This window comes from Chanodichthys erythropterus, chromosome 15 (genome assembly GCF_024489055.1).
Source record: "Chanodichthys erythropterus isolate Z2021 chromosome 15, ASM2448905v1, whole genome shotgun sequence".
Taxonomy (NCBI): domain Eukaryota; kingdom Metazoa; phylum Chordata; class Actinopteri; order Cypriniformes; family Xenocyprididae; genus Chanodichthys; species Chanodichthys erythropterus.
Window position 1 is genome coordinate 11,150,020 of NC_090235.1, and position 137,078 is coordinate 11,287,097.

The following is a 137,078-nucleotide window of genomic DNA, read 5'->3' on the forward strand; positions in this document are numbered from 1 at the left end:
AGATCTGAAGAGGATGCAGCAGTATGAAGGTACAGTGTGTGTCTGAACTACACTAGATTACATTCATATACTCACAGCTTCATTACTGACCTACAGGATGATTAAACACTGATTAAATATTAAAATCATCATCACAGAATATCTGTATTAAGATGTGATTCATATTCTTTGTTTTCTCAGTGTATGTGACTCTGGATCCTGATACAGCTAATCCATATCTCATCCTGTCTGAAGATGGAAAACAAGTGAGACATGGAGACATTAGACAGAAACTTCCAGACAAACCAGAGAGATTTGATACTAGTGTATGTGTCCTGGGAAAGGAGGGATTCTCCTCAGGGAGATTTTATTTTGAGGCGCAGGTGAAGGGAAAGACTAAATGGGATTTAGGAGTGGCCAGAGAATCTATCGACAGGAAGGGAGAGATCACACTGAGACCCAGTAATGGATTCTGGACTGTTGGGCTGAGGAATGGGAATGAATATAAAGCCTGTGCTAGTCCTCCTGTCTCTCTGTATCTGAGAGTGAAGCCGCAGCAGGTCGGTGTGTTTGTGGATTATGAGGAGGGTCTGGTCTCCTTTTATGATGTGGAGTCCAGCTCTCATATCTACTCTTTCATTGGTCAGTCTTTCACTGGCAAACTCTATCCATATTTTTGCCCGTGCTCTAATGATGGAGGTAAAAACTCAACTCCACTGATCATCACACCTGTCAAATACAATAAATGAATATACACTCCTAATATGAAATACTTAATGAATATAATGCTTCATGTAATAATGCTTAAAAACATCAAATATGTGTTCTTACTCAAAGGATGAGAATCATTTGTTGTAGCTGTTTTACATCAAACTGATACAGCATCTGAATAAAGACATTATTTTATACTTTTAACTGATTGTTGTTTTCATTTTATTGTCTAATATTAACCTACATGATTACCTCAACAATTAATTGAGTTTAACTTAATATTCAGCAGTGTAATTGATTTGTCAGCACTGACACTATTCAAGGAGAACTGAACTGAGCTGGACGATGACAACACTGTTTTTCTGCAGAACTGTTTTTCTGATCCAAAATACAGCAAAAACAGTAATAGGCCTATTGTGAAATATTTTCAAAATTTTAAAATTACTCTAAAATGCAATTTATTCCTGTGATCAAATCTGAATTTTCAGCATCATTACTCCAGTCTCCAGCATCACAAGATCCTTCAGAAATCATTCTAATATGATGATTTGCTGCTCAGGAAACATTGATTATTATTATCAATGTTGAAAACAGTTGTGTACAGTTTTTTTATTTCCAGGATTATTTGATGAATAGAAAGTTCAAAAGAACGGCATTTATCTGAAATAGAAAGCTTTTTTAAGAATAATTAAAAGCCAAACATAGACTATTATTATTGTATAATAATATATAATTGTTATATAATAATATATTCTCATATATTATTGATGCAAGTATTGCATGATACCCATATTTAAAAATGATTTATAAAGAACAGAATAGCTAGTGAAGTGAGGTTCTACAGACAAATGTAGTTTATTTCATTATTTTTGCACGACAAAAAAGAGACTAGGGAATGTTGCGAGTGATGTCACTGCAATTACATGATAGGCTGAGAGGTGCTGCATGTGATTGAGTTTGCCGTTACGCTTTCTCCAATGGTAAGAGAGACAGACCCTCTTATCTCCCTATTATATATAATCTCTGGTATAACGTCGGCGTGGGACACAGAGGGACCCTTCTCGGCTCATGATGAAATACAGCTTATAATGCGCAAGTTCTTTTGTTAAGTTTTACAAAATCATACACGTGTATCATTATTGTGTGCGTTAGTTTGGAGCAGTGGTTCTCAAACTTCTTTGAGAAACATCTTAGAATATGGTGCTATCAGTTTCAACGAAACATTTCTATCTGTCAAAATAGTTTTATGACAATTTGCTCTATTGTATGAAATATAGGCATACTATTGTAAAGATGGAGTTTGAGGAAGAACCCTGCAGAATAAAAGATGAAGATACAGAGCAACAGATAGGTTGGTGTTTTCCTATAGGCCTAAATATACTTATAAAACTTAAACTAGTTCAACTATGCTTTTAGGTGTTTCACATTTGTCCATGTTGATTTTAAACGCCAAGGACGTGAATGAAAATGAAGAACCTCATGATTTCAAAAATGAAGATGGAAATGAGTTTTTGGACACAAAACTGGACACAAAGGACCTTTCATCTGCTTTGAGTGTGGAAAGAGTTACACAGAGAAAAAAAATTAACAGAACAGAATGAGAATTCACACTGGCGAAAATCTGACCACATACACTCAATGTGGAAAGTGTTTCGTTAACAAACCAAATTCAAAGGTTCACACTGACGAAAGAGTGTTTACATGCGATCAATGTGGAAAGAGTTACAAAAGGTTATCAAACCTTAGATGTCACAAGAAAATTCACACTAGAGAGAGAAGCCGTTTATATGCACTTATTGTGGAAAGAGTTTTCTTCAAAAAACAAACTTAAATTTGCACATGAAAATTCACACTTCAAGACCGTTTACATGCACTCAGTGACCTTCGATTACATCCGGTGAATTAAAAAGACATCAGACAGTTCATACTGGAGAGAAACCGTTTCAGTGCTCACACTGTGGAAAGAGTTTCATACAGTTACATGGTCATGAGAAGATTCACACTAGAGAGAAGCCGCACCAGTGCTCCTCATGTGAGGAGAGTTTCAGTCGGTTATCTAGTCTACGGATTCATAAAAAGCATTGCTTGAATTTTAAATGATGCACTGAGAAAAAAATGCATTTGCATTAAAATCAATAAATTCTCAAAATACTTTAAGACTGAGAAATAAGTTATGCAAGTTTAGTTCCTTTCTATTTTATGACCGCATTAACTGCATATGAAATCATGGTGTTCCATTAAAAAAAACAACAACTGAAAACTCCAATCAGATATTTTTTCCCCCTCAATTTATATATAAACAGGCATTTCAGATGTAATTTATGGGTAATATCAGTCTGTGTTCATGCTTACAGGTACATACAATATTGTAATGTTTTGGAATACAAATTACAAAATGTGTTAATAAAGTATTTACAATTAAATGTTGGTAAACTCATTTTTATCATGTCTAAGGGGATACCAAGGTGCTCAATGTAAGTATAGCACAATTCATATACAAATATGATTTGGAGTTCTGCATTAACATGGCTGCATACCATTTTTAATACTGATGCTATATGTGTATATTTGTACATAATTATTTGAGAAAAAAATAGCTTAGTCACCCCTGTGTATAATATCAAAAAAATGTAACAGATATATCTACTAATCTATGTAGGTTAGTTAATATAATATGGTGGTGACAAATCAAGTCCCCCGTAGAAATCCATAATCAGGACCCCAAGCGATCAAATTGGCTCAAATTACTTTTAATAGGTACTCTCTTCCTACAAAATCAAGCATTTTTAGCTACATTATAAAGACCATTAATGTCTGGATTTGTTAGTTTATGTACCAGCATAGCTTACAGATACCCAATTAGCCTGATAGCTTAGTTTATACATGCATTTTCACTTACCCTAAATGTATTCACAATTATCTTCAATGTAATTGCGTTAAATTAAGTGTTAAATGTCCAAATATTTTAGTTATGAATAAAACTAATTAATGTAACTTAATTAGGGTATTATTTATTAATTAACAGTTCTATTCTGCACTATATAGTAAGGTATTATAAATTAATATCGTTCGAATGCACTTAGAATAATCATTAACTGATAGTTTATTTAGACTCGATTTACAGGGAGAACCCGATTGGTAAAGATACTGCCAACAGAGGGCGTTCGTGCAACGTAAACAATGACGTACATCCGGTCCTAGGAGACGAAGAGAAGCGAGGGAGGGAAGAGAAAATAAACATGAGTGGCACACGGCCGTTCATTCTGCTCTAAATCCTGTTTTTTTTTCTTCAGAATGTGAGTGTAAATTTTATTATTTATTAGGAAAAATCGTAATCTAAACGACTAACGAGTCAATTCATTTAGTGAATCACTCAGAAATGAACAAAATTACGCTCGCCAAACAAGCTCGTTATTGACTGGGTTTGTGAATACAATGCTTTGTGTTTTCACAAGTTAGCTGTTGAAATTAGTCAAAACTCTGTTAAATTGTTTCTAAACGTCTATTTGAGCAAAATATTTGCAACTGGATAATTGAGAGTGATTGTAATTCTGGTGATCAAGATCAACTACTGACATACTATTGTAAGGATGGAGTTTGAGGAAGAAATCTGCAGAATTAAAGATGAAGAGACAGAGGAACAAACAGGTTGGTGTTTTCCTTCATTCTTTTAATGACTGCTGAGGAATTTTATGATGATAACTGACATCTAAAATACTTTTCACATTTGTGTATTTAAAATGTTGATTTCAGACTTGATGGAAGGGAATGGAAACAAACCTCCTTATTTCAAAAATGAAGATGGAAATGCAGTCGTTTTAAAGACTGAAGAGGATCAAGCTGCAAAATCTGTAATCCAAGAATCATTCACCTGCTCTGAGTGTGGAAAGAGTTACACATGTAAACCAGCCCTAAACAGACACCTGATAATTCACACTGGAGTAAAACCGTTTACATGCACTCAGTGTGGAAAGAGTTTCACTTACAAACCAGACCTTAAGAGACACGAGAGAATTCACACTGGCGAAACTCTGCTCACATGCACTCAGTGTGGAAAGACTTTCATTCGTAAAGAAAACCTAATTAAACACATGAGATTTCACACTGGAGAAAAGCTGTTCACCTGCACTGAGTGTGGAAACAGTTTCATATATAAAAATCAACTAAATGCACACATGAGAATTCACACGGGAGAAAAACCGTTCACATGCACTCAGTGCGGAAAGAGTTTTGGATTCAAAAGCACTCTCCAAAAACACCTGCACACTCACACTGGAGTGAGGTTGTTCAGCTGTAATCAGTGTGATAAAACATTTGTTTTGGCAGTGCATTTAAAAGCGCACCTTAAAGTTCATGCTGGTGTGAAACCGTACGCTTGTTTTTTTTGTGAAATGAGTTTTTTAGAACCACACTTATTAAAAAAGCACGAGCGTGTACATACTGGTGTGAGACCTTATGTATGCTCTTATTGTGGGAAGAGCTACACTTCATCCAGTGCCTTAAATTCACATCAGAAAGTTCATACCGGAGAGAGACCATACGAGTGTTCATACTGTGGAAAGCGTTTCTTTTACCCACAAATCTTGACAGAACATGAGAGAGTCCATACTGGCGAGAAACCGTACAAGTGCTCATACTGTAGAAAGTGTTTTGCTCAGTCTGGAAACCTGAAAAAACATGAGAGAGTTCATACTGGAAGTAAGCCGTATCAGTGCTCTTCATGTGGGAAAAATTTCAATCAAATATCTCATCTTAAGAACCATAAGCAAAAGTGTTGTCCAGAGCTGCCTGCATCACAAATAATACATTCACAAGACATTCAGATAAAACAAAAGCTGGAATTTGTTTCCATAGATTGATTTCATCTAAGAAGGAAAATTGCTAAAATTAGTATTAAGGTTTGATCATTTGACAAAGCGTTTGACAGCATCATAATATACATGTACATTCCCTCAATATAACGAATTGTCCATTGTTTTCTCCAAACCATATCTATTGTGTTTACTATTATGAGAGCTGTAAAACACAGCCATTTATGCAGCTCGAAATCTGACTGAGTGATTTTTTTTTTTTTTTTTTTTTTAATTAATTAGGAAGAATTTAAATATAAAGGACTCTAAGGAGTTGGTTAATCATAATTCAAACAACTTATGCTATTCAGTCATGATGGATTTAGAAACTGAGGACTTTTGCATTTAAATCACTCTGAACAATGTGAAAATATAAAAATAAAAACAATGTGATTGTAATGAATATTACTGTAGTTTACTTTATTAAATCAGTGGTTTAATATTGTATTTAATGTTGCTAATCTATTTGTACAAGTAACAGCTCATTCTTTTTAAAATGACACCAGATGTTTTTTAAGTGTGATTAAAGAGGAGATTCCTCTCATAATTTAGACTCTGTTATTAATGTAGACTCTACATCACTGAGAGAAAATGAAATTGTTCAGGAAAAGTGAATGTGTTCTGTGTCTGACAATTCAGCAATGTGTACTTGTTTTACAGATGCTATCCAGTAGTTTTGAAATAAGGGTATGTAAGTTCTTATGTGGTTATATTTTGACAAACAATGTGGTCAAAATGTAATAAACTCAAACTCATGTTTTAAGCAGATTTTGTGTAATCTCAATCCTCTGCATAAATTGAATGAACTTTTCTGTAAAGATATGGCAATAGATGTTTAATTATCATTAAAGCCAGACAATTTCATCATTAAATATTTGTTTTTTACTATCTAGTGACCTTTAATTTGAGTAAAGAGAAACTGACTTTATTCCATTGGATGTGTCAGCAGGTTCTTGGTCCATTCTTGTTTAGTATAGAGTGCAACAATGCCCAGCGACGCTGTTTTTATTTTTTGCTTTGTTTTTTCAGTATTTTTTTTTTTTTTCAGTATTTTTTTTTTTTTTTTTTCATTTTTAAAATAGTCTTCTTTAAAGAAGACTGAACCAAGCCAATCAACCACAAGGTGAATCACAACACTGCAAACTTTGAAGTTTGTGAAAAGAGGACAAAAAGACAGGCACAAGACTGTAACAGTTTAAGTGAAGGAACTACAATCAAGCACTGTGAACAGCATAATCAAATTAAAAAACATGGAGAAATATAAAACTTATAAAACTACTCATTTACAAACGTATATACCAATATGTACATATCACTGCAGTTTCTAACAGAAATAACACGAGGCAGTTAAACAGCAAGCACTTTTAATTTTTAAACGGTAATATTGTGAAATATTATTACCATTTTAAAATATGAGTTGGTATTCTGATCTAGAACTTGGAAGCACTGCACCGTCTATACAACATAAACAGCATAGGAGACTGACGGGGAAGAGAAGAATTTTTTGAATAAAGACGTTATTTTTGTTTTGTTTTTGCGCACATGAAATATTCTTGTTGCTTTATAACATTATGGTTCAATCACTGTAGTCACGTTGACTATTTCAACAATGTCTTTACTACTTTTCTGGACCTTGAATGTGGTACTTGTGTTGCTTTCTCTTGGGGATCAGAAACCTCTTGGATTGTCAAAACTATCTTAATTTGTGTCCTGAAGATGAATGAAGGTCTTATGGGTGTGGGAAGACATGAGGGTGAGTAATTAATGACAGAAACTCCAAAGTGATCATTTTTCTAATGTGATGCATCGTAAGTGTAGAAATGGCAACAGATGTAATAAAGCATCAATAAAAGCATCGGCTACATCTAAATTTCTATTCTGGGACGTTCGATCACGTTTACACAGCAGTTCCCACTGAAGAAATTAGCACATCTCTGGCGTCTTCTGCTATGTCATTCAGAGCTCTTTTCAGCATTCTTGAGACCGTCATATATGACATTCCTCCTGCCACCACAGTGCCAAGAAGGGGTATGAGGCTAGCAACATACTCAACTGCATTTTCAGCCACAAACACGGATGCAGCACCCAGTAAAGAAAATATTGAAGCTTTGTCTATACCAAAACGCAGAGGTGACTTCATCCGACTCTTCATTTCCTCAATGGTCTTCCCTGATTTATCACAGAGCTTCTGTAAGGATGGATCATCCAGACCAAAAATATTGTAGTACGTTTCAATCTCTTTTTTGAGAATAACTAAATCCACAGCATATGAAAGACCGGGGAGAGGAACTGTAGCCACCAAAGCAGACAGCAAGGCTACTTTTCCAATATTTGCTTCTAGAGCTTTCTTCTTTTTCTCATTAATCTCCAGTGTAATGTTTGGCAAAGCCAATATCAACACATGTCTTTTATGCTGTGGAAGCTCTTTCTCCATCCTCTCCTGCAGCAGATTTAAATCATATTTTCCGAGCTCAAAGTTAGAGATCAGGAACACGACAGGATCCTCTATCCTGATCTTTTTCAGACCTAGACAGAAACAAGAAAGGGCATAAATAAGTTTATATATATATATATACATCTTTATCTTTTTTTTGTTCAAATCATTGTCATAAACTGAATAACTAACCATTTTCACAATCCTCTCGGATTATATCCAGTGTTTTTTCCTGGTCAAAGCTCTTCTTTCTCTTCTCAGCATCAATGCTTGTGTCAATCTTTGAGCGAACAAAATAAAACTTTTTTCCCATTCTCATGATCTCTTTGGCCAGCTGAGTGTGGCATTCTCTGAACCGATCCGAAGCAATGATGATGAAAAAATCATAGCGGTCAAACTCAACCAGATCAAGATACTCATCAGCTTTGAAGTTTGGTGTTCCAATGCCAGGAAGATCCCACACTTTTACATTTTTGTATTTAGGGTGAAGGTAATCTTGAGGCTCCATAGTGGTTTCTACTGGGCCGGTTTTAGCAGAGCCCTCTTCTTCATCCCCTAAACCCCTGAATGCATTGACAAACGTGGACTTTCCAGAACCTGACTCTCCTGTCACACCAATGTTAAGTTCTACAAGATCTTGCTTTTTGAGGTATTCTTTGATTGTGTGTATTGCTGATGGAAGATCCTGAGTAGATATGGATTCTTTAATATCCTCCAGCTCCTCCAGAGATATCACATCATATTCTTCAATAAAATCCATCTAGAAAAGAATAGTCAATTTCAATAGTGTTATAAAAAACTTGCTTAAAAAAAATATGTTCCTTAAAACAACTTTAAGAAGTCAGAAGTGCCTTTATGTGTGTTGGCCCCAGTGTTGCCAGACATACAATAATTATTGTATTTGTACGATAATGCTGACCTCTGTACGATCAATAATGAAAAAAATCCCATAATGTACCATAATTTCAGTATTTTGTGACACTTCAAATGATGGTCGTTATAATTGGCTCATTGATCTAGCTGTGTGGATCCTCTACGTCATGATTGTAAGGAGAATGTGAACTTTGTTAGGCACATCTCATGTTATGTCTTCTCGACCAATCATCGTGGAGAATGACTCTCTCTCACGAGCTCAAGTTAACGTTCCTGCCACGGCGCTTAGGTCAGTTATTTCCTACTAAGGTATGCCTAATTATTTATGTATTGTGGTAATTTGCAGTTCATGTACAAAAAGTTGTTGGTCTATAGATAAATAGCTGTATACTGTACGTTTGACTCATCATGTCACATTAGTTATTTATTTATTTCATTTACCTATACTAAAAAGTTGTGTATGATAATTTTCTTCCAAATACGATAATTGGACATTTCCAATCTGGCAACACTGGTTGGTCCATTTTAGATGAAACTTAAAGCCCATTTAATCTGTCGGAAGCTCAAATGGGCCATCAACTATAAAAAGTTTTAATTTGCTGCATAATTTCCCATGTATCTTAGCATTTCTCCATATACATCCTGTCAACATGATTCATTAAACCATACTTTTAGATGTTCAATATAGTTTTACACTTATTTTAAGTTTTGTAAAAATGACCTGCACATTTTCGGGGGAATTGTGCTTATGCAATGTAAACATAGAGATCACAAGACAGAGATCCTAAATGCAAAAAAATAGGTGTGGTTTGAAAACTAAACTGTAAAGTGTTATACAGGCCCTCTTACATTTTTTCAGCCTCACCTTTATGTTTCAGAGCACAAGATGAGCTGTTGTTTCCTTCACCAACTTGGAATTCACTGTTGTAAAAAAAAGCCTTAAGTTTGAGTTTAAGTTTATTAAAAATATAAAACATAACAAGGAAATTAACATTTATTAAAGACTAAGGAAAACAAATGAGTTATAAGAAGAGATTTAAAAACTGACAAAGAAAGACTTGCTCTAAGATGGACAGGCAAACTATTCCACAACCGAAAATGCTCTATCTCCTTTGTGTTTAAACCTTGATCAAGAGACTGTCAGTAAATTAAGATTACCAAATAAGAGGGGGGGAAATGGGTTAAGAATCAGATTATTAAATACTAGCACATTAAAATCAGAGTTAAAGTGGGATAAATAGTAGCGAGACCATGTTTGAGCTTCAGCAAATGAAAAGGTTAATTCAGGGAGAGACAAAGTAAAAACAATTGGCTTATGGTCCAATAACAACGAGTCATAGAAAGCTCAGAGACAAAAAACCCATGGGTAAGCACAAGGTCCAAAGTATGGCCATATATGTGAGTAGGATATTTCATCCACCATTTCCGGTTTAAAACTCCTTCGATAATCTGACAGGCAGCATACATGAAGATTAAACTCACCAACTAATAAAAATTCCATGAATTCAAGGACAATATCTTTAACAAGATGAGGAGGGCGATAGATCATTGCTATCAAGATGGGGACCTTCCACTCAAGTCTTAGTAACAGAACTTCAAAAGCAGAGAAAGTCTTTGTAGAAACCATTTGACAGCGAGAAAGGAAAGTCCATTTTAAAACAGTAACCCACTAACCCACCCCCTCGAGAACAGACCAAAGTTTGAAGTACAGTCAATAAGAACACAATAATTACTCATAAATGTAAAGCTGAATTAATTCATCAGGCACATTCAATGTTACATATGATTGCTTTAAAAAAAAAAAAAAAAACCTTCTAAAATGGATTTTACATTACAGCACTGAAGGAGACTTTACAGGATATAAATAAATGTATACTACTTTTTTATTTTGCTGCCTCACGCTAAATGTTGTATTAGGATAGCCCAAAACGTCCCAACCATTTCATTTTACAACAAGAAATATATTCCTGTAAAACGTTTTTAAAATTTCTATAAACATTTGAAAGATAAGTCTGTATAGAGTCAAATAGTCTGTATCTTTCTTACCAAATTCTTCAGAGCAATCCACACAGAAAGAAGACACTGACAAGATCTGAAACGAAGCCTGAAATTGTGCAGACCTATTAACTTTCCACTGGACAAAACAAAAGCAGAGCGAGATCCACCCAAAAAATAAATAAATAAAAAATACTTTCACTTTCACTGCCAAATCACCATAGTAACAAGAGTCAGAGGGACATAACAAAGAATAAACAAAGGAAACAAGGCAGGCAAAACAGGAACTGAATCACAATGAAAGTGAAAACCAAAACAGAGCATATGTAAATTGATGCAAATAATATTAAAGAAATCACATGGCATAAAAACATTCACCAAATCTCCTTAGCACTAAATAAATAATTAAAAATAAATAATCACTCAATTTAAGTCTGTAGTCCATTACTTTTTTTTGCTTAAAGTGCCCTAGATTCAAAAATTGAATTTATCTTGGCATAGTTAAATAACAAGAGTTCAGTACATGGAAATGACATACAGTGAGTCTCAAACTCCATTGTTTCCTCCTTCTTATATAAATCTCATTTGTTTAAAAGACCTCAGAAGATCAGGTGAAACTCAACATAACATCGACTGTTACGTAACAGTCAGGGTGTACGCCCCAATATTTGCATATGCCAGCCCATGATTGAGGGGCACACAAGGGCAGCCAGTATTAACGTCTGGATGAAATTAAGGCATTACACAAGGGCAGGACGTCTGGATCTGTGCACAGATGAATCAACAGACTAGGTAAGCAAGCAAGGACAATAGCAAAAAATGGCAGATGGAGCAATAATAACTGACATGATCCATGATAACATGATATTTTTAGTGATATTTGTAAATTGTCTTTCTAAATGTTTTGTTAGCATGTTGCTATTGTACTGTTAAATGTGGTTAAACTTACCATCGTTTCTTACTGTATTCACGGAGACAAGAGCCGTCGCTATTTTCATTTTTAAACACTTGCAGTCTGTATAATTCATAAACAATTCATTCTTTATAAATCTCTCCAACAGTGTAGCATTAGCCGTTAGCCACGGAGCACAGCCTCAAATTCATTCAGAATCAAATGTAAACATCAAAATAAACACTGTACTTACGTGATTAGACATGCTGCATGACGAACACTTTGTAAAGATCCATTTTGAGGGTTATATTTGCTGTGTGAACTTTTTATATGTTGTTTAAGGCAAGTGCAAGCTCTTGGGGCGTGGAGCACGGGATTTAAAGGGCCACACACCCTGAATCGGCTCATTTCTAATTATGCCCCAAAATAGGCAGTTAAAAAATGAATAAAAAAAAAATCTATGGGGTATTGAGCTGAAACTTCAGAGACACATTCAGTGGACACCTTAGACTTATATTACATCTTTAAAAAAAAAAAGTTCTAGGGCACCTTTAAAAATTACCTAAAATCAATTTAGTAATATTGAGCAAGAACAAGAACATAACCTAGCCAGTGTTCAAAACAATCTCCTTACCATAGCCTGATTAACAACGGTAAGCTTAATGTTTTAAAATCCGGGTGGTACTGGTGGGTTTCGGCGAGAAATTCGAGCATGTCTCCTTTTTTCACGTCTGTTTACATAAGGACAAGTCCCAGCTAGTAGGCTATATCGCATGTGAGGTGAATCATTTATAACCTTTTCTCACAGCAGCTGCAATAATTAAACGTATCATTTTGATGGTATTGTCAGAAAGGTCCAAATGAAAATCATCAGTGACAACTGGAGATTCAACTGTAGTCAAAAGCAAAAGACTTCGGACTACAGAAATTAAAATCTCCAAGTAACGCTAATACTTACTAAATACACACAGACACAGTCAGGCAATGCTGATGTTAACATTAACAACTTGAGGACAAAGTATAACAATAATAATAATTTGCACGGTTTGACGTGATCCGAGCTAAGTGATCGTTAGATTTAATTACCATTGGAAGCGCGATTTACAGTAATGCTTTTTTTCTTAGTTGGTTAGAACAAAAGTGGCAGATTTGTTACTTACTTTTTCACATGACATTTTCCAGGGGATGCAGGTTCCAAGATGCAGATGTGATTCCGAAGTACAGTATACACACAATGTAGTGATTGACAGCAAACATTAGATTCATCAGCGTTGAGGCACAACTAACGTAAAAATGATAATTCCACAAATAACTACACTTCCAGGTTTCAAACAGAGATGGCAACAAAGAGTCAAAACTTGCAGACCGCAGCTTTAAAATAAATTTACATAAAGTTCCTATTTGACTGATCTGAGTAACATTTTCTAAAATATTTTTAATCAGAATTAAAGCAACACTTCAAGGACAAGGAAAGGGAATAGGAAAGTAGATTAAATGCTAAAAGTTAAAACTAAGTAACTAATTACAAATAAACATTTCATTTAAAATAAAATAAATTTATACTATTTATAAACTTTATTTGAGTATTTTTGGCTGATTAGAGTTTGACAGAGTATTTAAACCTGTTCTACTTATTTATGAAAAGCAGTACAATGAGAATAAAGTGTGTCAGGGCTTTTGTCAAACACAGACACAGCCTCAAAGGACATGATAGCGATTGTAAACACCACAAATTAATCTCAAAAGGCAAAAAAGTCACCATAGTGAAGAGACTTCAAGAATGTTTGAACATTTGCATCGAAATGCACACATGAAAATCTTTATTTTAGACTCATCAGCAATAATTATAATAATAATAATAATAATAATAATATTAATGAAAAAGGCAAAATAAAATAATTTGATTGTAATGTAAGGGAAACCCAGACTCAAGGATAAAGTTTGAACCTAGATGCAGGTATTTATTCATTACCTTATATTCACAGGTGAGTAAGAACAATGACAGTAGTGCAGAGAAACCAGATGATGGAATAACTGATCTTTGTATCTTTCACCAGGTTTAGAGTACACAAGTGCTGGTTCACATTAAAAGAACACAACATCAAGCAGACTGATTTACTGTGTTCTCTCATTAATTTGGCTGTGAAAGAGCTCTGTGTGGTGGAGTGAGTAAAACACACTGATATCCACTACCAGCGTCAGTTCAGTCAGTGCTGGGAGCTGAAATCTATGTGTCTGCTGAAGCTGCCGTCATGTGAGAGAGTAACTCTGTACCTGTATGTGAGGAGTGCAGCTGCGTTTCCAGTAAACGTCCAGCAGGCGGCGCTCTTACTCTTAAACTCTGCACTGTAAAACTCAATAAGTTCAGAATACTCAAAACAGAACTTAATTTTTTTGTGACAAGTGGGGCGGGGCCGAGAGCCATGGAAGTGGAGCAATGCTAGTGTGGTGCACAGGTGTCTCTCATTAACAATCACATCACTGGCATTCCTTCGCTCCCACAGTTCTCAGCCTCACCCTACTCAAGTACATATAGTTAATTTACATAAACATCACATTCAAATCTTGGTTAAATGTTAGTTAGCAAAAAACACATGCTATTATAATTATCAAAGAGACTGTCAATATATACTTGCATGTATATAATCAAACAACATACAGTATATGTGGTCTTAAAAGTTTTGCAGCCCATCCTTAACCTAACCACACGGTCTACTCTTCACCAGAATGGTAACCCTACAAAACTAACATAACAGAACCCCCTGTCAATCCCAACATAACACAACATTAAACACTAACTTATGTCTCCCTATGTTAATCTTATGCAAAAACACACAAAATAACACTTTATTTCAACATTTAGACAGTCTGATGCAAAGCATGCTGGGAATTAGAAATCTGCTGCAACTAAAACAGTTTAGTTTACTTGAAATATGTCAGTGCTGTGAACTCAAAAGTAAAAGAAAGTTTTAAATACTCATAACTGTTAATTTAACTGAACTAATTTGTTTAATTTAAGTTTGTCCTACTCAACCGAATTAAGTATTTTGAGCATTAGGGTTTACAGTGTGGGCTTTAGTGTGTGAGACAGTTAAAACCAGTGTAACCAGGTAATGGACACTCAAAATCAATGGAGTTAAAATAAATAATAGAAAAAAAAAATTGCAAAACCAACCAGTAGGTGGCTGTATTCTATAAGAATGTAAACTTCCATTAAACAAAAGAAGAAAGTATGGTGCTTCTTAGCATCGGTTTGCATGGTGACTCCTGGAATCAGTGAAAATGTCTTGCGTGTTCACTGTGAAAGAAAAAAGAAGAAAGTGACTTGAAGGCCAAGTATAGTAACCCATACTCAGAATATGTCCTCTGCATTTAACCCATACAGTTAATGCACTCTCATTATGAGTAGTGAGTAGTGAACATATCGCCCAAGGGCACCTCAGTCATTTCACGCTGGTATTGAGACTCAATCCCGCAACCTTCCGGATGGACATCCCCGGCAGAGCCCACGGGACCAGTGACTATGGTGGAGCTGGGGAATCAGAAGACTGAGGCAGAGCTGGAGGAGACGGCGACTGAGACTGAGCCAAAGGAATGGAGGACCAGGGCAATGACACAGGCTTGAAGGACCAAGGTGGAACTGGGGGATTGGAAGGCGGACCCAGTGGGACTGAGGATGATGGTGGAGCCAGAGAAATGGAAGAGGTCCATGTTGGAGCTGGGTTATCCACAGACTGTAGTGGAGCCAGATGGACAAGGGACACCAGTGAAGCCGGAAGGCTGTCAGGCCAAAGTGGTTGCACAGGTGGAGCTGAAGGGCTGAGGACAGTCTGCAGAACAGGAGGATGAGGAGGTGTCAAGACCCTGGCAGAGGCAATGGAGGAGGTGGATGGATCCAGAGAAAAATCTATGAGTCACTTTCAGTGGTTTCGTGTGTATGCAGATATTTGAGACTAGGGAAAAAAAAAAAAGATTGGATAGGTGTGGATGCGGCCTGAGTCTTTCCTTTAACGTCATTCCAGATTCTATGGAAATGTTCATGGTGAGAGCCAGGTTTAGTTATTCGAAAATAAAACTAAAGATACTTAAGATTTTTTTTCCTAAAAACCTTAAGGCTAAAAAAGGAAAAATATCAATAGAATAAAACAATTTCTCAAAGAGGTAGAAGTATTACAGTCCAACAAAATATGTTTAACGGACAGTGGATTCTGACAAGATGAACACTGGTAAATTTTCAACTTTATTTTGTTTCTTTTGGTTTATATAGTTTTGTTTACAATAACAACTGTCTTGCACACTGTGCCTTTTTAAACAGTTTACCTTTGAAAAAGTCATTCAATACTGAGGACAGGCTTCTCTCCAGTGTGAGTGTTCATGTGACGTTCAAGGCTATTCTTCACTCTGAAACTCCTTCCACACTGAGAGCAGGTGAAAGGTTTCTCTCCAGTGTGAACTCCCATGTGAATTTTAAGTTGACCCTGTTGTATGAAACTCTTTCCACACTGAGAGCAGGCAAAAGGTTTCTCTCCGGTGTGAATTCTCATGTGATTATCAAAGTTTGGTCTGGTTCTGAAACCCTTTCCACACTGAGAGCAGGTGAAAGGCTTCTCTCCAGTGTGAACTGTCATGTGACTCTCAAAGCTTTGTTTGATTATGAAACTCTTTCCACACAGAGAGCAGACAAAAGGCTTCTCTCCGGTGTGAATTCTCATGTGATACTCAAGGCCTTGTTTCACTGTGAAACCCTTTCCACACTCAGAGCAGGTGAAAGGCTTCTCTCCGGTGTGATTTTTCATGTGAATCTCAAGGTTTTGTTTCGCTGTGAAACCCTTTCCACACTCAGAGCAGGTAAAAGGCTTCTCTCCAGTGTGAGTTCTCATGTGACTCACAAGGTTTTGTTTGATTATGAAACCCTTTCCACAATAAGAGCAGGTGAAAGGCTTCTCTCCAGTGTGAATTCTCATGTGAATCTCGAGGCCTTGTTTTGTTGTCAAACTCTTTCCACACTCAGAGCAGGTGAAAGGCTTTTGTCCAGCGTGAATTCTCATGTGAATCTCAAGATTTAGTTTCATTTTGAAACTCTTTCCACACTGAGAGCAGGTGAAAGGCTTCTCTCCAGCGTGAAGTTTCATGTGAATCTCAAGGTTGCATTTCATTGTGAAACACTTTCCACACTGAGAACAGGTGAAAGGCTTCTGTCCAGTGTGAAGTTTCATGTGAATCTCAAGGTTGCATTTCATTGTGAAACACTTTCCACACTGAGAACAGATGAACGGCTTCTGTTCAGTTTTAATGTGCTGCTTAAGGTTTGCTTGTTGATTTAACCACATCCCAACTTGATGGCAAGTGATGGCATCTTCTTTTAGTTCCTTCCAATCTAAAATGAATATTAAAATATAAATGTCAAAAATCAATTGAAGGACAATACAGGCGAGAGAGCTAAATTAATTTATGCACCCCAGTGACAGAATGCAACATGTCTTTTTTTATCTTTGACATTCTACAGATTATATCTGTCATTCTCAGGTTATTGGTAAGAGTTATACAAAGATATTTTTAGATGCAATTTGTTATATAATTTCCTCTATTAGACAGTTATATATGTTAAAGGAACAAATTAACATTTAAATATCAAAGTCCAAATTGCATAGGCAGTGATTTCCGAACTTTTTACCAAATCAGACTAAAAATAGGGATTGTCACAAGTACCCAAGTACCTATAAACTTACATGTGGTTTACATTTAATTATGGGGCCCTCTAAAATACTCAATTCTGATTGGTCAATTGCAGCATTGAATGGTCATATACTTTCTAATATTCATTGTCGTCTATGGCAATGCTTTGTATCAGTCCGCTCATCCAGGTAACTGAAACCAGTGCTACATTCACATCACTCGAACTGTATCACACCTCTGACTCGCGCTTTCATTTTATATGAATGCAATTGGTGCCATCCTGTGTCCCAGTTATTATTGCGGTGAAAATAGCCTCAGTGTACTTCAGTGTATTAATATTACTGTAGCATTGCTCTAGTGTTTGTCTTGTTTGTTAAGATAACATAGGTCTTCAGGTAAAATGATAAAATGATTTTATCTCAAATCAGTATTTCATGTTCATATATTTATTAATTTGGTTATAGCTGTGTAATGGGCCAGAAGTTTTACAGAGAAGCAATGAGAAATACTTTGAAATAATGAATGAGCTACTGGTCTGTAATAACTAAAACTGAGAAAGAATATTTAAAAGATCTAAAGCTTTTGAACTGTAAACATGGTATTGTGGCAGAAATGTGGGATATTCATATCGAATTTTATTATATTTTATTAAATATATTTTATTATGTTTTATTAAGTATTAAAAGAGTAGGTTAATGAAATATAGGGCAACAGAAGCTTTTTTCATAAGTTAGTTTTGTGCATTTATGCACAAAAACCATAAAACCGTTCTATATAGGCCTACCATATAAAAAAAACATTGTTAATTTTATAAGAGTAGAGTTCTAACTCGGTAAGAATATTTAAAATTTCACCATTTAAAAATGAGTTAACATTTTACAAATGTTATTGTTGTGTTTGGTTTACTCCCATTAGCCACTCGCCGTTGTAATCTTTCTTTCTAACATACACCCTGCCCTAATTTGTTTAATGGTGGCAGAAGTACGACTATTCTCCAATATTTTCTTTAAAAGAATAGTTAAGGGAAGGATTTTAAAGGATATGGAAGTTCTTATGATTATTAATTTTGCTTAATTCCTACACGAACATGCTCCGCCCGATTGCGCACTGAATTTGATTTGGACTAATCAATCGTTCCACAAGGTGCCAACACTGGCACGGGTCATTGTTTCACAGTAGAAAATTAACAAAACTAAAAGAGATGGAACAACATCAAAATACGGGACGGTGCAATCCAAACTTGATATATCACCCTCCAAAGGGCAATTCAGAGTGAAAACAATCATGGCTGCCATATTAGGTCGCTCAAAACTGGCCACTTCAAAGGGCCCTTCGGAATGAAGGATTTCGAAGGGTACAACTGATGGACACTTCGGGCCCCCATGATCCTGGGAAGTTGTTTGATGTCACAGAATGGGTGCAGGAGGCTCGGAGTTCGATTTTACCTATAAATGTATGTATAGTATTTTTCTATAAAACTGTAATATTTATACGAGTTACATTATTACTTCAACAAAAATAGTTTAAAGCTCCCTTTATCAGTCCATTCAAATGTTTCAAAAACATAGACACAATATACATTATATTTAATGTAATAGACCGGCAGTACTTTTAATGTTACTACAGTAAATTAATTTGTATTTATATACAAAGAGTACACCGGGGGAAAAAAAGTCAAAGGCGCCACCTTGATTGTCTCGTTAAGATGACGCAGAGGTGCATTCCAAAAAAAAAAGAGTTTTTTTGACCCCTACACCCTTCATCCCTTCAAAGTTCTCACTCCGGAGGATAAACCCTTTGAAAGGATTAGGGCATAGGGATGAACCCTTCCGAATGGAACGCAGGGGAGACACAAGCATTGGTAAGCACTTGTCTGAGGGGTTTTTGAGAGAGCCGCAACTTTAGTTTAAAACAATTCAAAGACATTTTTATCAGTCATAACTTCTGGAGAAAAATAGTGCAGACACTGGACAAAGATGAAACTTTCTAGGGAGCATGTGTCGACTGCCTGCTTTTGTGCACGCTATCAAATGGAGTATACTTTGAAAGGCTACACATTTAACTGTATGCATATACTTGGGCTTGAGAGAATCATACCAAAACTGTAAGAGGAAGAAAGACGGGAGAGTACATATCTGATTTTTTCAGGATTTTTTTGCTCTTCGTAAACAGTTTATTTTATACACATACAGATCAAACACGGTCAATCAATTTTGCAGTTTTTGACACTGTTGTTTTTGCCTGCAAATCACTGTTCACAAGATTGCAATGCTTTTGGTCATATTTCAGTGCCAAAAATGTAAGCGCTGAAAAATCTAAGTAAAAATGTAAGAAGAATACAGATTTGAGTTAGCATGAAACTATAGTTTCAAAACATGAATTGCATTTACGAAAAACAGTAAATAATGTTTTATTTCTTGTGCCTGAAACGCGATTTACAAAGCATCTCACATTTAATTTACGCTTCCAATCTTATGTACACTTTTACAGATCTTACCCTGCTCATGCAAATCTTTTTGGTATCATTTTATCTTCATTAACAACAATGAACAGATTGACTCTTTGTAAGTGTAGATAATCAACTCACCCTGTTTTATATTCGTCCGATCTTGCCCTGGTGACGACTGGCAGGTTTTCGTCTTCACATCTGGTGTTTGAGTCGTCTGGATGTTTTCATGCTGCTCCATCTTTATCATCACCAGGGAATGTTTGATGCAGCTTATGACAAAGATCACTCCATGCGTGCTTCTCAAACTCTAGCGAAGCAGATGTGTCCTTCCTAGTCCAGTCCAGCGGCTACAGGACTTGTAGGTTACAGTCCTCCTCATCGACATTAAACGTTAGGAGACGCTGTAGTAAAGCGTTTCTCAAAGGGGGCGTTTTCTACTTCTTCTATATGTTATGGCGGTTGGCAAACCAGCTTTCGTGCATTTCCGCCACCTACTGGGGTGGAGTGTGAAGCGTTGACGGAAGAGGTAAAGAAAAAGAGAGGGGAGGAAATAAATAAATAAAAATCGAATTCTTCTAATCAAACGTGTTTTCTTAAAATATTCTACTTTTTAATTATTGTTCAGCAAGTTCTTTAATGTTATCCTTTTTATTCCTGCAGGCTGCAGCCTTCTCTTCTATGAGCTGAGATCTTTCTTCATTAAAACCAGCACATTTTAAAAGAACGTGTTCGAATGTTTCTGGAATTCCACATTTTCCGCACAATCCTGACGTCACTTTCCCGCCGGAACGCGCTCCCTCAGCTGACTGAGTGGCAAAAGAACTTGCTGCATGACTGGATTTAATAGGGGAAACTGAGAAAACGCGAGTAAAACAAACGATTACACTAAAGGTTGGACTCAAAAGTGTTTCTTACAACTTCATGGATATTGACATGCTGCAAGGAATCGTGTTACTGACATTTATATGTGCCTGATTTCGACGCCGAGGAAATACATAAAGCAAATCGGCCTGTGAAGGCTTTATATAACTACAATATAGGTAGGTCTAAATCGGAGTGTTAACTTCATATCAATCAGTTATTTCGTCATATCGTCCAGCCCTAAAACTTGTAATATTTTTTTTGTCAGTGTTTATTTAAAAGCACCCAATTATGCAGAATATAAGATGGTAAATATTTAATTGATGAGTTGTCAACACAATATATAATACAATATAAATGGTATGATTTTACACCAAAATCCAACATTTTGACACAAAATGATAGCTGCAAAACATTTCTTTGCATGGAGTCCAGCTGTTTCTGTGAATTGCAGTGACCCATTTGTTTCTTTTTTTTCTGTAACTTTCAGCAGTCTGAAAAAAATATACCTCAGATTTTGTGTAAAAGCTATCTGTACAGTCAGTCGCAAAGCTCTTTCCAGTTTTGGGTGTGTTTTGTGTGTTTTTCGCGGCATTCGCGCTGAAAACCAATGATGCGCTCAGTCTTTTGCCACTCAGTGGGCGCAGTCATAACGGCGACAGCGACATCACGTGCATACCCTCTATTTTAAAAAGTGAGTTGTGTGTCCAATACAAAGTCGAGAAATTATCGCATCATGCCTTCTTTTGCCACAAACTTTTCTCACATTTCCTACTTCTTTTTTTATTTCAAATAAGTCTTCTTTCCTTCCTGTGTCCTTGCCATCTCTTCTTAATTATCTTTTTAATTCATATTCATTTCAGCTTTACCCAGAGGGACATAACATTTATTATTGTATACTTTAAAGGGGACATCGGATGCAAAATTCGCTTTTTCATGGTGTGTGTTGGCAGTGTGTCTACACAACCACCCTATAATGATAAAAATCCACCCAGTGTGTTTTTTTAATCCCCACAAATCATAAGCATTTTGTCAGATCAAGCCATTCTCAGATTCTTGGCAAAGTGATGTAATTTTGCACAGGCCCCGCCCACGACTGTTGCCCTGAGTGTGCTGTAAACAGACAGTCCGCCATTGTTTCCACGCTGGAGCAGGTGTAGACAAGAATGCCTCCTAAGCGACTGAGGTGTTTTGTTGTTGGCTGTAAGAATGAACATAGCAGCCATTATTTACTCCCGACATCTGAGCCGCTGAAGACGCAGTGGAGTAACTTTGTTTTTGAAGGGAATGCGCCCCCGGGTCTACCTAAATATGTTTATGTTTGCGCAAATCACTTTACACCAGACAGCTTTCTGAACAAGGGACAGTACAAGGCAGGTTTTGCTAAAAAGTTGTACCTGAAGAATGGATCGGTACCATCCATACGTGATGCAGCTTCAGCTCCAGAAGTGAGTATAATTTTCATTTATTTATTTTTAACTGCTCATGCTCATACGCGGCGAGTCAGAGCGAGTTGCTTCAGTCAGCAATTAAATCCCATGTCTTAAGTATTTAAAATTGGTCCAGTCGAAGGAACAGTCTTTGTGTCGAGTTCAGTCTTAGAGGGCCCTATAATACACCCGGCGCAATGCTACGCAAGGCGCAGCGCAAGTGTGTTTGTTAGTTTGCGTCTGGCGCCGTTCGCGTTTTCCCGTTCAGCGCCACGTCCTTAAATTAGTAAATGCATTTGCGCCAGTTAGTGCGCCCATGGGCGTGCTGGTCTAAAAAAGAGGTGTGTTCAGGCGCATTGCCGGTGTTACGAGATTTTTGGTTTGATATATTATCAGCGTCGCGGCTGACTTATGCCTAAACTACAGTTGTTTTCAACACGTAACAGTTTATAATGTGCTCATTAGTATGCACGATTTGTGCAGTCGTCTGTAACAATGACAGACCCTGCGTCTCAATCAGCTCCCTAGCTCGTGAATCAGTATATAATGAAAGTGAATGTGGCTGATACCCTGATCAGTGCCCTGACTACTGAACTAGGGAGCTGATTGAGACACACGGAGATACTTCGTGTAGCAGCAGAACACCTTCAGCTATCGTCTACAATGAGTTCTGCTCCTCGTGCTCTTCCTTTGCGATGTTTTAAACTCGGTATTTTATTGGTTGTTATTAAGTACATCACTGCCTGTAACAACTGAAATAAACCTGTAGCCTATAAATGTTTTTGAGGACTTAGCTATATCTATTCTGGTATTGTTCTTAAATTCTTGTTCATTTTGATATGATGTAGGCCTATTGCTCTTCAAAAGGATTAAAATTATTTATGTTTAGGCTCACCAAGGTTGCATTTATTTGATCAAAAATAGGCAAAACAGTAATATTCTATTTTAATATATTTTAAATGGCTGTTTATTCCTGTTCCTCCAGTCTTCAGTGTCACATGATCCTTCAGAAATCATTCTAATTTGCTGTTTTGCTGCTCAAGAAACATGCTAATATTATCAGTGCTGAAAACAAGGAAACCATGATACATTGCCTGTTGATTCACAGAACAGCAAGTTTGAAGAACAGTATTGAAATCTTTTGTAACATCAGAAATCTTTTTTCCCCTTTTAAAAAAAAAATCTATTTAATTAATCCTTGTTGAATAAACTTCATCTTTGTGAAATTAATTTTTTTTAAAAACAAAACAAACAAACAAACAAACAAACAAACAAAAAAACTACAGTGATTCCAGACATTCAAATAGTAATTTAATGCAAATGCATTTGTGTAAATTATTTGGGGGGCACTGTCTGTAAAAAGATAACGTTTTGTTGTTATAAAAATAGTTTTAAGTAAATAAAGTCATTAAAATTCTAAGAGAGGTAAAAATGTCAATCTTTGACTAAAAATGTAATTTTTTGATCTGAGAATAGCTTTCTTATGTGTCATATTTTCATATATTAAGGGACTGCTACAGGAGCTAAAGTTTGTTGTTGGCAAGTCCATGCCCATCTTTTTGTACAAAAACAAAATGTCATTAAATGTCTCACATAATATCATATGTTCACTCCATCGCACAGATACACTTACATGGGATCAGCAGTTACATCGCAAGGTAGCCTATGGAAGAGCACAACTAGCTGAACTTATAGACGATAGCTGAAGGTGTTCTGCTGTTACACGAAACGTCTGTCATTGTTACAGACGACTGCACAAATCGATACTAATGAGCACATTATAAACTGTTACGTGTTGAAAACAACTGTAGTTTCGGCATAAGTCAGCTGCGATGCTGAGAATATAATTACCTTTATGGAATAATCCACTAATGTCTTGAGATACAATGTGAACTAAAATTCTCAGTTGCACGTGCAATCACGCATGTCTGCGAAACTCATTAATATTCATGTAAGCTCCGCCTTCTGAAACGGAAAATCTCAGAAACCGAAAATCTCGTAACATTGCTATTTTAAGGAGCTGAAAATAGACTGCGCCATAGACCAACTCAAACCTGGTCTAAAGTCTAAAGTCAATGACACAATCATTTTTTGTTAGAGCGCGTTGGTAGAAACTGCGCCTCTGGGCTCTGGGCGCGTCCACAGTGCGCATTGACTTTGCTTATTACACACAGGGATGCGCATCACACAAACATGCCAAATATTTAAAACAAAAGGATTACAGTGTAAAAGAATATTATTGTGTAGGCTACATAACTATAAAAATGTAATGATGAATAGTCATTGCGTGTATTAGAATTAGGCTACCTATTTTCAATTCAGCCTATTACTACTTATAATGATGAACGAAATTGGCTTATTAATTGAACAATCGTGCCAATACACACACACATATATATTAACTTACTCATCGCCAACAAATTCCGCCATGTAAATAGCAATCCGCCATGGCGCGAGCGCATCTCGCTCTTAAAGGGAATGGGAGATGACACTCTGATTGGTTTATTGAACGTTACGCCCATTACTCATTAAGAGAATAGGGACAACCCATTTCAAAAATGCGCCCCGGCGCACGGACTGTTTTTCCGTCATTAAAATAGCAAAAGTGGATTTGGACACTCCCTGAGTGCACCTGCGCTGTGCGCTTTACACTTTGCGTTTAGATCGTTAAAATAAGGCCCAGAATGTTTCAGCGCTAGTCATTAAGTTAAGAGTTAAACTGAGTTAACAGTCTCAGAGAACATTGTTATGTTGTCGTTTCCATTTATAACTTTCTCATTGTAATTCATAACCGGTCGTTTATAATGAACAATGCATTTTTACAAACTGTGTATGTTTTATGTAGATAAGATAACATGATAACACTACATTTAGGTTACCTTTGTAGAGGGTTTATAAAGGTGTTGGTTAATAAGTAATTTACAAATGTATTTTAAATCGTTTTTGAAGAGTTATAATTTTATTAACATTTACACTCCCATTGATGTTTTTCAATATTAGAATGATGTAATGGTAAGTTATATTACCTGATCACTTACCTAATTGCTCTTGTTTAGACAAGCGCATCTGAAGAATTGACTAAGATGCATCATGTGGCCTGCCAGACGGACACACCACAACTGTGCACAGTTGGCACCCAGCTGTCAATAAAAACTCTACGTCCTCACTACAAAAGCACAGGTTTGATGATCTAGATCCTATATAGTGTGAAGTCATTTATACTGTTTCTGTGGTATTTCCATGTTGTAATTGCTAATTTCCACAATACCAAAATGTCTATTATTATGTTACATAGGCACACAGACAAATATGTCATGGACTGATATTGGTCTTGGCTCCTCACAAACACTGCTGTCATCAACACCAACAAAGAAGCCAATTAAGAGACCACGTTTGGAGCTGGAGGAGGAAGAGGAGGACCCTTTTGGAGGCAGCTCAAGAGCGAAAGTCGAACAGCCATCGGATTCTATATATGATCCTGCAGACTCTGTCACAACTTTGACTGAGCCAACAGATGTGACGTGAGTGACAAAACTATTATAAATATTTTTCATTAAATTGAATTGCTTTTCCTCAAAATATTTCAGAAGTTATGTGGACTTTTGTTATTTTTATATGAAATCTTTATTATTCTAACAGAATGGGATCTTCCAAGTCGGCTCATAAGACAGCAACATATATTGTTTATGAAAACTGCCTTCTGGAGCTCTTTGAGCAGTGCCCTGTGTGTCAGCGAGTTTCAGATGTGCGGACAAGACGGGTTGGCACATTCCTCTCTTTGGAACAACGGTGCCCACACTGTGAGTTCTTTAGAAAATGGAATAGTCAGCCAATTCTTGGAAGCACTCCTGCAGGGAACCTCCAGCTTTCGGTTGCAGTTTATGCCACTGGTGCATCTTTCTTCAAACTTGAAAAGGTAGGGGATAAGGATTTCACTGTTTAGATAATAATTAAGTATACCATTTAATATCACTAAGAACTACACTGCACATGGAGAAATGAACATAATGTCCCTGAACCCATACTGAAACAAAGAGTCCTCTTTTTCTGACCTAAGATCTTTCGGGCAATGCAACTAAAGATTATGCACTATGACACCTTTCGACAACATGCCCGGAGGTACATAGAACCGGCAATTGTACATAGCTGGAAGACGGCACAGGATGGCATGTTGCAGCAGCTCAGCCAACAACAGAACATTGTCCTAGTAGGTGACTTGAGGGCTGACTCACCAGGTACAGAATACTGACTGACTGTCTCAGTTTAGAGATTACTGTTAAAGCAAGACATCATAAAAGGACAAATAGACTGTAAGACAAATTAAACATTACACATTTATCTTTAAAGGTCATTCTGCCAAGTTTGGAAGTTACTCTGTGATGGACCTAGGGACCAGCAATATTATTGATCTGCAGCTAGTTCAAGTGAGTTTTAAAATGTAGATTGTTACACACTTTCACTTAATTTTCACTTAAAATATTGACATCCTGTTGTAACCCGGTTTAGAGCAACTGAATATACACACCTAAGCAATGAAAAAAAGATTATCCACATTATTCTTTCTGGAGGGTCAATAAGAGGGTTAACTAGAAAAATAATAAACATTTTTAGGGAAATGCAGAGATAAAAATATCTGCTGTACATGTGCAATTCAAACAATGTAAATGCAAAGAAACAAAACTCACTGTATACTCCTCAGCTAATAAAACAGGAATTGTCAACCATGCTCCTATCTGCCCTTTCTTTTATAATCAGAGTAATGAAGTCGGAGGGAGCAACTATATGGAGAAAGAGGGTCTAAAGAGGAGCCTTGATCTCTTGAGGGCACACGGTGTGACTTTCGATAGTATTGTCACAGACCGGCACCCTCAAGTACAGAAATTTCTGCAGGAGGCCAACATCACGCATTATTACGATGTATGGCACATCGAAAAAGGTATTAGCTCCTGTGTGTGGAGGTAGGGTTTATGTGCTGGTTCATGACTTAAATAGTATGACAGAGTGGTTGTTCTATAATAAAGGCATCAAAATTTAATAAATAAACATTATGAATTCATGCCTTTAGACAAGGAATGTCCTTTTTATATTATTTTGTATTCAACACATACTGTATTTCTGTGCATGTGTGTATTATTAGGACTGTCCAAGAAACTGCTGAAGATTTCTCAGAGCAAAGATTGTGAGAAACTGCAAAAGTGGCTTTGCAGTATCAAAAACCATATATATTGGACAGCAGCTTCTTCGTCGTCCGCGCAAGAGCGAGTGGCAAAGTGGACTTCAATTCTTAATCACGTACAAGACATTCACACACATGAAGATCCTGTTTTTCCACAGTGTTTACATCCACAACGCACTTCAAGGGATAAGAGCAAGTGGTTGAGAGCTGGTGCGTTCACCCTATTTGCACTGTCAATTTAAATCTGGTGTACATGTACATATGACAAATGTTTTCTTTTTTTTTGCTTGTTAAAAATATAAATACAAATTTTCACCTTTTCCCACCAGGAACACCTGCATTCTGTAGATTAGAGAAGGTGCTCACAAACAAGGGGATTCTGAAGGATGTTCAGAAGCTGAGCCCTCACCATCAGACCTCGTCAATGGAGGCATTCCATAGTGTAATTCTACGTTTTGTGCCCAAGAATGTTGTCTTTAGTTTTCTTGGAATGTTATGCAGGTAACTCTATAGTAATAATTTGGAAAGGAATGTGTAAATACTTCCAAACACACACAATGACACAAGTGTGACCTAACATATGTTTAACCATTATTTTCCCTCTAAAGACTCTACCTAGCAGCCCTTCATTTTAATGAAAATGCTGGCTGCCCCCAAGCAACAACAGCAGCTGGTGAACCACAATTTAAGGTCAACTTTCCAAAGTACAAGAAAGGACAATGCACTGCAAAGCCAGTGAAAGCAGATCCAACCTTCCGTGAGTTTAAGAAGCTTTTATTTAAAATTCTAAATAAACATTGTACATACAGACATTATACAACAAGCTGAAATAACATAAATAACTGTTATTTTAAATTACTTTTGTAAAAATTTTTTTTTTTTTTTTTCAGACTATGTGGAAAACCTGTTGAACCTTATCTTTGAGAAAGTTGTCATAGACCCAACACCATATGTGGATGAGGTGCTGCAGATCTGCATACCTGAGGATCTCACAGCCCAGTTTCAGAAACCAGACAAGCTGGATGTGATAGCCAGCTATGTTTAATCAAGGGCAGGTCTGAACCCCACATACCTTCCATGAACATCAGGGAACTCTGCTCTTATTCGTAGCACCACACAGGAGGGCAGCACCACCCTGATTCTCCGGCCCAGAAAGCCCCAACACCAGCTGACAAACATTCTGTTGGCCAAAAACCTGTAACAGCTGAGACAAAAAAAAAGATTACACTGTACAGTGACCCAAAAGGAATAGTATTTTTTGTTTTGCTCCTCAGTCATTTACATTGCAATAAATACTGAAATGCATGAAAAAACAACTTGCGTCTCTATTCTCTTTAGACCTAAAGGCCCATAGTCTGCGCTGTAGATGTTAAATGCATTCTGTAGGGAGAACAAACAGGTTCTAGGCCTGGATGCTCAACCATACATTGTGGTGGACTTTCCAGCTTTTGTATTCTTCTTAAAACTTTGAAAATGTGAAAAAGTAAATGACCTGACATATTGAAAAGATGACTGCATAACAGCAATTCAGTTCATGAAGAAACTGCTGTACCTGTGGTATCTCCTTACAGCATAAATTCTCGGGTTCTGTAGGCATTTAAGCACAATTTCCACAAAGACACCTGTAACATGAAGAATCTTTAGTGACAATGCAACTAGTCACATAATTGAAACTGTTATTTATTGTTTATTTATTAAATGGTTGCAAAAATACATTAAAGAAATTATGAGGTGTCCTTCTAGCCCTGCAAGACCCAATTTTATTTTCTGCTGTGACCTAACGTTTATATTACATCTAAAATCGTACCTAGCACTGCATAGGCACACATTACTTAGAAGTTTAAATTATTCGAAAAACATGTTTTTCATGACCATTAAATGTACATATCGTGTTCGTGTTGTGCGCAGTACGCTAACGTTACCCTGCCAGTACCTTAAAAGATAAAGTTACATAGTCAACCAACCATTCAGAAACATTCTATTCAAGCCTTAATTGCCAAAGTTCTTCTGGGACCTCCTCTTGTTCCGGGTCTGACTCCGACTCAAATTGATACAGTTGTACCAATGTGCCATCAGATCCTCCCACTGCAATACTTTCCCCAAGGGATATGCTCAACTGTTGTCAAGGCAGCACTCCACCCGTCTTGTGTCGACACTCCCCACGGAAAGAAGGGGTGGGGCGAAAAGTAGCCCATTATCATTTATATTGCCATGCACCGAAACACATCGCTGTTAACGGAGTTGTTTTTTACAAGGTAAAAATGGTGGGTTTTTTTTACACAACCATTGAAAATTTTTACCAAAGTAGGTTACAGACTTTTCAGGAATACCCTAAAGAATCATAATAACTTGTGGAAAATGGGCATCCAATGTCCCCTTTAAGATCCACAGGAACACTTGATAATTGCAGATGGGTGTGTTGGATCATAGTTAGATCTGAACTCTGCAGGTAGGTAGATCTCCAGGAACAGGATTGAGCACAAAAGGATTCCTGGTCTTAGGGTATGTTCAGAAGTTCTGTATGGGAATTCCCAAAGTCGGGTCACTTAGATAAGATATAGCAACCTGAGTCAGAACAGTTTGAATGTGTTTGGTGGTTGTAGCTTAAAAATGGTTTATCTGATTTGTGTGCTAAAACAGGTTGAAATCTCACACTTTAATACTAGAAACTAACTTAATAAAACAGGCTGTGTGACTATTAGGAATGATATTAGGACGATCAAAATGTAAAAGATGGTCTAGCTCACAGTGAGTCAGAGGAGCCAGAGACCACCAAGGCTGAGATGACATAGGAGAAGACCCCGGCAGAGCCGAAAGAGATAAAGACCACCATGGTGAAGCTGGTGGAAGAATAGACCACTGTGAAACTGGCAGAGTGGAAAAGCACGAAAGCAGATCCTGAGTGATAGACATCCACGGCAGAGCCAGAGGGGCCACTGACCACGATGGAGCAGGGGAATCGGAAGATTGAGGCAGACCTGGAGGTGGAGAACAAGATGGAGCTAAAGGAACAGAGGACCAGGCGATACCTCAGGTCAAGACCAATATGACATGCTGAAATAGCAGACATATAAACCTTCACTGTAGAAAAGGCTCTGCCATTGTCCAGAAGGTCCTGTAGGAAACATAATGCAACCGAAACCTGAAAGTACCTATCGGAGCACCATCCCTCAAACACCCTACATTTGTCAAGAGCCAGTTTCTGAGGGGAGGGGTGGAATATTTCCCCCTGTACTTGTGAGAGGAGATCCCTGCACACCGAAGACACATCTTGTGAGAGCCTGGTCTCCCTCAGTGAAAAAGTGAGAGACTGTTGTAAAATGTCTTGATGCGTTCCTATGATAGGAAAGTTCAAAACACAACTAAATTCAACCTGAGACCCAAGTAGACTATCTCCTGTAAATGAGTTAGACAACTCTTTGTCTGATATCTATTGAAACCTTATCTCTCCAGAGGCATCACTAGTGTGTTTGTGTCGCCCCCTGCTTGCTGCAGACACGGCGCACAAACAAGCAGATCGTCCAGATAAGATGTATCTCTGACCCCTGCATTCCTTAACTGCATCAGAGCCCCTTCCACACATTTACTGAATACCCACAGAGCGAGAAAAAGGCTGAAGAGAATTTTCACATACTCGTATGCTGTGCACTGATAAGCAAACCTCAGATATTTGCTGTCAAATTATGCATCCTGGAGATCTACCAAGGTGAACTAAAGTTTTGAGTGACAGCATTTTCAGTTTGTATTTTCTGAAGTGTTTGTTGAGGACCCGTAAATCCAAGATGGGGTGGAGACCTTCACCTCTTTTGGGAATCATAAAATAATGGGAGTAAAAACACTTGTGGATTCCTTCCATTGGAATCACTCTTATCACTCCTTTTCTCATTAAGGAGGATATTTCTTCCTCCAAAACCTGAGCCGATTCCCCCTGGGCCACTGAAATGACATTGAAAACAGGGGGCTTTAGAATTAATTGAAGTTAGTATCTCCTGTCTATAGTGATTAAAACCCAGGGATGACTGCGCATACATGCCAGTTCACTGCCTGAGCAGCGAGTGTTTTTTTCCACTTTTATCCCATTCTGCACCCTTGGCCCTTGGCCTGGATGCATCAGAGAAAATTATTTTTGATGGGGTGCTTGTGAACTTATGTCTTTCCTTCCTCAGAACAAACCTCATAGATGGAGGAGTAGACAACTATTTGGGGGTCACCTGAAGAACTTTGAACTGTCCACACAAACAAGTTTCACATTTAAATTCCTTCTCCTTTTCCAGCAGCAGGGAGAGACAATATCCAAAATAGCCGTCATGTGGACACCAGCTACAGTACAGAGCGTCTCATCCTCATTGACTGCTCAAGATTTGCCAGTTTTTGCTGTGAGACTTCACCGGTTCACTTATTCCAGCATAGTAAAGAGAAATCAAGGAACTGTCCAGGAAGTGCGTGTGGTAGATTTTTCCCTACGCACCTGACTTAGTTAAAACCCGGGTGTCCCAAACACCCATAAACCTATAAATTTATACTCTACTGAGCGTACTTTAATACCTGTTCGAGTCGGCCGACGTCTCGGCCTATTTTGGGGGCCTATCACCTGATAATAAGCTCTTTAGTGCTCCTCATCACTAAACACTATCACTATAGTATAGAAAAAGATCTCTAGTGCTTACACTGTAAAATGTAATTAGTTGAGTTTACTTAGAAAGCTTAATTGAACTGTGGGATTTACTTAAAAAACTTAAGGAAACCGATTGCCTTAAATTTAGCAAGTAAGTTAACTCATCATTTTGAATTGATAAAACTAGCTACCACACAGTACAGAGTACTTAGAAATCTTGAGTATTCACTGTAAAATGTAATTAGTTGAGTTTACTTAGAAAGCTTAATTAAACTGTTGGGTTTAGCTACCACACAGTACAGAGTACTTAGAAATCTTGAGGATTGGTAATTCAATTTTACAAACTGAGTACTTAGTTCAGTCATGTTAAAAATCTTGTTCACATTATGTAGAAACTGCCTTCAATTTCTCAAGCATTTTTTACTCAGTTGCAACAATGGACCATACATTTATTTGTATTTATTAAACTGGAGATACTGTTGAAAATAATAAAGTTTGATGTCACCATCATGGTGGAAAGTGTTTGCTTTAGTTGGGCTCTTGACCTTGACTTTTAACATTAGTGTTTCTCTGGCTGCAGTAACTCAGTGTTTGTAAGACACAGCTGTTATGGTGAAAAAAGCCAAGAGGAATGCTGGGATTGATCTGTTGCATCTTTCCTGATGATATTGTTGAATACCCACAGATTTAATCCTGAGGTTTATACTTGATCAAAAGTGTGGTTTGTCATTAAAAACAAATAAGTATTTTTTAATAATCAATGAAACTACAGCAAGAGACTGAGCACTGTTGAAATCTAAAAGTTTGTTTAGTCAAAAACATTTTAGACGATATAGACACACAGAGACATCAAGAATCAGCGTGTAAATCTCAACAACGGTGACATGCTTCATGCTGCAATGCATGCTGGGAGCCATGGATGAGTTTTATGATGGCTCCCAGCATGCATTGCATGTCACTTGAGATTTAAACGCTGATTCTTGATGTCTCTGTGTGTCTAAGAGTAGCCCAAAATGTTTTTTTTGCCAAATATAATATTAAAAATATATGATCTCATCCGTGCTCAGTCTCTTGATCTAGTTTCAGCAATAAAATATTTAATTGTTTATAGTAACAAACCACACTTTTGATCAAGTATAAACCTCAGAATTAAATTTGTGGGTATTCAATGATATCATCAGGAAAGATCCAACAGATCAATCCCAGTATTTCGCTTGGCTTTTTTCACCATAACAGCTGTGTCTTACAAACACTGAGTTACGACAGCCAGAGAAACACTAATGTTAAAAGTCAAGAGCCCAACTAAAGCAAACACTTTCCACCATGATGGTGACATCAAACTTTATTATTTTCAACAGTATCTCCAGTTTGATAAATACAAATAAATGTATGTTCCATTGTTGCAACAGAGTAAAAAATGCTTGAGAAATTTAAGGCAGTTTCTACATAATGTGAACAAGATTTTTAACATGACTGAACTAAGTACTCAATTTGTAAAATTGAATTACCAATCCTCAAGATTTCTAAGTACTCTGCACTGTGTGGTAGCTAGTTTTATCAATTCAAAATGATGAGTTAACTTACTTGCTAAATTTAAGGCAATCGGTTTCCTTAAGTTTTTTAAGTAAACCCCACAGTTTAATTAAGCTTTCTAAGTAAACTCAACTAATTACATTTTACAGTGTAGGTTTGCTGCAGCCTAATAACCAGACAGACTCCAGTCTATGCCTCAGAATATGCTTTAATCACGGCCGGGAAAGTTCTCATCATTCCAGAGAATCTCTTCCCGAACAAAGGAATACAACAGGTTTTATAGGATTTCAGGTACACCTTACAGTCAGTATGGCATGATCTATTACTCATTATCATCAGTCTCAATATGATTGGTTTAGATTTAAGGAAAACATCTCAGTTCCTCTGTCCCGCTTACTGCCGGAGTAAATTTAGATTAGAACAACTGAATCACAAGATCATCAAAAAATGTCTCAGGGTTAATAGTTCAGATTACTCAATAGGTCAAAACAACCTCTCAAAGACTATTTTTTATCTCCAGAAGGATGCTGTCTAGCCAGCACAGCAGAATGTTTCTGAATCAGAACACTCAGTCCTAGTGACTGTTTCTCTATTTCTAAGTTAGATTATTATTATTAGGCCTGTAGAAGAAAAGAAATGTTAGTTCATTATTAATTAGTTCAAAAATTCCATCACATGCGTTTGAAGAGCCAGTTGGATAAAGGTATAGTCCTCAAGGGATCAGTCACCCTGGGGGAGGAGGAGGAGAGAGATGGCTGCTAGATCCATCTTAGGTCAGTCATTCTGTAACGGATTGGTTGTGGAGTGGAAGGAGTAGAAGGCAAGGAGGTGAGGCAAGGATTTATGTACAGCTTTTAATACAAAACAAGAAGATAAACCAAAACAGGAGGGAAAACTCCAAAAATTAAACAATTTAACATAAAAACACAAGGTAAAAGAGCTAATACAATGATCTACAACAACAGACTGAAAAAGAGAAATGTAAATACACAGGATAATCAACTGAGCTAGAAACAGGAAAGGGAAATAATGAACCATGGAAGTGAACTCAAAAAAGAGGAAGTAAACTCAGGAGATGAAAACAGAAACAATTGAAAGAGTCCATTAAAACAAAAACACAGAGTAAACATGACATGTAGAGATTCTTTCCATCAGTTACAGTTCTGGCTTGGACAGATTAATGAAACTTATTTCAACATTTTTGTTAGGGCTGTACAATTTTTCATATTAATAATAAAGATTATGACTATGATTGCTGCAATTATCTCTTGCATGAACACTTGCTAAAGAGTAAGGCTGTAAACCTGGCATCCTGACCAAAATTTCCCATTGAGCCATTGACATAAAACATAGGTCTTCAACCCTGCTCCTGGGGACCCACGGTCAAGCAAAATTTATTTCCAACCTGCTTGAGCACACCTGCCTGTGATTTTCAAGCGATCCAGAAGAGCGTGATTAGCTTGTTCAGGTTTGTTTGAATAGAGTTGCTGCTAAACTTTTTGGTGCATTTTTAAACTCATCCGATACTGAGGACAGTCTTCTCTATGTGAATTCTCATGTGACGCTCAAGGCTTTTTTCCAATGTGAAACTCTTTCCACACTGAGGGCAGGTGAAAGGCTTCTCTCCAGTGTGAATTCTCATGTGACGCTCAAGGTGTAGTTTCGCTGTGAAATTCTTTCCACACTGAGGGCAGGTGAAAAGATTCTCTCCAGTGTGAAATCTCATGTGACTCATCAGGGATTTTTTCACTGTGAAACTCTTTCCACACTGAGAGCAGGTGAAAGGCTTCTCTCCAGTGTGAATTGTCATGTGACTCTCAAGGCTTTGTTTCACTGTGAAACTCTTACCACACTTAGAGCAGGTGAAAGGCTTCCCTTCAATGTGAATTCTCATGTGATACTCAAGACTTCTTTTAAATGTGAAACTCTTTATACAATAAACACAGAAGAAAGGTTTAGTTCCAGAGTGAATTCTCATGTGATTATTAAGACCATCTTGTTTGCTGAAACTCTTTCCACACTGAGAGCAGGTGAAAGGCTTCTCTCCAGTGTGAATTCTCATGTGATTTTTAAGGCAACTTTTCTCTATGAAACTCTTTCCACACTGAGGGCAGGTGAAAGGCTTCTCTCCAGTGTGAATTCTCATGTGATTCTCAAGGCATCTTTTCACTATGAAACTCTTTCCACACTGAGAGCAGGTGAAAGGCTTTTCTCCGGTGTGAATTCTCATGTGAACTTTAAGTCGACTTTGTTGTATAAAACTCTTTCCACACTGAGAGCAGGCAAATGGTTTCTCTCCAGTGTGAATACTCATGTGATTCTCAAGGCCTTTTTTCTTTACAAAACTCTTTCCACATTGAGGGCAGGTAAATGGCTTCCCTCCAGTGTGAATTCTCATGTGATTCTCAAGGTTTCGTTTGATTATGTAACCCTTTCCACACTGAGAGCAGGTGAAAGGCTTTTGTCCAGTGTGAATTCCCATGTGAATTTCAAGGTTTTGTTTCAATGTAAAACACTTTCCACACTGAGAACAGATGAAAGGCTTCTGTTCAGATTTAATGCGCTGCTTAAGGTTTGCTTGTTGATTGAACCACATCCCAACTTGATGGCAAAAAAAGGAATTTTCTTTCAGTTCCTTCTGATCTAAAATGAATATTAAAAAATCAATATCAAATATCAATTGAAGGACAATACAGGTTAGATAGCCAAATTAATTTATGCACCCCAATGACAGAATTCAACAGGTTTTTCTTTTTTATCTTTGACATACTACAGATTAAATCTGTCATTCTCATGTTATTGGTAACAGTAATACAAGGATATTTTTAAAATGCAATTTGCTATAGCATTTCCTCTATCACATGCGTTTTCCCTGATCAGATAGCTATCAGATTTATAAAGACGACTGCATTTACACTTGGCCACATAAATGTTTCTCCGCAAAACGGATATAGATCCAATCTTCAATTCCCACGCTATATGCAGATTTCATGGAGTTCACGTCACAAATAGCAACAAATATGAGTTGTATTTTATTGATCATCAGCTTATTTAAAAATCAAAGATGCAGCAGGAGCGCTGCAACAGCACTGTTAAGATCATTTACTCTCATTACTTTTAATGAAGATTATTGTGCTTTGAGTGCCTGAGACTTACTTTCAGTTTGATTTGCATCAATTTGCACGTTGTCTCGCTGAATAGATCAGCTGCTCATCTGTGGTGATGTGTGCTGCAGTAGCGCTGTCATATCTGCTATAACATGTTATTTGGCCCATAACACGCGCTCACACGTTTATTTTTTTAGTGTTTTTGTGTTGAGTTAAATTTACATATGTGGTTTCAACAACCAGTTGCATTTAGACGTGTTCAGTTTTGACTGGAATGCGTCCCAGACCACCTCCTGAAGTTTGAGTGATCGGATTTATATCCGTTTTGAATGTGTTTCGAATGGCATTTAGACCTGGTCTTTTCATGATCAGATAGCTATCCGATCAGAGAAAACACATGAAGTGACCATGTGTAAACAGGCCCTAAATTAGGTACTAAGATCCAGCTTTGGAGGTATAGATGCAGGTGGCCACATTGTTTTTGTTAGCATTAACACTACATGGACAACATGAAGGACCACCTACTCACATAACACAAACATTCAAAAAAGATTCAGTCAAAAATTATGTGCATATATGTTTTAGAAACAAATTGACATTTAAATATCAAGTTTTAGAAACAAATTAACATTTACAAACCCGATTCCAAAAAAGTTGGGACACTGTACAAATTATGAATAAAAAAGGAAAGCAATAATTTACAAATCTCATAAACTTATATTTTATTCACAGTAGAATATAGATAACATATCAAATGTTGAAAGTGAGACATTTTGAAATGTCATGCCAAATATTGGCACATTTTGGATTTCGTGAGAGCACATTCCAAAAAAGTTGAGACAGGTAGCAATAAGATGCCGGAAAAGCTAAATCTACATATAATGAACAGCTGGAGGAGAAATTTGCAACTTATTAGGTCAATTGGCAACATGATTGGGTATAAAAAGAGCCTCTCGGAGTGGCACTGTCTCTCAAAAGTCAAGATGGGCAGAGGATCACCAATTCTGTCACCAATTCCCCAATGCTGCGGTGAAAAATAGTGGAGCAATATCAGAAAGGAGTTTCTCAAAGAAAAATTGCAAAGAGTTTGGAGTTATCATCATCTACAGTGCATAATATCATCCAAAGATTCAGAGAATCTGGAACAATCTCTGTACATAAGGGTCAAGGCCAGAAAACCATACTGGATGCCCATGATCTTCGGGCCCTTAGACAGCACTGCATCACATACAGGAATGTTACTGTAATGGAAATCACAACATGGGCTCAGGGATACTTCCAGAATTGCAGGTGTTTTCTCTGGGCCAAGGCTCATTTAAAATGGACTGTGGCAAAGTGAAAAACTGTTCTGTGGTCAGACGAATCAAAATTTGAAGTTCTTTTTGGAAAACTGGGATGCCATGTCATCCAGACTAAAGAGGACAAGGACAACCCAAGTTGTTATCAGCGCTCAGTTCAGAAGCCTGCATCTCTGATGGTATGGGGTTGCATGAGTGCGTGTGGCATGGGCAGCTTAAACATCTGGAAAGGCACCATCAATGCTGAAAGGTATATCCAAGTTCTAGAACAATATATGCTCCCATCCAGACGTCGTTTCTTTCATGGAAGTCCTTGCATTTTCCAACATGACAATGCCAGACCACATACTGCATCAATTACAACATCATGGCTGCGTAGAAGGAGGATCCGGGCACTGAAATGGCCAGCCTGCAGTCCAGATCTTTCACCCATAGAAAACATTTGGCGCATCATAAAGAGGAAGATGCGACAAAGAAGACCTAAGACAGTTGAGCAACTAGAAGCCTGTATTAGACAAGAATGGGACAACATTCCTATTCCTAAACTTGAGCAACTTGTCTCCTCAGTCCCCAGACGTTTGCAGACTGTTATAAAAAGAAGAGGGGATGCCACACAGTGGTAAACTTTTTTGAGATGTGTTGATGCCATGAAATTTAAAATCAACTTATTTTTCCCCTTAAAATGATACATTTTCTCAGTTTAAACATTTGATATGTCATCTATGTTGTATTCTGAATAAAATATTTAAATTTGAAACTTCCACATCATTGCATTCTGTTTTTATTCACAATTTGTACAGTGTCCCAACTTTTTTGGAATCGGGTTTGTAAAGTCCAAGTTGCATAGGCAGTGACTTCTTTTCCTGCAAGTCTAAGCTGCATTTTAATAATAATAAAACAAATTAAAATGACCATAATAAAGAAATATAAATAAAAAGGTTCCCATGGTTTGTGAAGAAATCTTTCTTTTGAATAATTCAGGTAGTTTTACTAGGGCTGGGTAAAAAAATATTGATTTCGATTTTAATCAATTCTCATTTTTACGAACCAATATCGATTCTTAAATCCCAAGAATCAATTAGTCTAGTCTGTTTTCAGTTGATGACTGAACAGAACGTGAAGCACGCCTCACATCCAATAAATCGCAATAATCTTTGTGCTTTGTTAATTAATATATGAAGCAAAGTCTCAGATTTCAAATGACATCTATCTTATTATGAGATTCAAAAAATAAATACCATTTTGGTACAGTTTAATGTGTAGACAGATCACTGTAGCCTCAGTTCAAGAGAAGCGTCAGCCTGACGCTCATGTGAACTGATCCTTTAACATTCAATATTAATGTAGTACCAGCTGATTGCCATGTATTGTATTGTATGTAATGTAGTCCTATATTACAGCATTAGTTGAGAGACATTTTTTTATTGAGAAAATTTGCCATGTAGGCTACTGTACCTGATATACAGTATATCCAAAATAACTGATATCGAATCAAACTGCAAGTTAGTGAATTGAAATGCATAACTATGATGACAGACTGGCAGGTGAACATTTATTAATAAACAAGTTAATAAATGTTTATTGTTTAATTATTATATTTATTATTTAAAAAAATAATAATTTCCAACATATTTTGGGGTTTTGGGTTTTTTTTAAAAGCAATTTTGGGATCATTTTAAGCAAGCAATACAGCAGTTTTTACACAATAGTTGAGTTAAATAAAATTACCCAGCAGGTTCAGCAAGCATTTAACCCAGCTGCTGGGTTTGTCCATTTTCAACCCAACTTGGGTTGTTTTTTAACCAAACATATTTTAGAGAGTAATAATAATTGCAACTTGCACTCTTAAATGTGCATTGAAACTTGCCAACAGAAAAAAAAACTGTGCTCCAGGGGACCATATTCATATAACATCTAAGGCTAAATGTAGATCTTATCTGGCTGAGTTAGATGGTGATTGATACTAAAGAGTAGAAAACAGCTAGCCTGACGAGGTCATACTCAATTCTAGTTCGAATATGAGTCTGATACTGCTCCATTGGGCTTTGATTATGGGGGGGCGTATTTCAACCGATCCATGAAAGACCTCAATTGGATAGACCTACAACCAATCAGAGCTACAGAGTAAGTGATGTATGTTGAGCGACGCATAGTTGTCAACAGAACTCAACTGCACACATGCTGGAACTAGTAGAAGATGAGCGTAAACAATCTTTGCCAGTGTTGTAAAAAGAATAAGTATACACGGAGTACTTGCCAATTAATGCGCTGTTAATATCTTCTATAACGGACGCGATGGCGGAATCTACACATCTCAGTTCTTCAACAACAGCCATCATTGTTGTAAACTAATTCAACCCAAGCGCTCTTTGATGACGTGGCTGATTGCGTTTCTGGTGATAATCTGTCAATCATCGCCCTGAAAAAAGTGATTGGTCCGAACAGTTTCTGTTCGGGCATAATTACTCCTCTACGGATCGAGTCCAGGCCGAACTCCCCGACCTCAAAATGTTGTGGGCGGGGCTAAGTTCGGCTGGCATCCAGGCTAGAAAACAGTCTCTTCAGCTGTAAATGTCATTGGCTGTTAAAGTCTTTTGTTGATTATAATAAATCAACATTTTGATAAAACACACAAGCAGTCTTTCAGAATGCTCTCAATAACATGTAGCCTAGATCAGTTGCATATGCATTAGTGAGTTTGGCGGTGCTTATGGAGTGTCGCTCCGGGACAGGTGAGTATGAGGCTGGGAGGGAAAAAAAAATAACAGAATACTCACTACAAAAAAATAGACTACATAACTGGTTGTAAGGAATACTATATCGCGTACAACCTTCAGTTTAAACTAATAATAATAATTTGTTGTCGAAGTTTACCCTATTAAATTCAGTCATGCAGCAGGCTCTTCTGCCACTCAGTCCGGCTGAGGGCGCGTGTTCCGGCGGGAAAGTGACGTCAATGCATACCCTCTATACTTTGAAAATGACTACGCATACTTTGGGCTTGAGAGAATCTGATTCAATCATATCAAAACTAAGCGGAAGAAAGACGGACATATCTGATTATTTTGGGGTTTTGCTCTATACGTACACAAGTCACTTTTGCAAGTCATTCGCAACAGTTTATTTTATACACATAAGTTACGGATTTACGCTGCAATCTTATGTAGGCTTCACCTTTATCAATCTGTTCATGCAAAATCTTTTTGGTATAATTTCATCTTCATGAACAACAATAAACAGATACAGATTGACTCTTTGTAAGTGTAGATAATCAACTTGCCCTGTTTTATATTCGTCCGATCTTGCCCTGGTGAAGACTGGCAGGTTTTCGTTTGTGTCGTCTGGATGTTTTCATTCTGCTCCATCTTATCATCACACTATTTTGCTTCTCAAACTCGAGTGAGGCAGCTGTGTCCTTCCTAGTCCAATCCCGCGGAGACTTGTAGGTTACAGTCCTCCTCATCCGCAGAATGAGACGCTGTAGTAAAGCGTTTCTCGACAGGGGAGTTCAGAGAACATCGGGGGCGGCGCCACACCCCTCCCCCTACCCAAAGTTTTGTTTTCCAACATGTGATTAATTTCCCACCTTTATTCATAAAATTACCCTAAATATTATTTCGTTTGTCCTCACATTTTCTTTTATTTATCAAATGTAGATTTATGCCCATGTTACACTTAATTTTCCTGGTTAAGTATATTTTTAACATAATAACATTACATAAAAAAGAGAGACCAAATACAATTCCGTTGTCTATTTGTACACTATAATGTTCTATTTATTAAGTATTTTAATAATCAACTTATTTTCAGCAGTCGTCAAGCTTGTACACACTGCTCACAGACACGAAAATGTAGGCCTACCTTAAATTTCCCCAAGTATGGCAAGCCATTTTAACATTTAATCGTTAAAACGTACTAGTTTTCATGCTACTAGTGTTTATTCTTAGATACTAGTACATTTTTAAATAAACTAATTATTCATTAGATAAAAGTTCTTATTACAATAGTGGCTAGTATTTAATAAAACTTTACTTGTTAAGAACAATTAGAACTAATACTTGCTAACATGTTTATAAAAGATACTTCAATGTTATAATTTATGACGGATCAGACACAATTATTCCTTATTTTTAACAAATAGTTCAACAGACCCCTCACACAGCAATAAAACGAGGTGCCAAAGTGTCTGTGAACAACCCCCAATAGGTAGTAAAGGCCTCTGGTTACCATGGCAACAAAGACACATCAGCAAGGTAAGAAGGTTTTACGACCCAAAGGAATGTAGGGAGTCAATGGAAGGGATTGTCTTTTGTATTGTATACGGTGTTTGATGTACTCTGTGTGTGTGTGTGTGTGTGTGTGTGTGTGTGGATGGAGCTCTGAAGGTTGTGCTGTGATGAGGATTAAAATTTTGGCTCATACTTTTGAAATTATTACCAAAAATGATTACAATAATTAATTCATTTAAGACAGCATATAATGTTACATAAATCTTTTATTGACATTTGCCTTTGAACATTATTGTAAAAATGCAGGTTATAGAAAAGACGTGTGGTTTCTATAGCAACAGACTGTAAATATATTGCTTTGAATCTGTCTTTTTTAACATTAAGTCTTATATTCAGAGCATATCTATATTTACATTTGCAGATTACAACAACTCCCCATAATGTTCATCATCAGTGGCTTTCTGTACTGCTTTTGACAACGACAGGTCAGTCCTGTTTCCTCTCTACTGAAATTAATTTGTAGACTCTCATCATTACAGGATCAGAGACAATCCACAGGACCCGGAGCCTGAGGTTTCAGCTTTAGAACAGCAAACCTCAAAATAATCAATTTAACCAAGAGAATCTTACAAAAACTGTCAAAAACGATCCAAAGGCCAAGTTAAGACTGTATTAAGATCTAGTCTGATCAAACAGTAATTAGTTAGGGCTAATCAGTATTACTTGCTTTGCCAATTCAAATTAGTAAAATATACTTTTTTTATGTAACTGACAAAGTTATGTCTGCATGACAGTCTTGAGGAAATAATGAGATGACTAACTTAGACTAGTCTAAACAGTTTATGCAACCCAACACAGAGCCCCGCACATGAGCGAAATAGTAAATCGTGCGCACATTTTAGTGTATCGAGGGAATGAAACAGTATATTGTGCGTAAGATTTAATGAATCTAAGGATCGAAATAGTAAATCGTGCGCATGTTTTAGCTAATCGAACGAATGAAATAGTAAATCGTGCGCAACCTTTTAGCGAATCGAAGGAACGAAATAATAAATCGTGTGCACGTTTTAGCGAATCCAGGGAAGGAAATAGTAAATCGTGCGCACCTTTTAGCGAATCGAAGGGTCGAAATTGTAAATCGTGCGCACATTTTAGTGAATCGAGGGAACGAAACAGTATATTGTGCGTAAGATTTAATGAATCTAAGGATCGAAATAGTAAATCGTGCACATGTTTTAGTGAATCAAGGGAACGAAATAGCAAATCGTGCGCACCTTTTAGTGAATCGAACGAATTAAATAGTAAATCGTGTGCACGTTTTAGCAAATCGAGGGAACGAAATAGTAAGTGCGCACCTTTTAGCGTATCGAAGCATCGAAATAGTAAATCGTGCGCACATTTTAGTGAATCGAGGGAACGAAACAGTATATTGTGCGTAAGATTTAATGAATCTAAGGATCGAAATAGTAAATCGTGCGCAAGTTTTAGTGAATCAAAGGATCGAAATAGTAAATCGTGTGCACGTTTAGCGAATCGAGGGAACGAAATAGTAAGTGCGCACCTTTTAGCGAATCGAAGGATCGAAATAGTAAATCGTGCGCACATTTTAGTGAATCGAGGGAACGAAACAGTATATTGTGCGTAAGATTTAATGAATCTAAGGATCGAAATAGTAAATCGTGCGCAAGTTTTAGTGAATCAAAGGATCGAAATAGTAAATCGTGTGCACGTTTAGCGAATCGAGGGAACGAAATAGTAAGTGCGCACCTTTTAGCGAATCGAAGGATCGAAATAGTAAATCGTGCGCACATTTTAGTGAATCGAGGGAACGAAACAGTATATTGTGCGTAAGATTTAATGAATCTAAGGATCGAAATAGTAAATCGTGCGCAAGTTTTAGTGAATCAAAGGATCGAAATAATAAATCGTGTGCACGTTTTAGCGAATCAAGGGAAGGAAATAGTAAATCGTGCGCAAGTTTTAGTGAATCAAAGGATCGAAATAATAAATCGTGTGCACGTTTTAGCGAATCAAGGGAAGGAAATAGTAAATCTTGCGCACGTTTTAGCGAATCGAGGGAACGAAATAGCAAATCGTGCGCACGTTTTAGCTAATCGAATGAACAAAATAGTAAATCATGCGCACGTTTTAGCGAATCAAGGGAACGAAAAAGTAAATCGTGCGCACGTTTTAGCTAAACGAACGAACAAAATAGTAAATCGTGCACACGTTTTAGCTAATCGAATGAACGAAATAGTAAATTGTGCGCATGTTTTACTAATCAAGGGAACGAAATAGTAAATCATGCGCATGTTTTACTAATCAAGGGAACGAAATAGTAAATCGTGCGCACGTTTTAGCGAATCAGGGGAACAAATTAGTAAATCGCGCGCACCTTTTAGTGATTTACTTTTTTCTCTGCATGTCATGTGCGGGGCTCCGGATATTTCACCCCAAAATTGAACAAAAAAGAAAAAATACATGAAAATAGATTTTATATTCACATAAATATGATTCATACTATTTTGTAATCACATAAATAAAATTAAATAGATTTTAAGGACCTAATTTCACTTTTTTTTCTCACATTGTGACATTATTTTCATGACAATTAAGCACATTTAAACAAAAAATAAAAAATTAAAAAATTAAACCAACCCCTTGAAATTGTTTACTGCAAATAATAATAATAACAATTAAAATGTATTTAAATAGTGAAGCATACATCATGGTAGTATTTGTTGTGAAATAAAATAAAGGATGTTTTTCATTTTTTATTTATTACTCCTTGGGGTGAAATGTGTGACCCTGACATTTTTTGTAAGATTCACCAAACCATCAGACAGGCAATTATTTTGATCACCATCTCTATCTGTGAATGACACATAGTATGTTCTGTGCCTGGAAACAACCCTTCAAACACAAAATAACACAAGTGCTATAGATATAGATATACATACATTAAAAGCTCTGTGTTGTCAATCACAGGACATTCAGGTGAGATGTTTGCACTTCTGTGTCTGTGAACAAATGTGGCAGTGTGGAAACAGATGGAGTTCAGAGGGCACAGCGAGCCGAATTACACCGTACAAATACTGTAGAAAATCAGCCGTCTGTGGCCTAAAAACTCTGACTCTTTCCTGAGCTGTTCATTTAGAAATCTAGAATTCCCTTTAAAATTTGAACCAATTGTGGTAAAGAAAATGAAGTGATGTAATCAAACTCAGATTTTGACATCAAATCCCATTTAAGAAGTAGTTTTGATCTGTGCTGGATCACATCACATCAGAACAGAGCGGGGTTCATTGCTGCAGCTAAGGCTTTTAAAAAACATTTCACAATATTAAAATGTTCTCATATTGCATTGCTCTCCCGTAATAGTGCTTGGCACAGAAATGTGTGTTTGCAAATGACTCTCAACTTATTTCTTTACATTTATAAACGTATATACATTCTTACACGATAATGTACAAACAAAGATGTAAGTGCAAATACAATATGCATGCATGTCACTTTAAAATCTCTTTAAAACGGAAATGAGTTTCACACAAGAGCTTCAGAACTGCGAATATAAACAACTGTATCCAAATGCAATGGCAGAGAGAGCGAGTGAAGGGCAAAAACTCCACAAAACTAACATCTTCAAGAGCCTCGACCATCGAACGGTCGAAGAAATAATTACTATGAAATAATACTGTCAGGTCACTGTAACAATTACACTTAAGAAAAGCTTCAGTCACTGGCATGTCATGGGAAAGACTGGCTGCTGTCACATCTGGATTGAGATCAAACTGGAAACATTAAATAATAGGAAATAAAAACCCCTCAACATAACGAGATTCAGTATAAAGTGAGTACTTGGCTCTATAAGACATCATCATGACCTTTGACACCAGTTGTGTTTGTTCGTTCAGTCTGAGTTTATAATAGGGCCGGGCGATATTTTTTTTTGTGTGTGTGTGTGTGTGTGTGTTTATAAAATATCATATATTTATAAAATGAAGCAACATTGTGATGATTTTATTTGGCCACTGAGTCTCTGATTTTGACTTCAGTAGCAGTTAAAAGTTTGATTCTTTTCAAAATGTATTTTTTAAATGATCTGATTTAAATCTCTGATTCAATGATTTGTTTGCATCAAGTCTTTTATATGTTAATATTGCTATTTATGTACTGTTATATTTACTGTATTTTACTACTTGCATTAAACATTTTCAATCTAACTGGCAACAATTTCTATTTGGTTGAAATTACTAAAAGAAATCAGCCTTCAGAGCATATATATAAAAATTAATATATACCGAACACGTTCAAAAGGCTGAAAAAATTTAAATATATATTTTACATCTTTTTTTAAAATTAAAATATTAATTTCAATATACTATTATCACTATAATATCGCCCAGCCCTAACTGTCTAAGTAATAAATTCTTATATAAATATGGTCCAGAATGCTGGTAGCATTTCAACAAAACAATGCTTTAAAGTTTACACTTTTCCTGCGGACAGGTAAAAAGCTTTTATCGACTTATCTATTTTTGACATTACGAAATAAACACTTTATTCACATGAAGAGAACACAACCTGTGTGCTCAAGCAGACTGATTTACTGTGTACTCTCATCAATTTGGCTGTGAAAGAGCTCTGTGACGCCCCCTGGTGGAGTAAATCCCACTATTATCCACTAACAGTGTCCGTTCAGTCAGTGCTGGGAGCTGGAATCGGTCTGTGTGTCCGCTGAAGACGCCGTCATGTGTGAGAGCAACCCAACCTATCCGTGAGGAGCGCAGCTGCGTTTCCAGTGAACGTCCAGCAGGCGGCGCTCTCGCTCTCTCAGACTCTGGGCTCCAGTCTGTGAGACAGTTCAAACAGTGTCTGCTGATTGTCAATGATGTGAAGGTAATGGACACTCGATCGCACTTCAGCACTGTCACACGGGGAAAGCTCATTTCCTGGGAAGCGGAGAAATCAATGGAGTTAAAAGATTTATTCACCTCAGTTCTAATGAAGAGAGAGAGACGCTACACTGCTGCATTTCACACTAAGCTTGACCTGAAATTTTAGAACTTAATTCATATGGATGCATCAATATAGACAATTTGCCGGATAATTAGCAGTGTCTGTAAATACAAAAAATAAATAAATGCATATTTTTTTATAGCTGATCACTAATATGATAATCATAATAACAATGATATAAAACACTAAGATATATATATATACTTGATATTCTTGTTTGATAATTCTCAAGTCAGAAACAATTAGAAAACGCTTTAAAACAAAGCGTTTATTTTTGAAAATAAATTTGCAAACATTTAGATGAAAACATAGCAAACATCGCAAAAATTCTTAGAAATAATAATATACAATACTGTATTCTTGTAGTTAAATAACAGCATATAAACAAAAATATGCAAAAATATGATTAAATATATTTATAATATATTTAATATTACTTTATTAAACAAAAATAATCTGTCAAAAAAGTAGCATTATTATATTTTAATAATAAAATATAAACTAAAATAACTAAATTACAGATAGCTGATTTTATATATATATATATAGATAGATAGATAGATAGATAGATAGATAGATACATAGATAGATACATAGATAATAATTATTTTTATAACCTTTATTATTTGTTATTTAATTTAAAATGTAAATGCATATTATTATGGCTGATCACCAATATGATAGCTTATAAAATTGTAGCTTTAATATTTTATATCTTATAATAAGATAAGGCTGATACTATTACAATAACTCAAATATTGTATATATTTATTAATATACAGTATATAACCAAAATAATTCCTTTTAAATTGTTTTTAGAGTGAAAACATTAAAACTTTTCTTTTTAAATGCTGGTAACTGGTTAATAATGTTATTTTGTTCTAATAATTTTTTACTAAACCAAAGATCCACATTTTTTTCCACAATTACTCAGAATTACACCACTACCAGCATCTTTTTAAAAATACAGTTTTTGCTCAAATGCCAAATTTAAAAAATCACTTAAAATCCCTGATATTAAGGCATATTCTGTGTTTATATTAATTAAACCTTGTGGCAACCGTGTGATGCTTTCGTTTTGATTTGTAAAAATCATAAATTAGCTTTGTGATTGGACACTCAATAGGAGGAAAGACTGACCTGCTTGATCCGTCTGACAGTGGCGAATGAGGCGGACGGTGTCGGCGATCATGTGCTGAAAACACAGACAGACATCAATAACACATCTGAAGAGTGACCGGTGAAGACTCTCAATCACTGACACTCACCAGCTTCTCAAAATTCACCAGATTATCATGAAATGTTTTGTTCCCCTCATGGATGAAGGTGATATCTGAAAACCAACAGAGATCACAACATTACGAGACCCAGAAACAAATCACGGGCCATGCAAAAAGAGTACCTGTGTCATCATTTCCTTGACATCAGCGGGCGGCACGTTTACCTTTAAGCAGCAGAGGCATGAAGGGTATTTTAGGCGGCTTCATTTTCTTGAAAGCGTCTCTGTAGGCTTTGTGATTCATAGATGGATCCTGAGGAAGAAGTCAGATGAATCTCTTTATGTTACTCTTGAGGCACGACGACTGATGTACATTTCATAAAGTTGACATGAAATCAAAACCAACTATATTTATGTTTGTTTTATGTTTACGTAACTGAGTTTGACTTACCGTCAACAGCTCAAGTTCAGAGAAAAGCTTTTTGAATTTTCCAGGAACTTTCTGCAGGAAAGAGAGCCACAGAAACTGAGTATCTCCTCCTCGTTTAAAGTCACCATGAAATCAAAATTGACAATTCTTATTTTTTAATGGAGGATTGCAGTATTTATTATAAATCATTTATCCATGCACATCATATTTTTTTTAAAATTTGTGTGCCTTGAGATCTTTAATCAAAATATCTTTCCCTTCCTCTTACAGCATCTCTTCTCTTCTCTGATGATGTGTTTACTGATGTGAGGGCGGGGCAACCTGTCACTCACATGAGATCCACCAATAGCAAACCGCAACCATCCAATCAACTCCCCATGGACAAAATCAAGCCCTGTCCCACATTTTCTCTTGTTCAAGATGCCGTTTCACTTGGATATATGTCATAATAGGATAGAAAATACTATTGCAGGGTCTGTTTAATGCCGACTTTTGCATTGTTAGTCAAAAGTACCAGTACTTCGGTACCAATTCAGTACTGAAATTTTAAAAATGTGATACCAGCATTTCCCCCTAGCATTTTGAGCGCCGTTGAGCAGATTCTTAAAGGGGACCTATAGTATAATGCCACTTTCACAAGATGTAATATAAGTCTCTGGTGTCTCTGTGAAGTTTCAGCTCAAAATCCCCCACAGATCATTTATTATAGCTTGTCAAATTTGCCTCTATTTAGGTGTGAGCAAAAACATGCAGTTTTTGTGTGTGTCCCTTTAAATGCAAATGAGCTCCCAGCCCCCTTTCCAGAAGAGGGCGGAGCTTTAACAGCTCAACAACAACAAAGCTGGAGAATCTCACGCAGCCAAAATGAGGATTGTCAGTAACGGTGTTCAGTGGTATCAGTTTCCGGTTAGTTGGTTTCTGTTTTTCTCACATTGCGCTGGTTAGACCAGACTGTCTATTAAACATCATTTAACATTGTATGTTCTGTGGTTTTGCCTCTGTTTACTTTCAGTGTGGAGAGACAAATTATTTGGAAACTAAACTAGTGTCATCATGTGTAGAGTCAGTAAGTGTTTTTACCTCCCATGTCTGGTTGAGGCGGCTGACGGCTGCGGTGTTTAAGCCCATGATGATGGCAAACGAGGAGTTCAGGTTCCTCTGCGCTTTACAGCTGAAACACAAACACACACACACACACACACACACACACACACACACACACACACACACACACACACACACACACACACACACACACGAGTCAGTCTCTGCCTTCCAGCCACAGAGAGTTTAAACTCCCACACAGTGATTAACCTCATCATTACCAGAACCTCTCTGAGAGTAAAGATATTAACCACAGTCTGACCGGCTGATGCATGTGCCACACATGAAGGTAAACACTGAGTCTTTGAACGACAGCACGGAAAGTATTTTTGGTATTTTCGTCTGACAATTGCTCTTTATAACTTATAAATAACAGTAATTAATTCTCATGTCAGAAACAATTAGAAAATGATCTAAAACGAGGTTGAAAATAAATTTAGATTGCAAAACAAAATAGCAATTACAAAAAATATATATTGTAAATAATAATAATATATAATATTGTATTCTTAAAAACAGCATATAAACTAAAATATGCAAACATATGATATTTATTTATTTAATGTAACTTTTAAAAAAAATCCATATAAAAATGTGTTCATCATAAAACAGCAGCATTATTATATGTTAAAAATAAAATATAAACTAAGATAACTAAATAAAAAATTTATATTCATAATAGATCAATATCATTTTCTAATACACAAGAATAACCCATATATGCCACAAAAGCAGTATTATTATATTTTAAACTACAATATTAAAATAAAATGTAAATATTTTAATATATAAATATTTTTATTAAACATATAAGTAATCATTATCTGTCATACATTTTTTAAATATATCGATATTGACAAACAAGATAAAATTCAATATTATGTTTATAATAAAATACAAACTAAAATAATACAATATTTTTATATATCAATAATTTTATAAATAAACATGAGTAATCAGTGTCATAAAATGTAAAAATTATTATATTGTGATGATAAAATAAAACATTTAATAATATAATATTATTTGATCAAACACAAACAACCAGTATTATATTTTAATAAAATATAAACTAACATATTTTTAAAATTTTAATATATTAATATAAATTTTATTAAATATATAAACAGACACTATATGTCATAAAACAGTATTATATTATTTTAATAAAATATAAACTAAAAGAATAAATTATGTTTTACATTTTTAATGTATTATTTTATTAAAGATAAAAAATAATGAGTATCAGTCAGCAGTATTGGTTGATCAGAGCAGAACGGCATTTGTTTTCTGATTTACATCTGTGAAATAATCTTCTGTACTACGTTTAGACAGATGAGAATCCTGAACAGAAAGTCTGAACACATTTCGACTTGTCTTCAGCTGTACACTGACTGAGACTCACTGAGCAGCGATCTTGATGAACTTCTTGAGCAGCTGGACTCGTTTCCCGAGCGACGGACACAGCAGCACCTCTGACATCACCCACTGCTGCACCTCATTGCAGCGCTGCAGCAGGAACTCCAGCGCCACCGTGTGTCCACTGCTGGCCTGACGGCTGAACGTGTAGAAGATCAGCTCTTGCTGTGAGGAAGAGAGAGAACGTCATCACTGAGGCTTTTCATATTCCACATCCACGTCTGTTCTGAGAACATCCAAATGTGTTTTAAAAGAGCAAATGTGTCATTCAAAAGTTGATTTCATGATGACAGCAGTGTCTTCACCTCATGGATGGAGTTGAAGAGATTCCAGTCGAAGTTGGTAAGAGCCACGGCCACGTCCCACGTGTTGATACCCAGCAGTCTGACAGGCTTCTGTCCCAACTCAGGACATTCAGTCAGGGGCGGCTGAGAGAGACACAAACGCCATTACAGAAGAGCATTCAGACTTTAAACCTCAAAATCGAACACAATTACAATGTAAAGAGTTGACATAGTCCTACCAGGATCTCGCTGAGGTCTCTTCGACAGGCGATCAGTCTGCCGGGCGCCACCAGAGACTCTGAATAAATACTGTCGTGCGGCTGAAGGACGCGCTTCTCTGTGACACAGAAGAGAGAGTGAGTGTGTTTGTCTGTAGAAACAACAGGGTTTGCGGTTATGTCTGAGTCATGTGCGTCTGAACCTCCGCTGTACGTCTGGACCACCAGCATCATGTCGTCTTCAGATCTGTCCATCCGCTGAGCCACGATGTGCAGCAGCTCCTGAGCCACGACCGCAGGCTTCACCCGCATACTGAGATACGAATCACAGCTCACGTACACGCGACACATGACTGAGAAACAAACCGAGAACCACAGACAGAGAGTGACTCATTGAACTTTCAGTCATTTTAATCAGTGAATCTCATGAAAACTGTCAAAAATATGTCTGGATTCATTTCATCCCAGTCAAAAGATTTGAATATTCATTGATTCCTATTATGTTATTATATTTATTATATATATTATATTTAAAAAAGATTCAGTTTTATTATTTAGATATTATTATTTATTTTAATGTATTTTTCCATAAAGAAAATTTTATAAATATATTTTATTTACATTTATATTTTAACAAGTTTATATCTGAATACTATTGCTGTTTTATAATGTTATTTACATTCACATTATATTGCATTAAAATGATTAAAATATTATATATAATAATTATATTTTTTCACAGACAGTTTTGTTATATGACATTTGTTTCATGACAGTTATCTATACTGCAATGCAAAAAAAATTTAATATACATAATTTGATATGCCAAATGATATAAAAAATATCAAAATAAATATTTATATAAATAAATTAAATATATATAGGTCAAGTTTACAATTAAAACACACACACACAGACACATATATTATTAATATTATAATACAATTAATTGTTAATATTTATTTTTATATTTTTTTATATAATTTTGCACACAGAATATCTTCAGATATAGTTATAGTATACTGTATACTGAAATGCAAAAAAATTGCAATATAGGTAATTTAATGAAAATAAATTTTTAGATAAATAAATTAAATATATAGGTCAAGTTTCACCCTAAAATCAAAACAAAACTTCATTTTTAATTGGTATATATATATATATATAATATATTAATATTTATTTTTATATTTTGTATATCATTTTGCTACAGAATGCAAAAAATTGTGATATACATAATTTGATATGCAAAATTATATATAAAAAAAATAAATAAATAAAAAAAAATATATATATATCGGTCAAATTTCACCCTAAAATCAAAAAAAATTCATTTTATATATATATATATAATATATATATATATATATATATATATATATATATATATATATATATATATATATATATATATATATATATATATATATATATATATATATATATATATATTTATTTATTTATTATATTTATTTTTAATATAATTTTGCAAAAAAAAAAAAAAAAAAAAAAAAAATATATATATATATATATATATATATATATATATATATATATATATATATATATATATATATATATATATATATATATATATATATATATATATATATATATATATATATATAATTTTTTTTTAATTACTTTCCTCATTACATTTATCCCAAAAACGTAGGTATTATAAATATTTTATTTATTTTTCAGTTTAGATATAGTCATTTAGCTTTGATATCTGTTTCATTTCTATTTATTTTGGGCATTTAAAAAAACACAGTCAGAGACTTTCACACCTTAAATATGTGGGTGTATGTACTATATGTCATATGTTTGCAGAAGAGCCCACAACATGAGAGGATTGAGGTATTACCGTCTTTAGTCTCGACTGGAGACCCTCGGAGAGGAACACAGTTCTCCTTCAGACTCAGCTGCTGGTAGAGCGCTTTATTCTGGAAGGACAAGGAACATTTGAGAATGGCCTCCTGTAACCAAGTACATAATTCTTATTTTTGGGTAAATTCTTCTTTCTTTTCACGATTTCCCTCACCTTTTGATGTGGAGAATAGTCGTCCACCGTACTGAGGGGAAAAAAGGGAGAAAGCAACTTAGAGACACATAATGAGACATTCATGGCTGCTGAAATGTGAGTCTGACAGATGCTGCGGTAGGAAGTGAACTGAGAGACGGGCTGATTTAACACCTCTGTCAGCCAGTCACGAGCGACACCGCGGCAGTCTGGGCAGACAGAGAGAGACGTGTGGGCCAGCTGTCTCTTGTGAGACTCCTCTCTCGCTCTACATTTGTCTCTGTCGCCAACTACTTCCATCTATCTGAAGAGTGATGCTCTAACAGGAAGTGAAAGACATTATTGTGTCTCTGTCTCGCTGCGCTGCTCACTGTGACAGGTTTTGTTTTAACAGGGAAACAGCAGGATAAATGATCATCTTGTCCCTTATTTTAACACAAAACATTTCTGTGGACAATAAGACGCTGACTTTCTTTTTTTTCTGTGACAAATGTGAGATGATTGGGCTCAGAAGCTGCTTTAGAGCTCAGGAGATTCAAATTTGTCTCAAATTTTTCTCCCAAAGTCCATTAGAAAAAATGAAAGCAGACACAAATGAGCCAGTAATTGTCATACAGAGCTATAAAATTAATGTACATAACAGCTCAGATTGGTTTTGGGAGAATTTAATGAGTTCATAAAGAGATCTCTGGATTTTGATTGCAGAATTTGCCTGTTTTGGCCAATTTGAGCACAATTTGAGACACTGTTGAGATCATTTCTGAAATTTTAAAAGAGATGTGAGATTACTGGTGTCTGAAAAGTAGGAGACTCAAGCTAAAGTCTCAATTTGACAAATAATTGAGAAATTAAAGATATTCAAATTAACTTGATGAGAAATGTTTGAGTTCATAATGAGATCTCAGACTTTTATATTCAAACCTGAGAAAAGCTTTAATTGCATTGCTGTCCAGGAGAAATAAAGGAGATTTTAAATAAATTCAAATTCTCTTGATGAGAAATGTCTATACTGAGATCTCTGAGCACAGTTTGAGACATTATTGAGATCTCTTATGAAGCTCTAGAGCAAAAAAGACTCAAACAAAAGTCTCAATTTAATTTCATTACTGTCCAGGAGACACAAACGAGATCTTAAACACATTCAAATGAACTTAATGAGAAATGGTTGAGATCATACTGAGATCTTTGACTTTTATTGGCAAATTTGAGCACAGTTTGAGACATTATTGAGATCTCTTATGAAACTCTAGAGTAAAAAAGACTCAAACAAAAGTCTCAATTTAATCTCATTACTGTCTAGGAGACACAAATGAGATCTTAAACACATTCAAATGAACTTAATGAGAACTTTTTGAGTCCATACCGAGATCTCTGTCTTTTATTTCCAAATATGAGCACAGTTTGAGGCATTATTGATCTCCTATGAAACTCTATAGAAAAAAAGGCTCAAGCAAAGGTTTCAATTCAATCTCATTGCTGTCCAGGAGAAACAATGAGATACTAAACACATTCAAATGAACATGATGAGAAATGGTTGAGATCATACTGATATCCAAATCTGAGCATAGTTTGAGACAATATTGAGATCTCTTATAAAACTCTAAAGCAAATACGTGAGATTATTAAAGAATCAATTCTCCATTTCATCTCAATGCTCAGTTACATCAATGACACAATTGTTCATTTCTCCCTTTTCCTCATCTCACATACGTTAAACCCAATTACCATCTGCCCTTCGGGGAGCCAATCAGATCAAATGGGCGTGAGCACAGTATATCTCCACCCCTCACAGCAGTCATAATCACACCTCCGAGTCGGTCCCCTCATTTAGTGGGATTACCAACATATGCCTGCCAAACCCTGAGGATGAGCACTGCTCCACCGGGAGGAACCTGCATGCGGGATCCGGGCAGAACAGGAATGTTTCCAGACTAAGCTCGATTCACTGAGGCTAAGCTGATGAAATGGCAAACGTAAGGAGCTCAAGAGGAACTCGCTTCCAGAGCCTCGCTGCTCCATCCTCAGGATGTGTATGTCATCTGCATTGGTTTTGCTTTACTTGTAAGGGCCACATCTGTCAAAACGCCCTTACAGATAACCTGCTAACACTGATTTATGAAGAAGTTCAAGTGATCCTCGCTACTTAAAATGGTTCAATTGAAATTAAAAATGCAAAAGTGTGTGTGAGACTCACTGTCTCCTCCGCAGAAGTTTCTGAAACTCCTTCAGGTCCTTCTCCAGCATGGGGAACTCATAAACGTCCTCCAGCACGTATCGATACAATGTCTGCCAAACAATATATTTATATTAGTGGTCTGATCGATCAGAAGATGTTTGGCATTTTTTAACATTAAAACAATAACATTTGCCATTTGGAAGATTATACTTTAACAGCAGAACTGCCTACTATGATCATATTCTATATAAAATAATATAATAATACAAAACGCAAAATAACAACATCATATATTCTTATTAAAACAAAATTTTAAAGATTTATATATATATATATATATATATATATATATATATATATATATATATATATATATATATATATATATATATATAAATTATTATTATTGATAGTTTTATAATATTTTAGTATTTTTAAATATTTGTTATTCAAAACTTTTAGTAGAATTTCTACCTGTATTTTACATATTTACTCAACAAAAAACATATTTCAAAATTAAAAAATTAAAATTAAAATTAAACCTAAAATTAAATTTATATAACATTTTAATATTTAAAATATTTTTATTCTATTAAGTCCATCTGCAAAATTTCTACAAGTTTTATACACAATATTTACTCAAATTTAAAAATATAATTGTATTTATATTTATGTAATATTTATTTTTTTAAAAATAGTATTATACATATTTACTTTTAAAATATTTCATAGTAAAATTCAGTAAAATTATATTTATATAATATTTTAATATTTCATAAAAATGTAAGGCTGTCAATAATATATATATATATATATATGCATGCTGGGCAGTAAAGGGAAGATTTGAGCTCCTAGATTTATTACCCAGCATGCACTGGGAATGTACGTTTTAATGGTGTACATTCCCTCAATGCACGCTGGATAATGTCAGTACACAAATACAGTGAAGAAACAATGTACTTTTACTGTTTCAGTGCAGTAAAACAACAGCACCTACATCCCTATTCCTGCAGAAAAACACACACAGAGTCTCAGCAGCATCATGTGCATCTGTTCTCAGCGGTGCTGTAGCGTTTGATGGAATCTGAATGTTTTTGTGCGTGTCGTGTGTAATTGAGCCGGTAACACGCGAGCGTCCGCTGTGAGCGTGTCTGACCCAACACCCCCCCCCCCCCCCCAATTCTGCCTGTTACCAGGCAACTATCACCTGGGAAACACTCCATGTAATGATTTATACGGCGACCGTGAAACAGCCTCGTCACTGCAATGACACTACGGTTGTCATGGAAACACTGCGTGAGTGTGTGCGTGTGTGTGAGTGGGTGGAGACAAAAGCAGGTAAGAACAAGATGTGCATTTGTGCTGTGTGTGTGTGTGTGTGTGTGTGTGTGTGTGTGTGTGTGTGTGTGTGTGTGTGTGTGTGTGTGTGTGTGTGTGTGTGTGTGATCTCCTGAAGATGACAGACTGAAATCTGTGAAACATCGACACACGCAAAACAATCTACATACACATAATAAATACCTAAACACAAAATGAACAACTACACAAACACACACTCAGTTTCAGTGAACACATGGTTAGTGCTTTTAATGACGCTTGAAAGTGTTTTCTGAAGTGTTTTCATCTGAGTGTGGCCTTCAGCAACGAGCAGAAGGGAGGAAAGATGTTTTCTGGAGCGAAAATGAGAAAAACCATTAAGCGAACTCAAGTCCTGACATGAGGCAGAGACGATCCCTGAGGAGAACCGCAAGTCTGTGAGTCACTAAACTAGAACTCGAACACTAAACCACCAAACACACAGAGTGAGAGTTTTTTACACAATCACAGATAATCACAACACATTAGATGGGGACCAATGAGATTTCACTGCAGGTCAACGCAACATAACGCTTATAGAACTGCATGACAAATAACTGTGGGAGCTTGTTATTGACAGCCTTGAATTTTTTTAAAATATTCAAATATTATATGAATACAAGTTACTGACAGTCTATTAAATATTTTTAGAGTTTGTGTAAATATGTAAAATATAGGTAGAAATTCTACTGAAAGTCTTGAATAAAAATATTTAAAAATAATAAATATTAAATAAATATAAAAATATATTAAAAATATAATTTTGAATTTTGAGTAAATATTGTGTAAAATTTGTAGAAATTTTGCAGATAGACTAAAAATTAAAATATAATTTTACTGACAATCTATGAAATATTTTAAATTTTTTAATAAATATGTAAAATACATAATGATTTTTTACTGACAGTCTTGAATAAAAAATATTTTAAATATTAAAATATTATATAAATATAAAAATAAAAATGATATAAAAATTATTTATATTGAAATTGTGCAGATAAACTTGAATAAAAAATATTTAAAATGTTAAAATATATAAATATAATTTTACTGACAGTCTATTAAATATTTTTAAATTCTGATTAAATATGTAAAATACATGTAGAAATTCTACTGACAGTCTTGAATAAAAATATTTAAAATTACTAAAATATTATATAAATATAAAAATATATAAAAAAATCTTTTTTAATTTTGAGTAAATATTGTGTATAAAACTTGTAGAAATTTTGCAGATAGATAAAATATTTTAAATATATAAATATAGTTTTACTGAAAATCTGAAATATTTTAAAATGTTTAATAAATATGTAAAATACATAATAATATAATCTAAATATAAAAATATTAATACAAAATTATTTTTATTTTTAGTAAATATTGTGTATAAAACTTGTAGAAATTTTGCAGATAAACTTGAATAAAAATATTTAAAATGTAAAAATATATAAATATGATTTCACTGACAGTCTATTAAATATTTTTAAATTCTGAGTAAATATGTAAAATACAGGTAGAAATTCTACTGACAGTCTTGAATAAAACATATTTAAAAATATAAATACATTTTTTTTAATTTTCAGTAAATATTGTGTAGAAAACTTAAATAAGAATATAAAAAATATTATATAAATGTGAAAATATTAAATGTGTTTTTTAGTAAATATTGTGTAAAATTTTACTGACAGTCTTGAACAAAAAAATATTTTAAAATATTAAAATAATTATAGAATATTAAATATATATTTTTTTACATTTGAGTAAATACTGTATAAATTACTTGTAGAAAGTTTACTGATAAACTTGAATAAAAATATTTAAAAATATATAAATGTAAAATTTTCTAATATAACAGTTCATTTTTCATCTCTTAGCTTTTGTTAAATAATCAGCATTACATTTATCATCGGACACGCTGCTTTCAAGACATAGTACCTGATGTCTTTTGAAAACACATTAAATAATGAAAACAACACCAACAGCAGCAGAAGACAGACGGTTAACACGGTTTTTAAATCACGTAATACTTCCACACAGATTCCTCTCATAAATTGTATACATTAAAAATATAAAATTTCCCAGAACGTTCGGCTAACGTTATCACCTTCATGAAGAGTTTGACGTTCTCCTCCTCCCGCAGGAAGTCCTTGTAGAGCGTGCTCCACTGGGAGACCAGGTGCAGGACCTTCCTCTTCCTGTAGAGGGCCTCCTTCCCTTCCTCCTTCCCTCGGCAGCGCTTCGTACAGTAGGTGAGATCAGGTTAAAGACAGATAACACACTCTGTATGCAAACGGCATCAACTGAATGTACACAGAAGCACTTTCAGCCTTTATGTGCAACTCTATTTACAACATAGCAAGGCATGCTGCAGTGATGGTGAAGGATATTGTCCCAGCAGGGCTTGGCAGAGCTCACTGGTGGACATGAAGACCAGATACGTCAACAGGAAGTCGTCCAGAAGCATTTCTGAAAGACAAACGCACAGTAAAACATAATGAACCACCACATCCAAATAGATTAATGATGTTCCCATCATCAGCAGATATTAGCGCACCGCATGCAAAGACAATTAATCAGACGTGCAGCTGATCTACATTTCCCTCTCCTGGAAGGCATGTTTAATGAGAACTTTAATGAGATTCATGAACGTGGGGCTAATTAGTGGTGTTTGATATGGCAAGCGTCACTATTACTAGTGCTCATATTTTGGGTTAGTGATTTGAACAAAAAAACCCTGTTGCTGAGAACTGAACTTTAGAGTTTCTTGTTGAGGAAATTACGTTTTTCGCCTGGTGGATGATAAAATGGGCATTTGAAGAATATGAACTTTTGATAATGCCTGAAATCATCTGCTCAGTCTACTAAGGACTACAAAAATGAGCTCCTAAATGTCATTATTAAAAATATTTCAAAAGGCACCTATAATGTCCCTTTTCACAAGATGTAATATAAGTCTCTGGTGTCTCCAGAATGTGTCTGTGAAGTTTCAGCTCAAAATCCCCCACAGATCATTTATTATAGCTTGTCAAATTTGCCCATATTTGGGTGTGAGCAAAAACACGCTGTTTTTGTGTGTGTCCCTTTAAAAGCAAATGAGCTGCTGCTCCCGCCCCCTTTCCAGAAGAGGGCGGAGCTTTAACAGCTCAACAACAACAAAGCTGGAGAATCTCACGCAGCCAAAATGAGGATTGTCAGTAACGGTGTTCAGCCTTACATTGTTCAAACCGCACTGTTAAAAATAAATGTAAATTTACAGGTATTGGTCTGTATTTTTTTACAGATTTTTTCTGTTTTCCCATTATACATTGAAATACCTGTTGTTTTACAGATATTTGCTGTAATTTAATTTTCAGCTATTAAATTTACAGGGAATTGAATGTATTTTAGCATTACATTAAATTTCTGTTTTTTAAAAGAAATGTTCTGTATTTTTTACAGAAAAATGTGTAATTTTACATAAAATGTTGATTAATATTTTACAGATTTTTTCTGTAAAAATAGAAAAAAGGGAATGAATGTATAACTACAGAAATATGCAGTCATTCAACATGTTTTTTTCTTCTTTCATTTAAGAGTAGCTAATGTGTTGGTTGAAGTTAGTTTTTTAAGGTTCATTTATAGTATTGGTACATACAGTAGGTGTGTAGGCCTTCTATATATTATGCATTGTATTTACTAAAATTTTAACCTCATCTTGCAAATATGCTTATTTTGAAACTTCTGATTGGCCTTGACTTATTCTCCCCTAAATTTTCTGAACACATCTATTATTGATATGTACATTTTATGTTTTTCCAAATCGAGTTGCAAATGCGCAGCTTTGTGTGTGTGTGTGTGTGTGTGTGTGTGCGTGTACGTGCGTGCGCGCGCGCGGGGGGGCGTCTGCGAGCACGCGCGACGCAGATTCAAATTTGCCGCCGATAACTTTTCCGTTAGTCCCGCCTACAACAGTTCCTGGAGTAGTGCAGTGATGCAGTGATGGAAGGGCGAGCGCGTTATTTGAATTTATTTCAGGCTACGCTTGTGTGTCGTGAGATTAAACAGTAGTGTAAAGCAATCCTAAAGAGCAGTCGTGAGCAGGAGTATTTATTTGAACTCATCCGTCAATCCATTCTTCGGGAACAGTGTGAGGAAAAACTATCACGTCCTTTCAGCAAGAAGACCACAGCGAACATCATACAAACCGATCACTGGCTGAGGTAAGAGTTTCATTCTAACGTTACATGTGTGTGATATTTTATGTAGTGTGGCTACACCTTTGTATTGTTTATAGTTTCGAAGCTAATATAAGTATTTCTAAACGGTGTTCACACAAATGACGTAAGGTAACTGCCGTTGAAAGCAAAACAACTGCAGCAGGTATCTGTCAATTTTCCATCTGTTTTAAACCAAGAAAGATTAACGTTAGTTATTAATAAAGTCCATTCAGTGTTTATGTCTTCGTTCAGATGTGGTAGTACCGCCATTATTTAAATCTCTTTTTATAAACTCTGCAGCCTGTATACTCATACTATAGGCCTATACAGGAAAGCAGATAAGAGTACAATATGAACAACATAATAAATATTATGAGTGCATCTGCTTGCAAACGCGAATAGTATGCATATATTAGTGTAATAATAAAGTATAATAATAAAAAAAATCTTACATGACCTGAGTAAATTGTCATTACTGAATCATAAGATACATTGGATAGTTGGATATAAAAATTTCAGATCAAAGAAGGTTGAGGTTTTGCATTGTCTCAGTAAAACATATGCTGGCATGTTTGAATGAATGTAATAGCCAACTAATTTTTATTTCTTTATGATTTCAGGTCATGTGGAAAGACTGGAGATCTACAGCAGCATTACAGTACAGATGTGGAAAGATTACTATTCTTATACAACAAATTCTTTGTTTACATCTTTTTATGCTGCTATTCTGAACAGTATTTTTTGTTGTAATTGTAACTAGAATCATTCAGAAACATGGCTTTTCCTATCACTGTTATCCTCACACACATCTCTACTTTTCATTCCAGCCAGATGATCAACCAGTAGCTGCTCCCATCTCAGCCTGCTTGATGGAAATGTCCGACTTTCACCTGGATGACCTTTACCTTCAACTCCACCTTGCCAAGACAGAAGTGCTCGTGGTTTCAGCCACCCATCCTTTGTGTTATAATTGATCAGTTAAACTTCACAGACTACAGTGCTGGAACTGCCCGATCTTGCATATTTGCCCAGTACAACATTGGGAAGATCAAGCCATTCTGTATGCTACACAACAGAACAACAACTGGCTCTCCAAGCCTGTACCTAAACTCTCTGCTTCAGACTTATTATACGCCCTCCAGAAGCTTGCTTTCTGGAAGTGAACAGCATCTTGTGGTGCCATCCCAAAGGGGCACAAACTCACTTTAACTGACCTTTACCTGGACTGTTCCATGCTGGTGGAATAACCTGACTAACTCAAACTATTTTCAAGAGACTGATAAGAGAGAATGCATCTTTTTTGTGAACAATTGACTGAAGACTATCTTTCTGTTTAACTGAAAAAAAAAAAAAATAATAATAATAATTTTTATGCATACTGTGCTAGACTAACTGGAAATTGTCATTGTACTTATTGTTGCTTCCATTGTACTCCTTGTAGTCACATATATGTAAGAGTCATCATATATGCATAAAATAACAGCAATATTACAGTACAGAAGTATACAGTAATTGTCTTTTAATGTAGATGTTCTATATACTACGCTTGTATTTCCTATAATTTAAGTAAGTTGACATACAATGTCTTATATACAATGACTAATACAGTATGTGCATGCTTTGATTAAATGTATTCTGTACTATATTTTGTTAATTTAACAGAAATTGGTTGTAAAGGTTGCTATTATGCATTTCTAAGTAATTAATTCATAGATTGAAGTTGTGAGTGGTTCTGTAAAAATAAAGATTAATACTGTAAACTGCAAACATTTGTTTTGAATTTATGTGCTAATTACATTTTTATAAATAATTTCTTAGTTATTTTACATGGAAAATCTATATTTTAAAAGTAAATAACTGTAAATGGACAGAGCAGCTTGATAAAATAACTCATAAAAACCTTCAATTTGCAGAGATTAACCTGAAAATTAGTTGTTTTCTATGTAATCTGACATAATTTATCAGTTTTTTCATGGTTTAATAAATGATTATCAACAGTAAAATACTGTAATTTTATGAATTTTGACTGTAAAGTCTGTTCTGTATTTTTACAGTTTTTGCATGTAATTTTGTGAAATGGTTATTTGCTGTAATTTTATGGGATTTCTCTGGAAACTGCTGCCAGACTTTTTACCGTTTTTTTACAGGATTTTTTTTTACAGTGCGGAGTCGACACTGATGGAGAGACTCAGGAAGAAGTTACAACTTTTAGACGTTTCTGAATGGTTAGTGGATAAATTGATGTAGTTGCTGTGGAGTTGATTCAACTCATCCACTAGCATAATAATTTTTTGTTGAATTGACCCTCGTTTGCGAAGCAGTCCGGCGTAAAATGACGTCATGACAACAACACTCTACTACAACAACTCTTCCTCTTCTCTAAAGCAGCCCAACATGGCCCCGCCCCCTTTGTTGCGTGTTCTCGGGGGCGGGGTTTATCTAAATGTTGGGGTTTGTGATGTCACCAACCCGGGAAGAAGCTTGTTGTAGTCCCCACCAGCCATTTGTTGAAGTCCTTAGAAATTGATCTTTGCACTGAACTTTGAGCGTCATAATTTTGTTGGTTATGCACACTAAATTAAATGTAAAAAAATTTTTTGAGTAAATATTGTGTAATACTGGTAGAAATGTTACTGGCAGTCATAAATGGAAACTTTTAAAATATTCAAACCACTAAGACTTTCTGCACTGTTTTCCTCTCTACCCACAAACCCCTTCTTCATCTCCCTTCATCCTTTCTGTTTGTCTTCTCTGCGTCTGCTGATAAATATTCATTTCCATTTTTATCATCGACTGCCTGTGCTAACAGAACGCTGGCCCACAATCCAGTGCTCCATTTTCACCTACTGCTGAGAGACAGAATCAAATAAGAGTCAGAAGAAGCAGGAGGGATGAAAGCGTCTCTCAGACGAATGTGTGAATTATACTGTGACTTTCAGAGAGGTCACAGTGAAAAAAAGAAAGAAATTCTTGATAACTTTGTCTAACACAACTCAAACTGTCTTTTGACATTTCTAGCACAGTCAGCCAATGGCGTACTATCTTTAATACATTTTTATACTAAAAACTAATGCATTTGTCATGTGTAAATCAGGGAAAAGTGATAACTGACAGTATTTAGATGATGTATGATGATCCGAACAGAAATACAATATATAAATACAAAAATATAAACAAAATATTTTTTTTATAAATATTGTGTAAAACACTGGTAGAAATTGTACTAACAGCTCTAAAAAATATTAAAATAAAATTATTAAAACAATATATAAATAACGTTTTTATAAATATGTTTTTATTTTAAATAAAATAAATTCAACCCACTAGGCAAAGAAAATGAACAAAAAGTTAAAAATGTCAAAATATTATACAAAATATAAAAATATACATATATTTAAATTTTTTTAAAAGTAAATACTGTGTAAAACACTAGTAGAAAGTTTATTGACAGTCAACAATATTACGTAAATATAAAATATGTTTAATAATATTTTAAATATTATATAAAAATATAAATATATATATATATATATATATATATATATATATATATATATATATATATATATATATATATATTTTTTTTTTAGTAAATATTGTGTAAAACACTGGCAGAAAGTTTACTAACGGCTCTAAAAAATATTAAAATAAAATTATTAAAATATTACATAAATATAAATAACGTTTTTATAATAACCTTTTTATTTTTAGTAAATGTTGTGTAAAATACTGATAGAGATGCGAATAAATTCAACCCACTTGAAAAAGAAAATGAAAAAAAAAAGTTAAAAATGCAAAAATATTATACAAAAAAAAAAAAAAAAAATTGTGAGTAAAGATTTTGTAAAACACTGGTAGAAATGTTACTGACAGTCCAAAATAAAAATATATATTACAATATTGCACAAATATAACAATACAAATAACAAATTTTTTTTATTATTTTGAGTAAAATACAGATAGATAATAAAATTAAATAATAAAATAAATTTAACCTGCATCCCCCCAAAAAACTACTGTTTTGATAAATAGTATATACATATAAAAAATATATTTTTTTAATAAAAAATATTATTTACAGTCGTAAATAATTGTTTTATTTTTACCATTTAAATATTACATAAATATAAAAGTATAAATAACAAATAATTTTGGGAAAATGTTGTGTAAAATACTGAAAAAAAAAACATTGTTTGGCTTTTTTTAATCAAAATTTTACTGAAACAATTAAAAATGCATTTCATATAGATGATTAGTTCTGTATACACAGCTATTTTTAATACCTCAAAGTTTTGTTTTGACTTTCTTGGAGATGGTTCAATGTTTAATTATTGCAGTCAGACTGACTCATCACATGCTCTTATTCAAATATATCAAATATGAGTTTGCAACACACATGAAAGCTAAAGCAACTCGATGTGCATAGTCCTAATGATTCAATTCACACGTCTTTCTTCTAAAAATACTGATGCCTTTTGCTTCTCTGAACTGCCTGGTTTCCCGCCGGGAAAGAAGTACCATGAGATTTCTCATGAAGTCTCTGAACAATTATCACTGAACACTGACGCAGGTCTGAACACAAACACTGACTCACAGCGCTGCGCTCGAGCTGGAGTTATTCTTCTCTATACACCGCTTGACATTTTACACCGCTTACGGCGGAGCACGGCAACATTTGAAAACAATAGTCAGTCTAATATCAGTATCTGAAGGCGACCGGGCGACTATGGGAGTGTCTAATGAGAAACTACCTCAAAAATATACGTCTGCATTGATTTGGGAGGAAGTAGTGAGACTGTTGGCATTTAACAAAAGGTAAAAAAGCCTTTCTCTCTTCTTACGAGCATGAGGCATATTTTAATGCTAAACACAGCTGCCAACACACCGGTAATTACCCAGGATGCACTGCACTGTGAGGCTAATTTATCGCCTATGGGTGTGTTATACATCACACAAGGGTCATTGAATTACACTTACACACACATATATTAAATATACACATGCACAAACATGCACACACACAGAAAAACTCATCTAGTTTCTTTTCTCTGTTTCTGCCTGTTTCCTTCCTCATCATCCCACAGCATCTTTCTACTTATTTGATGTCTTTAATTAAATACAAACACTAAAAACTCTCAGTGAAGATGTTTAAACTTCTTTCCTATAAACAGAGGTTATATATATATCACTCCGGATGTCTCAGAGAAGGACTTTTCCAGTCGAACACTAGAGTCTAGAGTCTGTGAATTTGCATTAAGGTCATAAATGACCTCATTTGACCTTCAGAAACACACACACACACACACACACACACATATGCTATCAGCCCTCCGCCTGCAACTCATGAATAATTGTGCTTTTGCAAGAATAAAAAGAGTAAGTGTAACCAACACTCGACGCAAATCAATCGGTTTTGCATGCAGAACTTCAAAAACATCCTCAGAAACGTGGCTTCAAATGCAGTGGTGTAACTTCACAGAGCAAAGACACCTGGAGGCACAAACTTGACAAAACAGAAAGCAAAAGAAAACCCTGTCGGCATTAAGACACAAAGCATTCCAGAAACATTCATGGATAGAGTCGTTCTGACACGCCACATTGTGAAATAACTGACAGCTGAAATGTTTTCTAATGCTTTCGGGAATCTGACCAGTGACCAGAAAGATCACATCTAATGATCTGAGTAATATTTCTTACTTGTGCTGCTACTGTATTCAACATTAAACCAAATGTTATTTAGCCAAATAGTTTAGGTTGGTAAGAAAACGCCTGAATTATTCCACAAAGAGTATTGCTATAGATATTTATTCATGTGTGTATATATCACACGAGTAGCAGTGCGATATTGCTGTATATCAGCACGGCTGTGATTCAGCCGTAGGTAATAACAGCATGCTGATAGCCATATCGCACAGTTCCGAGTGTGATATTGCATTTATACAACAGTTTGACATCAAGAGTGTGTAAATAAAATAAAAACCCTCTTTTGTGAGGAACTACTTCCTTCCGCCACGGATTCAAATCTCAAGTTGACAGTTTAACAGTTGAGCCCAAACTTCTGTTACTATTTCTAAAATGTCTCTTTACAACTAGTAATGAAAGAACGATGACTCACTTCATTGAAACTCATTGTAATATGTAGAGTATTATGAGAGAGAGATCGCCCAAGCGAGTGTATTACCTACATCTAGCTGATATTCTTCAGGTCAATCTTATATTCATAATCACAAAATCAGTTTGAATGTCCACTGAGGAAAGCAATATCTTTGTCCTTTTAGCATTTAAGACATTGCCATGACTGCGCTAGTCAATGCATTTGTCAGTTGTGTCTCGTAAGATGTTGTTTAAGGTAAAAACAACGTCCATGTTTCCTTGTTTCAGTCCATTTCAATATAAAAGTCTTTGCGACTGACTGACTCACTCATAAAGATAGTTTTTGCCACCATCTCATGGAAATCACTAACGGACTCTTTCTCAATACCAAAATAAGGCATGTTATTTATATAAAATATTATTTATTGAACAATATCATTTAAATTAACAACAATTGCCATGATAACATTATAAGAAGTAAAATAGGAAATAAACACAAGCAAATAGATCAGTCAAATGTACAAAAGCAGCACTCTAGTTAGTACAGGATTTAAAGGTGCCATCGAATTGAAAATTGAATTTACCTCGGCATAGTTGAATAACAAGAGTTCAGTACATGGAAATGACATACAGTGAGCCTCAAACTCCATTGTCTCCTCCTTCTTATATAAATCTCATTTGTTTAAAAGACCTCCGAAGAACAGGCGAATCTCAACATAACATGTACGCCCCAATATTTGCATATGCCAGCCCATGTTCAATGCATTAGACAAGGGCAGCCAGTATTAACGTCTGGATCTGTGCACATCTGAATCATCAGACTAGGTAAGCAAGCAAGAACAATAGCGAAAAATGGCAGATGGAGCAATAATAACTGACATGATCCATGATTACATGATATTTTTAGTGATATTTGTAAATTGTCTTTCTAAATGTTTCATTAGCATGTTGCTAATGTACTGTTAAATGTGGTTAAAGTTACCATCGTTTCTTACTGTTTTCACGGAGACAAGAGCCGTCGCTATTTTCATTATTAAACACTTGCAGTCTGTATAATTCATAAACACAACTTCATTCTTTATAAATCTCTCCAACAGTGTAGCATTAGCCGTTAGCCACGCAGCATAGCCTCAAACTCATTCAGAATCAAATGTAAACATCCAAATAAATACTTTACTTACACGATTAGACATGCTGCATGACGAACACTTTGTAAAGATCCATTTTGAGGGTTATATTAGCTGTGTGAACTTTGTTTATGCACTGTTTAAGGCGAGAGCAAGCTCCGGAGGGCAGGGAGCGCGCGATTTAAAGGGGCCACATTTTTAATGATGCCCCAAAATAGGCAGTAAAAAAAAATAATTAAAAAAAATCTATGGGTTATTTTGAGCTGAAACTTCACAGACACATTCAGGGGACACCTTAGACTTATATTACATCTTATAAAAAAACTTTCAATTTTCAATTTCATTGTAAATATAAAGTTATGAAATGTAATATAGCCCTTAAGCCAAATCTATTAGCTCTGGAACAAGTAATATATTAATAAAACCAAAGATTGCCCATTTGATATACCCGAAACGAATTATACCTCATGTTTAAACACTATCTAAATAAGAGCCAGCGGCAAATTCCCTAAGGACTAGCCAATATGAAGCTGTTCTCTGCGGGTACATGAACCCTGAATGGTCGCTGACGGCCTGGAGCTCACATCTCTGAAAGCGTCTTAACAGATTTTCAAATAGGCGCTATGTTTACATATAAAACGCATATCTGAGGTCTAAACAACTATATTCTCACCTAAAAAAACTCTTACAACTACTTTCCGTTTCAAAATAACAGTAGTATCTATAAAGCTATTACAGATTTTATATACTGTATATATATATATATATATATATATATATATATATACACATATATATATGAATTACATTATAAATATTATATATATATTATATATAGACTGATTGACCGATTCACGATTTATTTTGTTTAACTGCTCAGCCTAAAAACGTAACTACAACATGCTTCAAGTAACATTCTCTTTATTAACCATCTGATTCAAAAAAGATGTCCAAGTACACCACACCTGAAGTGTATATTTCACATTGAAATGCTTCTGATTACGCAGGTCAAATTTCAAATGCAAATCAGAAATTAATCTAATGATGTGTTTCGAGTCACTCACCCGCCTCTTTGCCCTCCGTCGCCCCCTGGTGCTCGTCCAGACGCAGGTCACTCAGCAGGTGCTCCAGGATCTTGTGGGGTGTCCCGGACACCACGACGTACCTGTCGGACAGAGCAGAAGAGGAAGAATCGCATGGGTACTCTTCATCAGAGGAGGAACACGTAGAACAAGAGCCGCTCCACCGCTGTCTGTTTGCAATATAATAATCATCCTCATTTTCATCATCATCGTCATCAATGAAGCGAAAATGAGGAATATTAAATGTGGGCATTTGATCTTCATCCTCCAGACTGTTGCTGTATTCCCAATCTTCATCATCATCATCCTCTTCTGCTTGCACCAGAGTGACGGGTTTGAGTCTTGCCGTCCATTCCAGCAGGGACATGTGTACTGAGTCATGCCCAATGGAGGAGTCCGTTTCTGGGCAACAGGGAGGATCGACTCCCCCGTGTGCTGCTGGACAAACTTGCAAAAACCTGCAAACAATTTCTGTGCAGCAAAAACACCATAAAAACACTCGCAGTCTAAAGCAGACAAGTGTGTTTACATGCACTCGCAAGTTTTAGGCTGTCAAAAGGCTGCGGTCCCTCCTCAAGCCCTGCTGACAGCGTAATGAGGAAGCAAACATCAGGAATGTAATAGGAAGAGAGAGAAAGACACTGATTGGAGGAGGAAAAGTGCTTAAAGATATGTAAACAAAAGGGGAGGGACAGATAAGGGGGCGTGGTCTCACCTCTTATCGCCATCGTCGTCTTTGACTCCGGCCGTTTGCGGAGACGCAGGATCTGACGGGACTCGCTGGAGAACCAGCACGTCCTGACCCCTCTCCTTCAGACAGACGCGCACGACACTTTCCCCCTGCGCCTGAGAGACCAACACAGAACACAATCACTTACTAAATCTCAGAAAAAAATGAAAAAAAGACACAATTACACATCAAAACACAATGAAACAGACATTAAAGGAATAGTTCACTCAAATATGAATCATTTGACTCAGAAGAATGAATCATTTATGAATCTTTCATTACTACTTCTCTCATGAACATGCCAAGAAAAACTAGGGCGAATATCAAGATCTTAAAATTGGCCTAAACTTAATTTTTTTTAAATCACTTTTAAATTTTACATTTTTAATTTCAAAAGAATTGTGCACAAGTCATGTGAACTACTTTTAATGTTGTTTTTATGATACTTTCTTGTCATTTCTGGCAGCAAATTATGTTGAAAAGAGCAGTTGAGATATTCTTCATACATTCTCATTTCATGTTTCGTTAAAGAAAGAAAGTTAAAAAAGTTTGGAATGACATTAAGATGACCAGTATTGAACTATTCCTCTAATTTTGTATTCTAAAAATATGGTAAAAAAAAGACAAATAGCAAAATGATTCAGTCTCAAACTATGCAAACTGTAAAAACAGACTCAAACTATTCAAATACACAGGGTGTGATCAAAACCAATCAGGTTTGCAAATATAATCACAGTGTGTATTTCTGTCTTCAAATCTGACATGTTTCTGCTTGCATTTTTGTCACACTCAAACTCTCTCTCTCTCTCTCTGTTTCAATTAAACAACACGTCATCAGGGAGAAACGAGAGTCATTACAGTCACATTCATACAGCAGAATCACAAAATGGGAAGTATTTGCTAGTATTTGAAATGCATACTGTAAATAATGTAAAAATAGTGTTTGTGTGCCACTTGGAAAACCCCCAAAATCAAACACAAAAAAAGCTTCATCAATACAGCCTGTTCCTGTTTTAGTCAATCCTAAATAACACAGTAATTTGAAATCAATTCTTGCTAAATGATCTATGAATTTACAAATTAATCAAACTGTTAACTCAATCAGTGTTCGCTGATGCTCTAAATAACATTTCAGTGACGCATCTGATGTGTGTCCGTGTTTGTGTGTGTGTGTGTGTGTGTGTGTGTGTGTGTGTGTGCGTGTGTGCGTGTGCACTTTTAGACATGTCTGGACAGCAGCGTTTGAGAAAGATGAAAGGCAGGAAAAGGATTAAGAATATCTGAAATGTCTCACATAAACACACACACCAGCTGCACAGGTGTGAATCCACATACACACATTCAGACGCGCAGTGGTTTGTGTTTGAAATCCGGCTCTTATTAGTCTTGTGGCCTGCAGGTGTAAATACTTTAAATACTATATACTAAATACTACAAAAAAACATGTTCTACTCTGAAATAAGGCTGGAAGACATTTTGAATAATCACATATAATCACAATAATGTCGCTTTAAAATCAAGCAATGAATATCTGAGTCATCAGTGCACATTATGCAAAAAAAAAAAAAAACACAGAACAAAATTATATTTGATTATTTTCATTTATATACACCAATATACCTACAACAATATTTCCTTACATACACTATTGTTCAAAAGTATTGGATCGGTATGATTTTTTATTTTTTTTGATAGAAGTCTTTTCTGTTTTTTCTTCACCAAGGCTGCATTTATTTGATCAAAAATACAATAAAAACAGCAAAAATTGTGAAATATTATTACAACTTACAATAGCAGTTTTCTATGCGAATATATTGTAAAATGTAATTTATTCCTGTGATCAAAGCTGAATTTTCAGCATCATTACTCCAGTGTTCAGTGTCACGTGATCCTTTGATGATTTGATGCTCAAGAAACATTTCCGATTATTATCAATAATGAAAACAGTTGTGAGATAGAAAGTTCAAAAGAACAGCATTTATTTTAAATAGAAATCTTTTGTAACATTATAAATGTCTTTACTGTCACTTTTGATCAATGTAATGCATCCTTTCTGAATAAACATATTAATTTCTTTCTAAAAAAAAAAAACATTCTGACCCTAAACTTTAAAAAGGTAGTGATATTTTTACAGATTGTTACTTTGCAGTAATTTACAATACACAAATATTAATATTGAATCAATTTTTAGCTATGCACGTTTTTATGTCAATAAATCACAATGACTGCAGGTAAATTTAGAAATGACATCAGTCCAGGTGTCTTTAAATGTGGTATCATCAGTATGAACATCTGCTGTTTGAATCAGCATTAACACAGGGTTTTTATCAAACAGATGTGTGAGCCAAGTGTGCGTCCTCTAAAATGACTCATTCACTGACTGAGCACCTTTACAGGTGAGTGAGATCATAAGCTCCGCCCATGCGTGTGCATCTGTCTGTCTGGGAGCGGGTGGGCGGAGTCAGACAGGTGATGACATGCTCTAATGCAGGACTTCAAAGTAGGTCATCTGAACAAACTGCCTGCAGTCACACCTGCAAGTGTGTGTGAACAAAGTTTAAAGGCCCCCTTTAAGGCAAATTCATAAGTCAACACCACTGCAGACTATTTTCTGTTTAAAAATGCAGTTTCAAAAACACGGTTTGAAATCGGTGGTGTTTGTGATGTCACAAACTACCTTGTAACCATTCACGTCAATGTGGGGGCGGGCTTTAGCATATCATTAACTGACCGCACAAGGGAGTCTCGAGAGAAGACAGGTTATCCCAGTATATTTTTCTGTTGATATGAAAAAAGCGGGTGTATGATGTATATTACGATGTTATGATGAACTATATGCTTTTCTCAACTGACGTTCTGAGTTGTTCAAAGCATTTCTAAGGATACTGATTGTTAGATTGTTGTGCAACGTTTACCTCAGTAAGTTGATCGAGTGGATCTCTGAGCTGGCGTGAGTGGAGGCGGGGCTAATTAGCATATTCATAGATCCACGTATAATAAATGAGGCAAGGGTGTAGAGTTACATTCAAGCTATTTTACAGCATTAAGAATTTTTGTCCATTTTTTAAATATGTCATTTTTGTGATCAAAGATAAGTTTAAAGGGATAAAATTATAGCCAGACTTTTGAAACACAATTATGAAAGAAATGAGAATATGTGATGTTGAATGTAAACTAAACACTATTAGCTTTTTCAAAAAAAGAACAAGTCTTTTAAATATTTCCCAACCCAACTTCCTTTCTTCAACGTCAACAAGAAAAAGAATGTTAACGGGTCAAAATCCACTGAAATGTAAGAAATATCTGTGCTCAGACACACACTGACCCCTGTACGAGACAACAGTACAATGCTATTGACATAACCGTCCTCGACTCTGTTGATGCTGCCCACAGGCACCAAAACCCTGGACAAAATGTTCTGGAACATGCTCACTGAAATATACAATATCCATTAGCAATTCAAACTCAGACACGATGCTTCCATCCCTGAACGACCTTCAATCGAGAGTGCGCTGCCTGTCTCGGGCCTCAGAGACTGTGAGTGATGATTGGTCATTTTACCCGCTCTCCCGTAGAGTGAAGGATGCTGGGCCGCTGCGGGAGTCGCCTGTCAATCACCAGACCGCCGGGAAGGGAAACAGATGGATTATCTGTGCTCAGACAGACAGACAGACAGACACGTGGGGTCCAAAACATGACCTCTGACCTCTTAATGACGCTGTTACTTAACCGGAATTGGCATTCCAAAAAAAACTTCTGAACATTCCAAAAATACTCTCCAGTCTGACCACAAATTATTCAATCCGGAACAAACATGGAATGTTTCCCAAACCTTCCCTAAACACTCCAAAACAAGCGCGGATATCAGATCGAGTCTGCGCTGCTTCTGCCTGCAAATGTGTTTATAAAAAGCAACGCTAATAAGATTTTCCTGCAGTCACATAATTCCACGGAAAAACACCTACATTAACAAACACAAGGCCAGATGCTGCTGGGAAAAATGTTAGCGATGCAAACGATAACAAATAGTTTATCTGTGGTGGCCGTATTCCTCTCGAGACCTTCCAAAATCAACCCGCGCCTCTCTGGGGAGTTAATGTACTAAAGAATGCGAACTGATGTACTTACGCAAGAACACAGTGAACACACATTTAAATGTCAGTTATGCACACAGACTTTGGCCATAAAAGCCTGTCTGCTCATGAAAAATGTATTTTTTTATAATCAAGCTGGCAGTGACAGCATTACGTAACAGAAGAATGAAAGAGGTGAATGTGCTTTAGTACATTGTGAACATTTGAATGAGTTCACACAGGATCTGCAGGCACAAACTAAAAAAATAATAAATAAGAAATTTGGTCAGAAGATGCAACAGGAATATATTTATATATATTTATACGCTAAAAAAATGCTGGGTTAAAAACAACCCAAGTTGGGTTGAAAATAGACTGACCTAGTAATTGGGTTGTTTTAACCCTGCAGTTGTTAACCCCTCATTTGGGTTGTTTTAACCCAGCGATTGGGTTGTTTTAACCCAGAAATGTAGTTGTTTTAACCCAGCGATTGGGTTGTTTTAACCCAGAAATTTAGTTGTTTTAACCCAGCGATTGGGTTGTTTTAACCCAGTAATTTAGTTGTTTTAACCCAGCGATTGGGTTGTTTTAACCCAGAAATTTAGTTGCTTTAACTCAGCGATTGGGTTGTTTTAACCCAGAAATGTAGTTGTTTTAACCCAGCGATTGGGTTGTTTTAACCCAGAAATGTAGTTGTTTTAACCCAGCGATTGGGTTGTTTTAACCCAGAAATGTAGTTGTTTTAACCCAGCGATTGGGTTGTTTTAACCCAGTAATTTAGTTGTTTTAACCCAGCGATTGGGTTGTTTTAACTCAGAAATTTAGTTGTTTTAACCCAGCGATTGGGTTGTTTTAACCCAGAAATGTAGTTGTTTTAACCCAGCGATTGGGTTGTTTTAACCCAGAAATGTAGTTGTTTTAACCCAGCGATTGGGTTGTTTTAACCCAGAAATGTAGTTGTTTTAACCCAGTGATTGGGTTGTTTTAACCCAGTAATTTAGTTGTTTTAACCCAGCGATTGGTTGTTTTAACCCAGAAATTTAGTTGCTTAAACTCAGCGATTGGGTTGTTTTAACTCAGAAATGTAGTTGTTTTAACCCAGCGATTGGGTTGTTTTAACCCAGAAATGTAGTTGTTTTAACCCAGCGATTGGGTTGTTTTAACCCAGAAATGTAGTTGTTTTAACCCAGCGATTGGGTTGTTTTAACTCAGAAATTTAGTTGTTTTAACCCAGCGATTGGTTGTTTTAACCCAGAAATGTAGTTGTTTTAACCCAGCGATTGGGTTGTTTTAGCCCAGAAATGTAGTTGTTTTAACCCAGCGATTGGTTGTTTTAACCCAGAAATGTAGTTGTTTTAACCCAGCGATTGGGTTGTTTTAACCCAGTAATTTAGTTGTTTTAACCCAGCGATTGGTTGTTTTAACCCAGAAATTTAGTTGCTTAAACTCAGCGATTGGGTTGTTTTAACTCAGAAATTTAGTTGTTTTAACCCAGCGATTGGGTTGTTTTAACCCAGAAATGTAGTTGTTTTAACCCAGCGATTGGGTTGTTTTAACCCAGAAATTTAGTTGCTTTAACCCAGCGATTGGGTTGTTTTAACCCAGTGATTGGGTTGTTTTAACCCAGAAATTTAGTTGCTTTAACCCACAGATTGGGTTGTTTTAACCCAGAAATTTAGTTGTTTTAACCCAGCAATTGGGTTGTTTTAACCCAGAAATGTAGTTGTTTTAACCCAGCGATTGGGTTGTTTTAACCCAGTGGTGGGGTTGTTTTAACCCAGCGATTGGGTTGTTTTAAACCAGCGTTTGGGTTGTTTTAACCCAGCGATTGGGTTGTTTTAACCCAGTGGTTGGGTTGTTTTAACCCAGTGGTGGGGTTGTTTTAACCCAGCGATTGGGTTGTTTTAACCCAGTGGTGGGGTTGTTTTAACCCAGTGGTGGGGTTGTTTTAACCCAGCGATTGGGTTGTTTTAACCCAGCGATTGGGTTGTTTTAACCCAGTGGTTGGGTTGTTTTTATTTAACTCAACAATTGTTTAAAAATTACTACATGGCTGGCTTAAAATGAACACAAAATAGGATGGAAATTAAAAAGACACTTTATTAATAAGCAATTTAATAGATGGTTATTGTTTAAATATTATTTATTAAACCTATTAATAAATGTTTATTTATTAAATTTATTAATAAATGTTAATTTCCAACATATTTTGGCTTCATTTTAAGCAAGAAATATGGTCATTTTTAAACAATACTCAAGTTAAATAAAAATACCCAGCAGGTTGGGCAAACATTTAACCCAGTCACTGGGTTTGTCCATTTTCAACCCAACTTGGGTTGTTTTTAACCCAGCATTTTTTAGAGTGTATAACGGGTCACTTATTCAGTTTGGCGTCATTATGCCATCATATTTGACCCCAGAATTATGAGACTGACCAATCAGAATGAAGTATTTCAGATATAATGAGGGCTCAGTGCTCACCCAGAACCGTCAGCTAAACCAAATTATATCATAACCACATCAGATTACAGCAGACCTTCCCATCCTCCAGTTCCTGTTGGAAAACCCCATCCCTCATTCTCCAGGATATTACAGCATTACCTGATCCAAGCCTCCATCTGCTTTCTTGTTTGTCTACCAGCATATTAGAATGATTTCTGAAGGATCATGTGACTCTGAAGACGGGAGTAATAATGCTGAAAATTCAGCTTTGATCACAGGAATAAATTATATTTTACAATATATTCAAATGGCTATTTTAAATCACAATATTTTACATTATTACTGTCTTTTTGTATAATTTATTTTTTTCATCATGCGTGAGCTGATTAGGGTGGACACGAGCAGCTGCGTTAAACTAATGACAGTGATCAAGCAGAGGTGTGTGTTTAAGCAGCGTCTCCACCTGTCCTGTGGGTCAGGGGTTGACGTTCGTTCTCACACTGGGTGGAGCACCAGTCCAGAGACCTCGCTGACGTAAAGCACTCTGCAGAAAGGACAGGAAAGGCGAGAGGAAGCACTCTGCGTTCCTTTCCTGTTTCTGCACAGAGAGTGTGTGATAGTGTGTGTTGTTTCGTTTCCTTAATTATGCCAAAAAGTTGCACAGAAAACTCCCATATTCCTGTAAAAACGAAAGAACACGATCTTTACTCTAAACAATGCAACAGGACCAAAACACTCCAGACACACACACACACACAAACTCCAGTCGCAGCACAACCCTTGGTCTCTGTATGGGATCCGGGAAAGGAAATCCCATTATATAACTCTGGAAATGATTTCATTACAAGAGCTGCATAAAGATCTTTTTAGGAAAAAGATGTATGAACGAATGTGTAATCCAGCCATCCTGTGTGTCTCCAGACATCACCCTGGCTTATGTAAGGCCTCTCTGGAATCAGTGATAAAAACACACACTCATGAACAGGGAAAAGAAACAATGCAACACTTCTGTCCAACCTAAACATGAGCTGGATTATGTCAATATGCTTTTTGCCATTTTTGCTGCCGACAATGTGTGTAATGGAAGACTATAATTCATTTTTAATTTTTATTTTATATATAAATATGTGTGTGTCAATAGTTATTTTAATAAATCAAAATTAATTTTATATTTTTTTGTAATGTCTATTTCATGCTTTTCTCATTTAACACAATAATGACTTTATGTGTATATATATATATATATATATATATATATATATATATATATATATATATATATATATATATATATATATATATAATTTTTTATTTTTTAAAGTCATTATGTTAAATGAGAAAAGTAGGAAATAGATAATATAATATATAGTTAATTTATTAATTCAAAATTAATTTTTAATTTCTATTTTATACATATATGTGTGTGTGTCAATAGTTATTGACAAAATTTAATTTTAAATGTATATATATTTTTATATAATTACATATTATATAATTACACAATTTATGTGTAATCAATTCTATGTTGTATCAAATAAAATATCTCTTTCTAAAGCTATTTTTGTAATGTCTATATCATGCTTTTTCTCATTTAACACAACACAATGACTTTATATATATATATATATATATATATATATATATATATAATGCATTATTGTGTTAAATGAGAAAAGCATGAAAAAGACATTATATATATATATATATATATATATATATATATATATATATATATATATATTGCGTAAAGTGAAATAAAGATAAAATGAAACTAATAAAATAAAAAATAAGAAACTTAAACTGAAAAAAGATCAAATTTTCAGATTAAGTTCCAGATGTACTAAAATTACTAAAACTAAAATAAAAATACATTAAAGCTAAATACAAATATTAAAGAAAACAAAAAAATCTAAAACTTATAAAAATACATAAAATTACTAAAATTTAAATTAAAATGGAAACTGAAAATATAAAAATATAAAAGCTAATTCAAAATATTAATACATACTATAATAGTATATAAATAATACTAAAATAACAGTAATTAAAATACTGCATTTAAAATAACTGATCAATTTATTATGTATTGTTACATTGTATGCAGCTTGATTTATTCATTCAACTGGCGTCTATAGTCCTACACAGTGTAATCATGGCAGCTGTACAACACTGTGGAAGAACGGCTCAATGACAGGAAGTGAGATCAGCCACACCTTCAGCAGTGTAATTTATGACCGCTAGTGACACCAGAGCACCAGTCCTGAACGGCTCAGATGTCCCACACTGGATCAGACAGAGCACTGATTAACATGGGCTGGTGTGGCCTAGACTAGTAGTGGTTAAAGACCTGAAATACTTTAGGTTTAAACCCCACAGGGGTTCATCCATCAACAACACCTTATATCAATAAGGAAAACATTTATAAATACAACTTCTGGTCTGTACTTTCAACACGAAATGGCATTTACAATCCATTTTATTTCTTTAATATGATGCATTTCTGAGAGAAAAAGGAAATAAAAGGGGCGGGACTTGATCTCATCCATCAGGAGTTGATTGGATCATGAAAAGTGGGCGTTTACCCAAGGATTTAGTCAGAAATACTTTTGAGATCTGTAGCCAGTTGCAACAAAACCCCTCAAGTTAATAATTCATCATTTATAATCATAATGTTACGTTTTCAAATAGTTGTATATAAAAATAAAGGCTTTTCTTAGCTCAAGGAGTTTTTTGCAACCAGGCCTTGAGCTTAAACTCCCATCACAGACAGACAAATCAAAGCCGTATCTTTTGGTAATCTAAAAGATGAATGCTCAACCCTGATGCATATGTAAAAACAGCAGAAAATGAGCTGCAAACGGTGTCGAAGTGCCCTGAGGGGTAATTCACACAGAAGTGAGCACAGTTTATGAGAGGCATTAGTCATGAGAAATGTTTAATCACTTCAGAGGGAAACGAGGTCTCTCTAGACTCCCCAAACGCTCAGAGAGAGAGAGAGAGAGAGAGAGAGAGAGACAGAGAGAGAGAGATCACAAACTGAGCTCCATCCTCACAGACAAGTCCAGCCACGCCGATGCCACGAGTGAGCTTCACGTTACGCTGTGATTTACTGAAGACTCTCAGACATGTAAAATACTCACATGAAGAGTCAACAACCATCTCATTCTCTACACACTCCTAAAACACAGCTTCTTCAAGGACTGATCACTGTTTGGCTTCTTGAGGTGCTATACTGCTGATTGGAGATGTAAAAAGTTTTGCTGTTGGCTCTTTTTAGACGTTATTTGAGAATACTAATCACTTTGAGTAATATTTTTTAACCAGAACCACTGTGCGTTCACAGATACTGAATTAAATAGTTAGTTAACAGTTAGAAATAAAAAATAAAAATAAAAAATTATTGCAATTATTTATTTTAGCAAAATAAATTTGCATAAAAACAATGGTGTAAATAATAATAATAATAACATAACTATCATTTACACCATTGTTCTCATTGAAATTTATTTTGCATTATTATTATTAAATATATTGATTTTTTTATTTTGAAATATAAATTTGCATGAATACATCGGTGTTATAATAATAAATAATAATAATATAACTGTACCATATTCATATTATTGTTGTTATTATTATTAATTATTTATATGAATAATTAGTAATTAATGAATGCAATGGTGTAAATAATAATAATAATAATAATAATAATAAATATTCCATATTATTATTATTATTATTGCAAATATATTGCAATTATTTATTTTTAATGAATACAATGGTGTAAATAATAAAAAGTAATAATAATAATAATAATAATAAATATTCTATATTATTTTTGCAAATAAATAAATTTGTATGAATACAATGTATTCATAATAATAATAATAATAATAACAATATAACTGTATTATAATAATATAATTGTACATATTATTATTATTATTATTATTACTATATTGCAATTATTTTATTTTGCAATATAAATTTGCATGAATACAATGGTGTAAATAATAATAATATAACTGCCATATTCATATTATTATTATCATTGCAAATATATAGCAATTATTTGCTAAATTTGCATGAATACACTGGTGTAAATAATAATAATAATAATAGCAATAATAATAATAATAAAATTACCTTATTATTATTGTTATTATTATTTCAAATATTTATTTTGCAAAACTTCTGTATTTTACTACTTATTACTGAGTTAGTGCCAAAATCCTAAAAATTTAAAATCAGAGACTTAAATATGTAAATTATCGTGCAATCTATATCTTTATGTAACAAAATTGTTCTCCTGTGACATCAGCTTATAAAACCTTGTTTGGCTCTTTATTTTCAAGAGCGTATTACTCATGACCTTTAGAAAATGGGACTCTAAAAGAACTTTTTTAAAACACTTCAACAGGTTGATATGGTGAGTTTACACTCCTGACCTGCTGTTACTATGCCAACAGACACAGGTAAGAGCGAGCGCTGTCCTACCTGTGCGGAGCGGTCCGGGAGCCGGTAGTTCTGGTTCTGAAGGAAGCGATACCCATCCTTGGCCAACCGCTGGACCACGTCCAACCGTGAGAAGTCCTCTGGAGCTCGGAGAGCGCAGACGCCCGCCTGCTGGAGAGCCGGAGGCAAAGAAAACAGATACTTTAATCCACAACCCCACGACATCACGCACAGCAGCCACGCTTCCAGATAAAGCCCAGACACGTGGGTTTAATGACGGCGGGAATTACTGTGTGTGAACCAGAGGAGCAGAAGTGCAGTGATCCATCCTCTCCTTCATTCTGACTGTGGGACTAAACATCTGCGTGAGTTTCCTCTGTAAGAAACTCTAAACTCATGTCAGTGTGTGTTTGAAAGAGAGAGAGGGGCGTGTCTGTGGGGCTCCGCCCATAAAGAGGCGGGGAAAGAGGAATGAAGGCATCTACACCTCAGAGAGAGACACTTTGAGTGATGTGGTACATTGTATTTAAATTCATTTCCACTAGGTTTGACATCATTCAGAAGTTTAATACACAGAAAAAGTTTGTTTGTTGTGGTAATCTTTAATCAAAATCTATTCAATGGTCCCTTTCACAAGTAAAGTGGGTTGCAACTTCCGGTTCACTGGACTTTAAACAAACAAACAAAAAAAACATGTTTTATGCTAGATTCATGCATTCGTTTTTTATCAACACTTGAAATTGAGTAATCACTTTTTTGTCCGGATCGGATTCAGAAAGAAGATCAAAACATAGATGGAGTAGATTGAGTCCATCAACACCCCAAAGCTTCACAGTCCTTATCTCTTTATGGGTTCAACATTTCATTTGGTAACGTTTGGCAGTTTTGATTTATATGCTGTTTAATGTTTGATGATCGATGTGCATAATCAATGCTTCTATCGCTTGTTTCTGCTGCTTCTTTGCCTGTGTTTTGATCCGGAGATTCTGTACTGTTTCAGAAGATGCATAATAGCGCCCCCTACCATATAACATTAACAACATGGATTGCCGGAAAGCATTATGTCATAAATGAATTAATATTCCGTCAATGGTGGGGAAAGAGTAAATTAGAAATGTTGCCTTGTCAAATAACTGAAATATTAGTAACACTTTACAATAACATTCCATTAGTTAATGTTAGTTAATGCATTAAAGGTGCAGTATGTAAATTTTAGGATGATCTATTGACAAAACAAAACTCTTTTCAGTGGTGTATAAAGACCTTACATAATGAAGCGTTATGTTTTTATTACCTTAGAATGAGCCATTTCTATCTACATACACCGCGGGTCCCCTTACATATTAAGTCGCCATTTTGCGCCGCCATGTTTCTACAGAAGCCCTAAATGTTCAAACTGCTCTACAGAGCGCATTTGCTTGACTGGCTACTCTCTTCTGTCTCAGACGACGACATCTTTGTCCTGTGTCGGCTACCGTAGCTTCACTATATTGCAATTCACAACCTCACCACTAGATGAAAATATAAAATTTACACACTGCACCTTTAACTAACATTAACTAACAATGAACAATACATTTATTACAGTATTTATTAATCTTTGTTAGTTAATTAATAAAGTGTAAGTTAGTTAATGTAAGTTAGTTAATAAAAATACAACTGTTCTTTGTTAGTTCATGTTAGCTCAGGTTCGTTAAATAATTTGAACGGATACATCTTTGATTTTAATAATGTATTAGTAAGTGTTGAAATTAAGATGATTAAATGCTTTAAAATTATTTTTCTTGTTAGTTCAAGTTAACTAATATCATGTTAACGAATTGAACCTTATCATAAAGTGTTACCAAATAATTTCAAGCTGAAGTACTAAAATTCTAAAAACTAAACTGAAATAAAATAAATAAAAATATTTAAAAAAAAATATTAAAAGTGACAAAAGCACAAAATTACTAAAATTTAAAATAAAATGAAAAAACTAAAAACCAAAAATAGAGAAAAGATCATTTAAAATGAATATATACTATAATAGTCTTAAAGGGTTAGTTCACCCAAAAATGAAAATCGTGTCATTAATTACTCACCCTCACACCTGTAAGACCTTCGATCATCTTCAGAACACAAATGAAGATTTTGATGAAATCCGAGACAACACGTATGCGTCGTGATGCTCTCATGAATGTGCTTTGGAGATTAATATTTTGTAAATAATGTGGTAAATTATGTTTTTTTGTGCAAACAAAGCACTTGTGTCGCCTCACAAAACTAAGGTTAAACCACTGGAGTCACATGGATTATTTTAAAGATGTCTTTACTGCCTTTCTGGTGCTTTAAAGTGTCAGTTGCGTAGGCTATCAGTGGAGGGACAGAAATAACTCAGATTTCATTGAAATATCTTAATTTGTGTTCTGAAGATGAACATCTTATGGGTTTGGAATGACATGAGGGTGAGAAATTAATTACAAAATTTCATTTTTGGGTGAACTAACCCTTTAAAAAATAACACTACCACTAACTAGTGAAAGCAGATGTACTGAGAATGAACAATGGTCTTTTTAAAACTCTAATCCTAAAGCACACATCTGCACTATCACACACAGATAAAGGCTTCCCTGGCACACGAGGACAGAAGCACATCAGCATTGAATAGCGAGCGAGGGTCAGTTATCATCAGAGCCCGGCTGCCCCCTGTGTTTATTTACTCAGCGCTGTGTTTGGATTGGCTGAAACGACAGCGTGTTTCCTCTGAGGTAAACCCCCGTCCCACAATACCCCTGACACACAAAACCATCCCAGACCGGCACGGGCAGGACGAAAGCAAAACAGACACACCACTGTAAAAACACTGAGAAAATACGGCACACTGCCATTCAGAACAACAGAGACGGAAAAAACTGGTGCGCTCGTCCTCATGAATATGTCATGATAAACTCTGTGCTTCTTTAGCCCAGTTACACCGAGGTAATAGTGAAGCTGAAATATTCATTCACAAAGATCACGTGACCAAACACACACTGCATCATACTACACAGTAATTAGGGAGAGCAGCTACTTCAAAGAGGAAGTTTAAGATCTAACCGAAGATAATTTGTTGTGTTAGCTAAAGTAAATCAGCACTATTAGTGCTCATATTTGAAATAAACCCAAAACCTGAAGCCTAAAATACTATTTATTAGCAATTGAGTGCACTAGCAGTTGTGTTATTAAAGCAACTCTGATCTGCATTAAAGTTTTCTGACTTAAATTTCTTTACTTTTCTGTGTAAATGAAAACTCAAGAGTATATCTTGAATAAATTGCAATACTGGACAAACGTTTAAATTTAAAAGCATTAAATTAATACTAATATATATATATATATATATATATATATATATATATATATATATATATATATATATATATATATATATATATATATATATATATATATATAAACTATTTGATCTAATTATAATTGCTTTGTATACTAATATTGTAAAAAAAAACTGAAAATAAATAAACTGTAAAAAAATAATACAGCAATATAATAGCTATAACATTCATCTACGTTTCTGTTGCATTTAAACCAAAAATAATATATATATATATATATATATATATATATATATATATATATATATATATATATATATATATATATATATATATATATATATTCTATAATAATACTCTCAAATAAAATAATAATAACATTAATATCCTTGCATAAACTGTAAATATTAATGCCACAATAGAAAAGAAAAGAAAACATGAACACCCTGCAATATTGCATGAAAATAATATCCACTTATTAAAAAAAACTAATATTTAAAAAAAAAAAATTTAATTGCATTACTGGATAAACGTTAAAAATTATGCATTTAAAAGCATTAAATTACTCAAAAAAATTATTAAACTATTTAATCTAATTATAATTGTTTTGTATACTAATATTGTAAAAAAATAACTGATAAATAAACTGTACAAAATGAATACAGCAATATAATAGCTACAACATTCATCTATGTTTCTGTTGCATTTAAACCTAAAATAATAATAATTTTATATATATATTCTCAAATAAAATAACAATAACAATAATATCCTTGCATAAACTGTAAAAATTAATGCAACAATAGAAAATAAAAGAAAACACGAACACCCTGCAATATTGCATGAAAATAAAATTGACTTATTAAAAGAAAAACGATAATATAATTTAATGCATGATTTTATTAAAAATGATTAATTGAATTCATTATTGATTATTTATTTAAAATAATAATAATAATAATTTAAAAAAATAAAAGAATTAAATACATTTATTAAAAATATATTTTTTTTTACATAATACTTAATATAACATTAATAATAACAAACAATTATACCCTTGTGGATCCCTGTAAATAACTAATAGAACATGAAAACATGTATTTATTAAAAAAATGAAATTATGAATTAATTAAAAGATTATATGTAAACTAAGTGTTTTATATAATCTCTAATATAGCCCTAATCATAACAATAAAATCTGTGTGTAAACTAATACAACACAATAGCCACAACATTCATCTCATGCTATAAGAAACCGCATGAATCGCATTATAATACTTTAGCTTGCATTGTCCTGAAGGTGTCAGGAAAACCAAGTAGACTTGCATGGCAAAGCATGACTCATATTGTCTTCAGCAAATGTAAAAATTGAGTTTGAGACTACAATTGAATCTATAGAGCTGACAGACGATACTAAAGACAGCAGTCAGGGAGACGAGGAAGATAAAGAGAGCTGTTATTACCTTGACTGTAATTATGGGCTAATGAGCGTCCAAGCTCTGGGTTGATGGTAACCACAGAGGAGAACTAATCAGATCTTACCCTGCTTCACTAAACACACACACACATGCTGTGCTTCCCTGAGAACTTCATTAGATTGATATGGTGATGCAAACCGACCACTACACTCTCAACGAACGGACTTCCTTTCGGACAACAACACACATCAGACGTTACACAAGACCATTAGTGTGTTATTCTGAGTCTGTATTACCACTGAGATCAGACCGATGAATCATTCAGATCTAGAGTAAGAGGGTTCCTATGTTTGAAGATGCCGAGGGGCCTCGACTACCACTTCCTGCTACACACACACACACACACACACACACACACACACACACACACACACACACACACACACACACACACACACACACACACACACACATGCTTTATGAAAACAACATGATTGCACATGTAATCTCATGTCCCTTCAAACATGGCAGCAAACATCTAAACGAGCACATAACCTTATGAAAACAAACGATTAAGACGCTCTCGCTGTCCCTGAACCAACAAACCGCCAATCTGTGACTGTTTGAATCTCATATCAGGTTATTTTTGGTAATACACAACTGGTCAGATTTTTTAATGTTCTTGAAAGAAGTCTCTCTGCTCACCAAGGCTGCATTTAAGTTGCATGATTTAACATGCTACTAACATGTTTTAGCGCAGTCCTAACATGAACTAGCATGTTTCTAGCATAATTTAGAATGCAGCTAGCATGTTTTATCATATTGCTAACATGAATTAGCATGTTAACATATTTTAACATTACTAGCATTAATTAGCATTGTTAACATGCTTTAACACATTCCTAGCATGAGTTGCTGACATAATTTAACATGCTGGTAACATGTTTTAACACGTTGCTAACATGAAATAGATCTTGCTAACATGCTTTAGCATGCTAGCATATTTTAACGTTACTAGCATGAATTAGCATTCTGCTAACATATTTTAACATATTCCTGGCATTAATTAGCATGTTGCTAACATGATTTAGCATGCTAACATATTTTAACATGGTACTAGCATGAATTAACATTCTGCTAGCATGTTTTAGCACATTCCTAACATGATTTAGCATGTAAACACATTTTAACATTAACACATTGCTGGCATTAATTGGCATGCTTGCTGACATGATTTACCATGCTGACACATTTTAACATGTTACTAGCATGAATTAACATTCTGCTAGCATGTTTTACACATTGCTAGCATTAATTAGCATTTTGCTAACATGATTTAGCATTCTAACATATTTTAACATGTTACTAACATGAATTAGCACTCCACTACTATGTTTTAGCACATTCTTAACATGAATTAGAATGTTGTTAACATGATTTGACATGCTGCTAGCATGTTTTAACACATTGATGGCATTAAATAGAATGCTGCTAACATGATTTAGTATTTGTTAACATATTTAAACATGTTACTAGCATGAATTAACATTCTGTTAGCATGTTTTAACACATTCCTAACATGAATTAGCATGTTTGTTAATATGATTTAGCATGTAAACACTTTTTAACATTAACACATTGATGGCATTAATTACCATGCTGCTAACATGATTTAGCATGTTAACATATTTTAAAGTTACTAGCATGAATTAGCATTCTGGTAACATGTTTTAGCACATTGTTGGCATTAATTAGCATGTCGCTAACATGATTTAGCATGTCGCTAACATGATTTAGCATGCTAACATATTTTAACATGTTATTAACATGAATTAGCATTCCGGTAGCATGTTTTAGCACATTCTTAACATGAATCAGCATGTTGTTAACATGATTTGACATGCTGCTAGCATCTTTTAACACATTGATGGCATTAATTAGCATTTTGCTAACATGATTTAGCATGCTAACCTATTTTAACATGTTACTAGCATGAATTAGCTGAATGAATTGTTTTAACATTCCTGACATGAATTAGCATTGCTCTTAGCATGTTTTAGCATATTGCTAGCATGAATTAGCATGTGGAACTAATTTAGATTTTGCAGACTAATAGTTTTGTAATTTCCTATACAACTGTGACATGTAATAAATAATACAATCATTTAAACTCAAATCAATATTTAATGTCTCTTTAATTATTTAGCATAGCTACTTCACATCAGGGTTTATTTTGGGACAATGCCTGTATGCACTATCCCTTACAGACATTTTATTGAGAAAATGTATTACATTATTAACATCACTGTCCATTTATCTGTTTTTATTTATGACTTCTGGCATGCTGTACCATGTATGTAGGTAATTATATTACATATATAACATATATAATGCCTGTTGCATTATATATGTTAGCATGTTAAACTGAAGCATGCTGAATAAATAGCAACCACACAAACTAATGTAATTCTTCAGCTTCATTCACCTTGCTTTTGTCTTCAGTGGGTTTTGGGGCTTCTGGTGGAGAACTGTCTGATGTCTCCGAGCTTTCGTCTTCTGACACTACAGTAAGAGCAGTACAAATACACAGATGGTTAACAGTGAGGACACAAATACATTTGCAACACACTGACCATCTGATCAATTATGCAAATCTAGCTGTAAAATCTTACTTTGTTAACATGAATTAGCATGTTCCTAATTAGCATGCTGCTAGCATATTTTTAACAACATGATAATTAATGTTAAAAAATGTGTTAACACATGCTAACAGCATGCTAGCATGTTTTAACATATATCTAGCATCATGTAGCTAACATGATTTAGCCTGCTGTTAACATACTTTACCATGTTGCTAGCATGTTTTAACACATTTCTAACATTAATTAGCATGTTGACAACATGATTTAACATTCTGCTATCATCTTTTAAAATGTTGCTAGCATGATTTATAATGTTGCTAGCATTCTTTAACATGTTGCTAGCATGAATTAACATATTTCTTGCATTATTTAGCATGCTGCTATCATATTTTAACATGTTTATAGCATTAATTAACATGTTTCTAACATTATTTAGAATTCTGCCAGCATTAATTAACGCGTTTCTAGCATTCTGCTAGACTTAACATGTTGCTAACATGATTTAGAATGCTGCAAACATACTTTAACATGTTGGTAACACGATTTAACATGCTTGTAGCATACTTTAATGTTGCTAGCATGAATTAACATATTTCTTGCATTATTTAGCATGCTGCTATCATATTTTAACATGTTTCCAGCATTATTTAACGTCCTGCTAGCATGTTTTAACACATTTATAGCATCATCATGATTAACATGATAACATGATTTAGCTTGCTGTTAGCATACTTAATTTAGCCATGTTGCTAGCATTAATTAACATGTTTCTAACATTCTGCTAGTATGTTTTAACCAATTTCTAACATTACTAAACATTTTGCTAACATGATTTAGCATTCTGCTACCATATTTTAACATGTTGTTAACACGATTTAACATGCTTGTAGCATACTTTAATGTTGTTAAAGTGAATTAACATGTTTGTAACATTATTAAGCATGCTGCTAGCATGTTTTTACACACATTTCTAACATGAATTAGCATGCTGCTAACACGATTTATCATGGTGCTAGCATATTTTAACATGTTGCTAGCATGAATTAACATGTTTGTAGCATTTTTGAGCATGCTGCTAGTATGAAACATGTTTCTAGCATTCTGCTAGCATGTTTTAACACATTTCTAGCATTACTTAACATTTTGCTAACATTAACATTCTGCTACCATATATTAACATGTTGCTAACATGATTTAGCATTATGCTATCATACTTTAACGTGCCGCTAAAATGAATTAACATGTTTCTAGCATTATTTAACATGCTACTAGCATGTTTTAACATATTTCTAGCATTAATTAGCATGTCACTAACATGATTTAATGTGCTGAAAGCATACTTTAACATGTTGCTAGCATGAATTAGCATGTTTCAAAAACAGCTTGTTTTAAAAATGACAAACACCTGAATAAACATGAACATCACTTTTACACACAAACAGATGTTTAGCAGCGACTGTCACTGAAGCACAGAGCAAATGAACACTCGTTTCATATGCTAACACATTAACCAATCATAATACAGGATGATTTTAAGGTACAACAAGAAAAAAACAGGCAGTTTAATTGTAAAGAACAGAGAGATTGTGGAAAATGGTCATTAAAAACTATTAATCATGGATGCAAAAAACTTGACAAAGTGGACAAAAACAGTAAGATATGATCCTATGAATATATAAAAGTGTCTTACTTGATTTCTTGGCTTTTCTTGCGAGAGCAGCAGCAAGTTCATTCTGCACCTGTAGTAAAAACACATCTTTTCTGAATGTAATCCAGTTAAAGCACAAGAGTACAGCGTCTTTACTTTATTCTACACGCAAATGAGCTCATCTTCACCCGCAGCCAAAACAGAATGCAGACAATCTGCCTGTGTGAAGATCTCTAGAGCACATCCACGGCTGTTAAAAATACAAAAGCTCAGGCAGAAGAGCTGGGAATTCACTCCAGGATCCCGATCCCAAAGCAGACCGGCTCAGACAGCAGGGACTCATGGGATACCGGAGGACAGCTGTGTAGATTCGCCTCCGTTTTGAGATTAATTCAACATTTAGAGAGGAAATTAACTCTTTAACTGATCACATCACCTACAAGAAGGTATTTTTTTTTAATATCTCATTTGATATAATGTTGATTTTATATCAGCATAGCTGCTTCTAGAGTTTTTATCCAGATTTTTTCATCAGAAAATAATATAGCTTATTAAAGGTGAAAATCTGTTATTTTGGAGTGTATCATGGGAAATTCATCATGATGTTTATAGTTACCAGTGTATTTAATTTAGTGACGTACAAAATGATTGAAAACATATTTGCATTTTATAATTGGAAATTTTCAAATCATTCTGAATTAAAAACAGGCACATATATATTTTGTGTAAACTGGGTCAAACACTTTCGCACACAATAATGCAAAAGAAATGCAAATGCATATATATATATATATATATATATATATATATATATATATATTTTTTTTTTATATATTTTATTTTCCAGAAAAAATAAAAATATTTTTCTATAAATAAAATAAATTGTAACTAGTCATAAAGAATTTTTTCTCTATTAATAAAAAAAAAAAAAAAAAAAAATATATATATATATATATATATATATATATATTATATAAATATAAATAAATATATATTAAAATATGTCTTCATAATTAACTAGAAAAAAAAACACAATAAAAAACATATAATATTATTTATAAAAACAATATATTTATATTTTAAGTATGTTTTAAGTAAAACAATATATTTATTTTTATATTTAGGAAAATAAAAATATTTTTGTGTAAAAAAAATAAATGTAAAAACTATGTAAAGTACTATAATTTTTTACAGTTTAATGACTATTTTTCTAGTTATTTTCAGCTAGTTATGAAGATATATGTATAATATATGTGTGTATATATATATATATATATATATATATATATATATATATATATATATATATATATTACTTTTTTTTTTTTTACATCTTACTATATTTTTCTTTATTTATTTATTTATTTTTTAAATTACAACTTAATATTTTGTTAAATTCCATGATTTTTCCAAAATTCTAAAATCTAGATTTCCAGGTTTTCCGGTAGATCTGAATAATGTAAAAAGTCAGTGTTGCCCAACAGCGATGTGGCCCGTGGCAGGACTACGCAGGTGTTTGTTGGAGAGCGAGCGGTTAGTTAAATGGATGGTTTCTCTGTCCGCTGCTGTCAGACGAGTCTCCGTGTGATGGATGAGATTCTTTCAGGCTGGAGTGGATATTTACACACACCAGGGGACTGAAGACATGGAGTCAGGGATCTGGCACATGGGTCAGCAAACACATGCACACTTACCGTAGACGTGAGTCTCTCCAGAGCCTTCATCTGGAGTATCTCACTGCAGATATCACGCTTTCTGTCGGGGTCTTCCTCGGGTCTGCAAAAGAACGCACACACTTGATAAAACACCTCTGAAGTGACAATGCACGACTGTCTCATGAGAGCTGACCTCTACGACAGTGATGTTCTGTAAGACAAGATAGCAGATGTCATGTTCAAAATAGGCCCCGTCCCAAATGGTGCACTTGATGTGTGTCCCAGGTTTCAGAAGTGCCCTCGATGCTCAACTGTGGCAGTTATGCACTGATATGGATTCCTAATGACAGGCTAAGCGGCATTCTCTCAACAAACTGTGGACGTGGAGAAAGACGTCAAGGGATTAAGGCACCATTTAGGACACGAATACTAGTGTACTACACTGAAAAAAATGTATACTCAGAAACTGCTAGTAAAATTCACAATTAATTACACTATGGCAATTAACATATTGAAATAAATAAGAAAATTTAAAGTAGAAAGACTGTAATAGTATTTTCTCCAACAATCTTTGTTTACAACTTTAAAAATACCTATGAATACTAGTGTACTGTATACTGTGCAATATAAACAAGCTTTCCATGGTGAATATTATATTGTGCATGTAAATTCAGATAGTGCATCCCATTATTGTGTCAGAAATAAAAACAAGCAATTTCATATTTTAATCCACTTTTGTGTAAAAATGTCTACATTTTTGGTGATATAATCATATAATAAATCAGGAAACATATGGGTTTTTTTTTTTAAGTGGTTTATTTTGCTTTATTTGCCACTTTGGAAATGGAAGGTCAAGTCAAGAGCAATGCATTGTGAGATGCAGCAACTCATGCAGTGTGCTTTGGTTGCATACTGTACTTTTTGGCAAATGTTGTATAGGTTATGTCTATGGTATTCCATGCCAACAGAAATTGCACATACTGTGCACAGTTTATATATTACATACTGAAAAAATAGTATGCCAGTTATGGGCGTATGCCATTCCAACACACTCACACACAGATATACAATCTCAAGCCCTATCTGCTCTCTACTGCCTCCTGCTGGTGGTGCACTGCATTACACATGACGCTCCAAAACACACATGAAGCTCAAACTGTGCTTATGGCATGTGGTATATTACGTTAAAAATGCATATAAGGTCTGTTGGACAAAATGTAGGCAAAAATAAGGCATTTTTAGGTCCAACACTTACACTTTTAAAAATAAAAACATTTCTAGGGTTCTTGAGTTACTATATTATTCTTTAATAATTAAAAAAAAAGTTCTTGATTTTTCATTATATGTTCTGCAGATCATTGTTTTGATTTTCCTAAAGAACTAGAAAGTAAAAAAGTTCTGGTAAAACTTGATTTTAAGGTGACATATAGTTACTACAAGTACTTACTATAGTAATTACAGTAAATTATGCATAATTACAAATAACTAAAACCTTACTGAAAAAAATAATTTTTTGCTGCTTGCTCAAATTGCTTTGAAATGGAGCATTTGCCTAGGCTGTGAACTGATACAGCAAATTTCATTACTGCTTTGTTGAAGGAGAATTTACAGGGGACCTATAATGCTTCTTTCAGAAGATGTAATATAAGTCTCTGGTGTCTCTGTGAAGTTTCAGATCAAAATCCCCCACAGATAATTTATTATAGCTTGTCAAATTTGCCCATATTTGGGTGTGAGCAAAAACACACCATTTTTGTGTGTGTCCCTTTAAATGCAAATGAGCTGCTGCTCCCCGCCCCCTTTCCAGAAGAGGGTGGAGCTTTAACAGCTCAACAACAACAAAGCTGAAGAATCTCACGCAGCCAAAATGAGGATCGTCAGTAACGGTGTTCAGCCTTACATTGTTCAAACCGGAGTCGACACTGATGGAGAGACTCAGGAAGAAGTTACAACTTTTAGACGTTTCTGAATGGTTAGTGGATAAATTGATGTAGTTGCTGTGGAGCTGATTCAATCCACTAGCATGAGCCGTCATGTTCATCTTTTTTCATTGAATTGACCCTCGTTTGTGAAGCAGTCCGGAGTAAAATGACGGCATGTCAACAACACTTAAAAAAAAAGAAATAATAATCAACCACCCCTTTAATGCTTAGCATTTAAGATGCTAATGAGTTTGTTAACTAGCTAGTACAGTCTTATAATTTAGTTGTGTGACACTAAAATATATGAAATTGAATGCCTGAATCATGTCAGGGAACCATATAAAACTCACTTTGACACTACTTAATTGGGTCACTTAAAATGAATTCATTCCATGGTGTTGAAGTTACATGAACAAATTATGTTTGTTTAACTTAATTGATTCATGTGGAACCGATGTACAAAATTAAATCATATAAATCCAACAAACCCTAACCGTAACTCTATAAGTACATGTAGTTAATTTATATTGCTGTAGTTAATTAGTATTACTAATGTAACCTTAAAAAAAAAATGTAACCAAAGTTCTTTGTCCATCTTAAAAGTAAAAATATTTTTTGCCTGCATAAGTCTCCTGAGTTACTTTATGGTTCTTTAATAATTAAAGGAAATGAATTATTGATTTTTCATTATATGTTCTTCAGATCATTGTTTGAGGTTCTTTAAAGCACCTAAAAAATTTTCAAAATGTTTTTTGTGCGCTTTTAAAAGCCTTTATTTTTCACTAAATTGTGTTTATGCAACCATATGGTTCATTGGGGATTTAGAAAGTTATCTTATTATTTTTAGAGCAGATTGTGCATGTATAAACCACAACATGAGCAGAATTGCTATAATCTGGGACAAAGCAGTCGTGGAGCGGAAACCTCCAGCACATCCCTCCATATCACAGCTATAACTGGGCCAGTGAGTTTGAGAAGTGGGCCAAAGCTTCCCTCCTTCTCCTCCACTGTCAGTCCATTCATCACACGACTGACGCTCTTTCATCACACGATACATCTCTCCTCCTCGTCCGTCTTTACTTCACGAGACACGACGGGTGATTCGTAATGGCGGCGACTTCTAAATGAGTGCAGTTCACACACACATGCATGCAAACACAGACACACACAAATGCACACAGGCAGGCAAATGTAGACACAACACACACACATACTGTACGCAAACGCACGCTCATTCAGCTCACAGAACCATTACTAGTTTCACCAGAGCTGAAGATAAAATTCAAATAACATGCAAATGAGCCGTGCAGCACGAGGTGTGTGTGTGTAGGTGGCTGAAAGCGTGGCAGTATCCAAACAATCTTGGCTAAAAGCTGTCCTTCCTGTAGCTCCAGGGGTTTTTTGATTCAGCTGAAGAGACAGTCACGACCAGCACAACACAAATCAACAGGAACCACAATCACATCCGCACAAAGCACATAGCCACACGAAACCACACGAAAACTACAGCGGAAACAAAGGTTTGACCATCTTTTTTACATGTTGCATCTGAAATAATAAAGGTCACAAGTGCCAAAATACACTACAGTGTCAACAGTGTTTATTAACTGAATTGTTTCAACAGAATTATTCCTCCCATAACTAGGCCTAACCAGTCTAGTCAGCTGGTAAATACTGCAGCTACACTATAAAAAAACGATTTTTCAAAGCTGTAAATAAACATAATTGGAGCAAGTTTTAAGAAAATACCATTTCAGTCTTTCCACTTCAACATTTCACGTTAATTCAAAGTGTTATTTTCAGTTTCTTTGTAATTAATTGTGAAATTTAATAGCATTTTCTGAATGAAAATTGTTTCTACACCCATTTTTTTTTCAGTGCACACCACTTTAGTTTTTTTCTTTAATTTTGATAATAATTAACACCAAATGTGGCCTTTATTGTCAATCTTATTCTTTGCATATGCTTGCCAAGTTCACATCTTAATTCATTAGATCAGGGGTGTCAAACATACAGCCGAATTCAGACCATGACGATGTCCAATCTGGCGGGATATTTGAACAATAATAGAAAATAGGCCATAAATCGGAACAGTTTTAAGCTTTATTTTGGCCAATCTCTATACACAAACTACTATCCAAAATGTCATCTGTGTGGGAATATTACAATTACGAATTCTGTAAAAATATAGGAAGAAAAATGTAAATATTGAAATGGGGGTATGGGGTTAAAGGGTTAGTTCCTCCAAAAATGAAAATTCTGTCATTTATTACTCACCCTCATAAGACCTTCGTTTATCTTCAGAACACAAATTAAGATATTGTTGATGAAATCCGATGGCTCAGTGAGGTCTGCATAGGGAGCAATGACATTTCCTCTCTCAAGATTCATAAAGGTACTAAAAACATATTTAAATCAGTTCATGTGAGTTCAGTGGCTCAATATTATTATTATAAAGCGACGAGAATATTTGTGTGCACCAAAAAAACTAAAGTACGACTTTTCAACAATATCTATATGGGCCGATTTCAAAACACTTTACGAACCGAATCATTGAATCAGAGCGCCAAAGTCACGTGATTTCAGCAGTTTAGCCGTTTGATAGGAGATCAGAATCACTGATTCGAAACAAAAGATTCATAAACCTCAGAAGCTTCATGAAGCAGTGTTTTGAAATTGGCCCATGTCTAGATATTGTTGAAAAGTCGTTATTTTGTTTTTTTTTGTCGCACAAAAAGTATCACTTTATAATATTTTATTGAGCCACTGAACTCACATGAACTGATTCAAATATGTTTTTAGTGCCTTTATGGATCTTGAGAGTTTCAATGGCTTTTCTCTCAATAGAGGCCATCAGATTTCATCAAAAATATCTTAATTTGTGTTCTGAAGATGAACGAAGGTCTTACGGGTGTGGAACGACATGAGGTAATAAATGACATTATTTTCATTTTTGGGTGAACTAACCCTTTAAGATGAATGTATCTATGAAGAGAACAGAATAACTGTGTACAGAACAACATTTTCTTTTACCTCTGTATAAAGTAGTGTGTTATTAGCGCAGCGCTGATACAGCAGTAAACAAGGAAATGCTATATTGCTGCCGTTCCATAAGCGCCCCCTACAGTCAGAGAGCGTAATTGCATTTCATTCAATCCATCTGCTGTTTTTTTGTGCAGGTGTGTCTTATAGCATAATTATAGCATTATTTCACAAAACAAAAGTCAGAGCATTCTGTTTTTGCATTAAACTATCTAATGTAAAATAAAAAATAACTCATGCTACATGTGTGTAGCAACTTTGTTTGCATCATGATTAAAATGCCTCTAATTTCAAATGGCTACAGATATTTTTTTGCTTAAGGCCAGTTTGTCTCTTATAGAGCAAATGAATGAATTGGCTTCAACAAAGAATAAAATGGGCAACCGGTATCGGAATCAGCCAATTTGCTTGTAAAAACTGAAATCAGCCATGAAAAATCATAATAATCACTGTAAAAACTGTGTTTTTCTAGTTTTCTTGTGGATTAATTTGTAGTTTGGTTAATATTAATGTAGGCTAAATTTCAGGTTTAAAAATGGTAATTCGGCCTGCACATGGTTCGATTTTTTCAACCTAAAGTGAGTTTGACACCCCTGCATTAGACCGATCCAAATCGATTACTTGAGTCTTTTTTATGATTCATTAAAACAATGCTCATTCGTTGACGAATCAAACTGCACAGGTCTGTCTGTTTGTTATTTTCGTGCAGCCAGCGACAGCGCAATAAAAAGACGTGTTTTCTATTCATTTAATTTATTTTTTTTAGTATTATTCTGCAATATCCAGAATTTAATCTCATCACAGACTGCTCAGTCAGAACTCGAGTAAACTAGAATTTCTCTTGCCGTGAGGCTGTAGATTCAGAAACGGCGCGGGGTATTGCAGTGCGGTAATATCAGTAAACTTGCATGAGTTTTTCATTTGATCTCATTTGGTTGGCTTGTGCGTGAGGATCTCATTTCTGGTTTAATACACTCTCGGCCGCATGCGGTGTGATGAGAAACGCAGAGGCAAAGAGATTCTGGTTGATTGGGGTCGAAGCGCGGCTCTGTGAAGCCGAACGGGATCGAACAGCCCGGCGTCTGGTGTCACCGAGGCCAAGCTGTGTCACTTCCAATTCTGTCAGGGAGGAACAAAAATGCTGCCGTGGACACGGGACGCCATCCCATGTTCACCTTCCTGAAAATGACATCAGCTGTCTGTTCAAATTTAATCTTGCAGTTCACATCTCTCTGCGATATCAAGCTCGCCCTTCACTGCTAACAAAACAGCCTGGCTGAATTAAATCTCACCGCAGACACACTTGAAAGTATTATAGGACGGACACGTTCTCAATCCTATCATCTTTAGCAAAGACATGTTTAAGCCAATCAAACGCTTTAATCTACACGTAGCTTAGTTCAATCGAATTGAGGTTGACTCAGTGATCCAATAAATGCCGCGGGTCTGTTCTGATCAGGTCGTGGACAACAGGGAAAAACAATGTTGAATGTAAGCTTATCTTCTTTTAAAAAGAGCCATATCTTTTGTGTTTGATGTCAAAAGCCTCGAGTCCTGAAGCTAAACTGGGATTTTGGATGTGGGGAACAGTTAGCTTCCACTTATACCTCTTAAAATAATTACCTATGTGGAAACCCTTTTGTGATAGTACTATACAGAGATACAATAGCATTCAAAGGTTTGGGGTCGGTAAAAGTTTTATTTAAAGAAGTCTCTTATGCCCACCAAGGCTGCATTTGAAAAATACAGGGATAGCTCACCCAAAAATGCCGCTTTTTACTCGCCCTCATGTCGTTTCAAACCCGTAAGATTTTTATTCATCTTCAAAACACAAGTGAAGATCTTTTTGATGAAATCTGAAATCTTTCATTCCCTAGACAGCCTACGCATCACATTTGAGCTTCCGCAAGAACCAATGAGGTTCATTCTCGTGTTACGCATCACATTTGAGCTTCCGCAAGAACCAATGAGGTTCATTCTCGTGTTACGCATCACATTTGAGCTTCCGCAAGAACCAACGAGGTTCATTCTCGTGTTACGCATCACATTTGAGCTTCCGCAAGAACCAACGAGGTTCATTCTCGTGTTACGCATCACTTTTGAGCTTCCGCAAGAACCAATGAGGTTCATTCTCGTGTTACGCATCACATTTGAGCTTCCGCAAGAACCAATGAGGTTCATTCTCGTGTTACGCATCACATTTGAGCTTCCGCAAGAACCAATGAGGTTCATTCTCGTGTTACGCATCACATTTGAGCTTCCGCAAGAACCAATGAGGTTCATTCTCGTGTTACGCATCACATTTGAGCTTCCGCAAGAACCAATGAGGTTCATTCTCGTGTTACGCATCACTTTTGAGCTTCCGCAAGAACCAATGAGGTTCATTCTCGTGTTACGCATCACTTTTGAGCTTCCGCAAGAACCAATGAGGTTCATTCTCGTGTTACGCATCACATTTGAGCTTCCGCAAGAACCAATGAGGTTCATTCTCGTGTTACGCATCACATTTGAGCTTCCGCAAGAACCAATGAGGTTCATTCTCGTGTTACGCATCACATTTGAGCTTCCGCAAGAACCAATGAGGTTCATTCTCGTGTTACGCATCACATTTGAGCTTCCGCAAGAACCAATGAGGTTCATTCTCGTGTTACGCATCACATTTGAGCTTCCGCAAGAACCAATGAGGTTCATTCTCGTGTTACGCATCACATTTGAGCTTCCGCAAGAACCAATGAGGTTCTTTCTCGTGTTACGCATCACATTTGAGCTTCCGCAAGAACCAATGAGGTTCATTCTCGTGTTACGCATCACATTTGAGCTTCCGTGTTACGCATCACATTTGAGCTTCCGCAAGAACCAATGAGGTTTGTTCTCGCGTGTCAAGCAGGTTTGGTTCTGTTTATGTTCACTAATCAATGTTTATATGTGAATAAAAGTCTAAATTCAGTCTGTTCATCATATAAAGCAATCGAGTCTCTTCAGAGAATTTGGACTAAACCGCTCAATTCATACGGATTTGTTTTACGATCTCTTTATGAACTTTTTGAAGTGTCAAAGTGGTAGCTGTCAGGGACAGAAAATCTCTCAGATTTCATCAAAAATATCTTCATTTGTGGTCCGAAGATAAACGAAAGTCTTACGGGTTTGACAGAATTTTCATTTTCGGGTGAACTATCCCTTTAAGAAATATTACTCCAGTCTTCAGTGTCACATGATCCTTCAGAAATCATTCTTATATGCTGATTTGCTGCTCAAGAAACATTTCTGATTATTATCAATGTATATACCCTGATATAGTTTTTTCAGGATTAAAAGAACAAAAGAACAGCATTTATTTGAAACATAAACATTTTATAACATAAATGTCTGAACTGTCACTTTTGATCAAGTTGATGCATCACTGCTGAATATGAGTATATAAAAATACCAAAAAAGGAGTAAAACGTCTTTAAAAATAATAAGCAACAACTGTTTTCAACATTGATAATAATAAGAAAGTTTTCTAAAAAAAAATCTTACTGACCCAACACTTCTGAACAGAAGTGTCTAACTTTAACAACATCAAATAAATAACATGATTAGCAAAGAAAAAGAAAGAAATACACATCTAAAGCTCATATACCTAAGCCTATATACACACACACAAAACAAACACACACTCATTATGTTTCCTGCTTCCTGAGGAGAATTTGTGGTTGAACAGGATTAACAGGGAAAAACCAAATCAAAAGGTCAAGAGAACTGCTGCATCCAAATCAAACAGACGGACACATGAAGGACAATCATGGAGACTAGTGCACTGCACAGTATATACTGCATACTATTTCTTTAAATAATGTCAAACTGTGATACAACATTCTACTTTATATATATATATATATATATATATATATATATATATATATATATATATATATATATATATATATATATATATATATATATATTAGTGTGCTCTAGCTGAATATTGCACATTCTGCCAAATTTAGTGGCTCATCCTGGATTTCTGTGCATATAGAAAGTTTACATGCTGCACACATTATACAGTGCATATGTCAAAATGAACATGACTAGCATTCTGTACATATACTGACTGACTGAGCACATTAACCAAGACAGAGTTAGCATGCATGTTGTTTGTACTTACGGGCTGACGACCCTGAACTGGACGTAGGGCACGAGCTGCAGCAGAAGACGGACACCATTCTGCCATTCCTCCTCATTGCGAAATTCACAGCCCTGAGCGTCACACTCCTCAAACGAGAACTGATAGTACGTGTTTGAGTCTTCAAAGACCAGCCGCTGGTCCACTGAAGGGAAGACAGACACACGGTACACATGCACTGAAAAAATGACTTCTGAAATTGTAAATAGAACTATTATTGGAGTATGTGTTACTTGCCATTTTTTGTAATTAATTGTTATATTTCTGTGAAAATCAAAAGTGAAAATTGTTTTTCTCAGCGTATGATGTGATGCGTGTGTGGTTGATATAGAGCTGTTCAAGTTCATGGTCCTAGAGAATTACAATTTTCCCAGTGGAGTTTCTGAAATGGTTCCCTAAAAACCCATTATAAATTCCAGTGGGAACCCATGGCGAATTAGCCTTCTGGGTTGGCCCACAAATTTACATCATGACCGAACAGCTCAATTTTATATCAAAGTTGATTCTTCACACTTTACAGTATTAGGGATACAGTAATTATAATGCAATGCATTCCATGCATACAGGAAATTCTATGTGTTCATAAAAATGGGGTTCTCTAAATGCATTGTTTCAAATGATTAATTTAAATGTTAGTACATAAAAAATATTAAATGTCAAAGAGACATAATATAAAGTGGGACCAAATAAACAAATAAAAATGACAAAAATGAAATAAAATATAATTCAAAATATTATCAAATCCTAAAATAGGCTATAGCACTGGTGTGTTACCTGAGTGCAGTATTCCCAGCTCCAGAAGCACCTGCCAGACACGAGACGCCATTAACCGGCACTGAACCGACACACACTGTTCCAGGAGCCACTGGACCAGCTCCACTCCAACATAACTCCTCCTGTACGGACACACACGCGTTACTCTCGCCCTCTACCATACTTTTGGTAGTGACCAAATTAATACTTTAATTCAGCAATGACACATTAAATTGATCTAAAGTGACATTTATAATGTTATAATAGATTCTATTTCAAATATATGCTGTTCTTTTGAACTTTCTGTTCATCCACAAAAGAAAGTTTCACAAGCAGCACAACTGTTTTCAACATTGATAATAATCAGAAATGTTTCTTGAGCAGCAAATCAGCATTAGAATGATTTCTGAAGGATCATGTGACACTGAAGACTCGAGTAATGAATAAGTGTCTTATCTACCGAAACGATTGGTTATTTTAAAAAAAAAACAAAAAAAAAAACACACATAAATATGTATATACTTTTTAACTTTTTAACCATAAATGCTCGTCTTGCACTGCTCTGTGATGCGCCACGCATTATATAATCATGTTGGAAAGCATCGCAGAGCAGTGCAAGACAAGCATTTGTGGTTAAAAAGTATATAATTTTTATTTTTTTTAGAAAATGACTGATGGTTACTCTAGATAAGACTATTATTCCTCGTCTGGGATCATGTAGAGCTCTTTGAAGCTGCACTGAAACTGACATTTGGACCTTCAACCCGTTGAACCCCAGTGAAGTCCACTATATGGTGAAAAATCCTGGAATGTTTTCCTCAAAAACACTAATTTCCTTTTGTCTGAAGAAAGAAAGACAAAAACATCTTGGATGACATCAGGAAATTTGAATCCTGAAGTGAACTAATCCTTTAAAATCAACATAAAACAGTGTTTGCATCTCATTTTACTTCTGTAATGTGAAGTACAGTATTTCCACATAAAAGGCAGGAATTGATTGGATCATGAAAGGCAGTCACTATGAGAAGTGGATGAAGGGGGTTAAAAATAAAAACATGCAAAACACATTTTTAGATTTCATGTTGACCTCGATTAAAATCACTGTAACACTCTCATTGCTTTAATATGATATGCTGTGCAACATTATCACACTGATTTGCATTTTCAAATCAAGCTCATTTCCATTATCTTCATCTAGTTCTCACTGCGTTCTTTAAAAGCATGTCACACGTTCACACTCCACCTTCTGACGGGACGTTTTTATCCAGTCAGAGTGAAGTTTGGACAGCAGCCATCCGTCAGAGCGATAATCGACAGCTGATGATTCAGCCGAACCGTCCACACACACACTATGACCCTCAAACACTCTTTTACCCTCTTTTACATTGATCCTGCATTTGATGAACATGATTGTAAAACTTCACACAAGTTAAATCACACAACCACAGTACAAGATGTCTGATAAAAACTCAACTGGGACAGCATGACGCAACGCCAAAGTCATGGAATCAATTCCCACTACTGTTCAAAAGTTTAGGATTGTTTAATGTTTTTTAAAGAAGTCTCTTCTGCTCAACAAGACGGCATGTATTTGATCAAAAATACAGTAAAACGGTGAAATATTATTATAAATTAAAATAACTGTTTTGTATTTGAATATATATTAATTTGTCATTTATTCCTGTGATCAAAGCTGAATTTTCAGCATCATTACTCCAGTCTTCAGTGTCACATGATCCTTCAGAAATCACTCTAATATGCTGATTTGCTGCTCAAGAAACATTTCTAATCAATTAATTAATGTTGAAAACAGCTTCAGATTTTAGTAGAAACACTTTTTTCAGAATTCTTTGATGAACAGAAAGTTAAAAATAACATCATTTCTTTACTTTTTTACATTATAAATATAAATGTCTTTATTATTCTCAATTTAAAGTGTCACTTCTGAATACAATTTCTGGAACAGTAGCATGTATACTGATAAAATGTAAATCTTGAATAAAACTTTAAATAAAGTGGCTACAAAATGCATGTCACCTGATGATCCGAGCGAGGTGGATCTTGTCTTTTGCTGGATACGGTCCATGAGACAGAAACGCATTTCTCAGAGCTCGTCCAGCGCAGGGAAAACTCTGTGAACACGTCTGTCACACAGAGACATTTCAGATTAGAATTAAGAGTTGATGCAGTGTAACATAAATGTCATAAATATAATGACATCCAAAGGAAAGAAAAATGCATAAATATAATGTCAGCTGTTTCTCCTAGACAGCTATTAAACAGGCTTTTGCTCAAGTCTCCAGCTTTTTCAGATGTTTCTACATTCTCACAAATGATCTAAGCTGCAATCCACAATAATTTTATAGCTCTATATCATAACAATTGACTCTTTTGTGTCTGTTTTTATATGTGCTGTGGAGCAATAATTGAGCAATATGTTTGTCCTGTGGGAAGTTTTTATTAATGTTAATGTGTTTTGTTATATAAACGTGTGCGTTTTGGTGATTAAACGTAAATGTGCACATGGGGATAACAAAAAAACAGAAATCAGCAGTCAACAGTCTTTGTGAGGAAAACAGCTCAATAAACACATCAGTATCATCTAAATTGACTAGTTATATTCAAGTCACAGATATTATTTAACATCAATGGATCAACCTAAATACATTAATTTATAGGAACAAAATTCATTTTTATGAGTTAAATCAGGCAGAAATACCTCTTTAAGTAAACCATAGCAGGTTGCCACTTTTTACAGTGATACTAAATATAACATTTTAATAACTAAATAATAAAATGTAAAAATGGTTATGCTTAAGGTCAAGGGATAGAAAATACCAGTAGATCAGTATAAAAGCAATTGAAATCAGCTGTAAAGTCATGATTGAAAAACAAACTGTGTTTGTGTTTAGCTTGATTATTAAAAATACAGAAGTAGAATATACAGTGCAAGACAACCTCAGCCACATTTGACCTACATCTACACAGTGACATCACCTGCTGTGTGTATGTGTGTGAATTTCTGCTGACAACCACAGTTTGCATATCTATTCACGGATATCATAACGCTTCCTCCTAAACCTCTCGCTCCATCTGTCTCTCTCTCTCGACTCATTAATCAATACAACACTGGCCTCTCTGATCCACTCAGAAGCACCTTCAGCATTATTGATCATGTTTAATAAGACTGTCAGAATCCATAGTGACACCTTCAGCACACAGATGCCCCGTATGAGGTCAGAGGTCATGACCCCTGGACGTGACATTTGACCCACAGAGTAACTGACACCAAAAACACTCACTGCTTTGAGCTGCGATGAAGATTCTAAATTCTAATTAGATGGAAAAAAACATTTAGATTATTAGAATTAATAAATGTAGCTATTTATTGAACATTTCTTGAACTGCATTAAAGCAATAAGGCTGTGCTTTACATTCATTTGAACAAAGTGTCTCAATTATAGGGACCTGGCTTTGCAATATGCTTAAGTACACCCATTACTGAGGTAAAATCACTGTAAAACCAGGAGGGATAAAGCAACAAACTCTCATTTTTATCTCATGATGCACCAAATAATTAATTAGTTTGAGTAGGGTAAACATAAATTAAACAAATTAGTTCAATCAAATTAACATTTATGAGTATTTAGAACATTCATTGTCTTTTGAGTTCACAAAACTGACACATTTTAAATAATCTGAATTATTTAATTGTTTTGAGTTTTATAAACTTGATTCCTTTAATTTAGACAAACTTAAATTTAACTGAAACTGGGCTGGGATTTCTATTTCGCAGCATGCTTTGCCATGACATTCAAAAGAGAGAGTAAATGCTAAAATTAAGTGTTATATAATGTTTTTTGTAGTGTTTAAAGGTGCCCTAGAATCAGAATTTGAATTTACCTCGGCATAGTTGAATAACAAGAGTTCAGTACATGGAAAAGACAGAGAGTGAGTCTCAAACTCCATTGTTTCCTCCTTCTTATGTTAATCTCATTTGTTTAAAAGACTTCCGGAAAACACTCGGATCTCAACATAACACCGACTGTTACGTAACAGTCGGGATCATTAATATGTATGACCCCAATATTTGCATAATGCCAGCCCATTCGACGCATTAGACAAGGAAAGGCAGTATTAACGTCTGGATCTGTGCAAAAATGGCAGATGGAGCAATAATAACTGACATGATCCATGATATCATGATATTTTTAGTAATATTTGTAAATTGTCTTTCTAAATGTTTCATTAGCATGTTGCTAATGTACTGTTAAATGTGGTTAAAGTTACCATCGTTTCTTACTGTATTCACGGAGAAAAGAGCTGTCGCTATTTTCATTTTTAAACACGTGCAGTCTGTATAATGCATAAACACAACTTCATTCTTTATAAATCTCTCCAACAGTGTGTAATGTTAGCTTTAGCCACAGAGCATATCCTCAAACTCACACAGAATCAAACGTAACCATCTAAATAAATACTTTACTCACATAATTCGAAGCATGCATGACGAACATCTTGTAAAGATCCATTTGAGGGTTATATTAGCTGTGTGAACTTTGTAAATGCAATGTATAGTCGAGAGCTCGTGTGGCAGAGAAAGCGCATCTCTTAAAGGGGCCGTGCTGAAAAAATCAGTGCATAGTTAATGATCCCCCAAAATAGGCAGTTAAAAAATTTAATAAAAAAAATCTATGGGGTATTTTGAGCTGAAACTTCACAGACACATTCAGGGGACACCTTAGACTTATATTACATCTTGCAAAAAAACAATCTAGGGCACCTTTAATATTTAGTTATGTTAAAGGGTTAGTTCACCCCAAAATTTTGTTTTTGCGCACCAAAAGTATTCTCGTCGCTTCATATCATTAAAGGGATAGTTCACGCTTATACTTCAAAGAGCGCCAGACATCACTGCCGTTGTCAGAGCGCGATCAGACCTCACTAAGCGAATGCTGAACACAGTTGGACATAGTGGTGTATTAGAGGTAAAAAATTATATAAATAATGTTCGGTTTCTTGCACAATCTGATCATTTTGTGTCTTAGGAGATCAATGTGTCGTCACAAGCTGCAGGGTTTAATTTGGATTTGTCTGTGCATGTTATTTGACTCTTATAAATTGTGTTACCATTCACTCGCATTATAAGGCTGACAGACGGCAACAGTTGGAGTTAAAAATCATCATTTGTGTTCTACTGAAGAAACAAAGTCACCTACATCTTGGATTCGCTGGGGGTAAGCAGATAAACATCAAATTTTCATTTTTGGGTGAACTATCCCTTTAAGGTTGAACCACTGTAGTCAAGTTGACTATTTTACCCATGTTTTTACTACTTTTCTGGACATTGAATGTGGTAATTTCATTGCTTTCAATGGAGGATAAAAAAAAAAAAAACTCTCAGATTTCATCAAAATATTTTAATTTGTGTTGTGAAGATGAGCAAAGGTCTTCCGGGTGTGGAACGACATGAGGGTGAGTAATGACAGAATTTTCATTTTTGGGTGAAGATATGTTAAATGTTATATTATATTGCTGTATTCAAGTAACAATTGCTATGCTATGCTAATGCTATCAAAACATTTTGTTACCAATTAGCAAGTTAGCATTTACTGAATTAGCTAGTTAAAGTTAGCCAAGTTTACATTAACAAAAGTATTTAAGTTGAGTTTACATGATATATTTACAACATATAACTTAAAGAAATACATTCAAAATGTAAAAATATAGAACCTACTCAACGTTACTGCAAAAATATGATTCTTTTAATTCAGCCAAGAGTTCATGCCGTGACAAATCGATCTTCTACTGGTCGCACTTCTTCACGTGATGCGAATTCACCAAACTTGAACTTCGGTGCGCAGCAAAATGCAGAATTTTTTTGCTTGCGTTTCCAGTCTGACGCATTCGCGCACGTTTGAATGGAAGTCAATGGAAAGAAAAGTGCAGTGTGACCGCACCTTTACAGTGTAACACAACTAGTATATTGGCTAGTCGCTTGATGTCATACAGCCCCGCCCACAGTGGAATCTCATTGGTCAAAACTCTACATAAAACATCAAAAGTTCTGAGTGGATTTTCGCTTTCAGATTGAACTGTGGCTGGTTATGTCACAAAGTAATGCTTATTCTCTCGTGACTTAAATAAATACTTTCTATAGCCCCGTCCCTTTTCAGCGCCGTGCTCGTTGTGTTCTGTCTTCCGGTTTGTGTTTCCACTGCATGAAGGTAAGATCTTACGGATTTATGAATTTTAAAATCTTCTGACATTTCTTATGACATCCACTTCAAACATACAATGCTCATGGTAACTTTCATCAACTCTACAATACGTAAATCCACTTCACCAGTTAATTACTTCTCAACAGCAATGCCATAAAAATATACGGAGGTTCAAACACAAAATTCTAAAGATGGCTGTGCGCTTGTTTCTCTGGTGCATAAGGTCTGCTGCTTTAATAAATTCTGGGGTCACTGAAAGAATAGAACAGATAAAGATCATAATCTCTAGTCAGTGATAATCATCTATATTCATAACTTTTTCATTGTTATGTGACGACCTATAAAGCAGAAGAGCCTTTTAAGGGGCTTCCGGGGATCGTGGCATTGTCTGGTTCCTGTGTTTGATCCCGTATCTGATGTATGTTCTTTCACACACAAGCCCCATCAGCGCTGCACACGGCCGATTAGACGTCAGCTCGAGCATTTAGCAGAGCTCAAACATGGATTAAAAAGCTTCAGAGATACTAATGAGACGTGAAGAATCACATGAGAAGATCCACAGATTAACATCACAGAACTCACACCACCATCATCATGTGTGTGTGAGAGAGAGAGACGCAAAATAAATTGAAGCTATATACAAAAAAACTAGCAAAAGCGAAATAAAAGCTAATTAAAATAATATTAAGTACTATAATAGTACACAAAATATTTGAGCTCATATCGAGATCCCTGACTTCAGTCTGAGACATATCTTCTGAAACTCAAAATTTAAGCAAATTTAAGCAAATTTTAAAATTTTTGCATTCTATTTAATCTCATTGCTGTCTTAGGAGAAACATTTTTCTTTCATAAGATTCAATAATATTCAGGGTGGACCCTGTAAAACTGTACCAGCTCCTCACCTGTCAGCTTTAGGTTGCGGTTTCTTACCTTGGGTTTGGGTGTGACGCCGGTGCTGGGTCCCGGGATGGTGTCAGGTGACTGCTACACAATCAGAAAGAGAGAAACAAGAAGTCTCAATTCAAAAACAAATAGGTTAAACTCAACACAACCACACATGAACATTATGAACCTTTCACCACATGTTCACAACCTTCAAACACAGCTGAAATTTTCTGAATCTCCTGCAGACAGACTTTCAAACATCAGGGCATCATGCGCTGACGTGGCCTTCACATGAAAAGCGCTGCAGATAGAGTCACGGAGATGCGAGTTAATCACATCTCAAAAGTGACATTCTGCCCTGTTTCTGGATGTCATGATGTGCCTTTGATGTTGTGTCATACAACTTGATGCATCTTTCTTCATGTTTGGTTTTGACACTTCACAATGATACGTCATGCAGATTGTGTGGTAACCTTTGGCTGTGCATTGAAAGGTGAATGGGGTCAAACTTTTGGGTATTTTGATATACTATGGTACTAAATGACTTCCACATGCATATGCCATTGTGTTTACTCCATGGTACTTGAAAGAATACTGCAATACAATATTTCATATACAAAAAAAAAACATGCCATAATTGCCATAACTGACATCCAAAAAACCTGGTAACATGTCCCTAAACCATTTTCGTTCATTGAAATAAAATAAAATAAATTAAATAACAAAAAATAAATAATTAAATAAATAAAATAAAATATTAGATGAAAATTTTCCCTTGGCAACTAACTTAAATAAAATTATTAATAATTTAAAAATATTTTATACATAAAAAAGATAATAAATAATAGAAATTACTAAAAGTAAAATGGAAATAAACATAAATTAAGGTTAAACACGAAATAATAAAAAACAAATAAAAAAGACAAAAGCACATAAAATGACTAAAATTAAAAATATAAAAATAAAAATAAATAATAAAAAAATTACAATTTGAAATTAAAAATATAAAATTAAAGCTAATTCAAAATATTATTAGCACTGTCAAATCACTGAATCACAATTAATCACATCAAATAAAAATGACAAAAGCACATAAACTTACTAATATTAAAAAATATATAAAAATAAATATAAAAAAACAAAAAATAAAAATTTAAATTTTGAAATATAAAATTAAAGCTAATTCAAAATATTAATAGTGCTGTCAAATAGCTTAATCGCAATTAATCTCATCTAACATAAAAGTTTGTAAATATGTGTGTGTGTGTGTGTGTGTGTGTATATATATATATATATATATATATATATATATATATACACACATATACATATATATATACATATATATACTTATGTTAGATGTGATTCATCGATTATTAGTATTAAATAATACTAAAATAACACTGACCCTGGGTAATTGAATGGTACTATTTGCTTGTGGATGCTTAACTTCACGACTAAGAAAACTTTGCAGGCACAGCGTATGACATGAGGGACTTAATGACATTTCACTTCTACTTAATAATGCTCTCTCAGCATGACATAAGTTTATATTAAAGCTGTGCAGTCATGTGATCATGTCAGCATGGAGCGGGCTTCAGTAAAGTGACGCTCTGTTAGAAAGAAGGCTTGTTAGGTTTTATTTGAACAAACTTTCTGTGTCGGGCCTTCATTTCGAGAGATCCTTAAAAATGAGGAAGAGTTGGATCAGTGGACAGAGCTGGAACAAAGACTTTGATCCTCATTATAACGATCAGAACTTTGATCAGAATGAGTTTTATCTGTCTGGAGTGGCCCACATTCGTTCTTCTGTGTGTCTTATTCTTTTACAAGCCAATCTTTTATCTTGTGTCTCCATTGTTCTATTATATAAGAGCATAACAAGAATACATAAAGATAATTCAGATTGCATGGTCGTTATTCTCTTCTACATGTGTGTGCATTCTTATTCAAGTTAACTGTATGTAGTCACATTCATATTATTTCTTTATTTCCATTGTGCATCTGTGTCACTCAAGTCTGCACTGTTTGCTGATTAGTTCAATTTTAGATATGTTGACCAACAAAGCGAAACTTTAAAGTGGTGGTTGATTATGATTTTCACTTTTTTTTTGTTAGTGTGTAACGTTCTGTTTGAGCATAAACAACATCTGCAAAGTTACGACGCTCAAAGTTAAAATTTTCTTTTACAGAAATCACTTTTTAAGGACTACAACGAGCTTCTTCCTGAGTAAGTGACATCACTAACCCTAAAATTTACATAAACCCCACCCCCGAGAACACAAAAAAAGGGGGCGGGGCCATGTTGAGCTGCTTTCGAGAAGAGGAAGAGTTGTTGTAGTAGAGTGTTGTTTTCATGCCATCATTTTACACCGGACTGCTTCACAAACGAGGGTCAATTCAATGCAGGATTTGCACAAAAGATTAATGCCGCGTTCCAGGCAACTCGTAACCCGTGTTTTTCCAACCTTCTACCCGTGAAAGTGCACTGGAACAGCAGTCAAAGCCGTGACTTCCCACCCGTGAACTCGTACTAGATCAATGTACTCCCAGTTACGAGTTCTGACGTCACATAGCCCGTGAAACAACAATGGCAGCCCCTACGGATGCCGTGTTTATGCAAGTGCACGGTAAAATAAAAGGTATAACAGCTTCTCTTGCCTTATGCGCCGTTTTCCTCCTCTGTTTCCCTCAAATAAGCAAAGAGTAAGCACCTTTGGCGACAGAAATAATTAATGAGCATAAGCCCCATGCACAGCCTCAAACTCATTCAGAATCAAATGTAAACATCCAAACAAACACTATACTTACGCAATTAGACATGCTGCATGACGAACACTTTGTAAAGATCCATTTTGAGGGTTATATTAGCTGTGTGAACTTTGTTTATGCTGTTAAAGGCAAGCGCGAGCTCCGGGGGTGGGGGAGCGCGAGAATTAAAGGGGCCGCAGCCTGAATCGCTGCATAGTTAATGATGCCCCAAAATTGGCAGTTAAAAAACTGAATTAAAAAAAATCTATGGGGTATTTTGAGCTGAAACTTCACAGACACATTCAGGGGACACCTTAGGCTTATATTACATCTTATGAAAACACGTTCTACGGCACCTTTAAGATTAATTTGTCATTTAGATCTATCATTAAAATAATTAAAGCCATACAATAAGGACACATCGAATATGAGTCTCTTGAGTAAAGAAATCTCTTTACTCGTTCAACCACAAATTAATCTTTCCAAACAGGTTTCGCAAACACTCAAACCAGACCGATCAGATCAGGAAGATACAAAACCAACATTACCATTCTACTATCATGTCTGACATCAAAGAACTCTGAAAAATAGAAATTGATTCATCTGTTCAGTCGGCTGAATATTGTTTGAAACTCCGGAGAATGCCTGTGATGATGGTATTGGCCGTGACGCGAGCTGACCTGCAGGTGTCCACAGACAGACTGCTATCAGCAAGCGCTTGCCTCTCTGCAGACGGGTCTCTCCAGGGGCCGTGCGTACGCTTGTTGGCTTTGTTTTGACTGGGCTCTAAAGACAGCGTGTGTATCAGATTTACTGTATTGATTTGCTGTGGGCTGCTGTTGGAGATCTGGGAGCTGAACCCTGTTTGGGTCGGATAGGAAATGGAGCAGACAGGCCACGGAGATAAGCAAAAGCATGCGGTGGAAAAGGTTTTTTAGATAAAAAAGGGACCGAAAAAATACATTCTTGTCCTTCACGCATACCTAAAATCTTTCTATGAAATCACCTTTCTCATCATTTATGGCTCATAAATCACAAAATGATCCCATCTTCTCAATGTCATTTAAACAATCCCTTATCCTTAAGTATTAATCTTTTGTGCATAACTCGTCCCATACCATTTGTGCTCCAGACACAAATGATTTTTCAAAAATTGTGGAGAGGTGTGCTGTTCATTTAATAAAGTCTTTTTATGCAATCACCTTGCAATGACCTACCCAGTAAAACACATAGCAACACCAAAGTAACCACTTGGAACACCCAGACCACCCTAGCAACCAACTAGAACACCCCAGCAACCACTTAGAACACCCAGACCACCTTAGCAACCACCCAGACTACCCCAGCAACCAATTTGAACACAAACACCCCAGCAAACACCCAGAACACCCTAGCAACCAATTAGAACACAAACACCCCAGCAACCACCCAGAACACCCTAGCAACCAATTAGAACACCCAGACCACCCCAGCAACCAATTAGAACATGATCACCCCAGCAACCACCCAGACCACCCCAGGAACCAATTAAAACACATAGAACACCCTAGCAACCAATTAGAACACATAGAACACCCTAGCAACCAATTAGAACACCCAGACCACCTCAGCAACCAATTAGAACATGATCACCCCAGCAAACACCCAGGACACCCCAGCAACAAATTATAAAACAAACACCCCAGCAACCACCCAGGACACCCCAACAACCAATAAGAACACATAGAACACCCTAGCAACCAATTAGAACACATAGAACACCCTTGCACACAATTAGAACATGATCACCCCAGCAACCACCCAGACCACCCCAGCAACCAGTTAGAACATAGAACACCCTAGCAACCAATTAGAACTTGACTACCCCAGCAACCAATTAGAACACACAGAACACCCTAGCAACCACTTACAACACCTAGAACACGCTAGCAACCAATTAGAACACGAACACCCCACCAACCACTTAGACCTAGAACACCTTAGCAACCAATTAGAATACAAACACCCCAGCAACCAATTAGAACACAAACACCCTAGCAACCACCCAGGATACCCTAGCAACCACCCAGGACACCTGAGCAACCACCTAGGACACCCTAGCAACCACCCAGGACATCCATGCATAGAAAACTACTGTCCTTGACTGAGCACTGTGCTGCTCTTTACTGAACTATATTTTTTGTACACATATATTTTATTCCATATTCTTAAAAAGATTTCTGTGCATTTTATTTTTCTTTCTCTTTATCCTGTCTACGTAGAGCACTGACAAATTACTGTGTATGAAATCTGCTACATAATAAACTTTCCTTGCCAGAATACACCCTCTAAAAAAAACTCATGCAACCACCTAGCAACACCCTAGCAACCACCTAGAACACACCATCAACAAGCTAGCAACAACCTAGTAACTTCCCAGAACACTCAAAAACAAACAAACAAACAAAAAAAAAACAGTGAAACTACCTAGAAACCTTCTAGCCCCCATAGCAACACCCTGACAACCACTCATAGCAATGTGTAGAAAATGGAAAATAGAAAATGTGCACAGTTTAGTTCTGCATCGCACAAACACTTTTATTCACCCGCACTGATAAGCAACATTCTACAGAGAGAGAGAATGAGGGAGAGGATTTACAAATGCATGAAGGAGACAGGGACAGAGGAGAAATGATATACAGAAGTATGATGAAGAGAAGAAAAGTGAACAGAAAACACAGGAAAGGATGTATAGAAAGCATCCTGATTCACTAGTGCACACTGATCCAGAGTGCAGTGAGTCTGTGTGTCATTATGTGTCAGAAATGGATTACTCTCAGATTAGAGACACACACACACACACACACACACACACACACACATACACACACACACACCTCTCTCTTGCATGGCTTGCAGATAAATCTGTCGCTCTGGATGAGTGCACTGCAAGATGGAGACATCAAACAAGCCTTGTCTTTCTCGTTAAGATTTCATTGCATCCAGAGCCGCTCACACACACACATCCACTTAGCAGCATGAGGACTAAGTCATTAAGTGCAGTTTTTCCATCAGAGAATTGTGGAGAATTCCACATGAGATGTCTCTTCACCACTGCCGCTTCTGAAACGCCCTGTTGAAGGCAGAGACGAGCGTCTGTCGACCCATCTGAGAATAATCCAGCACATAAACCCAATTGCTCAAAGGTAGCTCTTTCATAGCGCGCAAGACTTCTCAGTTAGGAAACAATCCTGTCTTAGACGTTTTTTCCAAAGACATGAGATCATAGTTAACATACTGTAAAAGTATAGAGCTATAATATTAAAGATAAAAATGAATAAAATTAGTTGGATCTCGGAAGAATTTGATAGGAAGTGTTCATACTGAGATTTTTCGATTGCAGACACTAGACAAGACATAACTGCAATCTTTTTTTTTCTCAGGAGAAACATCTGAGAAGCTCATCATTTAATGTTATCACTGTCTAGGAGATATTACTGACATCTAACGTGATTTTTCTTTCATATAATTTGTCCTGAACAGCACAAGAGGTTCTCTTTGAGCTCACAGCTAGAGAGCACTTGACATACATTGTAAAAAAAAAAATATATTTTCTCCATGTAGTGGACTTCACTGGGGTTCAACGGGTTGAAGGTCCAAATTTCAGTTTTAGAGCAGCTTCAAAGAGCTCTACATGATCCCAGACGAGGAATAAGAGTCTTATCTAGAGAAAGGATTGGACATTTTCTAAAAAAAAATTAAAATTATGTAGTTTTTAACCACAAATGCTCATCTTGCACTGCTCTGCGATGTGCCACGCATTGTGTAATCACGTTGGAAAGGTCACGCATGACGTAGGCTGAAGAAAAACTCCATCTCATTTTCTCCTCCAACTTCAAAATCATTGTTGTTTTACCTTTTTTTTTTTTTTTTTTTTTGTAAAGGCCGTTTGACTTAGTCTTTGCATGTTCGCTTTGTAGAAACTGGATTAGTACTTCCACCTTTGTTGCGGTTGACCTTTCCAACGTGATTACGTAATGCGTGGTGCATCGAAGAGCAGTGCAAGACGAGCATTTGTGGTCATTTTTAGAAAATGACTGATAATTTCGCTAGATAAGACCCTTATTCCTTGTCTGGGATTGTGTAGAGACCGTTGAAGCTGCACTGAAACTGTAATTTGGACCTTCAACCCGTTGGTCCCCATTGAAGTCCACAATATGGAGAAAAATCCTGGAATGTTTTCCTCAAAAACCTTCATTTCTTTTCAACTGAAGAAAGACATAAATTATCAGGAAATTTGAATTCTGAAGAACTAATCCTTTAATAAGATTTTTCAAAGTAAATAAAATGAAGATTATTAGGAGTATGTTTTACAAGATAATACTCTTTCAATCTTTCTTCTTTAAAATTTCACAATTAATTTAACGTGTCACTTACAGGTCTTAAAACTACGGAGCCCCGCACATGACATGCAAGAAAAAAAAATCAAATTGTGCTCACGATTTACTAATTCGTTCCCTAGATACTAAATAATGCACGATTTATAAATCAAGGGAACGAAATAGTAAATTGTGTTTTAGTAAATCGAGGGAATGAATTAATAAATCATGCACACGATTTAGCCTACTATTTTTTTTTCTGCATGTCATGTCCAGGGCAACTTTTTGCCACACCTGCAAATAGCCATTGACTTAACAAAATTTACCGGCCATAAATGTTTTTTACCAGCCATGAAACATATATTAATCCTTATTTAAATTGCAAAAGTTATTCAGTCAAGAGCAATAAGTGACTGTTCTTACAAACGTTACAAACACAGACAGCAGCAGGTATATTAGGCTGCTGTCACTTTAAGAGGTAACGCATGATCACATGTGTTACACATGTGTTTTCTTTTATGTTTTCTTTAACATTCATTTAAGACATAACTTATTATGCTTACGCCAATAATTTCCAATACAGGCAGTTTGACATAATTTTGTTTGAATATGTCTGTTCAAGTGCAAGAAGACGTGAAAGAGAGCTTAATTCAGTATTCGCACTCAGCGATCGAGTAATGAATTGAGTTCCTTTTCGCATCTTCTTGAGCTTGAATATTTAAATTGGCAAGGCTTAAACTTTCGTGACGATGCAGCACTGCCCCGTCAACTGTCCCAAGCGTCATTCACATTCATGTTCTCACAATTTTGCATCTTCATGAAAATGTCACTGGCCAACTGGTGATTGGCACCATTTCATATACTCACGCACATTGTTACTCACATTTGGTGCTTGGCGAGTGTTAATTTTAGGCCCTGTTCACTTATATTGCCAAAAAAAATCATTAAACATACTTGTTTGAGTTATGCTGTCACATGTTATTTTAAATAATTATGCCTTGATTGCTTTATTAATGATCACATTATCGTTTACAGTGCATATCATAACAGAAACCTCAACCAAAAAGGTTCTCCTGTGCCATTATTGGGACTCTAAAAGGTTTTCCTCTAGCATCAGCTGTTAAAGCCTTCAAGAAAGCTTTATTTTTTGCTCATTATTCTACAGGTATTTTATAAACTGACGCTCCAGTAGCTGCTGTCACTGCAGCACACAACGAAACAAATGTCACGAGTGTAATATTTGTTTCTCATTTAGTGCTAATGAGGCTTCCATTTTTTTATTCTCTAATCACCCCGGGGCGCATGACTTGAGTCAAATGAGCCCGAACCAAACATTCTGTTCGGAGGCGTAAAAACCCTCACGGAGATAAAGATGAAACCCTGAAGAACCAAGTGATGTTTATGCTGTCTTTAAACAACTACAGAAGTTATTAAATATAATTCAAAAGTTACATTTCTGAAATGTTAGAGTTACAAAAGTCTTCATTGATGACTGTGTATTTCCATTCGCACGATTAATCAAGCCTTATACAAATGAGAGATATTCACCCACACACACATACAAACCAGCTAAACAATTCCTGTCTTCAACCCTCTGAAGCGCTGAATAGCCCCTCTGTCATGCCAGGAGTGTATAAACAGAATATATATCAGCTCATTCCTTACAGTCCACAAAAAACTACTGTGATGGTACTATGGGATCCGATACTGTGGTTGGTTCCTGATGATCAATGTACTTGAATACCATATGTTTACATGGTCACTCTTTTAAAACAATAAAGGTTCTAATTAGAATCATAGGCACTTGCAGTATGATGTCATAATAGAACCTTTGTAAAGTGAGAATTTTTACAATTTTTACAACAACCTTTAATAATACCACACACGCAATATTCCGACAATATTGCATATTTTATATAACCGCAGAACAATATTCATACAACAAATAGCCTATCGGCAATTCAGCAGTTCACTCTTACAAGATACAGCATGGTATTTACATGGTACACAAATACATTGCAGTGTCCAAATACCACAGTCATACCAATATAGCACCATGTCCAGAAAATTCATACTTTTTTTTTTTGTAAACACATCATTGACATATTATGCAGCCTTAAAAATCATTCTGCCATTACAACATTTATCATGGTAACCAGTTTCTCCCTGTTATTGTCACCACAGTAAAACTGTGTTAAATTGGTATGAGCCACCAATGTGAAAAGAAATTAAACAAAAATGACACATCCCATATTAATTTATCATTTTACAGCAGTAACAAAACTGATGTGTTTGTACTTTAGCTGAAACTATGGTTACCATGGTAACTTGTATAAGGGTGCAATATTGCAAAGAATATTAATCGAATTCAGCAAAAGCAGAACATTTTCCTTTTTCATGTTACGAAGTTACAGCCGGTGTGTGTTTGTGTACCTGTGTGTGTGTATGTGGATCTCTGTTGCCTTAGATACCACGACTGAAAAAAAAAATAAAAAAATTACAGCCTCTCCTTCATAATCAATGACATTTGTATTAACGCATTAAAGCATTGACAAGACGCATCAATCACATTTTCTCATAACGCCAGGTTGTTCATGCACATTATAATATCAGTGATGGTGGATATGGGTGGTGTATTGATGATGAAACACATCCTTCATCATGCATTGGTAACTCACGCTTTTTTTGCGCAGGTTCAGTCCGTGTTTTAATAATCCGGGCAGATCTCTGATCTTCTGTTTGATCTGGACCTGATCCCTGGCGGTTCTGTTCCATCTCCAGCTCGACAGGAGTCCGTCCTCCGCGGTACAGGGGATGCTGTCGGATTCCTCCATCATCATCCTCCACCTGCTCTTCACGCACACGGACACCGGAGCGACATTCCGCCGCCGCTCGATGGATCTCCAGCCGCCGCAATGAGCCGCTCAACCGAGAGAGGAGACAAGACCTGCCGTACACTGCTGCTCCACCCAGCGATCACACACACACACACACGCACACACACACACGCTCACATACAAATACATTCAGCACTCACATCGCTGTCCAAATAGGACATTCAATAGCCAACACTTCTGCATTAATATGAAACATGCACCTACAAGGAAAACTTGGAATAAAATGCATTATATTTACTTCACGTAAGAATCATGTAGGAACATGCCTAAAGGGAGGCTGTAGCTAACTTCTGAGGATAATCGCTTCCGAAGTTAAAACCAGTTCACCTTACTAAATGAGACATGATGAGACATGTGACATACTGGGAATTTAGTGCCAATTAAACTAGATTAAACTATATTTTTCCAAACTGCGCTGTTTGTGGTCTTTTATCATTCTGTCTGGAGATATGTCACCAAAATCAAGTCTTTAAGACAGAGATTGGCAATGTGTGGCGATCCTCATGACCAGCTGTCTTTTTAAACGGCAATTTTATGCGTCATTTTAACTGATAATTAAAGGGTTAGTTCACCCAAAAATTACATTTCTGTCATTAATTACTCACCCTCATGTTGTTCCAAAATACCTTCGTTCATCTTTAGAACACACATTAAGATATTTTTGATGAAATCCAATAGCTGTCTAATTTAACAACCACTTTCAAGGTCCAGACATGAAATGAAGACATTGTTAAAACAGTCGACGTGACTGCAGTGGTGAAGCGACGACAATACTGTTTGTGCGCAAAAACAAAACAAACAAAAAAAATTATTTAGCAATCTCTTCTTTTCTGTGTCATTCCACTATGTTATTTACATCTAGCGCTTCCAGGTTATACGCCAGAACACCGACTCATTATTGGCCGGCTCTTATGTCAGTATCGCACGCATGCGTTGTGCTGATCATGTGATCAGCTTCAGCCAATACTGAGCTGGCGTTCAGACCTATCAGCCTGCGCCATCTAGAGTAACCTTTTAAATCTGCATGAAGGCATATGAGTGTCACTTATAAACATTGATAAAATAAATATTGTAAACAAGAACCATCGTTGCCTTTAATGTATATTTGAAAAATACAGGACTTGCCATTCATACAAAATTGAGCAATTAAGACATGCTGCTGCTGTACAAAATAGCATAGATTAATAACCGTAGAAGATCTATACAGGTGGAGCTGGGGAAGGTGGAGGGTTTCTGAAAGCTCTTTGCAAACTGCTACAGCAAATGCTGACCAAGTATTTGAAGGTTGAACAGCGAGCTCATTGGCTACTGATACAGCAGGAACCAATCAGCTGTGCCCTATAGAGAATGATGTAATTGTTAGCAGATTGACTTAAAGACCTATCAGCCTGTGCCATCTAGAGTTTCATGACTGAACCTTGTACTGTATATATCCTTTTAATATGCTATTATTTTGCAAATCTCAACATTTCCCCCATCACAGTGTCATTCATTATACCTTACTTTTATATGATCAATAGCTGTATAATACATACACCTTGACATTTGGCATGTCAGGGAGTTTGCCCTGCCCACCTTAGCAAATCAGACCAATCAAATAATTTGATGCATGTCAAATACAGTAGTTAGCAGTGATTGGACATTGAATCTTAAAGGGTTAGTTTACCCAAAAATGACATTTCTGTCATTAATTACTCACCCTCATGTCGTTCCACACCCGTAAGACTTTTGTTCATCTTCGGAACACAAAATAAGGTATTTTTGATGAAATCTGAGGGTATGGCGTTCGGACATAAACAAGGACGCCTGCACTATGTTCACTGCATATGACAACGGTTCAAATTGTTGAATAAAGTCGCTATTTTTGTTTTTGCGCACAAAAAGTATTCTTGTCAAATCATAACATTAAAGGTGCCCTAGAACTTTTTTTAAAAAGATGTAATATAAGTCTAAGGTGTCCCCTGAATGTGTCTGTGAAGTTTCAGCTCAAAATACCCCATAGATTTTTTTTAATTCATTTTTTTAACTGCCTATTTTAAGGCATATTTAGAAACGAGCCGATTTCAGGTTGCGGCCCCTTTAAATCGCGCGGTCTCTGCCCCCTCCTGAGCTCTCGACTCTATCACAGCATAAACAAAGTTCACACAGCTAATATAACCCTCAAAATGGATCTTTACAAAGTGTTCGTCATGCATACTGAATGCATGCGTCGGATTGCGTGAGTATTGTATTTATTTGGATGTTTACATTTGATATTGAATGAGTTTGAGGCTATGCTCTGTGGCTAACGGCTAATGCTACACTGTTGGAGAGATTTATAAAGAATGAAAGAATTATACAGACTGCAAGTGTTTAAAAATGAAAATAACGACAGTCTTGTCTCCGTGAATACAGTAAGAAACGATGGTAATTTTAACCACATTTAACAGTACATTAGCAACATGCTAACGAAACATTTAGAAAGACTATCATGTTATCATGGATCATGTCAGTTATTATTGCTCCATCTGCCATTTTTCGCAGTTTTCCTTGCTTGCTTACCTAGTCTGATGATTCAGCAGTGCACATCCAGACGTTCTGCCCTTGTGTAATACTAACTGCCCTTGTGTTATACCTCAAATCATGGGCTGGCATTATGCAAATATTGGGGGCGTATACCCCGACTGTTACGTAACAATTTTTAATTCTAGGGCACCTTTAAGGTTGAACCACTGAAGTCACACTGACTATTTTAACCATGTTTTTAACTACCTTTCTGGACATCAAAAGGTGCAATGATGTTGCTGCCTATGTGTGGATCAGGTACCCTCGGATTTCATCAAAAATATCTTAATTTGTGTTCCAAAGATGAAAGAAGGTCTAACAGGTTTGGAACGACATGAGGGTGTGTACTGTATGACAGAATTTTCATTTTTGGCTGAACCAACCCTTTAAAGAACTCAGCCTTACATGACATGACTCATGAGTTGCATTATTTTCATGTAATGCTAATTATAAATAATGCAGACTAATAATAATAAAAAGTTATTTAGTAATGAAAAAAAAAATAGTTTATCCAACTGAAAAGAGAGGTTTTGTCCAATTTAACTTTGAGGGACAATTTTGTCAAATATAAATACTCACATTTGCATGTGTAACCATGGCGTTTACTTGAGTAAGAGAAAAATAAGCCGAATATTGCCTTCATTAAAACCTAAAAAAAAAGAAGAAGATAAATCTGCACTAAAAGATAGCACATGTACTAGAATCATCTGTCACATCTTTCATTCTGATCTGGAACTTAAGCACTGAAAATCCATTTCTCAGTGTGTTGTTGTAATTAATATTATTTTGTGCTGCAATTTTCTGATTTGGTGGCCTCAAATAACCCCCCTTTATATAATTCTTACCCTGTGTTTTCTAAGAGACACAGTCGAGCCAAAAACGATTTTTCCCAGCTGGTCTAGATCAATGAGACACTCAGAATCATTTAACCTCTTACTGGCCGACCCACAATAAATATCAGATTTCCTCTACACACGTGTTAACAATCACAGAGAAGTTTATTGCATTTGTATCATCTCTGATCTTTAGATTTGAGTTAACTATTCAATTAAATGTGTTAACATTAACAATACAGATTTCAGCAGAGCTTCTAAGTATTATTTTGTATGGCTTGTTGTTTTGTTTTGTGTCTGTGGGTCAGTTTTATATTAACTCTGCACCAAAATGACTGTATTATTACGCAATCAAAAGGACACGGATCCCTAGCATCTAAGGACGTGGTCTTTCTATGACCCTTATGTCTGAATAAATGAATCAGTGTGAAATCAATATCAATGTTCAGCAGTTCACATCAATAAAACTGATTTGATTTTCAGGTCTGTGTTGTTTCTTGGGACAGTGCATTGAGGTGTGTTTAAAGGATTGATCAGGTTGTTTGTCTCTTATGACTGGTGTTCATAGTCCCCGATTCTGTACAAAACACATAGCATTCCTCCTGCATTCTGTAATAGAGTTATTGCTGTAGTATTTTGTTTTGTCAGTTACAAATATTTATTTCTATGTTGAGGCATTTTCTTTCTGTTAAGGTCAGATCAGAAGTAGGTCTTTGATTTTAAACAGGTCGTTTGGGTGCTTTGGGATGTATTTGATGATGGACGCCTGAGGTTTTTATCCATTAACACCCACTGCCAGCATGACACAGGTTGGCAGGCATCCTCGCTGCTCACAAATGCATGATGGGACAGAAACAGTGCCACCCCCTGCAGCCAGATCAAATCTTCAGGACGCTTTAAGAATAAGCAAACCTTTCACAATCCACAAGCGCTTCTTTGGAAAAAAGACGTTGTCTAATCTAAGAAGAGGAGGCTCAGAAGCAAAGCAGAGGCCTGTTTCTCTCTGTCGACTGTATGAAGTTGTTAAAAGCAAATGGTCGTGCTCGGCAAACCAGTATCTCCACATCTCGCGTGAAAGAATAGCTGATGATCTGTCAGAATGAAAGATCACCTCTATACGGCTGAATAGAGCATATGCCTGGAGGACACGCGTGTGTGTGTGTCCCAGTGGAGTTCATCGGGGGGTGATGTGTGTGTTGTGGGTGTGTCTCTCTGTGCTCTAATTTCAGGTGAAACGCAGAGGTGTTAGATGACAAGAAACCCACATGGGAAGCTGGGCAGCACATTCAAAGCAGGTGTTCAGTCTTGAAGATCTGCAGAGAGAGACAGCGATTAAGTATCTGATGACATGGATGTAAAACAAAGGGATATAAAAAAAAGAAGAAGGAATATATGCAGGATTCCACTGAAAATTCTATGAGAACTTGGAACATAAAGGATGACAGGGTGAAATAAAAGTTCTTTAAGAATCAAAAAAAAAAGAAATTCAGGAAAAAGAATTGTTACCATTGGGATAAGTGGAGATGCTCTGGATGTTGAACTTGATCTCCAGCTTTGATCTCCAGTAAAAAGCCTCAAAAGTGTTTGACAATCCACCGAAAACTCGCAATCAGATCTGACCAGGGTTATTATAGTTATAGTTTGTTACTTTAAATAAAATAAACTTTAACAGAAATAGTAATAGTTAATAAAACACACAAAAATAAACATTTTATTTCAGCTTGTCGCCAAGGAATCATATCTCATTTAACTAAATGTACCAAAAATAGCTCAAACTAAACCTACAAAAAATGTATTTATAAAACTAGACATTAAAAAACAAAAACTAATTAAAAACGTGACAAAATTACTAAAGCTCTGAGTGAAATTAAAATGAAAAAAGGAAAAACATAAAAAATAAAAACTAATTCAAACTATTAAAGGGGTCCTTGATTATGATTTCATTCTTTAATTTTAGTTAATGTGCAAATTTGAGCATTAAAAATATATGCAAAGTTACAACGCTCCAAGTTCAATGCAAAGAGAGATATTTTTTTTTTTAACAGAAAACGGCATGTTTTTGCTCACACCCAAATAGAGGCAAATTTGACAAGTTATAATAAATGATCTGTGGGGGATTTTGAGCTGAAACTTCACAGACACATTCTGGAGACACCAGAGACTTATATTACATCTTGTGAAAGGGGCATAAAAGGTTCCCTTTAATAAAAATTCAGCGATACTAATATAATACTGGATCTGACTTCATTATGGTCTGAAACTCATCATTTGTGACCTAAAGGATCTTAATGGGAACAAAAGTGATATTATTATTATTATTATGTAATTTTATTATAAAATGTTTATACTTTTTTATAAATATTATATTAAAATATAATTTATTATATTTTTTATGAAAACATTTTAGAATATTTCTCATAAAATATATATTATTATAGAATCATTTTAGAGGATTCTTATTTGATAACATTGGGGTTTCTTGGGAAACAATCATTTTTGCACTTTTTGATGGCATGCTCACATCTGATCAAAATCAAAATCAGTGTCCCTCGTGGGAGATGAACTGTATCTGCATGTTTTTCTGACTCTGTTGTAATGTTCTGCTGTATTCAAACACAGAGTCTATTCTTAGAAAGGCTTATGATGATTAAAAATACTCTGTGCATATTCTGTGTAATCCCTCCATTGAAGTATTTACACTCTTCAGCACTGATATCATGTGATCTAATGACACGAGCTCAGAGCTCTTAAAAGTGTGATGGCCGCAGACCCCGAGGCAGGTCCATTTAATACCACGCTGTTACACTGCATGTGTTCAGAGTCCTGATGGGAGGAGACCACTGCCATCTGCACTGTAAAACATCACCATAAATTACAGTAAATGGAAGAATGCTGAAGTAAAACCCATATGTATGTATGTAAGATGACAAATGGACCTGAAAAAGAAACTTTGAGTTAAAATTTATATTATATTACCATTTAAATGAACAGTTTTCAATGTGAATATATGTTAAAATGTAATTTATTCCTGTGATCAAAGCTGAATTTTCAGCTTCATTACTCCAGAAGGATCATGTGACACTGAAGACTGGAGTAATGATGCTGAAAATTCAGCTTTGATCACAGGAATAAATTACATTTTAACATATATTCACATAGAAAACTGTTCTTTTAAATGCTAATATTATTTCACAATATTACTGGTTTTACTGTATTTTTGATTATATAATGTGAGCAAATGAAACTTAAAAACAAAAACATTAAAAACATTAAAAAACTTAATGTTTCCAAACTTTTGACCAGTATTGAGTATTGTATACAGTATATATAATATATATATATATATATATATATATATATATATATATATATATATATATATATATATATATATATATATATATACACACACACACACACACAGTGTACACTCTAAAAAATGCTGGGTTAAAAACAACCCAAGTTGGGTTGAAAATGGACAAACCCAGCGATTAGGTTGTTTTAACCCAGCAGTTGGGTTAAATGTTTGCCCCACCTGCTGGGTAGTTTTACTCAACCCAACTATTGTTTAAAAATTACAGTATTGCTTTACTTAAAATGAACCCAAAATATCTTGAAAATTAACATTTATTAATATGTTTAATAAATGAACATTTTAATTTAATTTTAGATTCATTTTAAGTCAGCCATACACTCTAAAAAATGCTGGGTTAAAAAAAACCCAAGTTGGGTTGAAAATGGACAAATCCAGCAATTGGGTTGTTTTAACCCAGCGGTAGGGTTAAATGTTTGCCCAACCTGCTGGGTAGTTTTATTTAACTCAACTATTGTTTAAAAATTACTGTATTGCTTAATTAAAATGAACCCAAAGTATGTTGGAAATGAACATTTATTAATGTTCAATGAATAATTATTAAACAATAAACCTTTATTAAATTGCTTATTAATACATTTATATTAATAAACTATTAAACTATTACATTTATATTAATAAAATATTAAAGCTTATTAATAAACATTCACCTTTTGTCTATTATTGTCTCTAATTGCATCTGGTTTTTAATTTCCCCACTATTTTGGGTTCATTTTAAGCTAATATAGCAATTTTTAAACAATAGTTGTTTTTAACCCAGCCTTTTTTAGAGTGTATAGTCATTTTCAAACAATAGTTGGGTTAAATAAAACTACACAGCAGGTTGGGCAAACATTTAACCCAACTGCTGGGTTAAAACAACACAATCGCTGGGTTTGTCCATTTTCAACCCAACTTGGGTTGTTTTTAACCCATCCTTTTTTAGAGTGTATATAGGTTATGTTAGTACAAACTATTTCATGGAGGATACAGTTAAGTAAGATGTAGTTCTGATCATGTATATCTAGTTTATTTGTCACATTTCATACAAAATTCTGAATATCTTTCAGTGATTTGATGTCACTAACCTTGCAAACTTTGGCAAATCCAGGAACGATATCATCCTTGAAAGATTTCATCTTCGGTAAACACGTTTTTTCCAGACAGACTGAAGAAAAACCCAGTGGGCCTTCACTTCAAGTCAGCCAATCACATTAGAGCTTACTAGATTGAGAAAGTGCTCCAGTTTCATATGAAAAATGCATCAGATAGTCAGAGAACGGACTGCGGGAGGCCCGTCTGATGCTGAGACTAGTGTGTGTCCACAGAGGAGTGTCTGCGTGTAGTAAGACTGAGAATAAGAAAGTGAAGAAAGTCTTTCATCTTAAACCTTCTCCTCTCCAGTTACTGCTCACACACACACAGACAGAGATCTTCAAACACACCCTTGATTAAATATTGAAGAATGCCCATGGCTCTCTGACAGAACACAACCTCCAGAACTTCCAAAAAGAAGAGGAGATGTGCTGGTACCAACCCACAGAAAATGTTCCAGGTCAGCATCCGTGCTGACAACCAGATGGGTTTTGCTTAGAGCTGATTTTAGAAGTAGTTAATGGTTGATGATAGGACTATGTTGGACAAGAATATTGTTGCAGGACCAACAAAAGGTAAAATCATGGTCAGGTTTTTAATTTAATCAAAATTATAATAAGTGTAATTATGTTTAAAACAATCTGTAGGCTGAACTGGACATTACTGTTAAGAAAAGTTTTACTGCCATCTAGTGGTTGCTTTAGAGAACTTTTGTTTATTCGGTCACAGAAGGTAAAATGTCCTGTTCAAAAAACAAAAACAAAAATCCATTCGGCATACAAAACTGTACAAAAACTTTCCATAAGTATTCCATAATTTACATTATTTAGGCTATATCATTTTGTTGTCACAGAAAGAAAGAAAAAGAAATGGGTTATTGTGGTAAATTCAATTTGAAAGTCAATTACTTGGCAAAATAGATATTTATTACCCTTTTTCAGAGAGGGAGAGTCCACCAAATTTTCTCTGTCTAGCAGATCTGAGGGGAAACCATCAAAACAAAATCTCCCCAATCTTGATTTAAAGATTTGGCAAAAATTTGGCAAAATTGCGTATTTTCCCTAAGCTGTTTTGTCACGTTTAGTGTTCTGGCTCGGCGAGTGAATATGATATGATATTCAATATCAACCCCAAAATTAGTCATCTTAAAGATGTTTTACACGAAAAAGTTTTGCACTATTTAGATTTACAAGTTTTCTGTGACATGAAAATATGTAATAAAGTGATAATAACAATAGCCTACTTATGTTTTATCTGGGTCATTCTACAGAAACGTCCACTTTTGGTATGACAAAATGTCTTAAAATGTATTTCTTTATTATATTACACTTTGACTGAAAACACATAAATGACGGCTTAATGATTTTTTTTTTTTTTTGCATTTATTTAAAGACCGCATGTACCCATTTTTTGTCACTGGTGTTACCTTACTTCTCTGGCAATTTCATTTTTATGAAATATTATTTCTAAATTTTTTCAGCACATGCAGTCAGAGTTACAGAAAAATAATGATAATGCAAATAAATAAGGAGATTATGTGTTTTTTTTTTTTTTAATCAGGTTAGTTAAAAGTGTGATTGAATTATGTTAATTCAATTTCGCAACCATGTATTTGCTATAACAATGAAAATATTTGAAAAACAGTTATAAAAAAGTAATGATGCAATCCTTTAAATCTTAATTCTTCAGTGTAGCAGAATTCAATGGATGTAAAATTATTATCATGTCTCATATCACTTATTTTATTTAATGTGACAGACAAAAAACAGTAACATCAGTGACACAATGAATCACCAGTGCCTCATACAGAAGACCAAAGATCCTTATTCTTCAACTAGAATTAAGTAGATGAGACAACATTTTTACATCTGGTATACAATCAAAGACTTGATCATTGACACTTGAAAGCAGTCAGTAAAAGGTCATAAACAACATTTTAAAACTGTCTGTAAATTCGCTGCACTGAATTTAGCCATAAACCCTTCATTTAGCCATATCTGCCCAAAGGATGATTAACAATGAGAAAGAAAAGTTAGAATCATGTAATCTTAGTGCTATTTTATGCAAAAGAACTAAATGAATAGCTTATCTTTAAACGGGTAACACCAGTGACAATTTTCATGAAAAATGCATTTTACAAAATGGCTGCTGCAAGGTATCAATCCACATGTTGTCAATCATGATATTTTCACTAAATCAAGAAATTTAATCCATTTGTATTCTAGTTTTTTTTTTTTTTATTCTCTAACAATAAAGTAGGTCACACAAGTGACTTCAACTAAAAGCTTCATATGAAATTATGATTTTCTAATTCAAATTTCTGATAACTGAAAAGAGATAGTGGACTTTCCATTGGCCTTTCTTCATTGATCTTCAGGATATAGGAAGAAGGAAGTCAAGTGATATCATCAGTGTGATTTTTTCTTTCAAAATAAGAGATTTTTGTTACACCAGTAGAACAAAAATAGTGGAGCAATATCAGAAAGGAGTTTCTCAGAGAAAAATTGCAAAGAGTTTGAAGTTATCATTATCTACAGTGCATAATATCATGCAAAGATTCAGAGAATCTGGAACAATCTCTGTGCGTAAGGGTCAAGGCCAGAAAACCATAATGGATGCTTGTGATCTTCAGGCCCTTAGACGGCACTGCATCACATACAGGAATGCTACTGTAATGGAAATCACAACATGGGATCAGGAATACTTCCAGAAAACATTGTCAGTGAACACAATCCACCGTGCCATTCGCCACTGCCGGCTATAACTCTATAGGTCAAAAAAGAAGCCATATCTAAACATGATCCAGAAGCGCAGGCGTTTTCTCTGGGCCAAGGCTCATTTAAAATGTACTGTGGCAAAGTGGAAAACTGTTCTGTGGTCAGATGAATCAAAATTTGAAGGTCTTTTTGGAAAACTGGGACACCATATCATCCGGACTAAAGAGGACAAGGACAACCCAAGTTGTTATCAGCGCTCAGTTCAGAAGCCTGCATCTCTGATGGTATGGGGTTGCATGAGTGCATGTGGCATGGGCAGCTTACACATCTGGAAAGGCACCATCAATGCTGAAAGGTATATCCAACATATGCTCCCATCCACATGTCGTCTATTTCAGGGAAGACCTTGCATTTTCCAACATGACAATGCCAGACCACATACTGCATCAATTACAACATCATGGCTGCGTAGAAGGAGGATCCGGGTACTGAAATGGCCAGCCTGCAGTCCAGATCTTTCACCCATAGAAAACATTTGGCGCATCATAAAGAGGAAGATGCGACAAAGAAGACCTAAGACAGTTGAACAACTAGAAGCCTGTATTAGACAAGAATGGGACAACATTCCTATTCCTAAACTTGAGCAACTTGTCTCCTCAGTCCCCAGGTGTTTGCAGACTGTTATAAAAAGAAGAGGGGATGCCACACAGTGGTAAACATGGCCTTGTCCCAACTTTTTTGAGATGTGTTGATGCCATGAAATTTAAAATCAACTTATTTTTCCCTTAAAATGATACATTTTCCCAGTTTAAACATTTGATATGTCATCTATGTTGTATTCTGAATAAAATATTGAAATTTGAAACTTCCACGTCATTGCATTCTGTTTTTAATCACAATTGAACAGTGTCCCAACTTTTTTGGAATCGGTTTGTATATTTTATAATATTTATTCGGCATTTGTTTTTTTTATGTCATTTACCTTATATATTTGATAGTTATGTATACAATAAAGCACTTTCCCTCTGTACATGACTGTGGGGACGAATTTTTATAATTAATTAAAAAACAAATATTGCCACATTAATGGCTCAAGAAGACTTAATTGTTCAAATAACATATTGTTTCATATTAAAATATAAAAACAATTGTAATCCTAAAGTGTTTTTCAAGTGTAACATTTCTGTAAAGTCTAGGGACAGAAAAGTGGATGTTTCTGTAGAATGACCCTGCTATGGTTACAGTTATGTTTTGGATCTGTTGCGCGAGTAGCTACTCGACCTATGAAAACGCGTGTTATTTTTTGTCATACTTTTACATGCTGTTTTAAATGTTTGATGAAACGTTCCTTACGCAAGATGTAAAAATAAACTTTTTAACATATTTATGTAAGCCTTCTTTTTTTTTTTTTTTTTGCTGTTATACTGTACACTGCTGGTTTGCAGCAATTTAGGCCAATCCTGAAGTGTGGGTTCCCTCAGGAGTTTCTAGTGGGTTTTGTAAGTATGAGTAAAAAGTCTGTTTACAAGACTCACAATTTCTTCTACAACAACAAACTATATCAAACCTCAAATATGAATTTTGAAGTCACATGTTGCTGAAAAGTTGGCTATAAGCACTACAGATGTCCGATTCTTCAAGCATGTAATATCACATTCTTGCTAGCTGTAGTCCTCGTTAAGCAGAACATATGAGCAATGTTTCCTTCATACCCTGCTGTATTGATGACTAACAGATGTAGAATGCAGCATGCATCTTCATTTAATGCGTCAGCTGCATATGAGAGAGAGTGACAGTGAGTTTTTGCTGTGGCAATAAATGGAGAATATACTTAGTTCAGCAAAACTTAGACATTGTAGCTTGACCTTTGAATTGTTTCTACATACAGTGGGTACGGAAAGTATTCAGACCCCCTTCAATTTTTCATTCTTTGTTATTTTGCAGCCATTTGCTAAAATCATTTAAGTTAATTTTTTTTCCTCATTAATGTACACACAGCACCCCATATTGACAGAAAACACAGAATTGTTGACATTTTTGCAGATTTATTAAAAAAGAAAAACTAAAATATATCACATGGTCCTAAGTATTCAGACTCTTTGCTGTGACACTCATATATTTAACTCAGGTGCTGTCCATTTCTTCCGATCATCCTTGAGATGGTTCTACACCTTCATTTGAGTCCAGCTGTGTTTGATTATACTGACTGGACTGATATAAGACCTTGCAGCTCACAGTGCATGTCAGAGCAAATGAGAATCATGAGGTCAAAGGAACTGCCTGAAGAGCTCAGAGACAGAATTGTGGCAAGGCACAGATCTGGCCAAGGTTACAAAAAAATTCTGCTGCACTTAAGATTCCTAAGAGCACAGTGGCCTCCATAATCCTTAAATGGAAGATGTTTGGGATGACCAGAACCCTTCCTAGAGCTGGCCGTCCGGCCAAACTGAGCTATCGGGGGAGAAGAGCCTTGGTGAGAGAGGTAAAGAAGAACCCAAAGATCTCTGTGCTGAGCTCCAGACATGCAGTCGGGAGATGGGAGAAAGTTGTAGAAAGTCAACCATCACTGCAGCCCTCCACCAGTCGGGGCTTTATGGCAGAGTGGCCCGACGGAAGCCTCTCCTCAGTGTGAGACACATGAAAACCTGCATGGAGCTTGCTAAAAAACACCTGAAGGACTCCAAGATGGTGAGAAATAAGATTCTCTGTTCTGATGAGATCAAGATAGAACTTTTTGGCCTTAATTCTAAGCGGTATGTGTGGAGAAAACCAGGCACTGCTCATCAGCTGTCCAATACAGTCCCAACAGTGAAGCATGGTGGTGGCAGCATCATGCTGTGGGGGTGTTTTTCAGCTGCAGGGACAGGACGACTGGTTGCAATCGAGGGAAAGATGAATGCAGCCAAGTACAGGGATATCCTGGATGAAAACCTTCTCCAGAGTGCTCAGGACCTCAGACTGGGCCGAAGGTTTACCTTCCAACAAGACAATGACCCTAAGCACACAGCTAAAATAACAAAGGAATGGCTTCACAACAACTCCATGACTGTTCTTGAATGGCCCAGCCAGAGCCCTGACTTAAACCCAATTGAGCATCTCTGGAAAGACCTAAAAATGGCTGTCCACCAACGTTTACCATCCAACCTGACAGAACTGGAGAGGATCTGCAAGGAGGAATGGCAGAGGATCCCCAAATCCAGGTGTGAAAAACTTGTTGCATCTTTCCCAAAAAGACTCATGGCTGTATTAGATCAAAAGGGTACTTCTACTAAATACTGAGCAAAGGGTCTGAATACTTAGGACCATGTGATATTTCAGTTTTTCTTTTTTAATAAATCTGCAAAAATGTCAATAATTCTGTGTTTTTCTGTCAAGATGGGGTGCTGTGTGTACATTAATGAGGAAAAAAATGAACTTAAATGATTTAAGCAAATGGCTGCAATATAACAAAGAGTGAAAAATTTAAGGGGGTCTGAATACTTTCCGTACCCACTGTAGCAACCGAAGAGATCATAGGCTCTTCGTCATGACAGTTTTTGTAACTCATCATTGATGCATCCCTACTTGATGAAGCTGGTATTTACTCAAGCCAGAAAATCTTAAGTTGCTCATTTTAAAAGCCCTTACAAAGCGTAATTGGTGGTCTATTTTTGGAGTATTGAGGTCTGATTCACTTCTCTCACTTCACTTGTGGTGGTTACACTCTTGCTTCAAGTTACATTAGATGTTGTCAGGGATCATCAGTGAATGGTGGCAATAAAAACCCAGAGTTTCAGAAACCAAAAAGAAAAAGAAAGAAAAAAAAAAAAAACGCCCACACAATCACACATTAGATGCTGAATTTCTGCGGAAAAAAACATGTCTAAGCATAAATGTGAAAATATCTCTAGTTAACATCTATAGTTTCACAAGTAGGCTATTTCTCTGAAAACCCTTTTGTTTGAGTTCACAGCAACCTCACAACATACGCCAACTCCTAAAGAGCAAAGAATGTCTCATTTTGAGTAAAACAACTTACAAAAGTAGGTTGTTTTACTCAATTTACACAGAATACTGGCCTTCCTAAACTTCTAAACCATCAAGACCACATAAGATAAGATAACTGCTCTTTTAGCTTAACCACCAGGATCAACATGGTCAACCAGCGCCGCCAGTTTGGTTTTGTTAGTGAACTGCATCACCAGCTCCAACGAGCTGAGAAGATTATACTGCATTAAGCTAGTATTTTTAACAGGACTAGGGGAAAAAAATGAGTGTAGGAGCAAAACCTCCACATCTGAAGATCGGTTTCAGTTATTATGTAAAGTAAATTAATATTCAGATACTGTGCTCGATTAATTGGGTGTGTGTGTGCAATGCAAGGTCAGGAGAAAGAAAGCAATTCTCAGAAAAGAAACACTTTTCATCCGTTAATGACACAAACATTCGTGGAATCAGTGCAAAGACCCATGTTATCTCATCAGAATCTCTGATCACACCTCAGCAACATCAACAAAAAAAAAAAAGTGGTTTCCGTTAGGCCTCTTTTACTACAGGGGTAATGTTGGAAATGAACCATGAAATGACAGAAAAAACATTCACTGCACGATGGCACAAAACTAAATTTCTCGTCTATTACCACCCACTGATACTGGCACCAATGATGGAAATAAGCACAGTAGAATGGCAAAATATATGCATTGCTAAAATGCAACCTTAAGACGGAATTGGTGGCAATTTGGTGGAATTGGTGCATTTACAGTAATATGCAAGCTATACTTGGTAAAAAAAAAAAAAAAAGAAAGTGAAAAGTGCAAGAAAAAGTTGCAAAGTGAAAGAAATAGTTATCAAGTTGCATATAGATACAAGGAATATTCCCTGAGAGACAAGTAAATAAATAAATCAATAAAATTATATACATCAATGTTATTGTTAACTATTAGATCGTTTTCAGTAATTGACATAAAACTGAAATAAAATCAATATTAGAGGGGGAAAAATTAAAAGAAAATGAGAAATGTCAACTTTATCAGAAATAAGATGAAGTAAGCTACTAAAATAAATTAAATAAAGTACTCAGATTGAAATAAAAAAAATAATATATATATATATATATATATATATATATATATATATATATATATATATATATATATATATATATATATATATATATATATATATATATATATATCGAAATATATTGATATAAAATAAAAATGACAAATGTACAAAACAAAATCAAATAAAATGAAAACTATATAAAAAAATATCCCCAAAAATATTGGGGAAAAAACTATTAGACTAAGTGGATAGTTTCAAGGTTAACAAAGCAAATACTCAACCCATTTAAAATTCAACAAAAACCCAGAGACCCAGAAATAAGACTTCATGTAATAAAAGTAGGGCATATTTTTTTGTCCCCTCTTGCTGAAGCAAAACCAGGAAACTTCCACCATTGCTTAAAATAATATCACACACACTCAATCTTCACACCATGACTATTTTCCCCTCCTGCTGAAGGGGAATCCTCCACTATCGACATGCATATTAACTGGAGGCCTGTGGTCTTCGCGACTTGAAGGCCAATCAAACTGACTTGACATGCAAAATAATATATTACAGAATGAGATCACTTAAAGAAAGCAGAATTCAAAATGAAGAAGGAAAAGACCGACACACTCACTACCGCTTACTTTCATTTCTTTTATTTGAAAAGCTCATGCATTTGTAATTACAATAAAAGAAACTACGAGAATCTGAAACTGCATGTGCGGCAGTTTGCATAATAAAAATAATAATTCAAATTCAGTTGCTGGATGACATAAATTCCATATAATATATCATGCATACAGTTGCAACCTTGACAAATGGCTTTAGAAATGACAGTTTCTCTTTGAAAACAATCAGAGAGAATTAAGATAGACTCTTAAAATCAATAATCAGTTATTAAAGGGATAGTTCACCCAAAAATGAAAATTATCCCACGATTTACTCACCCTCAGGCCATCCTAGTTGTATATGTCTATCTTCGTTCAGACAAACACAATCGGAGATATATTTAAAAATATCCTTAGTCCTCCCAGGTTTATAATGGTTGTGTGCACCCAGCCATAATCAAAGTAATCCATTCGGCTCCAGGGGGTTAATAAAGGCCTTTTGAAGCGAAGCAATGCATTTTTGTGAGAAAAATATCTATAATTGTATAAAATAAAATAACTAGATTATCATTTACACCTATGCTTGAGGGTGAGTGAATCATTGGATCATTTTCATTTTTGGGTGAACTAACCCTTTAAAAGAACCATTATTTTTTTTCTTAGTGTGAAGAACATTGTAATACTTTTTGTAATACATTGTGAACCTTTTGTGCAATGGAAAGGTTCCATGGATGGAATTTTTGTATTTTGTTTTTATAGAATATTTTACTTCATCGGAATGGTAAAGGTTTTGGCACTTGCTATGATTCGAAAAGGTGACTCGTGCTCCTCCTCACGGTTAAAAATGACCACATTGGAAACAAATGGAAAATGAATTTCATCTAGTGGAAACTTTTGGTACTGCACCCAAACAAAATCTTACTGAAAGCTCATTTTTTAAGATATCAACTTCAAATTCGGAACACTGCCTGTTTACATGTATGGCTTTGCTTTTCTCACAGTTTTAGAGTAAAATGTGTTTTGGAAAATATAAAGCAATCAGGCATATCATTATGAGCAATAACAGGTGAAGTGAATAACACTGATTATCTCTTCATCACGGCACCTGATATATTAGGCAGCAAGTGAACATTTTGTCCTCAAAGTTGATGTGTTAGAAGCAGGAAAAATGAGCAAGCGTAAGGATTTGAGCGAGTTTAACAAGGGCCAAATTGTGATGGCTAGACGACTGGATCAGAGCATCTCCAAAACTGCAGCTCTTGTGGGGTGTTCCTGGTCTGCAGTGATCAGTATCTATCAAAAGTGCTCCAAGGAAGGAACAGTGGTGAACCGGTGACAGGGTCAAGGCTCATTGAAGCACGTGGGGAGCGAAGGCTGGTCCATGTGGTCTGATCCAACAGATGAGCTGCTGTAGCTCAAACTGCTCAAGAAGTTAATGCTGGTTCTGGTAGAAAGGTGTCAGAATACACAGTGCGTCAGTTTGTTGTGTATGGAGCTGCATAGCTGCAGACCAGTCAGGGTGTCCATGCTGACCCCTGTCCACCACCAACAGTGGACACGTGAGCATCAGAACTGGACCACGGTGCAATGGAAGAAGGTGGTCTGGTCTGATGAATCACATTTTCTTTTACATCACGTGGATGGCCAGGTGTGTGTGTGTCTCTTACCTGGGG

At 35.4% G+C, this 137,078-nt stretch overlaps 7 protein-coding genes across 10 annotated transcripts in view; 3 read left to right on the forward strand and 4 right to left on the reverse strand.

The window, feature by feature from the left end:
* Positions 1–870, forward strand: part of LOC137002222 (E3 ubiquitin-protein ligase TRIM39-like) — a 16,746-nt gene extending 15,876 nt beyond the window's left edge. For both annotated transcript variants that reach the window (XM_067361744.1, XM_067361746.1), the window contains exons 7-8: positions 1–29; positions 181–870. The exon at positions 1–29 is cut by the window's left edge and continues 7 nt beyond it. In XM_067361744.1, the coding sequence (XP_067217845.1) occupies positions 1–29; positions 181–728 (577 nt within the window). In that variant the 3' untranslated portion in view covers positions 729–870. The remainder of the gene's footprint in view (positions 30–180) is intronic.
* Positions 871–3,914: 3,044 nt separating this feature from the next.
* Positions 3,915–6,388, forward strand: LOC137002223 (gastrula zinc finger protein XlCGF57.1-like). The gene is made up of 2 exons (XM_067361747.1): positions 3,915–4,338; positions 4,444–6,388. Exons 1-2 carry the CDS (start codon positions 4,281–4,283, stop codon positions 5,547–5,549), a joined length of 1,164 nt encoding a protein of 387 aa, XP_067217848.1. The 5' UTR covers positions 3,915–4,280; the 3' UTR covers positions 5,550–6,388.
* Positions 6,389–6,625: 237 nt separating this feature from the next.
* On the reverse strand, positions 6,626–11,006 carry LOC137037624 (interferon-inducible GTPase 5-like). Of its 2 annotated transcripts, none has more exons than XM_067411758.1 (4): positions 10,894–11,006; positions 9,697–9,768; positions 8,167–8,734; positions 6,626–8,066 (listed from the first exon to the last, which is right to left on the reverse strand). In XM_067411758.1, exons 3-4 carry the CDS (start codon positions 8,732–8,734, stop codon positions 7,438–7,440), a joined length of 1,197 nt encoding a protein of 398 aa, XP_067267859.1. In that variant the 5' UTR covers positions 9,697–9,768; positions 10,894–11,006; the 3' UTR covers positions 6,626–7,437. The 2 variants fall into 2 exon arrangements, with proteins under 2 accessions (XP_067267859.1, XP_067267858.1); XM_067411757.1 differs by having other exon boundaries at positions 6,628–8,066; positions 9,713–9,768.
* A 2,663-nt stretch (positions 11,007–13,669) lies between these two features.
* LOC137037141 (zinc finger protein 585A-like) lies at positions 13,670–41,322 on the reverse strand. The gene is made up of 9 exons (XM_067410962.1): positions 41,160–41,322; positions 35,002–36,117; positions 30,562–30,662; positions 30,356–30,441; positions 30,074–30,304; positions 28,399–28,530; positions 28,240–28,306; positions 19,998–20,166; positions 13,670–17,111 (listed from the first exon to the last, which is right to left on the reverse strand). The coding sequence occupies exons 1-9, from the start codon at positions 41,242–41,244 to the stop codon at positions 16,066–16,068; spliced, it is 3,033 nt and encodes a 1,010-aa protein (XP_067267063.1). The 5' UTR covers positions 41,245–41,322; the 3' UTR covers positions 13,670–16,065.
* Positions 20,354–28,566, forward strand: LOC137002027 (uncharacterized). Of its 2 annotated transcripts, XM_067361464.1 has the most exons (13): positions 20,354–20,385; positions 20,520–20,899; positions 22,065–22,168; positions 25,207–25,330; positions 25,446–25,671; positions 25,790–26,066; positions 26,208–26,385; positions 26,498–26,574; positions 26,906–27,086; positions 27,288–27,536; positions 27,656–27,827; positions 27,935–28,083; positions 28,217–28,566. In XM_067361464.1, the coding sequence occupies exons 4-13, from the start codon at positions 25,234–25,236 to the stop codon at positions 28,369–28,371; spliced, it is 1,761 nt and encodes a 586-aa protein (XP_067217565.1). In that variant the 5' UTR covers positions 20,354–20,385; positions 20,520–20,899; positions 22,065–22,168; positions 25,207–25,233; the 3' UTR covers positions 28,372–28,566. The 2 variants fall into 2 exon arrangements, with proteins under 2 accessions (XP_067217565.1, XP_067217564.1); XM_067361463.1 differs by having other exon boundaries at positions 20,520–22,168.
* A 1,048-nt stretch (positions 41,323–42,370) lies between the features above and the next one.
* On the reverse strand, positions 42,371–81,924 carry rapgef5a (Rap guanine nucleotide exchange factor (GEF) 5a). The gene is made up of 18 exons (XM_067411597.1): positions 81,597–81,924; positions 70,570–70,700; positions 69,837–69,937; positions 59,744–59,822; positions 59,461–59,605; positions 56,019–56,110; positions 53,846–53,876; positions 53,669–53,747; positions 52,005–52,154; positions 51,823–51,920; positions 51,605–51,727; positions 51,286–51,464; positions 49,857–49,947; positions 48,798–48,848; positions 48,572–48,659; positions 48,396–48,460; positions 48,268–48,322; positions 42,371–47,060 (listed from the first exon to the last, which is right to left on the reverse strand). Exons 1-18 carry the CDS (start codon positions 81,777–81,779, stop codon positions 46,942–46,944), a joined length of 1,860 nt encoding a protein of 619 aa, XP_067267698.1. The 5' UTR covers positions 81,780–81,924; the 3' UTR covers positions 42,371–46,941.
* A 4,867-nt stretch (positions 81,925–86,791) lies between these two features.
* LOC137037142 (rap guanine nucleotide exchange factor 5) lies at positions 86,792–119,168 on the reverse strand. The gene is made up of 9 exons (XM_067410963.1): positions 119,007–119,168; positions 109,265–109,315; positions 104,148–104,254; positions 102,132–102,253; positions 101,340–101,502; positions 92,268–92,349; positions 90,616–90,664; positions 88,769–88,845; positions 86,792–86,821 (listed from the first exon to the last, which is right to left on the reverse strand). Exons 1-9 carry the CDS (start codon positions 119,166–119,168, stop codon positions 86,792–86,794), a joined length of 843 nt encoding a protein of 280 aa, XP_067267064.1.
* Positions 119,169–137,078: the final 17,910 nt, after the last annotated feature.

Coding starts and splice junctions, on each gene's coding strand:
- LOC137002027 (XM_067361463.1), top strand. CDS start 21,887: ATGCCTCCTAAGCGACTGAGGTGTTTTGTTGTTGGCTGTAAGAATGAA. Junction 25,672..25,789: donor ACTGAGCCAACAGATGTGAC/GTGAGTGACAAA, acceptor TTATTCTAACAG/AATGGGATCTTCCAAGTCGG. Junction 26,386..26,497: donor CTTGAGGGCTGACTCACCAG/GTACAGAATACT, acceptor TTATCTTTAAAG/GTCATTCTGCCAAGTTTGGA.
- LOC137037142 (XM_067410963.1), bottom strand. CDS start 119,168: ATGATGATGGAGGAATCCGACAGCATCCCCTGTACCGCGGAGGACGGA. Junction 102,254..104,147: donor CACCTCGCTCGGATCATCAG/GTGACATGCATT, acceptor GTGTCCGTACAG/GAGGAGTTATGTTGGAGTGG. Junction 90,665..92,267: donor TGGAGAGACTCACGTCTACG/GTAAGTGTGCAT, acceptor TTTTTACTACAG/GTGCAGAATGAACTTGCTGC.
- LOC137037624 (XM_067411758.1), bottom strand. CDS start 8,734: ATGGATTTTATTGAAGAATATGATGTGATATCTCTGGAGGAGCTGGAG. Junction 8,067..8,166: donor CCGAGAGGATTGTGAAAATG/GTTAGTTATTCA, acceptor GTTTCTGTCTAG/GTCTGAAAAAGATCAGGATA.
- rapgef5a (XM_067411597.1), bottom strand. CDS start 81,779: ATGTCGTGGGGTTGTGGATTAAAGTATCTGTTTTCTTTGCCTCCGGCT. Junction 70,701..81,596: donor TCCCGGACCGCTCCGCACAG/GTAGGACAGCGC, acceptor TTGGTCTCTCAG/GCGCAGGGGGAAAGTGTCGT. Junction 69,938..70,569: donor GACGACGATGGCGATAAGAG/GTGAGACCACGC, acceptor TCTGTCCGACAG/GTACGTCGTGGTGTCCGGGA.
- LOC137002223 (XM_067361747.1), top strand. CDS start 4,281: ATGGAGTTTGAGGAAGAAATCTGCAGAATTAAAGATGAAGAGACAGAG. Junction 4,339..4,443: donor AGAGACAGAGGAACAAACAG/GTTGGTGTTTTC, acceptor TGTTGATTTCAG/ACTTGATGGAAGGGAATGGA.
- LOC137037141 (XM_067410962.1), bottom strand. CDS start 41,244: ATGGAGCAGAATGAAAACATCCAGACGACACAAACGAAAACCTGCCAG. Junction 30,442..30,561: donor GCAGGGATCTCCTCTCACAA/GTACAGGGGGAA, acceptor TGTTTCCTACAG/GACCTTCTGGACAATGGCAG. Junction 17,112..19,997: donor TCGGACGAATATAAAACAGG/GTGAGTTGATTA, acceptor TATTCATTTTAG/ATTGGAAGGAACTAAAAGAA.